Genomic DNA, 125,150 nt, shown 5'->3' with positions numbered 1-125,150 from the left:
CACGGGCCGTGTTTCGGTGACTAGCACCTGCGTCAGGGGTCACAGTGATGACGTGGAAAACTTGGGGAATAACTCGAATATATTCCTCTACAATATATTATTCCTTACCCCACATCTCATGTAGTAAAAGCTACAAAGCACCAAGGCACTTTCACTTTCTGTATCAAAATGGATGCCATATCTCAAAAAATAAATAGCGGAATTAGAAAAGGTTCAAAGAAGAGCAACCGAAATGATAAAGGGGATGGAGCTCCTCTCGTATGAGGAAAAGCTAAAGAGGTTAGGGTTATTCAGCTTGGAAAAGAGACGGATGAGGGGAGATATGATTGAGGTCTACAAAATCCTGAGTGGTTTAGAATGAGTAGAAGTTACATGGAAATACTTTTAAAACAAATAGGAGGAAATATTTTTTCACTCAACGAATAGTTAAGCTCTGGAACTCTTTGCCGGAGGAGGTGGTGACAGCAGTTAGCGTATCTGGGTTTAAAAAAGGTTTGGACAATTTCCTGGAGGAAAAGTCCATAATCTGCTATTGAGACAGACATGGGGGAGCCACTGTTTGCCCCGGGATTGGTAGCATGGAATGATGCTGCTAATTGGGTTTCTGCCAGGTACTTGTGACCTGGTTTGGCCACTATTTGGAAAATAGGATACTGGGCAAGACGGACCATTGGTTTGACCCAGTATGGCTATTATGTTCTTTTGAGGATTTATCACAACCAGAGCCGTAGCGAGGGGAGCTGACACCCATAAGTACATAAGTAATGCCATACTGGGAAAAGACCAAGGGTCCATCGAGCCCAGCATCCTGTCCACGACAGCGGCCAATCCAGGCCAAGGGCACCTGGCAAGCTTCCCAAACGTACAAACATTCTATACATGTTATTCCTGGAATTTTGGAGTTTTCCAAGTCCGTTTAGTAGCGGTTTATGGACTTGTCCTTTAGGAAACCGTCCAACCCCTTTTTAAATCTGCTAAGCTAACCGCCTTCACCACTTTCTCCGGCAACGAATTCCAGAGTTTAATTACACGTTGGGTGAAGAAAAAGTTTCTCCGATTTGTTTTAAATTTACTACACTGTAGTTTCATCGCATGCCCCCTAGTCCTAGTATTTTTGGAAAGCGTGAACAGACGCTTCACATCCACCTGTTCCACTCCACTCATTATTTTATATACCTCTATCATGTCTCCCCTCACCCGTCTCTTCTCCAAGCTGAATAGCCCTAGCCTCCTTAGTCTTTCTTTATAGGGAAGTCGTCCCATCCCCGCAATCATTTTAGTCGCCCTTCGCTGCACCTTTTCCAATTCTACTATATCTTTCTTGAGATGCGGCAACCCCCCCCCCCCCCCGGGTGCAGCATGGCGCACCCTCCTCCCGCTGGAGCGCACCCCCCCCCCTGGAGTGCATACCTGCGGCGATGGATGGGCGGGAGGGCCGATCCGCCCCGACTACACATTGCTGGGGTGTGTCGGCTCCGCGCTGGTTCACTGCTCTCTCTGTCCCGGAACAGGAAGTAACCTGCTCCGGGGCAGAGAGGGCAGTGCACCAGCGCGGAGCCGACACCCCCCAGCGGCGTGCACCCGGGGCGGACCGCCCCCCCTTCCTACGCCACTGATCACAACTGCTAAGTAAAGATTGTACAAATTTATTGAAGACTTTCATCTATTGTCATACACAACAAAAATGTAAATTAAAAAAATTACATCAATTGCCCACCGCTGTCACTGCTAATTTTAACTTCATTCTCTCTCTTCTCGCCCCACATCAACTAACTCTCACTTCCTGGGTTCACAGGCCTGGAGCACTGCCATGGGGGTTTGCGAATCCTCAGCCCTGGCTGTGCACGAGACTGCACCTGGCAACCTGGGTCACTCCCCTCCCACCAGCTGAAAGCATTTATTTTTTCGACTGTTTACAGTAGGAAAGAGGAACCTACTGTGAAATCTTGTATCATAACCCTGGTGACCACCTACATCATTAAAATAACTCCCTCTGACATTTAACACTAGAGGTGTTTGTCATGGAAAAAAGCTACAATGAGATAACTGCTACCGGGGTGTTCTGAAACTTCCCCAAAGCACATTTCTATCTAAATATCATAAAAATAACTCAGCAAGACTTTCCTGTGCATTAATCAACACCTCAGAAATATTATACCCAGAAAGATGTTTTCATCCTACTCAGCTCACATGCACCAAGTACACTACATAAGAGCATAAGAGTAGCCATGCTGGGTCAGACCAATGGTCCATCTAGCCCAGTATCCTGTTTTCCAAACAGTGGCCAAGCCAGGTCACAAGTACCTGGCAGAAACCCAAATTGTGGCAACGTTCCATTCAGAATCTCAAAGAGTAACAAGATTCCATGAAGAATCTCAAAGAATAGCAAGATTCTGGAATCCTAAAGAATGACAAGATTCCATGCAGAATCTCAAAGAGTAGCAACATTCCATGTAGAACCCCAAAGAATAGCAAGACTCTGGAATCCTAAAGAGTGACAAGATTCCATGCAGAATCTCAAAAAGTAGCAACATTCCATGTAGAACCCCAAAGAATAGCAAGACTCTGGAATCCTAACAGAGACAAGATTCCATGCAGAATCTCAAAGAGTAGCAACATTCCATGTAGAACCCCAATGAATAGCAAGATTCTGGAATCCTAAAGACTGACAAGATTCCATGCAGAATCTCAAAGAGTAGCAACAGTCCATGTAGAACCCCAAAGAATAGCAAGATTCTGGAATCCTAACAGAGACAAGATTCCATGCAGAATCTCAAAGAGTAGCAACATTCCATGTAGAACCCCAAAGAATAGTAAGATTCTGGAATCCTAAAGAGTGACAAGATTCCATGTAGAACCTCAAAGAAAAGCAAGATTCTGGAATCCTAAAGAGTAACAAGATTCCATGTAGAATCCCAAAGAGTAGCAAGATTCCATACAGAATCCCAAAGAGTAGCAAGATTCCAGAATCCTAAAGAGTGACACGATTCCATGCAAAATCTCAAAGAGTAGCAACATTCCATACTACAAATTTCAGGGCAAGCAGTGGCTTCCCATGTCTGTCTCAATAGCAGACTATGGACTTTTCCTCCAGGAATCTGTCCAAACCTCTTTTTAAACCCAGATACGCTAACCACTGTTACCACATCCTCCGGCAAAGAGTTCCAGAGCTTAACTATTCATTGAGTGAAAAAGTATTTCCTCCTATTTGTTTTAAAAGTATTTCCATGTAACTTCCTTGAGTGTCCCTTAGTCTTTGTACTTTTGGAACGAGCAAAAAATCGATTTACTTCTACTCATTCTACACCACTCAGGATTTTGTAGACCTCAATCATATCTCCCCTCATCCGTCTCTTCCCCACCCACTTCCCCCTGTCCCTTGTTGGACTGTGGGATGATGCTAATGGAGGGAGGGAAGGAGTCCTGTTCTTTCTCCAGTCACAAGAGATGTGGAAGGATTTTCTTTTTTTTTTCCATTTCATTTCCTATAATTTTTGGAGTGGAGAGGTTTGGTTCATGATGGGGTCCTTTTACTAAGCGGCTGTAAAAGGTGCCCTGCGGTAGCGTGGACGCATGCAATTCACATGCACTGGGCCATTTTTTACCATGGCTAGGAAAAAGGGCTTTTTTTGTTAATGGCTGTGCGCTAAAATTGAAAGTACTGTGCAGCTATTTACTACCACTTCGACGGAGGTAATAAAAACAACACCCCCCCCCCCCCCCAGGGCGGCGCAGGCAAACGAGGGCAGTGGTGGGAGGTGAGGTAAACGGGGTAAGCATGGCTTGTGGCGCCCTCCTGCCATGCTTACCTCGTTTACCAGAGCCAGCTCGCCCTGCAGAACAACCGGCTTGCAAGATCTTTCAAAATTTAACAACTGGCTCTTGCGAGCCAGTGCGAGCCAGCTCCAGCACACCACTGCACGGTGTGCATAGATTAGTGCATGCACCTAATCTATGTTCATGCCTCAATAGGTTAATGCATCACTTAGTCTTATTTATTTATTTTATTTATTTGTTACATTTGTATCCCACATTTTCCCACCTATTTGCAGGCTCAATGTGGCTTACAGTGTACCGGAGAGGCGTTCGCCGATTCCGGTATGAACAAATACAAAGTGATGCTGTGGTAAAATAAGGTTCATGTGGAACAGACACATTAGGGAATCGCAGAGCAGAAGAGTTACGTTATGTCCATTACGAGCTTTGGTTTCGTTGAGTTGCAGGGTTCAGGCATTTAAGTTGGGTCGGTAGGGTATGCCTTTTTGAACAGGTTAGTTTTTAGTGATTTCCGGAAGTTTAGGTGGTCATACGTTGTTTTCACGGCTTTTGGTAATGCGTTCCAGAGTTGTGTGCTTGTGTAGGAAAAACTGGATCCATAAATAAGAAGTGAAGTTGTGGTAGAATAAGGTTCATGTGGAACAGACACATTAGGGAATCGCAGAGCGGAAGAGTTATGTTATGTTCATTACGTGCTTTGGTTTCGTTGTGTTGCAGAGTTCGGGCAGTTAGGTTGGGTCGGTAGGGTATGCCTTTTTGAACAGGTTAGTTTTTAGTGATTTCCGGAAGTTTAGGTGGTCATACGTTGTTTTCACGGCTTTTGGTAATGCGTTCCACAGTTGTGTGCTTATGTAGGAAAAACTGGATGCATAGGTTGATTTATATTTAAGTCCTTTGCAGCTTGGGTAGTGGAGATTTAGGTGTGTTCGTGTTGATCCGGATGTGTTGGTTGGTAGGTCAATGAGGTCTGTCATGTATCCCATGGTTTCACCGAAGATAATTTTATGAACCAGGGTGCAGATTTTGAAAGCAATACGTTCTTTGATTGGGAGCCAGTGCAGTTTTTCACGGAGGGGTTTTGCGCTTTCAAATCGCGCTTTTTCAAATATGAGCCTGGCTGCCATGTTTTGAGCAGTCTGGAGTTTCTTTAAGGTTTGTTCTTTGCATCTCGCATAAATTCCATTGCAGTAGTCTACGTGGCTTAGTACCATTGATTGTATCAGGTTGCGAAATATTTCCCTGGGGAAGAATGGTTTCACGCGTTTGAGTTTCCACATTGAATGGAACATTTTCTTTGTTGTGGATTTCACTTGATAATTGGCAGACAATTACCAATTATCAACATTAATAGGCCATCATTGGAATTTATGTGCATGCTTTGCTAGGCATATGCTGTAAAGTGGCGCACATAAATTCAGACACATGTAGCCAGAAAGGGGGCACGGCCATGGGTGGACAGTGGGCATGCCGAGCCTATCAATCAAATCTATATGCGCTGTTACAGAATTTGTGCCAGGGCACTATCTTTTCACTGATGTAAATGGACTTGCCTAAATTTAGGGATGTCTGCCTGGCCCAGACGTATTCTATATACCACATCTGAATTTTGGCATGTCTTAACAGAATACAGCTAAGAACATAAGAATATAAGAACAGCCATATTGGGTCAATCAATGGTTCATCTAGCCCAGTATCCTGATTCCAACAGTGGCCAATCCAAGTCACAAGTAACTGACAGAAACCCAAATCGTAGCATCGTTCCATGCTTCCAATCCCAGGGCAAGCAGTGGATTCCCTCATGTCTGTCTCAATAACAGACCATGGACTTTTCCTCCAGGAACTTGTCCAAACTTTTTTTAAACTCAGATACATTAACTGTTGTTACCACATCTCCGGCATTGAGTTGCAGAGCTTAACTATTCTTTGAGTGAAAAAATATTTCCTCTTATTTGTTTTAAAAGTATTTCCATGTAATTTCATTGACTGTCCCCTGGTCTTTGTACTTTCTGAAAGAGTGAAAAATCGATGCACTTCTACCCATTCTAGCACCTCTCAGTAGACCTCAATCATATCACCCCTCAGCCGTCTCCTTTTCCAAATTGAACAGTCCTAACTTCATTAGCCTTTTCTCCTATGAGAGGAGTTCCATCCCCTTTATCATTTTGCTCGCTCTTCTTTGAATCTTTTCTAATTCCGCTATATATTTTTTGAGATAGGGCGACCAGAATTAGTAGTGATAATGGCTTGTTATTGGCCGATTATCAACACTCATTGGCTCATTATTCAATAGAAGTGCATGTAAATTCCAATTAGAAACACTCATTGGCTCACTATTCAATAGAAACGCATGTAAATTCCAATTGTTGTCAATTAGTGGTGATAATTGTTTATTATTGGCCAATTATCAACACTCATTGGCTCATTATTCAATAGAAGTGCATGTAAATTCCAATTATCAACACTCATTGGCTCACTATTCAATAGAAGCGCATGTAAATTCCAATTATTGCCAATGAGTGGTGATAATTGTTTATTGGCCAATTATCAACACTCATTGGCTCATTATTCAATAGAAGCGCATGTAAATTCCAATTGCCAATTAGTGGTGATAATTAGCTGTTGGCCAATTATCAATACTCATTGGCTCATTATTCAATAGAAGTGCATGTAAATTCCAATTGTTGCCAATTGGTGATAATTGCTTGTTATTGGCCAATTATCAACATTCATTGGCTCATTATTCAATAGAAGCGCATGTAAATGCCAATTGTTGCCAATTAGTGGTGATAATTGTTTATTGGCCAATTATCAACACTCATTAGCTCATTATTCAATAGAAGCGCATGTAAATTCCAATTGTTGCCAATTAGTGGTGATAATTGTTTGTTATTGGCCAATTATCAACACTCATTGGCTCATTATTCAATAGAAGCGCATGTAAATTCCAATTATTGCCAATGAGTGGTGATAATTGTTTGTTATTGGCCAATTATCAACACTCATTGGCTCATTATTCAATAGAAGCGCATGTAAATTCCAATTATTGCCAATGAGTGGTGATAATTGTTTGTTATTGGCCAATTATCAACACTCATTGGCTCATTATTCAATAGAAGCGCATGTAAATTCCAATTGTTGCCAATTAGTTGTAAAGGTCTTAAATACAAACTAACGCATGCGTCAACCTTTTCCTACCTGAGTACACAATTCTGGAATGCGCTGCCGCGAAACCTAAAAACGACCGATGAACAAACCAACTTCCGAAGTCTAGTGAAGACCCATCTCTTCAACAAGGCATACAACAAAGATCAACAAATATGAATTTCTGTACACACATCCAGAATTGCCCCTACAATATTTGCTTGCCAAACTACTAACATGTTTCTTCATTATCATGTTACCCAAGATCCTCTATTATTACTAAATGTACATTTTCTTTACAATCCTTATATATTTCCTAAATATCTCTTAATGTGTCTGCTTGTTATAATACTTCCATGTTCTAATCATTATCATATTACCAAAAATTCTCTGCTATTACTAAATGTATACTTTCTCATGTATTCTCACTATTCATGATGTATTGTAAGTCACATTGAGTCTGCAAAGAGGTGGGAAAATGTGGGATACAAATGCAACAAATAAATAAATAAATAAAATAATTGCTTGTTATTGGCCAATTATCAACACTCATTGGCTCATTATTCAATAGAAGCGCATGTAAATTCCAATTGTTGCCAACTAGTGGTGATAATTAGTTGTTATTGGCCAATTATCAACACTCATTGGCCCATTATTCAATAGAAGTGCATGTAAATTCCAATTGCCAATTAGTAGTGATAATTGCTCGTTATTGGTTAATCATCAACACTCATTGGCTCATTCAATAGAAGTGCATGTAAATTCCAATTGCCAATTAGTGGTGATAATTAGTTATTGGTCAATTATCAACACTCATTGGCTCATTATTCAATATAAGTGCATGTAAATTCCAATTGTTGCCAATTAGTGGTGATAATTAGTTGTTATTGGCCAATTATCAACACTCATTGGCCCATTATTCAATAGAAGCGCATGTAAATTCCAATTGTTGCCAATTAGTGGTGATAATTAGTTGTTATTGGCCAATTATCAACACTCATTGGCCCATTATTCAATAGAAGCGCATGTAAATTCCAATTGTTGCCAATTAGTGGTGATAATTGCTTGTTATTGGCCAATCATCAACACTAATTGGCTCATTCAATTGAGTTGTGTGCATAAATTGGGTGTGCACCCAATTTAACGCGCGCAATGCGCCGCACATTATATAGAATCTGGGGGTTTGTGGGGTTTTCTTGTTTGCTGATAATAGTGTATCCTGTCTGCAAATAGGGTGCAGTCTTGATGACATAACGAACAAATGGCCAGGAAGAAACCATCAAAATATCTATCATTCATTGAAATGACACGGAAAACAGCACAAAATGAAATTTTTCTGGCTGCCCATCTTTAATAGAAACCTCTTCATTCAGTCACACAAAGGACTGTCACTGCAATTGTATTTCATCAGTATTTACAGTTGCTTTCTGGACTGTTGTCTACTGCAAGAGTTCAGTATTATATCCAGTTCACTTCTGCATTTCAGTCCCATTATATTAATCACTTGAGTGCCTGATGTCTGCAAACAGGAGCAGACCTGCCAAGTCTTCCACATTTAACAGGAAACTCCTGGCGATCATCTCCCATGCCATAGCCGCCGAGAGGGGGGGGGCAGGGGAGGCAAAATTCCCCGCGCCCAGACCTCCAAGGGGGGCCCGGTGCCGCAGTCCCACCTGCCCTCCGTTGTTGACCGTCTGCCACCGGGCCGGACCCCCTGCATTGAAATCACAGCACCTCTCACAGCTTCCTTCCCTCCCTGTGTCCCGCCCTCGTCTGACGTAACATTTGTGAGGGCGGGACACAGGGAGGGAGGGAAGGAGGGCCGAAGGGAGACGATCTGCTGCAGTGCTTTCACACAGAGCTGAGAGACACTGTGATTTCAATGCAGGGGGCCCAGCCTGGTGGCGGACGGAGGAGGGGGGGGCGGGTGGAGGGGGAGCGGCGGCGGCAGGTGGAGGGAGGTTGGAAGGGGGAGTGGCGGCGACCTCGAGGGGGCGGCCTTGCCCCGGGCCCGGCCCAGTCTCTTGGCGGCCCTGTCCCACGCTTGTCAAGGAGGCTGACACTCAGGCAAGGGAAAGGGTAGGAAAAAGTGCATAGGAAAGGACAGATAATCGCAGAACCTAGTAATACTCTACCAAAGACAGAAAATCATACTACATACCAATCCTCTGGTCTCGTGCATCTAGGGGACTAGACAGGTTTCATTTCACACTGGTAGTAGCCAATGAAGAAATGTGCCAATGTTGAAATATTTATTTTTTTTATTTTAGAATAAGAATAATTAGCAAAATGCAAACAAGTAACATAGTAACATAGTAGATGACGGCAGAAAAAGACCTGCACAGTCCATCCAGTCTGCCCAACAAGACAACTCATGTGTGCTATTTTTTGTGTATACCCTACTTTGATTTGTACCTATGCTCTTTAGGGCACAGACCATATAAGTCTGCCCAGCACTGTCCCCGCCTCCCAACCACCAGCCCCGCCTCTCAACCACCGGCTCTGGCACAGACCGTATAAGTCTGCCCAGCACTATCCCCGCCTCCCAACCACCATCCCCGCCTCCCACCACCAGCTCTGGCACAGACCGTATAAGTCTGCCCAGCACTATCCCCGCCTCAAACCACCGGCTCTGGCACACAAAATAAATACTGCTAAGATTACCCCAAAGATCTGACTAAGAATTATACAAAAATAGATTATCTGCATGTATATTCTCTTATAGTACCAGGAATTTTTCCTGAGAAGAGAATACTAAAAGCCAAATACATTTAGCTAACAAACCATGCCCATGAGAGCTAACACAACCTTTCAGCAGACTAGAAATGGCAACTCAATTTCCCCAAACTACAGGGGTGAACCCTGATTTTTAGTAGCAGATTCTCTGGATGAAAGCCAGGATTCTTCCCTTCAGCTCAAGCTGCATCCGCAGCAAGGCGACCAGATAGCATCTTGTTAGTGTAAACATAATGGTTACAGACCCAGCCAGCACCGGTAGCTGGTCTCTCATGCAAGGTAAGAAGCCATAATTATCATCTTGTCAGCGCGTATCTCTATATATAAAAGGCACCACCAACGTTCTAAATGAAATGAAGCCTCCAGCCGGAAGTGTGAAGGGGGAGAGATATCCGGTTTCCCCATGAGTGTCTGCCCCGCCCTCGCTCTCTCTGTAACACAAACAGTGAAGGAAGACACAGCAAAGCACAGAATCAAATCGCTCTCTCTGTAAAAGTGAAGGACTCAGAGGGGGGAGGGGAGAGAGGGCAGAAGCCCTCACTATCTCTGTAACACAAACACAGCACAGCACGAAACTTAACACTGAAGGACTCGACTCCGAGGGGGGAGGGGACAGACAGCACAGGGGAAGGGAGAGAGGGCAGGGACACACACACTCCCACATGCACACAGAAGAAAACCTTGCTAGTTTCATTTGCATCAGAAACGGGGCTTTTTTACTAGTTTCCTAGTAAAAAAGATGCCGGTGCTCAAATGCTAGGCCACTCTTCAGGGGTGGGGTAATCACTGAGGGACCCATCCCACAATAGCCAAGCCCCCTGCAACCGGTCACAGATTGTATGACAAGGCAGAATTGGTGTGTAAAGCCTGAGCTCTTTCATTAAAACTTGGGGTCCATGGGTCAATTTTAGCAGACAACAGAAAAGGTGCCGGTACTCAGTACCCCCAAGTACCCCCTCAAAAAAAAGCCCTGCATCTTGTACTTCTTTATAATGCTGGTGTACACAGAAGCTCAGTACTTAAAAGGGACAGAGAGACAGTCTCTCTCCAGATCTATCAGATGTGTGTCTGCTCTGGTCTCATGCCAAATCTCTTCTGTCTTTGTTCACAAAGTCTGGTACCAGACTTCTATCCACTGTCCACTGTCCTCAGGGGACTGTTTTAGCCCAATCAGATCACGCATTTCTCCTGTCTAGCAGGCCAGGAGAATAATGAGGTCCATAGTTGTTTCAGACACGCTCCCTGCTAGAGTCGCCTCCGACCAAAGGAGGCCTACAAGTCCTATCTCATACTTATGCTGGTGTAAATCAGTCTCGTTACCAACTTCACACCCACAAATGAAGTGCAGATGCTCTTTGGAATGCCAGTGTGTCCTTGAGCTGGCAGTCACTGTAGAAATGCAGGGAACATTCGGCAACCATGACAGTTTGGTTCTTGGTCTAGTCAAAGTGGTTCAGGCTTCAGCTGCACAAAAGGTGATACACCGGGGACAGCCCTATAAAAAGACATGGACATTTAGAGAGTGGCTCAGTGCAAAATGTTAGAGGTAAAAAAAAAGAAGGCAGCGCAGGACCTCAGAGAACGCTAAAATTTAGGTGCAAAAAATCTGAGCACTATTCTAGTATTCTAGAATGCTAAATTTCTGTGCCAAATGGATTATAGAATACTAGTAAAGAAGGCCCGTTTCTCACACAAATGAAACGGGCGCTAGCAATGTTATCCTCCGAGTTCCAGCTTGGCCCCCTCCCTCCCCCCCTGTCCTCCGAGTTCTAGCCCCCTCCTTCCCTCCCTCTCTCTCCTCCAAGTTCCAGGCCCCCCTCTCTCTCTTCCAAGTTTCAGGCTCCCCTCCCTCCCTCTCCTCCGAGTTCCAAGCCCCTCCGAGTTCCAGGACCCCTCCCTCCCTCTCCTCTGAGTTCCAGGCCCCCCTCCCTCTCTCTCCTCCAAGTGCTAGCCCAACCTGCACTGCCCGCCCTCTTCTCCCGGTCCTTTGCCTGCTCCTCGCCTTCCTGCGTGCCGCCCAGAATTTAAAAGTTCTTACCTCGGGGTCTGGCGGCATCAGTGAAAGGCGAGCAGGCATGGCAATTCAGCCTACCTTCCCTTCTCTCTCAGCTCTGCCTCTGGTCCCGCCTTCATTTCCTGTTTCCGCAAGGGCGGGACCAGAGGCAGAGCTGAGAGAGAAGGGAAGGCAGGCTGAATTGCCGTGCATGCTCGCCTTTCACTGCTGCCGCCGGACCCTGAGGTAAGAACTTTTAAATTCTGGGCGGCACGCAGGAAGGCGAGGAGCAGGCAAAGGACCGGGAGAAGAGGGCGGGCAGTGCAGGTTGGCTGGCTGGCGCCGGCTTCCGTTCGTAACATCCCTCCTGACGTCAGCTCGCCTCCAGCATTCCCTTCCCTCTCATTGTTTTGCCCTCTGACGTCATTACATTTTGACGCGAGGGCGGACCAATGGGAATTGATGTTACAAACCCAGGCATCCAGATGTAGAACGTTGGAGGTGCAAATTATTTTATAGGACTAGCATAAGTCAGCAGTTATGCTCCACTTACCCCATGTCAAAAGCAGGCGTACACGTGCACGCTTAAATGTGGTAACCTGCATGTGTAACTGACACTGTTCTATAAATTGCACATACTGCTTGGTGACACACCTATGGCCCACCTACACCTTTACACGAATGCCCTCCCCCCAAAAAAAACTTATGTTTACAAAGGTGAGGCATTGGCTCAATGGTCTTACAGATAAATGCCATATGGAGAAAATAATCCAAAAATATGGTGTCATTATTTTAATAGAGGGGGTATCATAGTATATCACGCAAGAATTACCCAGCTCACAAGAATATCCTTAATTACGTTTATGATCAAGGGTATTTAAAGATATTTATTACATGGTATAGGATCCTTCAGATTCTCCTATCACCACCACACAGGCTAATATTGTGAGCCAGGCACTTTTTATGGTGGGTAGGTATTCCTCATTTGATCCACAAATTTGTTGTGCAGTAAATGTTATAGTGTTGAATGTCAGAGCAGTGTGAGAGGAAATCTGGTTTATATTGTTACAGATATGGATAAGGAAGTGGGGAACTTTCTCCGCGTTGACTGGAGGAGATATACCTTGATACAGCACTAGTTGCGAAACGTGAATTCATGTCGGTATGAGATCTCCGAGATGAATGAACAGCATGTTTAAAGTACCTTGATGAAGGAGTCCTGGGTGACGCTACAAATAGAAGCTAAGTGCTTATGCTTAAGTAAAAGAAACAAATAGAAAAAATATAAGAAAAAATATTGATCTGACTGGTATTAATTGGTATTAAAATTTGTGGATCAAATGAGGAATACCTACCCACCATAAAAAGTGCCTGGCTCACAATATTAGCCTGTGTGGTGGTGATAGGAGAATCTGAAGGATCCTATACCATGTAATAAATATCTTTAAATACCCTTGATCATAAACGTAATTAAGGATATTCATATGGAGAAAATAAGCATCAACCCTTAAAAGTGAAGTTATCAAAAGGATGAAAATATACCTTTGTCGGAGCAATAAAACGTATCAAAACTGCAAAAGAAAACTTACAATAGAGATGGGACGCCAATCGTAGGGTTACCATATGTCCGGATTTACCCGGACATGTCCTCTTGAGGACATGTCCGGGCAACCGGGCGGGTTTTGCCAATCTGCCCATTTGTCCGGATTTCTAAGGGCACCCATCTCCAAGGACGGCGCCGTGAAGGGGCAGGGCCAACCGTATTTTCGAACGAGATGGCCAGCCATCTTTCATTTCGATAATACGGTTGGGGCCGGCCAAATGTCAGAGAGCGCTGGCATCGTTTTTCGCCGATAATGAAAACCGAGGCCGGCCATCTCAAACCTGGCCAAATCCAAGGCATTTGGTCATGGGAGGAGCCAGCATTTGTAGTGCACTGGTCCCCCTCACATGCCAGGACACCAACCGGGCACCCTAGGGGGCACTTCTAAAAATTAAAAAAAAAAAAATTAAAATAGCTCCCAGGTATATAGACCTTGGGTGCTGAGCCCCCCAAATCCCCCCCAAAATCCACTCCCCACAACTCTACACCATTAGTATAGCCCTTATGGGTGAAGGGGGGCACCTACATGTGGGTACAGTGGGTTTTGGGGGGGGGGGTTGGAGGGCTCCCATTTACCTCCACAAGTGTAACAGGTAGGGGGGGATGGGCCTGGGTCCACCTGCCTGAAGTCCACTGCACCCACTAAAAACTGCTCCAGGGACCTGCATACTGGTGTCAGGAAGCTGGGTATGACATTTGAGGCTGGCATACAGGCTGGCAAAAAAGGTTTTTATTTTTATTTTTTGGGTGGGAGGGGGTTGGTGACCACTGGGGGAGTAAGGGGAGGTTATCCCCGATTCCCTCTGGTGGTGATCTGCTCAGTTCGGGCACCTTTTCGAAGCTTGGTTGTGAAAAAAAAGGGACCAAGTAAAGTTGGCCAAATGCTCGTCAGGGCCGGCTTTCTTTTTTCCATTATCGTGTGAAGCCGGCCATCTCTTAAGCACGCCCCATCCCGCCTTCTGTACCCCGCCGACACGGCCCCTTGGCCGGCTCCACGACGGACTGCAGTTGAGGCCAGCCAAAATCGGCTTTCAATTATGCCAATTTTGCCAGCCTTGAGAGATGGCCAGCCATCTCCCAATTTGTGTTGGAAAATGGCCGGCCTTCTCATTCGAAAATAAGCTGGTTTGTGTACTATATAGGGTCAGTAGAAAGGCACGATGCAATTTTCTTCACAGCTTTAATATTTTTCATGTTCTACAGCCTCAAAATATTTTTCAAATGCGTTTTCCCGAAAAACTTACTTTTTTAAAAATCTGATAAACATTTCTCATTTTTTAAAGACATAATTAGTCCATCCCTGAGGCTGAAATTTTGCAGGATTATACAGTTGATTTCCATCTATCCTGTGGTATAAATAAGTCACATACCCACTTCTGGTACCTTTTCGCTCAGCAGTTTTTTTAACAGGTTGTAAGGGGCCTATGCATGTGCACTGCTTGTCAACTTGGCATTACCACCCAGCGGCACCCAGTCATAAGAGCCCTGAAAAAAGAACCCCGACAAAAAAAGCCCTGACAAAACAGCCTTGTAACAAAATAACCCTCGACATTTCACACCCTAACAAAATAAAATGGCCCCTTAACAAAACAGCCCCCTAAGAAAAAATAACATCACAAAAAAATATAATATACTACAACTGAAATCTTTATTGATCAAGACTCCTACCAGCATTTAGTTGCATAAAGCATATATAATTAAACAAAATTCTATAGCTACAAACTGGTATTCATGATCTGTTCTGCTATTTAAAGAAACTATTCTTCCATCAACATGCTAAAAAAAACCAAACCAAAACAATACTGTCACCATTTTCATAGTCTTACCAACCTTATCCTCTTTGGCAAGGTAAGATTATTAGGAAAAAAATGCAGTGCCATATTCTGGGCAGCCTGATCGGGCCTTTTTGTCGGGGGGGCTGACTTGTCAAGGGTTATATTGTGGGCAGACCGTTTTGACAGTGGCTGTCAGGGACTATTATGTCGGGAGCTTTTTTTGTTTGGAGTTTTTTTGTCGGGGTTATTTTGACCGGGTACCCCACCCAGCTAGTGCGTGCATCTGGCGGTAATTCTGAGTTTGTCGCGTGCTGAAAATCCACGGTAGAAAAGAATTTGCTATTTTCTACTGCGGGGGCATTCCCGGCGGCAATTGGCAGTTGGAGTGCGCTGGACGGTTACTGCATGAGCCCTTACTGCTAAGTCAATGGGTGGCGTTAAGGGCTCAGGCTGTAAATAGACGCGCACTGGTTTTCATTTTGTCGCACATCCATTTCCTGGCTCAAAAATACCCTCCTTTTTTTTTTCCAGATTCGCTGGAGAAATAGTCCAGCGTGAGTCCAATACACGTGCCCTCACTACTGCAGGTTATAAAAGGGCCCCATAGCATTTAGCGATTGCTCCTTTATTTGCCAGTAAGTTTCCTTATTATCTATATATATAAAACTCACTCTCAACGTTCTGAAGACAGTGACGTCAGTGAAGCCAAGCCCTGACTTCCTTCAAAAAGGTTCGAAGGTTCATGGTGGTGAAGCCACCAAAATCGCTCCGGGCTCCGCCCTCGAGGGCGGAGCAATGGCAGAACAACGAAAGGGGTTGGCAGGGAGGGAGGCGGGGGTGGGTGGGAAATCGCTATGGGCACCGCCCTCGAGGGCGGAGCAAGGCCAGAACAACAAAGGGGTTGGCAGGGAGGCGGAGGGGGGTGGGAAATCGCTATGGGCCCCGCCCTCACGTCAAACGTCATGACCTTGAGGGCGGAGCAATGCCACAACAACGAAGGGGTTGGCGGGGGGGGGGGGGTGTTGCCGACGAAAACCTTGCTAGTGCCCGCTTCATTTGCTCAGAAACGGGCCTCTTTTACTAGTATTTTCATAACACAATGCTCTTTGCGTTTATAACACTTTTAATCCAGTTTCACTGTCACATAGCATTTCTCCAGTATTCTATCATAGAAACATAGAAACATGACGGCCGATAAAGGCCATATGACCCATCCAGTCTGCCCATCCTCTGTAACCCCTAATTCTTCCTGTTCCTAAGCGATCCCACATGCTTATCCCATGCCTTTTTAAATTCTGGAACAGTTCTAGACTCCACCACCTCCACCGGGAGGCCATTCCACGCCTCCACCACCCTTTCTGTGAAATAATACTTCCTCAGGTTACTCCTAAGCCTATTCCCTCTTAACTTTGTCATATGCCCCCTCATTCCAGAGCTCTCCTTCATTTGAAAAAGGCTCTCTTCCTGTACATAAATGCGCTTGAGATATTTAAACGTTTCTATCATGTTTCCTCTCTCCCTCCTCTCTTCCAGCGTATACATGTTGACAGTGGCGTTCCTAGGGGGGCTGACACCCAGGGCGGATCGCCAATGCGCCCCGCCCCCCGGGTGCAGTGCCCCCCCCCCCGGATGGAGTGCGGACCCCCCCCCCCGGCGAAAGGACACCCCCCGTGAAGGAACCTCCCCGGGTGCATGCCGCTGGGGGGGGGTGCCGCGCGCGCCTGTCCTCCGTTGTTCCATGCTTCTTCTCTGCCCCGGAACAGGAAGTAACCTGTGCGCGGCACCCCCCCCCCCCCTAGGACCGCCACTGCATGTTGAGGTTCATAAGCCTGTCCCTATAATTTTTGCATTCAAGACCGGTTACTAATTTTGTAGCCGCCCTCTAGACTGAATCCATCCTGTTTATATCTTTCCATAGGTGCGGTCTCCAGACCTGCACGCAGTGCTCCAAATGAGGCCTCAGCAGAGACTTATACAACGGCACTACCACCTCCTTTTTCCTGCTGGTCATGCCTCTCTTTATGCACCCAAGCATCCTTCTGGCTTTGGCCGTCACTTTTTCTACCTGTTTGAAAGCTTTAAAGTCGTCAGACACAATCACCCCCAAGTCCCTCTCTTCCTTTGCACGTTGAAGCACAACCTGCCACTAGTGAAGCCACGCTGCCTCGGGTCACGCATTCCATGTAGTTCAAGAAATCTCACAATCCTCCACTTTAGAAGCATTTTATGTCTCTGCATCACACCATTATGGGCCAGATTCTATATAGCAGGCCTAAAGATCTGTGCAGAAATACAGGTGTATTCTTTAAGAACGCATGCAACCTAATTGGCTTAACAAGTTAATCAGCATGTTTTAAAATCACGTAACAAGCAGTAATGAGCACTAATTGGCTTTAATTAGAATTTACAAGCAAAACACGCTAAGAGTATTCTGTCATGAACTGCATCTAAATTCTTATCCATGCTGTCAAAAGGGGTGTGGCTATGGACGGAGAAATGGGCATTCCTAACTTTGCACTCATAGTTATAGAATACAGCCCTGTGTGCGTAAATGTACACGCAGGGATTTATGCCTTAATTTACCTTAATTTACACCTTCCCAACTGCAAAGGTGTCAAGTACAAATCCTTCTATGCATCCGATTTTTCCTTTCTGGGTAGCCAACTTTGGAATGCTCTTCCAAGACCAATCCGAACAATCAACGACCTTTTGCCCTTCAGAAAAGCGCGTCCACATGATCCTTATCAACATTTGTTTATACCTGTCATGTTTTCCATAACCCTTATTGCTGCCCCTAATCTTCTCCTCTCCATCTATTCCTCTCCATCTTCTTACGCCTACCTCCTAACGCCCATTTCCTTCTATACCAATTCCTCCTATGTTGTATTTAATTCTACCCCTAATTTCTCCTAAGTTCAACGTACTTCCGTCAACCTCATGATTATTACATTCACTACAAATTGTATGTTCATTGTTACTGTTTAAGCCGCATTGAGCCTGCGATGTGTGGGAAAGCGCGGGGTACAAATGTAATGTAATAATAATAATGCCACGTTTTCCTTGGTATAAACGGACACTCGTAGTTTTAGGCACTGGAATTATCAACTAAAGCGTATTCTATAATAGCAACAATTCTGAAATTCTTCTCCGTTAATGTGACTGCCATAATATTCCTGTACACCATATCTGCTATATATACTCTGAGTTTCTATTCCATCAATGTGATTGTAGTTGTATCATATTGTAAGCCAATAGGTGGGAAAATGTGGGATATAAATGCAGCAAAATAAATAAATAATTATGCCGTGCCTAAATCTAGGCATCACATATAGAATATGCTTAGGCATAAATGTTTACCGCGTGGATTATTTAGGTGCCGTGTATAAAATCTGGCCCTATATTTTTAATTGGGTGATAAACACTTTAGTTTGCTCTAATGTTAGCACGCTGGAGCCCTTTTACAAAGCTGCGCCAAAAAAGTGGCCTGCGGTAGCGTGGATGCGTGTATTGGACGCGCACTGCACCATTTCTTCACCATGACTGGAAAAAGGGTTGTGGGGTTTTTTTGGGGGGGGGGAGGGTGGAAAATGGATGTGCAGCAAAATGAAAACCAGCACGCATCCCGCCCTTCCGGAAACAGGAAATGAGGGCGGGACCAAAGGCAGAGCTGAGAGAGAAGGGAAGGCAGGCTGAAGCACTGTGCCTGCTCAACTTTTACTGCTGCCGCCGGACCCCCAAGGTAAGAACTTTTAAATTCAGGCCAGCACGTAGGAAGGCGAGGGGCAGGCAGAGGACTGGGAGAAGAGGGCGGGCAACGTAGGTCGGGCTGCCACTCAAGGGGGGAGAGAGAGAGGGAGGGAGGCGCAGGGGTCTGGAACTCGGAGAAGAGAGGGGGGCATGAAACTTGGAGGGGAGGAGAAGGAGGGAGGAAGGGGGACCTGGAACTCGGGAACTTGGAGGAGAGGGAGGGAGGGCAGGGAGTTTTCAGGGGCTTTGATGACAACTTCAGAAGTTTTAGAACAAGGACAGTGCTGGGCAGACCTCTACAGTCTATGCCCTGAACATAACAAGGACAAATCAAAATCAGGTACACATATGAAGTATCATCATAATTTATGTAATAAAGTTTTTGCTAAACAGACTGGATGGACCATACTGGTCTTTGTCTGCCGTCATCTACTATGTAGCTGGTTTCCCATCCAATTTCTTTTGGTCATCCCTATTGCAGTTATTTTGCCTTTTTTTTTTTTTTTTTACTTTGTGACAGAACATTGTGTTTTAAACCTGTAAAAATTGCCTTTATTAAATCTTGATGTGCATTTCTCTAGTTTGGCCAGCAGGTGGTGCATGTTTTATGTTAAAGCTGTTATAGAAAATTGCATGCCCTCTTTTAGTTTCACTCAGTGAAGAAATGAATCTACAGTACTGTGAGCAGTATACTTTTAAAAACTTGTTGACTGGGCTCTAATTGGCCTGGAGTTTGAAATTACCCAGTAGTTGCTGGCTGTTGCTTATCCAGGGAGAAAAGAGAGACAGATCTCTTTGCTGAGGCACTGTGAACAGTTATGTATCCTGATCTTCCCAAGTACTGTTTAGACAGTATACAAATGTTTAGTTAGTGTTATAATTGAGCCATATTTCAGTTACTACTACTACTATACTACTATAAATCACTTTTATAGCGCTACCAGTCGTACGCAGCGCTTTACAATTGAACATGAAGAAGAAAGACAGCCCAAGCTCAAAAGACCTGTTATTGATTGCTGATGGCACCTTTTTATTTTGTTTATTGTTCAATTTTTAAGACAATAAATACTTTTTTATTGTCTCTGTCTGTCTGGACTGATATAGAATCCTGGTGGTTTGTGTGTTGGGTCTGTGAATGTTTTCTGGGAACTGTGGGACCACTGGGAGTGTTGCCTCACAAACCTAGAAATCACTGGGGATAATTTGAGAGCAGGAGATTCTCCCAGAGGCGGTTGTGACCCAGTTGGTGGGAGGGGGGTGCTAGTGTAAAGCACAAGCAGCAAGTGCTGGGGATAGACCCACTGTTGCCACGGTTGAACCCCAGGTCGGTGGCTAGTCATTTCATGACAGTCTTCTACTGTGTGTCTATGATATTCAGACAGTAACAGGGTAACTGCCAGGCTAATGTTAGGACGGCCTTTTTGCTGTCCTAACTTTGGATTGAATATTGTTGTTAACTAGGAATTCCTGGCTCAATTCCTGGACTGCTCTGGCACTACCTAGGTAAGTATCATCGAATATTCAGGTCTGGCCCTGTCAGCAGGAGGTTTTTGAGCAGGAGGCAGTCCTATTCTGATAACTCCCTATAATGTATTCTATGCTTCCTCATAGAAACCTTTTGGGGAGGGGATGGGGGTGGGGGAGGGGGAAAGAATGGATATTCATCTGTGACCTACTACTAGTACTTATCACTTCTATAGCGCTACAAGGCATACGCAGCGTTGTACACCATACACGAAAGACAGTCCCTACTCAAAGAGCTCACAATCTAAATAGGACAGACAAACAGACAGAACAACTAAGAGGTAAGGGAATTCAAGAGGTGGGGATGAAAGGGTACAGGGCAAGTGGTTAGGGGTCAAAAGCAGTGTCAAAGAGGTGGGCTTTTAGCCTGGACTTAGAGTGGCCAAAGACGGGGCTAGACGTACAGGTTTGGGAAGTCTATTCCGGGCGTGAGGTGCTGCGAGATAAAAGGAACGAAGTCTGGAATTAGCAGTAGAGGAGAAGGGGACAGACAAGAGAGATTTATCCACAGAATGGAGTACCCGAGGGGAGGCGTAGGGAGAGAGAAGAGTGGAGAGGTATTGGGGAGCGGTAGAGTGAATGCACTTATAGGTCAGTAAGAGAAGTTTGAATTGAATGCGGAAACAGATATGGAGCCAAGTGAAGTGACCTCAGAGTGATTTGATTTATCAAGTACTCTTTCAGTACTTTGGGTGGACTTTACAGCTTAAGCATGAATTAGAGGCCTAGCTAGTCAGTCTAAACAAACTCCTGGTCCTATCATGCGAACAGACAATTGCCTTCACTCTCCACTTAAGGAGTTAATTTTTAAATCTCTTGAGGCAGGTATAAACCATATTCTAACTGTATCCATTTACTTAACCAGTTAGCTGACTGAATATCACTGCTAACTGGTTAAGTGCCAGCTCTGCCCATGGACTACCCAGGTTCTTACCGGACAGTACTGCGGTGGTCAGACCCAATATTCAGCGATACTGACTGGTTAAGTGCAGCTGAGTATCCACAGCTGGGATGCTGAGCATGATTTAATTGGGCAGGAGCTGACAGACACATTTACAGCAGCTCCGAGATGTACACAAATATGAAACTGGACTCTGCTCTGCCCAAACTATTCCCCTGAGAACACGTACACACAGCACATATAGAATTACATACTGCCATGTCAATGTGCGTTCTTATTATACAGTGACACGGGGCCAGGGACCCGCGGTGACTGTGGGGATGGAGACAGAGACAAACTTTGTCCCCGTGTCACTTTGTACTTTGAAGTCTATTAATGAACTGGACTGTTATTTATGTTTGATTGATGCAGACAATAACATTTGTATTTTTTGTTAAAACAAGCAAACATGCTGGCCACAACTAGCAAAATTTGCCTGGGGGATCCTGTCTATTCCTGCTACCAGCACATCTTCTAAGAAGACATCTTCTGTTGCAAGAGGGACTGTGGAAGACAGCAGAGCTAGACTGAATCCTGAGATTGTTGATGACTTATTAAACAATCATAACGGTGCGTCATAGGGCATATTTCTCCCCTCTTGGTCATACAGAAAGGGTTGTATTTTGTACCCTTGGACATTTTAACAGGGTGGATTAGGAATCCTTGGGGTAGTAGAAATCAGCTATTGTTGGGGTTGGAAGGGTAGAGGGTGGTGGTTGCAATTTATACACAACTGTTTCACAGCATATTGTTCCTTTTTATACTTTAATAAAAAAAGATTTAAATATAAAATCATAAGTGTTTAAGATTTCTGCAGATAAGAACAAAGCCCATGGGGCAGGGATGGGGACAGAACGGGGACGGAGACAGAACCCACAGGGATGGGGTAGGGACAGGGACAAATTTTGTCCCTGTCTCATTCTGTAGTTCTTACACACAAATGCACCGCCATGGAATTTGATAAAATGCTGTTCTGAATATCAGCAGGTGCACAGTTAACTTCTGGCTGTCCATCCTGATCGAGATATTAAATGCCATTAAATATCCAGGTTTAATTCAGCTCACAACTTGGGTCCAATATATTTTGTTGTTGGTAAGTTACACTTCTGAAAATCTGAAGCAGTTTCTTTGTTGTTGCTTTTTTATGCTTCTGACCAGAGCTATCTATGACACTCATGCCGAGATGATCGAAAGCCCCGCGCTCTTCCAAACAGCGCTCTAAAAAGAGCACTGGAACAGCGTGGGGCTTTGCTGCCCCTATGATCAGAGATAGTAGCATGCAAATTTATGCATGCTATTATCTCTGATCATAGGGTAAAGTGCAGGAGGATTGTGCCTGAGCATGCCTGGAAGAAGAAGGAGTGTACTGCCCTCCTCCAACAAAGGTAAGGGGGGTGGGGAAGAGGGCCGCTAGACCACCAGGTTGGGGGGAAAGTTGATTTGCAGCCTGCTGGGTCACCAGGGCTTTTGGGGGGGGGGGGCTGCAAAGGGTGTTTGGGGTCTGGAGACCCATCGGATATCCAGCCCCCTGAACTTGGGTCGGGGAGGGGGGGGGGGGTCAGGAAGACTGGAGGTCTGGCAGACCTCCAGCTCCCATGTCGCTTGCTGGGAGTCGGGGTTCCTGAGGGGGGGCTTCTGTGGGGGGGTTTGTATTGGGGGGAATGGGGGGAGGCCTGCTAGCATGCAAATGCATGCTGTACAGAGCTCACCATTCCTCCCCAATTGTCTGCAAACCGTAACGCTAGCTCCAAGATAGCATAGGGTTTGCTGCAGACAGCGAGCCAATGTTTGGCATGCTGCTCGCTGATCCTTGGGAAGTACATAAGTACATAAGCATCGCCATGCTGGGACAGAGCAAGGGTCCATCGAGCCCAGCACCCTGTCACCGACAACGGCCAAAAGAACAAGCAATTTGTCCCGCCCATCCTAGAAATACTGTATTATTCCATCGTCCATTCAATAACATTCTATGGCTTTTCCCTCCAGGAAGCCGTCCAACCCTTTTTTGAAGTCCGCTAAGTTAACTGCCTTAACCACCTTTTCCGGCAGCGAATTCCAGAGTTTAACTACGCGTTGAGTGAAGAAAAGTTTCCTCCGATTCGTTTTAAATTTACCACACTGCAGTTTCATCACATGCCCCCTTGTCCTAGTATTTTTGGAAAGCGTAAACAGACGCTCCACATCGACCCTTTCCATTCCACTCATTATCTTATATAAGTACATAAGTAATGCCACACTGGGAAAAGACCAAGGGTCCATCAAGCCCAGCAACCTGTCCACAACAGCGGCCAATCCAGGCCAAGGGCACCTGGCAAGCTTCCCAACCGTACAAACATTCTATACATGTTATTCCCGGAATTGTGGATTTTTCCCAAGTCCATTTAGTAGTGGTTTATGGGCTTGTCCTTTAGGAAACCGTCTAACCCATTTTTTTTGGTTACATTTGTACCCCGCGCTTTCCCACTCATGGCAGGCTCAATGCGGCTTACATATACAGCTACTTATTGTACCTGGGGCAATGGTGGGATAAGTGACTTGCCCAGAGTCACAAGGAGCTGCCTGTGCCTGAAGTGGGAATCGAACTCAGTTCCCCAGGACCAGAGTCCACCACCCTAACCACTAGGCCATTCCTCCACTAAACTTTGCTAAGCTTACTGCCTTCACCACGTTCTCCGGCAACGAATTCCAGAGTTTAATTACGCGTTGGGTGAAGAAAACATTTCTCTGATTTGTTTTAAATTTACTACACTGTAGTTTCATCGCATGCCCCCTAGTCCTAGTATTTTTGGAAAGCGTGAACAAACGCTTTTCATACACCTGTTCCACTCCACTCGTTATTTTATATACCTCTATCATGTCTCCCCTCAGCCGTCTCTTCTCCAAGCTGAAAAGCCCTAGCCTCCTTAGTCTTTCTTCATAGGGAAGTCGTCCCATCCCCGCTATCATTTTAGTTGCCCTTCGCTGCACTTTTTCCAATTCTACTATATCTTTCTTGAGATGTGGCGACCAGAATTGAACACAATACTCAAGGTGCGGTCGCACCATGGAGCGATACAATGGCATTATAACATCCTCACACCTGTTTTCCATTTCTTTCCTAATAACACCCAACATTCTATTTGCTTTCCTATCTGCAGCAGCACACTGAGCAGAAGGTTTCAGTGTATTATTGACGACGATACCCAGATCCCTTTCTTGGTCCATAACTCCTAACGTGGAACCTTGCATGACATAGCTATAATTTGGGTTCTTTTTTTCCACATGCATCACCTTGCACTTGCTCACATTAAACGTCATCTGCCATTTAGCCGCCCAGTCTCCCAGTCTCGTAAGGTCCTTCTGTAATTTTTCACAATCCTGTCATGAGTTAACGACTTTGATTAACTTTGTGTCATCAGCAAATTTAATTACCTCGCTAGTTACTCCCATCTCTAAATCATTTATAAATATATTAAAAAGCAGCGGTCCTAGCACAGACCCCTGAGGAACCCCACTAACTACCCTTCTCCATTGTGAATACTGCCCATTTAACACCACTCTCTGTTTCCTATCCTTCAACCAGTTTTTAATCCACAATAGGACATTTCCTCCTATCCCATGACCCTCCAATTTCCTCTGTAGCCTTTCTCTGACTCGTCCGCTTGAAATACCATTTCTGACACCGGTATCCCAACCAAATCTTCCTCGGTGAAGACCGAAGCAAAAAAGTCATTCAATCTCTCTGCTACGTCTTTATCTTCCTTGATCGCCCCTTTTACCCCTCGGTCATCCAGCGGCCCAACCGATTCTTTTGCCTGCTTCCTGCTTTTAATATACCGAAAAAATGTTTGCTATGTTTTGTTGCCTCTAATGCTATCTTTTTTTCGTAATCCCTCTTGGCCTTCTTTATCTGCGCCTTGCATTTGCTTTGACACTCCTTATGCTGCTTCTTGTTATTTTCAGACCTCTATCATATCTCCCCTCAGCCGCCTTTTCTCCAAGCTGAAGAGCCCCAGCCTCTTCAGCCTAACCTAATAGGGAGGTCGTCCCATCCCCTGTATCATCTTTGTCGCCCTTCTCTGCACCTTTTCCAATTCCACTATGTCTTTTTTGAGGTGTGGCGACCAGAATTGAACAAAATACTCAAGGTGTGGTCACACCATGGAGCAATACAATGGCAGAATAATATCCTTATTTTTGTTTTCCATCCCTTTCCTAATGATACCCAACATTCGATTTGCTTTCCTAGCCGCGGCAGCACATTGAGTAGAAGTTTTCAACGTATCATCTACGATGACACCTAGATCCCTTTCTCGGTCCATGACTCCCAACGCTGAACCTTGCATGACGTAGTTATAGTTTGGGTTCCTCTTTCCCACATGCATCACTTTGCACTTGTTCACATTAAACGTCATCTGCCATTTAGACGCCCAGTCTCCAAGTCTCGTAAGGTCCTCTTGTAGTTTTTCACAATCTTCCCGCGATTTGACTACTTTGAATAACTTTGTGTCATCGGCAAATTTGATTACCTCACTAGTTACCCCCATTTCTAGGTAATTTATGAATATGTTAAAAAGCAGACGTCCCAGCACCGATCCCTGAGGGACCCCGCTAACTACCCTTCTCCATTGCAAATATTGGCCTTTTAGTCCTACTCTCTGTTTCCTATCTTTCAACCAGTTTTTAATCCACAGTAAGACACTACCTCCGATCCCATGTCCCTCTAATTTCCTCTGTAGTCTTTCATGAGGGACCTTATCAAACGCCTTCTGAAAATCTAGATACACAATATCAACCGGCTCACCGTTGTCCACATGTTTGTTTACCCCTTCAAAGAAATGCAGCAGATTGGTGAGGCAAGACTTCCCTTCACTAAATCCATGTTGACTTTGTCCCATTAGTCCATGCTTTTGAATGTGCTCTGTAATTTTGTTCTTGATTATAGTTTCTACCATTTTGCCCGGCACCGACGTCAGACTCACCGGTCTATAATTTCCCGGGTCTCCTCTGGAATCTTTTTTAAATATTGGCGTTACATTGGCCACCCTCCAATCTTCCAGTACCATGCTCAATTTTAAGGATAAATTACAAATCAATAACAGTAGCTCTGCCAGCTCATTTTTTAGTTCTATCAGTACCCTAGAGTGAATACCATCCGATCCAAGAGATTTGCTACTCTTTAGTTTGCAGAAATGCTCCATTACGTCTTCCAGATTTACAGATATTTCAATATTTTTTTCCGATTCTTCATCTTCGAATACCCTGTCCGACACCGGTATCCCACCCAAATCTTCCTTGGTGAAGACCGAAGCAAAGAACTCATTTAGTTTTTCTGCTTTTTCTTTGTCTGTCTTCCTTGATCGCCCCTTTTACACCCCGGTCACCCAGCGGGCAACCAATTCTTTTGCCGGTTTCCTGCTTTTAACATATCTAAAAAAAAATTTTACTATCAGTTTTCGCCTCTATCGCTATCTTTCTTTCAAAATCCCTCTTTGCCTTTCTTATCAGTGCTTTGCATCTGACTTGACATTCCTTATGCCACTTCTTATTTTCCTCATTCGGTTCCTTCTTCCATTTTCTTTTTTTTTTTTTTTGTTCAATCATTTTTATTAATTTTTATATAACAAAAAGAAAGGAAATTAAGTACCAGAGACTTAATAATAGTTTAACAAGTTTGATTATGTACACTGACTTGTAGAAGAATTATAGACATTGTTTACATCAACTCTAGGATCCCTGATTCTGTTTCATTACAGGTATTGTATATCTATAGGAATAAGCATATTACTAAATGTTAGAGGTGGAGATAAGAAATTATATATATATATATATATATATATATATATATATATATATATATATATATATATATATATATATATATATATATGTAATTAGTACTCATTTATATTTGCATAGATTATAATAATTAATATTAACTGGATGAGTAATCGAGTATAGGAGACCAGGTTTTATTGAATACTAAAAGGGAGCCGCATTTCTCTGCAGCAGCTTTTTCATATTTAGCATTTTCTGAAGGATTCCTTGTTAGCTCCTTTCTGATCATCTGCCCATGAGTATATTTATTTATTTATTTGTGACATTTACCGTATTTTTCGGACTATAAGACGCACTTTTTTCCCCCAAAATTTGGGAGAAAAATGGGGGGTGCGTCTTATAGTCCGAAGGTAGCGTTTTTGGACCTCCGTTGTGTATATCTCACCTTGCATCCAAACCAAAGTTTCAGCGTGCTTGTCTGACATTGCTGCCTGGATGTCTCAACGCCACCTGAAATTAAATATGACCAAAACCGAGCTTCTCATTTTCCCCCCCAAACCCACCTCCCCGCTCCCCCCGTTTTCTATTTCTGTTGATGGCTCTCTCATTCTCCCTGTCTCCTCAGCTCGAAACCTTGGGGTCATCTTTGACTCTTCTCTCTCCTTCTCTGCTCATATCCAGCAGTCCGCCAAGACCTGTCGTTTCTTTCTTTACAACATCCGTAAAATCCGCCCCTTTCTTTCCGAGCACTCTACCAAAACCCTCATCCACACCCTTGTCACCTCTCGTTTAGACTACTGCAATCTGCTTCTTGCTGGCCTCCCACTTAGTCACCTCTCCCCTCTCCAGTCGGTTCAAAACTCTGCTGCCCGTCTCATCTTCCGCCAGGGTCGCTTTACTCATACTACCCCTCTCCTCAAGACCCTTCACTGGCTCCCTATCCGTTTTCGCATCCTGTTCAAACTTCTTCTACTAACCTATAAATGTACTCACTCTGCTGCTCCCCAGTATCTCTCCACACTCGTCCTTCCCTACACCCCTTCCCGTGCACTCCGCTCCATGGATAAATCCTTCTTATCTGTTCCCTTCTCCAGTACTGCCAACTCCAGACTTCGCGCCTTCTGTCTCGCTGCACCCTACGCCTGGAATAAACTTCCTGAGCCCCTACGTCTTGCCCCATCCTTGGCCACCTTTAAATCTAGACTGAAAACCCACCTCTTTAACATTGCTTTTGACTCGTAACCACTTGTAACCACTCGCCTCCACCTACCCTCCTCTCTTCCTTCCCGTTCACATTAATTGATTTGATTTGCTTACTTTATTTATTTTTTGTCTATTAGATTGTAAGCTCTTTGAGCAGGGACTGTCTTTCTTCTATGTTTGTACAGCGCTGCGTATGCCTTGTAGCGCTATAGAAATGCTAAATAGTAGTAGTAGTACTTACAGGATTCCATGTTCCCTGGTGGTCTAGTGACGTCGGGGCAGGAAAGAGCCCCCTCTTTCCTGCCCATCGCGCTGCTCTCCGTGCTTCTCAATGCTTTCTGACGGTCTCGGCGAGATTCAAAATGGCCGCTGAGATTCTCGGCGGCCATTTTGAATATCGCCGAGACCATCAGAAAGCATTGAGAAGCACGGAGAGCAGCGCGATGGGCAGGAAAGAGGGGGCTCTTTCCTGCCCCGTCGTCACTAGACCACCAGGGAACATGGAATCCTGTAAGTACACAACGGAGGTCCAAAACCCGGACAAGACGCACCGGAGCACCTAGGTTTTAGAGGAGGGAAAGAGGAAAATTTTTTTTTTCCTATTTCCCTCCTCTAAAACCTAGGTGCGTCTTATGGTCCGGTGCGTCTTATAGTCCGAAAAATACGGTATATCCCACATTATCCCAAACAAGTTTGAGTTCAATGTGGCTTACAATAAACAGTATAGGATAACTAAAAAGGCATGGGATAAGCATGTGGGATCGCTTAGGAACAGGAAGAATTAGGGGTTACAGAGGATGGGCAGACTGGATGGGTCATATGGCCTTTATCTGCCGTCATGTTTCTATAACATAGAATAATGCATAAGAAAACAATTTGTTGGAAATGCTAAAGAAAGTGGACTTACCAAAATCCTTGGTACAAATTTCATTCATGAAAGACATTGTTGACAAGAACGTTGGCCATAGGCCCTGCGAATGAAAGAAAAACATTTTATACAATAAACCATCACTTAGGAGCCCTTTTACTATGCATTAAGAAATGAGTTTAGTGTTCCTAATGTGGTAATATTTGAGGCATTTTTCAATTTTTTTTTTAGGTTGAATTGCTACACTACTCTCAAGCAGGTCAATATTCAGATTCCATGGTCAGCATTTAAACATATAACCAAATATTCAGTGCCAGCAGTTGTTCAAATTTGGCTACAAACAGGTTATCTATTATTATTATTATTAATTACATTTGTACCCCGCTCTTTCCCACACATAGCAGGTTCAATGCGGCTTACATAGTAAATAGAATTACAAAGTCTTGAAGGAGAATGTTACAAGTTGTAGTAAACATAGTAGTAGTGGGGTTTTGAGGATATGTAAATTGAGCATGGAGAGGTAAACACAGATAGGATGAGCAAAAGGAGAAGAGATTGGGAGGGATAAGGAGTAGGAAGGATGGAGAGGAAGAGATTGAGGAATGAGCATAAGGAGATTGTGAGACATGGTCAAAGGTATAATAATCGTTGGGGCAGGAATCATGTGGGTGGACTTAAAAAGTTAAGTTGGGTCATTAGGGTAAGCTTCCTTGAAGAGATGGGTCTTCAACATTTTTCTGAATGGTAGATGGTCGTTGATTGTTCAGATGGATCTTGGCAGAGCGTTCCAAAGCTGGCTACCCAAAAAGGAGAAACTGGATGCATAGGAGGTCTTGTATTTACTTTTTAACAATTTTATTGATGACTCAGTATAAACAATACAATATTCGTAAGTCATATACAGAACACAACATGAACAGATAGATGACCGATAATCATGACAAAAACATTGATCGTCACATTTTTCCCCCCAATAACTCCCAACCTACCTCCCCCTACCTAGACCTCAGTGTCCCCTTCCCCCATCTTCCCTCCCTACCCTTCCTTACCCCTCTAAAGTTGTCCCCCCTCCCCCATACCACCCCTCCCTTTCTCTACCCCATTCCAGGCAGCAACATGTCTCCAATAACCCATGGAAATTGATTACTATATTAACCAAGTCTCTTAGCTATCTTTGCTGGGTCCAGGCTTAGTCGATTTAAAATGGAACTTCGGGCCCTAGGGGCCAGAATATTAATATACGGTTCCCATGTGAGGTAGAATTTACGTTGTGTTTTAGGTTTGTAGTAGGAATCTCTCAACTCCAATAGTAACAGCAGGTGCCACCTATTGCGCCATTGCCAAAACGATGGTGCTTCTAACTGTGTCCAGTTAACTAAAATGCATTTCTTCCCCACTATACACGCCTTATAAATTAGCAGATTATAGCAGACAGTACTGTTTCCCTTCAGCAGGTCGACCCCCAGAAGGGCCGTCTCCGGCGTTAATGTCACCCTCCGCCCCAGGAAGTCCCCTAAGAACTTCGCTATTTGCCCCCAGTATTTGGATATCTCTGGGCAGGCCCACATTGCATGATAATAAGTATAGTAGGGAGCCCCACACCTGCAACAAGTAGGCGAATCCGCCCTGCCCATGTGATATAATCTCGACAGTGAGGTGTACGCCCTGTATATACTGCGTCCCTGGCACTCCCTCATTTCCGCACTACTAACTTTTTCTTTTATTTGCCTCAAGCTACTCAGCAATAAGCTGATATTAATTTGTTTCTGTATGTCTGCTGTCCACTTTCTGGCCAACTTTTCAAGGTTCTTTTTTGGTCGACTTACTAGCAGCCTTATGTGTAACATTGAAATAGAAGATGGATCTGTTGTTGGCATTTCATATAGTTCATTGAATTTGGAGGCCACATCAACTTCCAAGAGGTGTGTAGGCAACGTGTGAATGTAGTGGGAAACCTGTTTAAAGGCATATATATCTGCCCATGTATTAGAGTCTAGGTTCAAGGAGTCCATGGACTTAAGGCGCCCCTCCCTGTCCACAAAATCATCTACCATATGAAGCCCTTTATCCCCCCAACCCCTGATACGCTTATTCTCTAGCCCTGGTTTAAAGGCTCTGTTACCTCTTATGGGCAAAAGTCTACTAACATGTGCATCAAAGGACCAGAGCCTCGCTATCTCTCCCCATATCAGCCGCATCGGTTTTATCAAAATACTTCTACGTATATAAGTAGGCAAATCCGAAGCTTCAGCCTGTAAGACATAGTTAAAATGCAACGGACGCATCCAATCTGCCTCCATCTGCAGTGGTGTGTGACGCGAATCTCCCTTCAACCAGTCTCCCAGGTGTCTTAACATACAAGCTCTATTATACCACTATAAGTTCAAAATTCCAAAACCTCCTGTATTCCACCCATCCATCATACTTCCCATACTAATCTGCGGCCTTTTCTTATTCCAAAAAAATTTTGATAACAAGCCAAGCAATGTTTTCCAATCACCTTTTGTGAGGCTTAGTGGCAAAGTCTGAAAATAATAAAGCCATTTGGGAAAGTTGATCATATTGAACAATGAAATTCTACCCAAGAGCGACACCGGTAGCCCTCCCCATCGATCCAGAAGTAATTTGGTAATTGAAAACAACTTGTTAATGTTCAATTGATACAGTCTCCTCGGATCACCCGGCAGTTGTATACCTAGATATTTAAATACTTCTTCTGTTCTTTTCAATGGACAGTTAAGCTGCGACCACTCTGCATCAGACATATATAAGGTCTGAGCCTCGGACTTATCCAGGTTAAGACGAAAGCCTGAGTATTCCCCAAACTCTACAAATATCTCCAAAAGTGCTGCCAAGGATGTCCGAGGCTCCTGCAATACCACCAATAAATCATCTGCAAAGGCTGCCAGTTTAAATTGTTCCCAGCCCACCTCTACCCCCCTCACCTCCGCCATAGTCACAATATCTCTAACCAGAGGATCCATTACCAAAACAAATAGAAGGGGCGAAAGGGGACAGCCCTGTCGTGTACCTCTCTCTATCGGAAACAAGTCTGAAACTATACCGTTAACCACTACTTCTGCCACAGGCGCCTGATACAAAGCCTTAATGGCTTTCACTAAATAACCTCTTATCCCATAGGCCTCCAATGTCGCATACATAAAGGACCAATTAACCTGATCAAATGCTTTTTCAGCATCGAAACTCACCAACAGTGATGGCCTGGAGGCCCTATGTATTGCCTCTAGAGCTAATAGAATCTTCCTCATATTACATGCTACTGATCTCTCGCGAACAAACCCAACCTGCGGCTCCGCTATCAGGGATGGCAAAACTCTAGCCAGCCGATTCGCCATGATTTTAGCAATCAGCTTTGTTTCGAACGGCAATAAGGAAATAGGTCGATAGGAACCCGCTCTACCTGGATCTCGACCTGGTTTAAGCAGCACAATTATCTGCGCTTTCCTCAAAGTGTCCGGCAATGTTCCTCTCTGTATTATGGTGTTAAACACCACAGTCAGGCATGGGACCATGTCATTTATCATCAGTTTGTAGAATTCGGACGTATAGCCATCTGCCCCCGGTGACTTGCATAAAGGGCTATTTCTAATACACCATCTCACTTCCTCCTCATTAATCTCAGCATTAAGCATTTCTCTTTGCGTTTCTTGTAGTTGAGGTAGCTCCTGACCCGCCAGGTAAGAAGCCGCCTCAAGCCCGGTGTCAGCCGGTGATGCATATAGCTGGGCATAGAAGTTTTTGAACACTGTGTTAATATCTGCGTTAGTGTGGGAATAAGAGGTCTTGTATTTAATACCTTTGCAGTTGGGAAGGTGTAAATTGAGGTTAAGTAAGAGAAGACAATGATCTATTTCTGGTTGGGAGGTCGATGAGGTTATTCATGTAGTTAGGGGATTCTCCATATATGATCTTATGAATCAGAGTGTGGACTTTAAAATGTATTCTGTCTCTGATGGGGAGCCAATGAAGCTTCTCTTGAAGAGGTGTTGCGCTAATACGCTATCAACGCTATCTATGGACGGTGCTGTCACTATTTGAAGATACAACGTGTTTTGGTTAGTGCTAGCGTGGCTAATTGTACAAACAACTGGGTGGGGAGCAGAATTAACCACGATAGCACTAACCAAAACCTTTTTCTGACACCGTCCATAGCTAACCTGTATGTAGCCAAATTTGAGCAACAGTTCCTAACTGAGCATGCTTTCAGTAAACAAATAATATTGTGGAAGTAATAAATTGATGATGCTTTAACGATATGGTAAGCAACTGAGGAAGACCTGAAGAAATTTTATACATGGTTAAATACTTTACACAAGAATCTGTGTTTTAAAATACAAATTTAACAAGAAGTGCATATCTTTAGACATACGTGTAATTTATGATGAAGGGAAATTTTTTGACAGACGTTTTTAGAAAACCTCTAGATGTTAAGTTTTTAGATTACAAAAGCTGCTGTAACAATCTTACCCACTTTTTAGTGTGATGTATGGCTCATTTTGAATTGTGTGAAGGCCTTGTTATAGGACAAGCGAAAAGGAGGAGCAAACCTCACGTGAACAACAAACAAAACAGTGAGGTAAGATGTAAGGAGGATATCAAATGGTCTTTATTGGAAAACAGCTAAAAGACGACCTGACACGGCCGTGTTTCGACCCAAAGGGCCTGCCTCAGGGGTCTGGTGAATCTACATAAAAACAAACATGAATATGTAATCACCAACGACAAAAAAATAAAACCATATTTATTTATTTATTTATTATTACATTTGTACCCCGCACTTTCCCACTCAAAGCAGGTTCAATGCGGCTTACATAATAATATGGAATACAGAATATTGAAAGAGAAAATATAGGTTAATCATATTTGAATAATGGAAGAGATAGGTAGGTAGAGATGGGAAGAGTGAAGGGAGTAGGAGAGGTATGAGCAAGGGGTAGATGAACATTGGAGGAGGGGTAGAGGAGATGGGAGGGGGAAAGGGACACGGGAAAAGCACAGGGAAGTTTGGTGGGAGATGTAGTCTGAGTCTTTGTCGTTGTCTTCTGGATATGTCTTGGGTAGATGGGTTCAAAGAATTAGATTGGGTCATATGGATAGGCTTGCTTAAACAGATGGGTTTTTAATGATTTCCGGAAGGGTAGATAGTCGCTGATTGATCATATAGGTCTAAGGAGGGCATTCCAGAGTTGGTTGCCTAAGAAGGAGAAGTTGGATCCATGATAGGTTTTGTACTTGAGTCCTTTGCAATTGGGGTAATGTAGGTTGAAGTAGGTTCGCGAAGTTTCAGACATGTCTCTGGTGGGACATATAGTAATTAAATAAATAATTAAATGGATGAATGAATATTTAAATGAAGCAGTAAAATATAGATAAAATAATAAAACAGTAATGTTCCAAATAAAAGGTAGAGTGACACACAAATGAGATTACAAAAAGTATACATACAGTTAAAAGGTTATATATATAATTATAAAAGTGCAGGTCAATAAATTGTACATGAATTTATTAATGTATGGATGAGCAAGAAACTATGAAAAAACCTCTGATGTTATGGCAAAAATGCTTAACGGCGAGATTGTTGGCAAAGTCCTGGTTGTAAAGTCTTTATGATGTCCAAATAAAACATGAAAATAAGGTGATAGATTTGCATATAACAACATACATATTGGTGCTTATACAACGTATATTGGAATTGTAATACACTATTTCTGTGTGAAACAGATTTAACCAAAACGTTGTGAGGGAGCCAAAATGAGGATGGTGTCTGTGAAGTAGAGAGAAAAGCAGTGATGCGGCTAATGTTTTGAAGAGAAAAATTAAGTAACTGGAGTGTATGATACAAACAAGTAAAAAATCTGCAAGCTGGGTTACATAAGAAAAGTAAAACCCTTCCTGTGCTGTTTTTGCTTGAATTCTTTCAGGCAAAGGAAAGGGAAAATAGCTTGTGAAGTGCTTAATAATGAAATGTGCTGAAGGAACCCTTTTGGGTTCATTTTTTCTTTCGAGTCCTGTGTTTTGGAGACTGAACTCTGCCTATGGAATCTAATTCTTTGTGCTGAATAAAAACCCTTTATGTTTTGAAACCTGGCTGCTGTGTGAGTGTCTGAGCTGGAGAGTTGGAAATCCCGGAGTGGGATCTGGATTAGGGGGATTTTCTCTGATTTCTTCAAAGGGAAGTGTTAAAGGGATCTTCTTTTAGTGATGATGTCACACTATGGGTGCGTGTCTTGCCTGCCTTGCACACTAAAGCAGCCTGGAGGAGATGGAGCAAGCAGCCGACAAGCATCAATGAGTCACCGACTTGAAAACTGCAGAATGGACGGGAAAAAGGTAGGAGTCTGTTTTACTGCGGGTGCAGGGGTGGGGAAATAACCTCTGTTTGCACCTGCAGTAAAACTTTGAAACTTTCTCCCATTCCCATGGTTTTACCGCGGTTTATCCGCTCCCATGTCATTCTCTAATCTAGGGCACCATTTGCCCTAGACTCTGAATTTGACTCCCTCCAAAGCCGTCAGTTCTGCCTAGAAGTATCCCATTCATTGCCAGGCTTCATAAAGGATGACTTCCCGTTTGTTCTGGGCTCCCACTGTGGATCCACATAGTAAAGCAAGGTTCTCTACACCTTCTGAGAAGTTCTGAGAGAAGAGGACATTTCTCTGGTAAGTGAACACTATTTTGTTTTGTGCTTTGGTAACTTAAAGATTGGGGTTTAAAGGAAGAATTGTAGGTTAGTGATAGGCAAAATAAAAATATAAAAAGCAAATTTTATCAACTAATCTCCATAGTCCTTTCCCCTTAGTTTTAAAACTTGAACTTTGTACCACAGCATTAACAGATAGAATCTAGCAGGCACTGCAGGATCTAGTTTAGTCTTAAGGAGGGGAATAAAAAGAGAGATAGAGAAAGGGAAAAGCATGCAGGACCTAGTTTAGTCTTAAGGAGGGGAATAAAAAGAGAGATAGAGAAAGGGAAAAGCATGCAGGACCTAGTTTAGTATTAAGGGGGGAATAAAAAGAGAGAGAGAGGGATAGAAAAGCAAGTATTATTAAATGGTTGCCGTGGTGTACAACCCATTTCCCATAGTTTTAAATTGAAATTTTCTCTAGAGATAGGCATTTTTCCCATAGCTTTAAACTGAAACCTTTTCTAGAGGTAGAAACCTAACAGCCAAAAACTCTTGTTCTAAAAGGCAGTTATTTTCTGTTCTTTGGCTGCTGGAGAGGTAGCAAGTCCAGCGACCTCAATTTGGTGCTAACTAAGGTGTGGGAAAGTAGAATATTTGCATAGGTTGCTGAGTTAGCTTCAAAGAGCCTGTTTAAAAAAGGTCCCTTAGATTCAAAACTATATAAAGAGGAAAGGTCCCACTGAACTTTCTTTCTGAGAAGTTCCGAGAGAAGAGGACATTTCTCTGGTAAGTGAATGCTATTTTGCTTTGTGCTTTGGGAACTTAAAGATTGGGGTTTAAAGGAGGAATTGTAGGTTAGTATTAGTCAAAATAAAAATATAAAAAGCAATTTTATCAACTAATCTCCATAGTCTTTTCCACTTAGTTTTAAAAACTTTGTACCACAGCATTCACAGATAGACTCTAGCAGGCACTGCAGGATCTAGTTTAGTATTAAGGGGGAATAAAGAGAGAGAGAGAGAGAGAGAGAGAGAGGGAAAAGCAAGCAGGACCTAGTTTAGTATTAAGGGGGAAATAAAAAGAGAGGGGGGGAAAGCAAGTAGGACCTAGTTTAATATTAAGGGGGGAATAAAAAGAGAGAGAGAAAAGCAAACATTATTAACTAGTTGCCATAGTATACAACCCTTTTCCCATAGTTTTAAACTGAAATTTTCTCTAGAAATAGGCGTTTTTCCCATAGTTTTAAACTGAAACCTTTTCTAGAGGCACAATCTTAACAGCCAAAAACTTTAAAAGTCTCAAATCTTGTTCTAAAAGACTGTTATTGTCTGTTCTTTGGTTGCTGGAGAGGTAGCACGGACAGTGACCTCAATTAGGTGTTAACTAAGGTGTGAGGAAGTAATCCCATTAACTTGCAGTAGCAGATATTTATTTATTTATTTATTTATTGCATTTGTATCCCACATTATCAGCAGATATAAAAATAGGTCTGTGTAAAGGTATAGGAGATGCATGTATTTATGTTTGTTGTTCTGTGTAGTATGCCTTATTAAAAAGATGGGTCTTCAGTGATATTCGGAAGTTTGTTAGTTCGTAGATCTTTCTCAGGTTGTGCGGCAGTGCATTCCATAGCTTGGCACTCAGGTAGGTAAAGTTTGCTGCGTGCGTAAGTTTGTACTTTAGACCTTTGCAGCTTGGGAGATGAAGGTTAATGAATGTGCGGGCTGATCTTTTGGCATTCCTGGTCGGTAAGTCTATCAGGTCTGACATATAGGCTGGGGTCTGACAGGCAGTGTGGGATCTAATTTCTCGGTTGTTGAGATTGAGACAGTTGGGGGTAGGTGATACAGTGTATGAGTGGTTCTTCTCCTATTTGTCGTGGCATTTTATACGGGTTCATAGTGGGGGGAAAGTTTCTGATCTTATTGAAGTTAGAAGAGGCGTCCCACAGGGGTCGGCTCTTTCTGCCTTACCGTTTCATATCTATTTAGCGCCGTTGTGTTGGGTGTTTGAACAGCTAGGGATAGAATACTATCTGTATACTGATGATGTGCAGTTTTCTTTCCCGACACGAGCCGTGTTTCGGCGTTAAAGAACGCCTGCCTCAGGGGTCAGAGATCGGATGTAAATAATGTAAACAATGTATGACTCCAATACCTCCGAACGGGAACGGAGAGAATCTTTAAAGCCAAGTGTGCCTTGTGGAAATAGCAGCCGCAATAAAGGAAAAAAACTCCTGCGTATAGCCTTGTATTTTGCAAATGCAAATACTGAAATCCAAATGGGACTTGATCTACTGCCTTTCTGAGGTTTTTGCAACTACATTCAAAGCGGTTTACATATATTCAGGTACTTGTTTTTGTACCAGGGGCAATGGAGGGTTAAGTGAGTTGCCCAGAGTCACAAGAAGCTGCAGTGGGAATCGAACTCAATTCCCCAGGATCAAAGTCCACTGCACTAACCACTAGGCGGCTACTCCTCCACTAGCAGCATTCCGTGTAGAAACCTGCCCTTGCAGATCAGCAATGCGGTCGCACAGGCTTCTGTTTCTGTGAGTCTGATGTCCAAGGGCAGGCTTCTGTTTCTGAGTCTGACGTCCTGCATGTACGTGCAGGACGTCAGACTCACAGAAGCAGAAGCCTGCGCAGCCACATTGGTGATCTGCAAGGGCCGACTTCTACATGGAATGTTGCTAGTGGAATAGCAACATTCCATGTAGAATCTCAAATAGGGAAAGGGAATTGGGATTTGATATACCGCCTTTCTGAGGTTTTTGAAACTACATTTAAAGCGGTTTACATATATTCAGGTACTTATTTTGTACCAGGGTCAATGGAGGGTTAAGTGACTTGCCCAGAGTCACAAAGAGCTGCAGTGGGAATTGAACTCAGTTCCCCAGGATCAAAGTCCGCTGCACTAACCACTAGGCTACTCCTCCACTCATTCCACCAATAAGAGCCAACCTCATCAGTGATGTCACAATGGCTTGATTGCCCGATACTTGGCTCACTTCTGATATTGTGATGTCATAAGGGAAAGTGGGGAAAGGGAAATGGGACTTGATATACCGCCTTTGAGGTTTTTGCAACTACATTCAAAGCGGTTTACATATATTCAGGTACTTATTTTGTACCAGGGGCAACGGAGGGTTAAGTGACTTGCCCAGAGTCACAAGGAGCACACATTACGCTCTCACAAGGGTGGCAGCGTTTTCAGTTGCCAGCCCAGTGTTATGGAGTTGCTTTGGCCTGGGCTTCTCCGCTTCTGTGTAAATGTAGATCAATATAAGAAGTTTTTGAAAACTCATTTTTTTTTGTTCAGGCATTCTGTATATGGTGCAGTTGGGAATTAGCAGCAGTCCGTTCTAATTTTTGAAGGTGATGTGAACTGTGTATGTATCTTTTACTGTGAACCGCTGTCCTCAGTCACATAGGACATTTAATACACAGGTGCTTGAATATAGACAGTGGCGTTCCTTGATCGGCTGCCATCCGGGGCAGGTCGCTGCTACGCACCCCCCTCCCTTGGGTGCAGCAGCATGACACCCTCCCCCCAGGTTCAGCGTCCCCATGGTGCATCACCTCCAAGCCCCCCCCCCCCCCCGGGTGCATTCTTGTTACCTGATGGGGTGCAGGGAGCAGCCACGCGGCTGTCGCCAGTTCCCTGCTCCCTCTGTCCCGGAACAGGAAGTAACAGCAGAGGGAGCAGGGAACCAGCGGAGCTGACAGCTGGGCTGCTCCCAGCACTCCTCCTGCAGCATGCACCCGGGGCAGACCGCCCTGCCCTCGATACGCCACTGAATATAGATCTGCTCTAGAGACTTTTGAGGAAGGGACCTCAGAGGCCCAAAAAGTTCATATATAATAATTAAATATAGCACAAGCTTCGGTGTACACATATAAAATCTTTTTCCAACTGTTCTGATTGTTTCCATTTGTATGCCCATCTCAGAGGAGTGGCCTAGTGGTTAGGGTGGTGGACTTTGGTCCTGGGGAACTGAGGAACTGAGTTCGATTCCCAGCACAGGCAGCTCCTTGTGACTCTTGGCAAGTCACTTAACCCTCCATTGCCTGCCATGAGTGGGAAAGCGCGGGGTACAAAAATAAATACTCTCCGACATATCTATTTTAAGAATGGATGAATGAAAGTTTGTGTTCGAATAAGATTGCATTGAATGTGGAGAAAACTGAAATTACGATTGTGGGGAGGGTGGTAGAGGGGAGATGGCCTGAGAGTATTCGGGTAGGGGAGTTGGATGTTCCTGTGAGTAAAGAGATGAGGTTGCTGGGGGTGACACTGGATGCCATACCTTTTAGTTCTTATTACGAAAATGAACTTTCTTCACCTGAATTATCTAATCCACTCTGTTACCTCCATCTTAAATATGTATTTCTCTTTTCCGGAATTGGCGATCACCAATACGGAACAATGTAAGCCACAGTGAGCCTGCAAATAGGTGGAGAAATGTGGGATACAAATGCTACAAATAAAATAAATAAATGCTTAACTTTCTATGCAAACGCAGATTGGGAGTGTGGTACAATTGTCTTCCTATCAGTTACATTTATTATATCAGTTGAAGCCAACGTTGCCTGTGGTTGATTTCAGGGGCGTAGCCAGATGGTCATATTTGGATGGACCTGAGCCCAAGGTGGGTGGGCATGGAATTCACATCCCCCCAATCCCCCTCTGGTTTGCTCCTCTCTCCACCCTTCCCTGCCCACAGACCCCAAATATTAAATACTTGAGCAGGCGGGGATCCCCAAACTCTGCTTCCTGAAGATTTCCTCCTCCTCCTCCTCAAGCAGCCAGCACTCTTCCAAATGGCAGCCGGCAGCACTTGCCTCAAACTGATGCTGCTACCGGCTTGTCGTGCATGCTCAGTGCTTATGCATGTGCGTAAACTGAGCATGTGCAGAAAGGCCGGTCTCCAGGCAAATGCCGCTGGCTGACATTTGGAAGAGCGCTGGTGCCCAAGGAGAAAATCTTCAGCTACTACTACTACTACTTGACATTTCTAAAGCGCTACTAGGGTTACGCAGCGCTGTACAATTTAACATAGAAGGACAGTCCCTGCTCAAAGGAGCTTACAATCTAAAGGACAAATGTACAGTCAGTCAAATTGGGGCAGTCTAGATTTCCTGAAAGGTATAAAGGTTAGGTGCCGAAAGCAACATTGAAGAGGTGGGCTTTGAGCAACGATTTGAAGATGGGTAGGGAGGGGGCTTGGCGTAAGGGCTCAGGAAGGTTGTTCCAAGCATAGGGTGAGGCGAGGCAGAATGAGCGGAGCCTGGAGTTGGCGGTGGTGGAGAAGGGTACTGAGAGGAGGGATTTGTCCTGTGAGCGGAGGTTACGGGCGGGAACGTAAGGGGAAATGAGAGTAGAGAGGTAATGAGGGGCTGCAGACTTGAGTGCATTTGTAGGTAAGAAGGAGAAGCTTGAACTGTATGCGGTACTGATTGGAAGCCAGTGAAGTGACCTGAGGAGAGGGGTGATATGAGTATATCGGTTCAGGCGGAATATAAGACGTGCAGCAGAGTTCTGAACAGATTGAAGGGGGGATAGATGGCTAAGTGGGAGGCCAGTAAGGAGTAGGTTACAGTAGTCAAGGCGAGAGGTAATGAGAGCATGGACGAGAGTACGGGTGGTGTGCTCAGAGAGGAAAGGGTGAATTTTGCTGATGTTAAAAAGAAAGAAGCGACAGGTCTTGGCTATCTGCTGGATATGCGCAGAGAAAGAGAGGGAGGAGTCAAAGATGACTCCGAGGTTGCGGGCAAATCTTCAGCTGGCAAGATTTGGGGATCCCCAACAGCCACAGCAAGAATGTCACAATTTTGGGCAGGCCAGAGTCCAAAGTGGGTGGGCCCTGGCCCACCTGTGGCTATGCCACTGGTTGATTTGTGCTCTGTTGTTATCAAGATTAAATTATTGCAATTCCTTGTACTGGGAGATTTTGAGTGCAAAGATTCAATGGAAAGTGGTATGGCAAAGTGGGAGCACATTACTCCAGTGTTAAAGCAACTGCACTGGTTGCCTGTAAGATCTAGGGTTTGGTATAAAGTTCTGTCTCTTATTCACCAAGTTGTCTATGGGTTGGCTTCATGGTATTTGCAGTCTGTAGTTAAGTTTTTCTCGTTAGGCAGAGGTTTAAGATCTGAATCCACAAAGCATTTAGCGGTGGATTTACGAGTGTCCTCGCATTATGCTGTGACAAAGGCTTTAGCCTTCTCTATAGCAGGGCTGGTATTATAGAATGCTCTGCCTGGTTACTTGCGTCATTCTATTAATGCGTCACAGTTTAAGAAATTGCTTAAGACTCAGCTTTCTTGCAAACAACTTGAAATTGCCTCGGTAAGAATCAATCACCCAAATTTGCAGGAACACCTTAACGCAGTCCTACTCTATAGACCATCAGGCAACTGGCAAGATTCCCAAACACACTTTATGGACTTTATTTCGAACACCTGTGTCTCTACCTCGAATCTCATCATAATAGGAGATATCAACCTGCACCTTGAAGATCCCACCTCTACAAGCACCCAAGAATGCAAAGAGTTCCTACAATTGTGGGATCTTCACGAACCAAACACGCAACCAACTCACAATAAAGGACACACACTAGACATTATCACATACAAATTCGACTCTGATTCAAACCTCATACTAACAGATACAAAATGGACACCCGCACCGTGGTCAGACCACTATAAAGCATACATCTCCCTCCAATAGCGAACGAAAGACTCACCTAACAAACAAGAACGAAAAACATACACCATGAGAGGTAAGATAGACCCGGTAATATTCTGGCAACAGATCTACCACAATGGATGGATAATAAAGGCAGATACAAACCAATTCCTCCTAGAATGGGACGATAGATGTAGATCAATATTAGACAATATTGCCCCAACTCAAACCAGAACCTCACACAGAAAGAACTCAATACCATGGTTCAATGAAGAACTGAAAAAACTCAAAACACAAGTTAGAAGGTTACAACGAGCGTGGAATAAAAAGAAAGATGAACCCACACTTAACGCCTGGAAACAACTTCGAAGAAAATATAAATATACCATAAGACAAACTAAAAGATTATATTACAAAACTGAAATTGGACCAAACTACAAGGACACACATAAACTCTTCCAACTCGTGAATAAACTACTAGATATTACACCAGTCACAACCGACAACAAAGATACACCAGGAGCAGACAATCTTGCGAGATTCTTCAAAGAGAAAATCGAACAATTGCGACTTAAAATACCTATCAGTACCACCGACTATGCTGAACTCCTTGATTGTCTAGATCCAGACCCTGGAATACACCCAGCAGACAAAACCTGGACCAACTTCGAGACATTATCGGAGGATATCATCTCCCAAACGCTCAAAGGATTTGCCAAATCTTATTGCAAATTAGACATATGCCCAAACAGCATTATGACATCTGCCCCTCAACAATTTATGACAGACCTAACGAATGACGAACTATATGTTACAAAATGGACTCTTCCCGAAGGGGAAAGGAAACATTCTACTCACCCCTATACTCAAAGATGCAAAGAAAAGTGCTAGCGAACTAACCAACTACAGGCCAGTAGCATCCATTCCCTTAATAACCAAACTAACGGAAGGGATGGTGACCAAACAATTCACAAACTACTTAAACAAATTCTCAATATTACACGACTCCCAGTCAGGATTTCGATCTAACCACAGTACTGAAACAGTACTAGTTACTCTCATGACTAAATTCAAACAAATGATTGCAACTGGCAAGAACATACTACTTCTACAATTTGACATGTCTAGCGCCTTTGACATGGTTAATCATGGAATACTACTACATATCCTCGAGTACTTCAGAATTGGAGGCAACGTTCTCAATTGGTTCAAGGGGTTCCTAACCACACGATCATACCAAGTGACATCTAATTCGACTACATCAGCCACATGGATACCTGAATGCGGAGTTCCACAGGGATCCCCCCTCTCACCGACTCTATTCAACTTAATGATGATACCCTTGGCCAAACTACTATCAAATCAAAACCTCAACTCATACATATACGCAGACGATGTAACGATCTACATCCCATTTAAACAAGATCTAACGGAAATTTCCAATGACATCAACCAAAGTCTACATATCATGCATACATGGGCGGATGCATTTAAGCTGAAACTCAATGCAGAAAAAACGCAATGCCTAGTACTCACCTCTCAACATAACATGAACAAATTCACCACCATTAACACACCAAAACTGATTCTCCCAATCTCGGACACCCTAAAAATTCTTGGAGTTACCATTGATCGACACCTAACACTTGAGAACCATGCGAAAAACACAACCAAGAAGATGTTCCACTCAATGTGGAAATTAAAAAGAGTAAGACCTTTCTTCCCAAGGACCGTCTTCCGTAACCTGGTACAATCAATGGTACTCAGTCATCTAGACTACTGCAATGCACTCTACACTGGCTGCAAAGAGTAAATAATCAAGAAACTTCAGACAGCCCAGAACATATTCGGTAAAACAAAATACGAAAGTGCTAAGCCGCTACGAGAAAAGCTACACTGGTTCCCACTTAAAGAACGCATCACGTTCAAAATATGCTCCCTAGTTCACAGAATCATTCACGGAGATGCCCCAGCCTACATGTCAGACCTGATTGACTTACCACCCAGGAATGCTAAAAAATCATACCGCACATTCCTTAATCTTCACTTCCCCAGCTGTAGAGGTCTAAAATACAAACTAACGCATGCGTCAACCTTTTCATACCTGAACACACAATTCTGGAACGCGCTGCCGTGCAACTTAAAAATGATTTATGAATTAACTAACTTCTGCAAACTACTGAAGACTCACCTCTTTAACAAGGTATACCACAAAGATCAACAAATGTGAACTCCTCCACATACATCCAGAACTGTCTTATAATATCTGCTTGTTATACTACTATCATGTTTTATCATTATAATGTTAACCAAGATCCTTCTGTAATACTAAATGTCTATTTTCTTATATATTTCCACCATTCATGATGTATTGAAAGCCACATTGAGCCTGCAAAGAGGTGGGAAAATGTGGGATACAAATGCAAAAAATAAATAAATAAACAAACATTCTCGACTGCCTAACGAGGGGTACTTAAGTCTGTTTAGGGTAGGACACGACGCGTGCCTATAAGTGAGCGAGATTACCCGGGCGCACTGGGTGCACTTCTTGAAGCCGCTGGAAGACTTCGATGACATGGGCGGAAAAATCACGCCGGCGAAATCAAAACTCGTAATGGCGGTAAAGGCACCAAAAATAGGGAGAGAAAAACTCGAACCGAGGCCTCAAAAGGGCCTACCCCGAAAACGAAAAGAAACTTAGCGGGGCAAAAACTGGAAACACGGGAAAAGGGAAAAAGACCGAAAAGGTCTTCCTCCAAGTTCCTTTTTTTTTAAGCAAAGCTCAAAGACGCGCGAGGGTCAACTTGAGGGGCGCGAAACGGCGCAAACACGACCGTCCCGAGCGCGGACAAAAGAAGACTGACGAACACGAGCCGGTTCGGGCGGGAAGACGGCTGCGCATGCGCGGTGCGCATCGGCGCGCGAGGACTAGCAAAGGCCTTTGCTAGTAAAGTGTTCCGATTGGAGGGGCTGCCGTGGACGTCACCCATCAGTAAGAACAGGCAGCCTGCTTGTCCTCGGAGAATACTAAATGTCTATTTTCTTATATATTTCCACCATTCATGATGTATTGTAAGCCACATTGAGCCTGCAAAGAGGTGGGAAAATGTGGGATACAAATGCAATAAATAAATAAACAAACAAACATTCTCGACTGCCTAACGAGGGGTACTTAAGTCTGTTTAGGGTAGGAGTTTGTTATATTTGTATTAATATTTTATGCATGTTTCTATGGAAGCCGTTTTGGTTTAAAGCGGATTATATGTTGTTGTTGTTGTTTTTAATAAATAAGAGTAAACATTACCTGTAGCAATTACTTGACACGCACAGCTTTGCTTGATTCCATTTATCAATAGCAACTTTGAGCTCTGCTGCTGTTTCCCGCCATTTATCTTCCTCACTTTCATAGCTTTTCAGCTTTTGTCTTAGAGTCTCTTGTGCACTTCTGGCTTGGTGTAACTGCAGCTCTGTTTCCTTCAGTTCCTCCTCTTTTGTGCTCAGGGTCAGGCTCAGATTGCTGGCCAAGGCCTCGTGTTCTTGAGACAACAGCCAGAAGCGTTTCGTTGAATTTGTCAAACGATGAGACACCTGCAAGTCTACAAGTCATGACACATGGTAAGGTCAATGTCCTTTTACTGTTTGTTGTTGATACTTGGTTATCTGATATTATTAAAATGCAACAGATATGCAGCGTAACAGAAACTGGGAAACACTGAGGCCTGCCATCTTCTCTTGCAGTGGCGGCGATGGGAGAACCTCATCTCCCTTGAGAGACCATTTATTAGGTAAGTTTCCTGCCATGAAGGCAGATTTGCTCTCCAATCAAGTACATAGCCAGACCTTGCGGTGGGAGGGGGCCACAGCCCGAGGTGGGAGGGGGGGCACATTTTGGTCTGCCGGCCTGGTGCTCCCCCAATTGCTGACTGCAAGCTGCAGCAAATACCTTGGCTGGCGGGGGTCCCCAACCCCCGCCAGCTGAAGCTTTCTCCAGCGCCGCAGCATTGCCTGCCCTGCTCTCTGTTCCCTCTCACGTCCTGCACCCTCCTTTTAGTGAAACTGAGCATGCTCAGTTTCACTAAAAGGAACGTTCGGGACGTGAGGGGGAAGAGAGAGCAGAGCAGGGCAACTTACCGGTGCCAAAGACCGGTGCTGGACAAGACTTCAGCTGGTGGAGGTTGGGGACCCCCGCCAGCAAACCAAGGGGTCCGGAGGAAATTTGGGGGGGCCCAGGCCCCCATCGCCCCATGTAGCTACGTCACTGCATCGGGCTACAGAACTGGTTTGTGTCTGGAGGACTATAGGGAAAGCTGCAGGCTGTACCATTAGTCACTTTCCCAGATGACAGAACTACATTCTAAGCTTAACACAGTACCATACTGAACTCAAAAAGCATATATTGTTCCCAGGGCCATAGAGAGACTGAGCCGGACCCTTCGGGCCTCCTTCCCTCCTTGTGTCCCGCCTTCACGGAAGTTACGTCAGACGAGGGCGGGAACACAGGGAGGGAAGGAGGGCCGAAGGGAGGCAATCTGCTGCCCTGCTGCCTGCAGCGCTTTCACACGGAGGTGAGAGGCGCTGTGATTTCAATGCAGGGGGCCCGGCCCGGCCTGGTGGCAGACGATGGAGGGCGGGTGGGACTGCAGCGCCGGGCCCCCCTTGGAGGCCCAGGGAATTTTGGCCCCCCTGCCCCCCCTCTCAGCGGCTATGGTAGCCAGACCACAAAATTTGGGGGAGCCGTAGCCCATAGTGGGAGGGCCACATTTTGCCCTACCTCCCTTCCCCTGCCACAACTCCACATACCTTGACTGGTGAGGGTCCCCAAGCCCCGCCAGCAGCAGCCTCCTTTCCTCCAGTGCTGTTCTCCGCCACATTGCCTGCCCTGTGGCTGCTTTTCGCCTCACGTCACAATGTGAGGGGAAAAGCAGCCGCAGGACAGGCAATGCAGTGCAGAACAGCACTGGAGGAAGGGAGGCTGCTGCTGGCAGGGCTTGGGGAACCCCACCAGCCAAACCAGAGGCCCCAAAGCCCTGTGTCTGCTCCTCCCCAGCCTCTAAGGGAGGCCTGGTGCCGGAGTTTTCTCTCTCCTGCTCCTGTCAGGACACGATCACCCGGGTCCTGTCAGGAGAAGGGGGGAGAGAGAGAGAGAGAGAGAGAGACAGTGCCAGGCCCCCCTTGGAGGCCAGGCCTAGGGAATCTTGCCCCCCCTCTCTGTGGCCCTGATTGCTCCTCAGTTGTTCCCTGTTGTCTCCTTCATCTTCACTGTGCCCTGCTATGATCACCCCGAGTTCATGATATTTTCAAGCCCCACCTAGCTGTAGACACACCAGCACCTTTACAACTTATCTGTCACCCAATCAGAGAGTCAGGAACTTGAAATTTCATTGACCAACCAGGAACATTATTAATTCATTTAGGGCCGTTTTACAAAGTGGCAGTAAGCCCAATGCAGGCTTACCGCTCGCTAAAAAGGAAGTATCGCTGGGCTACCGAGGCAGGCCCAGCGGTACTTCCCACCCCCAGTGCGCCATCATATCCACCACTACAAAAATATATTTTTTTGTAGCTCTGATATGTACCCGGTGGTAATCGGGCAGTGCCGCGGGCTGCCCAGTTACCATCGGGTTAGCGCAGGAGCCATTACTGACACCTCAATGGGTGGTAATAAGCAGGGGTGTAGCCAGACTTTGGCGGGAGAGGGGTCCAGAGCCCGAGGTGAGGGGGCACATTTTAGCACCCCCCCTGGCGCCGCCGACCCCCCCCCCCCCCCCCCGCCATTTTTACCCCCACCCCGCAATTTTTGACCTCCCCGCCACCACCACCACCTTTGACCCCCCTCAGCACCAACCCTTTCGACCCCCTCTTCCCACCGCCGCCAACCCTCCCCCACCGCTGCCGTCTGGTACCTTTGCTGGCGGGGGTCCCGAACCCCCACCAGCCGAAGTCCTCTTCTCCGGCACGGCCGCGTTGCTGATCTGCAAGGGCAGGCTTCTGTTTCTGTGAGTCTGACGTCCTGCAGTTTACAGAGTACATACGGGTACGGTTAAGTGACTTGCCTACAAGGAGCTGCAGTGGGAATCAAGTTCACCAGGACCAAAGTCCACTGCACTAACCACTAGGCTACTCCTCCACTCCTTGGGATCACGGAATCTTGCTATTCTTTGGGGTTCTACATGGAACGTTGCCACTCTTTGATATTGTGCACGTACGTGCAGGACATCAGACTCACAGAAACAGAAGCCTGCGCAGCTGCGTTGCTGATCTGCAAGGGCCCTTCCAGATCAGCAACGCAGCCGCGCCGGAGAAGAGACTTCGGCTGGTGGGGGTTGAGGACCCCTGCCAGCAAAGGTACTCAATGGCGGCAGCGTAAAATCTATGGGGGCCCATGCCCCCGTGGCCCCACGTAGCTACGCCCCTGGTAGTAAGAGCTCCCCCTCAAAATGGCTGCACGGCAAGTGCTTCACTTGTCGCAAGACCATTTCCTCAAAAAAAAAAAAAGAAAGACCTGTCATGACTCTTGGAGCTTGGTAATTAGAAGCCCCAATATCATGGAGCATAACCCTGGCGCAGCAATCACCTGAAGTCTCTATTATTTTATAAAGTCTCTTTATTGAATAAATCACAGATAATTTACTCACAGATAGATGTTCAGGATACAGAGACTTCTTAATCTGGAGGCTGTGGGAGGTGGAGATCTGAAGAGAGGTAGTTGTATTGCAGGGGGAGGGGAAAGTAGTTGAACAGGTAGAAATAGTCCAAAGCTGGGTGACTGCAATGTGCGATATCTCATTTGGAAGAAGATATTTACAGGGTAAAAAATCCAGGTTCGTTACAGGGATTTTCAGCAGGACAGAGCTGTCTGGAGCGAGATGGTGTTGGCTCCATGTCCCTGGCTATAATGGAGGAAGAAGCCCCACGTGGCTGAAAGGACAAAGAAGTGGTGGGGCTTCACACAGGGAGGAGCAGATAGAGACCAATGGGGACAGAGCCTGCTATCGGATAGCAAGGGGTAGTCCTAGAGATAGGAGGGAAAGGTCATACCTGGCTGACCTCTGTGGACAGAATAGTAAGACTGAGCAGGAAGACAAAAGAGCCAAGCTTGGCAGAGAGAGAGGGAGAGAGAGAAGGTCTGAGCAGCCTCACAACCAGTGATAGCAGTTCTTACACAGCCAAACAAGTGTGGTTGCACTGCCTGTGAACTACATTACCCACAGTGCATTGCTCATGTATTTTTCCAGTGGGGAAACTGCAGCAATGATAGTCCTTAGGACTGAGAATAACAGTAAAGGCATTACACACATTTTAGGATCACGTTATAAACTAGTGCGAGGCTGTCAGAGGACAGAACAAGACCTACCTTTTACCCACTGCGGTAAATGGGGGCCTTGGTGCGTGTCAAAAACATACGCCGATGCCAGCGCAGGCCCCCTTTTGCCGCAGTTTGGTTATTCATCCATCCAGTCTCTCCTTGGATTCAATTATGCAAGTGTATTTTTGTGATACATAAGCTGTTCCTTTTTCAACAGCAGGAATCCAAATGTGAAATGCAGCAATTTCAAAAACTCCTTAAGACCCAGTTACATGTGGAGCAGGGGCGTAGTGTCAGCAGGCACCTCTTCGTGCTGTCCGCTCTTGACTCGACACCTCTCAGTGCTGTCCGCTCTCCCCTCGACACCTCTCCGTGCTGTCCTTTTTCACCCACACAATTGGGGCTAATCCATCACCTTAGGAGAACTGCTTCTGCTTATTTGTAACAAGTGATTATTCACAGTACTATTTCCCCAATGGTATCAGAGAAAACCAGTCTGCCCGCTGTATTACAGCTGCTAGTCTCTGTGCACCTTGTTTCACTTCTCCCACACTCAAAAATCCATAACCGTTCAGTTTTAGAATTAGTTAATGACTTGGGATAAACCTGTGGTTCAGTCAATTCCTCTTCTCCTTTCTCTTACTGCCTAGGAGGTAGAGGCATTTTCACCACCCTCGCTTGTCAGACACCAACACTCTGACAACCTCCCACAAATGTTCAGATTGACCTCCTTCAGGTAATTAATTCCCACCGTTCCATGAAGCCAGACCGCATCTAGGCAATGTCACTTAGCGGCCCCAAATCTCTGGCTTCTCTCTCTCTGCAGTCTCTTCCTTTTCCATCTCCCTTTGTCCTGAGCAAAAGAACTCCATTTGCTCCTCACCAGCCTCCTTCATGACATTTTCACTTTTCTCTCCTAGATCAATCTCCTCCCACTCCATGGAGTCTTCCCCCACCCTCTCTCCCAGATGCTGCTCCTCCACCTGATTATCCTCCATCTCCCAATCACCTCCTGACTTTACTACCTGCTGGGAGTTGTAGTGATGTTTCTCTTGTTCCCTCCTCCATTGCAAGTGCTGCTGGGTTCTGTAGTTCTCTTCCCTTCTCGCAAGTCTCCTACCCCCTTTTCCCGTCAGAGGGTGCTCTTCCTTTCTTGGCTTACTGCCCCTGTCAGCTCTTCTCTGCTTTCCCTCTACCTCCTCCTTACAGTAGCCAGAAAACAGATTTTGGGTGGGCCTAGGCAAGAATTGTGTGGGCACCAAGTGCTCCCCCCCCCCCCCAAAAAAAAAATCTCAGCTGGTGGGAAAGCGCTTCTTTCCACTTTGGCAGCAGGAATGCACTGAAAACTGAGCATGTGCTGGTGTCATGGAGAGTAGCGTTTTCGTTACCATCAGAGGGAAATCTTCAGCTGGCGGAGCTTGGGATTCCCACCAGTTACCACTAAACATGTGCTACTGTTGGGTGGGCCTGAGCCATAAATGGGTGGGCCCTGGCCCACCCAAGCCCACTTGTGGCTACGCCACTGGTGTGGAGACGTTTCTCCGAGGTAGTGAACTGGCTTAATAATGCTTTCCTTCTCTGTAGTTTTTTGATACAGTGATAATTAAAATGTTAACTGTATTATAATAAGTGATGCTTCGTACTGCGTATGTTGTACTGAAAACTGTTCAGTTGTAGGTGATATATAAATAAATAAAGCGTACAAACCTGGACATTCAGGTACAACTCAATTAGGACATCAAAAACCACTGCAAACACACTGTAACATCCTAAAAAAAACATCCATTTTCAAGGAAAATTTTAAAATGTTAAATATGATCAGTTAAAAGCAACTGTCTATGTGTTCAGAGGATGTGGTAACAGTTGTTAACGTATCTGAGTTAAAAAAAATGTTTGGACAAGTTCCTGGAGGAACGGTCCATAGTCTGCTATTGAGATAGACATGGGGAAAGCCACTGCTGACCCTGGGATCGGTAGCATGAATTTTCCTACTATTTGGGATTCCAGAATCTTGCTACACTTTGGGATTCTGGAATCTTACTACTATTTGGGATTCTGCCAGGTACTTGTGACCATGATTGGTCACTCTTGGAAGCAGAATAGTAACATAGTAAATGACAGCAGACCTGAACGGTCCATCCAGTCTGCCCAACAAGATACTTTATATGTATACCTGAGTTTGATTTGTCCTTGCCTTTCTCAGGGCACAGAACGTAGAAATCCGCCCAGCACTGTTCTTGTACTAAAAGTTCTGAAGCTAACGTCGAAGCCCCTTAAAATTTACACTCAAGCCATCCATATCTATTCAGTCACAATCAAGGCACATACCATAGAAGTCTGCCCAGCACTGGTTTTGCTTCCCAGTTATCAGCGTGGCCACCCAATCTCCACTAAGATTCTGTGGATCCATTCCTCCTAAACAGGATTCCTTTGTGTCTATCCCAAGCACATTTGAATTCCATTACCGTTTTCACCTCCACCACCTCCCGTGGGAGGGCATTCCATGTCTCCACCACCCTTTCCGTGAAAAAATAATTCCCGACATTACTCCTGAGTCTGCCCCCCTTCAACCTCAATTCATGTCCTCTAGTTCTACCACCTTCCTGTCTCTGGAAAAGGTTCGTTTGCAGATTAATACCTTTCAAATATTTGAACGTCTGTATCATGTCACCCCTGTTTCTCCTTTCTTCCAAGATATGTGTGTTCAGGTCAGCAAGTCTCTCCTTCTACGGTTTGCAACGCAAATCCCATACCCAGTGGCGTAGCAAGGGCGGGGCAATGGGGGCGGTCCGCCCCGGGGGGGGGGGTGCTCCGCTCCCGCTGCTCCCACCCTGTCCTCTCTTTTTAAAAAAAAAAAACGAAGCGCCGGAGTGGCAGGCAGCGCCTCCCGTCTGCCCTGCTTCTAAAAACCTCTTCAACATCGTCGTCGGGCCGTCCCTCATTCAGTCCCGCCCACCTCTAAGGTAACTTCCTATTACCGCGAGGGTGGGCGGGACTGAATGTGGGAAGGCCCGACGAGCGACGTTGAAGAGATTTTTAGTAGCAGGGCAGACAGGAGGCGCTGCCTGCCACTCCGGCGCTTCGGTTTTTTTTTAAAGAGAGGACAGGGTGGGAGCAGGCGAATGGAGGTGCCTGGTAGATGTGTCAGGTTGGGTCGGGTGGGAGGGGGGGCGCTCAAAGGGGATTAGGGAGGGGTGAGGGAGCTCAGAGGGGAGAAGGGGATTGGGGAGGGGTGGGGGTGCTCAAAGGGGATTGGGGAGGGGTGGGGGAGCTCAGAGGGGAGAAGGGGATTGGGGAGCTCAGATGGGTGCTCAAAGGGGATTGGGGAGGGGTGGGGAGCTCAGAGGGGAGAAGGGGATTGGGGAGCTCAGAGGGGAGAAGGGGATTGGGGAGGGGTGGGGGAGCTCAGATGGGTGCTCAGAGGGGATAAGGGGACTGGGGAGGGGAGTGCTCAGATGGGAGAAGGGGTCTGAAGCTGGAACTGGGGTCTGACAAGGGGACAGGAGGGAAAATGGGTCCATGCCTGGGGCAGGTGGGAGAACGGGTCTGGGGCTTAAAAGGGGGGATGCAAAAGGCATGTGGTGGATGAAGGGGGCTGGAACTAGGAGCTGAAAAGGAGGGTAGTTGGGATAAGGGGGCTAGTACTGGAACTGGGGGCTGAAATGGGGACAGGGAGAAGTGGGCTGGGGCTAGAACTAGGGGGCTGGAACTGGGGGCAGAAAAGAGGGGGCAGAGAGAGAGGGGACAGACCCTGGATGGAAGGGGGGAGTGTAAGGGAGGGCAGACCCTGGATGGATGGGAGAGGGAGGGCAGACGGATTGAAGGGGCAGAGAGAAAGGGCAGATGGTGGGTGGAAGGGGGAGAGAGAAAGACGGCAGACTGGGGCAAATGGTGGATGGAAGGGGCAGAGATAGAGGGCAGATGTGGATGGAAGGGAGAGAGAGAGGGCAGATGTTGATGGAAAGAGGAGAGAGCGATGGCAGACTGGGGCAGATGGTGGATGAAAGGGGCAGATGTGGATGGAAGGGGCAGAGAGAGAGAGGGCAGACAGTGGATGGAAGGAACATTAGAGAGGGTAGACACTGGATGGCAGAGAGAGAGCGGACAGATGCTGGATGGAAGGAAGACAGTGAAAAGAAGATGAGGAAAGCAGAAACCAGAGACAACAAACTGTAAATATATATTTTTATTATTTTGCTTTAGGATATAGTATTGTAGCTATGTTTAATAAATGTTTATAAATAGAACATGTTAGTAAGGTAATCTTTTTATTGGACTAATTTTAATACATTTTGACTTAACTTTCAGAGAACAAAACCCCCTTCCTCAGGTCAGGATAGGATACTGTAACAGCACTATACTGTATTGACCTGAGGAAGGAGATTTTGGCCTCTGGAAGCTAAATGTATTAGTCCAATAAAATGGTATTATTTTATTTTCTGTATTTGTTTTATTTCTATTTGTTAATTTGTAAAGTGGTGATTGGTATTTGTTAGTTTTTTTCAAATTTACATCTGCTGTCTTTATATTTTGCACAGTACACCAGGGGACATTTTCTGTTTCTGTGGTGTTGCATTGTATGCAGAGTCTGGCATTGGGGGTTCAGTTTAATTTTTGTCTAAATAGAAAGTTTATTATTACTTATTCTATAGTGGATTAGGGTGTATCTGTGTTTGTGAAAAAGACGTGGCTTTCAGTTGGCATTGACTGTGCAGGATTGACGATCTGTACTATTCTGTCTGGTTTCCTTTTACAATAGGTGAATTGATGTTCTAGTGCTCACTGTAGTGTTTAAGATGCTTTCCTTTTCCTTGTGTGACTTGTAGAAATGACTGCTTATGGTATGGTAGAATTGCTCTATAGGTCCTGAGTGTTTAGCTTAGCAGAGTTTAAAAAGGGGTTGGACGGTTTCCTAAAGGACAAGTCCATAAACCGCTACTAAACGGACTTGGAAAACTCCAAAATTCCAGGAATAACATGCATAGAATGTTTGTACGTTTGGGAAGCTTGCCAGGTGCCCTTGGCCTGGATTGGCCGCTGCCGTGGACAGGATGCTGGGCTCGATTGACCCTTGGTCTTTTCCCAGTATGGCATTACTTATGTACTTATGTTTTGTATTCTCGGTATGCCTAGTACTGGATTTGGGGGGGGGGGGGTGTTAAAAAACGACCGGCCCCGGGTGTCAACTACCCTAGCTATGCCACTGCCCATACCATTTTTGTAGCTTTTCTTTGCACCACTTCCAGTCTTTTTACATCTTTAGCAAGATACGGCCTCCAAAACTGAGCACAATACTCCAAGTGGGGCCTGACCAACGACTTGTAGAGGGGCATCAAAACCTCCTTTCTTCTGCTGGTTATGCCCCCCTCTATGCAGCCTAGCATCCTTCTGGCCACAGCCATCGCTTTAGTTGTCACATTGTTTCTTCACCTTCAGATCCTCTGACACCAACACCTCAAGGTCTCTCTCCTGAGTCGAGCTTACTAATCTCTCCCCTCCTATTCGGTATCTCTCTTTTGGGTTTCTGCACCCCAAGTGCATCACTATGCACTTCTTGGTATTCAATTTTAACTGCCAGACCCTTGACCGTCCTTCTAACGTTCAGAGATCCCTTCTCATTGTTTCTACTCCCTCCAGGGTATCCACTCTATTGGCTATCTTTGTGTCATCCGCAAAAAGGCAAACCTTTCCTTCCATACCTTCAGCAATATCTCTCACAAATATATTAAACAGAATAGGCCCCAGCACAGACTCCTGAGGAACTCCACTGTTCACTTTCCTTTCCTCCGAGTGGATTCCATTTACCACCACCCTCTGCCACCGGTCGGTCAACCAGTTTCCTATCCAGTTCACCACTTTTGGTCCTTTCAGCTTATTCATGAGTCTCCTGTGGGGGACCGTATCAAAGGCTTTGCTGAAATCCAACTAGAATACATCTAGTGCAAGTCCTTCATCCAGCTCTTTGGTCACCCAGTCAAAGAAGTCAATAAGATTAGTTTGGCAGGTTTTTCCTTTGGTAAAGCCATGTTGCCTCAGGTCCTGTAACCCGTTGGCTTCTAGAAAGTTAACTATCCTTTCTTTCAGAAGCGACTCTATTATTATTCCTACCACCGACGTGAGACTTACCGGTCTGTAGTTTCCCACTTCTTCCCTGTCTCCACTTTTCTGAAGAGGGACCACATCTTCTCGTCTCCAATCTCGCGGAACCTCTCCGTCTCTAAAGATCTATTACATAAATCTTTAAGAGGTCCCACCAGGACCTCCCTAAGCTCCCTCAGTATCCTGGGGTGTATCCCATTCGGCCCCATAGCTTTGTCCACTTTCAGATTCTCAAGCTGTTTATAAACTCTTTGTTCCGTAAACGGTGCAGTACCCACTCCATTCCCAGATATTCCCTCGGCAGCCAACTGCAGTCCTTCTCCAGGATTTTCCTCCGTGAACACCGAAGAGAAGTAATAGTTTAGAATGTTCGCTTTATCCTCCTTACTCTCCACATAACCATTCTCATTATCTTTCAGTCTTACAATTCCATTCCTATATTTTCTCCTTTCTCCAATATATCTGAAAAAGGTCTTGTCACCTCTCTTTACATCTTCAGCCATTTTTTCTTCCGCTCGCACTTTCACTAGTCATATTTCCCTCTTCGCTTCTTTGAATTTAATCCGATAATCCTTACCGTGATCCTCTCGTTGCGTTCTTTTGTATTTCCTGAACAAAGCCTCTTTTGCTCTTATTTTTTCAGCTACTTTTATTTCAAAAGGCAAGGCAGCTTATGACTAGGACCAATCATTGGTTAAAAACCTCCAAAATGTTCAATTTTAATTTAAATCTTCCATTTGTATGTGCAAATCCCTCTTCCCATGAGGTTTAAATAAACCATCCAATGGTATCCACAGCTTCACAGAGCTGATGTAAATCTCCTCTGTGCCACAGTCGTTTTCAAAAATCAACTTATTTGCTTTTCAAAATGTTTTCTACCATTCAGCTGGAATACATTACCACGCAACCTGAAAACGATCTACGAACTAACCAACTTCCGCAAACTATTGAAAACTCATCTCTTTGAGAAAATCTACGGCAAGGCTCAAAACACATGAAGTCCATACACATCAATAGAAATACACCAATGCACTGCTCCTAAATTTCTCTTCCCATACTTTCACCACACTTAATAATTTACTCACAGATAAAACTGTGACACCCTAACGTTCTCTGGCTATTGTTCTATCGTCCTATCATTCCCCATTGCAACATTCTATTGTTATATCCCCAAATGATATTATGAACTGACTGTCTACCCTAAACCCTCACAATGTAACCCATAATCGTATTGTAACAAATTGTACTTCCATCATTCACAATGTATTGTAAGCCACACTGAACCCGCAAATAGGTGGGAAAATGTGGGATACAAATGCAATAAATAAAAAATAAAATAACCACACAGCATGTTTAAAAGGGAAAGGGAATGGGACTTGATATACAGTCTCTCTCTGGTTTTTGCAACTACATTCAAAGCAGTTTACAGAGTACATACGGGTACGGTTAAGTGACTTGCCTACAAGGAGCTGCAGTGGGAATCAAGTTCACCAGGACCAAAGTCCACTGCACTAACCACTAGGCTACTCCTCCACCCCTTGGGATTCCGGTATCTTGCTATTCTTTGGGGTTCTACGTGGAACGTTGCTACTCTTTGATTGATATTGTGCATGGAATCTTATTAATGGGACTTCCTGTGGTTTTGCAACTACATTCAAAGTGGTTTACATAGAGGGGTATAACTGAACAAAAACGTCTATCTCCATGGGCGTTTATCTCCGAGAACGGGTCCGTGAAGGGGCGGACCGAACCGTATTTTCGAAAAAAATAGACGTCCATGTTTTATTCGACAATTTGTGAGCTGGGCGTTTTTGTTTTTCAGTGATAATGGAAAATGAAAGCGCCCAGCTCAAAAATGAATAAATCCAAGGCATTTGTTCGTGGGAGGGGCCAGGAGTCGTAGTGCACTGGTCCCCCTCACATGCCAGGACACCAACCGGGCACCCTAGGGGGCACTTTTACAAAAACAAAAAAAAAGGTAAAAGAGCTCCCAGGTGCATAGCACCCTTCCCTTGGGTGTTGAGCCCCCCAAATACCCCTCAAAACCCACCGCCCACAAGTCTACACCATTACTATAGCCCTAAGGGGTGAAGGGGGGCACCTACATGTGGGTACAGTGGGTTTGGGGGGCGGTTTGGAGGGCTCCCATTTACCAGCACAAGTGTAACAGGTGGGGGGGGGAATGGGCCTGGGTCCACCTGCCTGAAGTCCACTGCACCCCCTAATAACTGCTCCAGTGACCTGCATACTGCTGCCAGGGAGGTGGGTATGACATTTGAGGGTGAAAATAAAAAGTTGTGAAACAGCATATTTTGTGGTGGGAGGGGGTTTGTGACCACTGGGGGAGTCAGGGGAGGTCATCCCTGATTCCCTCCAGTGGTCATCTGGTCATTTAGGGAAAAGTGCCCTAAATTCTCGCTAAAAACGCATATTTTTCTTCCATTATCGGCGAAAGGCGCTCATCTCTGATCGCCCGATAACCACGCCCCAGTTCTGCCTTCACCACGCCTTCGACACGCCCCCATCAACTTTGTCCGCAGCCACGACGGAGTGCAGTTGAAAACGTCCAAATTCGGCTTTCGATTATACCGCTTTATTCGTTTTTGTGAGATAAACGTCTATCTCCCGATTTGGGTCGCAATATAGGCGTTTTTCTTTATCAATTATAAGCTGGATAGTATATACAGCTTGGGGCAATGAAGGGTCACAAGGAGCTACAGTGGGAATCAAACCCAGTTCCCTCAGGATCAAAGTCCACTCCTGCACTAACCACTAGGCTACTCCTCCACCCCTTGGGATTCCGGAATCTTGCTATTCTTTGGGGTTCTACATGGAACGTTGCCACTCTTTGATTGATATTGTGCATGGAATCTTATTAATGGGACTTCCTGTGGTTTTGCAACTACATTCAAAGTGGTTTACATAGTATATACAGCTTGGGGCAATGAAGGGTCACAAGGAGCTACAGTGGGAATCAAACCCAGTTCCCTCAGGATCAAAGTCCCCTCCTGCACTAACCACTAGGCTACTCCTCCACTTAATTTGAACAATAAAAAATGGCCCAGCTTAGTAAAAGGACCCTTTAAAATCTTGCTACTTTTTGGGATTCTACCAGGTTCTTCTAATCTGGCTTAGCCATTATTGAGAAGCGAATGTTTCACAGAGACACGTAAGGCCCTAAGCGTGTCCAGCATGTGCCAAATCAGCATTACCGCCAGGCTCCCCTGAATTTGGTGTGCATCAAAAACACGCAGTAGAAAATATTTTCTATTTTCTACCTCATGGCGCTTAGCCAGAGGTAAACGGCAGTGGGCGTGCGCTGCATGCCTACCGTCCAGGTAGTGCATGAGACCTTACTGCTAAGTCAATGGGTGGCGGTAAGGTCTCAGGCTGAAAATGGACGCACTGGTTTTTATTTTGCCGCACGTCCATTTTCTGGCCCCTTAAAAAAGGGCCCTTTTTCCAGGACGCAGCAAAAACTGGCCCCAGCATGCGCCCAAAAGATGCGCTCATATTGCCGCAGGCCACTTTTTGCCACGGCTTAGTAAAAGTGCTCCCCTGTATGGTAATTCTTAAGTTCTTAACATAATTATTTATTTATTAGGATTTATTTACCGCCTTTTTGAAGGAATTCACTCAAGGCAGTGTAAGAATAGATCAAGCATGAGCAATAGGCAATTACAGCAGTAAAAATATTCAAAAAACAATACAAAGTATGGCATAGTTTACTATTTATAATGTCAACATAATATGTAATAGAACATTTTAATTGATAGTGAAGGGTAAAGCAAAGATGTAACAAAGGTAAGAGAGTTAGAAAGTAAGGTGACTGATTTAAAGAAAGTTGCACGTGAGGTCAGAGAGATGGTTAAATATTATCTCAGCTAGGGTAGGAGTGGATAAACATGTCCCGCTGCTGTATGTGCAGCCCGAGTCAATCCTTGTGTGTGTGAGTGAAACTAACAAGTTTGTTACTTCTTCCGTTAAAGGCTTGGTCGAAGAGCCAAGCTTTTTTTTTTTTTTTTTAGCTATGTTAACCTAAGAATTGCTAAGTCAATACAATTTTAAATAAAACAAATGTGTGAAAAGGACCAAAAGAAAATTGGCGGAAGGGTCTAAATATAACCCACAATGAACAACAAAATGTTTTGTGAACATCCGAGAGCAGAACTTGAAAGGTTTGCTTTGCGGCTTCTACTTACATTTTACACCTAGTGTTACCGTTGATGACAGCAAAAAGAGACACGGAATCAGCAGGAGGACGGTAACATGTGAAATTCTTTTGGCTTTGACAGCTACAAACACTGGAAATGAAAATGAGAGATGATTGGATTGACAGTAATCCACAGATTCTCTTCCACAGGAGTTACATAGCCAGAAAGTGTGAACAAACTTTAAAGCAACTTGCAAATCATTAGGATGTTAAATAAATTAAAATGTGCTTTTACTGCACAGATTATGATTAGAAATTAAATTAAACGTGATCGTGTCCTTTGACACGGACTCATTCTCTCCCTAACAGCGGTTACCCGGGAGAGGATAGTGAAGGCTCTAGCAGCAGAGTCCTGAGTTATCTCATTGTTTTACTCGATATTAAAGGCCTGAAGACTTTGTAAATTATTTCTCTCTTTCTTAAATTCCAAAATTTTCTGTATCGCTTTAGCTGACGGGCAGAGCAGAGCAGTGTACAGGCTACATGAGGAAACAAGAAATTAAGTTTATTAAAATACTAGGAAAAAAGGCCCGTTTCTCAGCGCAATGAAACGGGCGCTAGCATGGTTCTATAATGGTAGGGGCCCCCTCCCTCCGAGTTGCTTGCCTGCCTCCGTGTGACCGCCGGACGTTGTTCGTGGTTCGCTCTGTGTGGGGATGGTTGTTTTTTTTTTTTGCTGCGCCTCCGTGCCCGTGCCGTTTCAGCCCTCGAGTGTCATTGCTCTGCCCTCGACGTCATCACGTTTTGACGCGAGGGCGCTGCAGACACTCAGGGGCACACCGGATAACTTCTGTGGAGGCTTCATTAGAACGTTGGGGTTGCCTTTTATATAGAGAGAAGATAGGAAAGCAAGCAAAGCAATCACACCAAGGGGGAAATTAGAGAGGGGAAGGAAGGGAGAGGGGGGAAAGAGGGTCGGCAGCCTTCACAAAGACAGCTGGCAAATTCAATCACACTTGTTTGTACATTAGCTATATGAAAGAGCCAAGTTTTAAGTTCTATCTTAAAATTCCTGAAGGAGAGATCAGTATGGAGGATTAGAGAGAGACTATTCCAAGTAAGGGGTGCTAGAAAGAAAAAGGCCTTATGATGTGTAGATTCCAAGTAGGCAGGCTGGGCAGAAAGACCTAGCAGGACAGTAGGGGGACAGGTAAGCGAGGAAAGTGGTCCGGAGTACCTAATCTGAGGGCCTTGAAAGTGAGAATCAGGGGTGGCTCAACAATTAGGCCGCCTGAGGCACTCGTCAGGAGCGGCACCTCGGAGGGGTGGCATCTCCCCCTTCACAGCATTTTACCTCGCTGTGACATTCCGAACCCAGCAGCAGTACTGATTCCCATATGCTGCCCTGCCACGGTATCTTCCCTTTACTGTGGTTGCCTGAGCCTCTGACAAAACAGGAAGTAACATCAGAGAGGCGGCTGCAGTAAAGGGAAGAGGCGGGTACCGGCGGCAGCAGGGCAGCGTATGGGAATTGCTGCCGGGTTTGGAACGTCACCGTGAGGTAAAACCAGTGGTGTGCTGGTAAATGTTTAACAACAGGCTCTCTCCCCGGTCCCCCTCTGCGCCCCCCCCCCAATTGCAGAGCTGGCTATAGCCGGGGAGAGAGCCTGGGGGGAGGGTGGCAATGCATGCCTCAAGGAAAAAAAATTAAATGATCCCAGGTTCCAATCTAATTCATGTTTAATGTGCGATAAAATGCCATAAATAAGTAAATAAATATAAACTTTTAATGTTGAGCACCTGATTCTCAAAGTGAACATATTCCAAACACTATAATGAAAGTAAAATGATTTTTTTCTACCTTTGTTGTCTGGTGACTGTTTTTCTCATCATGCTGGCCCAGTATCCAATTCTGCTGCTCAGTGGCGTAGCCAGAAGGCAATTTTTGGGTGGGCCAACAGGTTGGATGGGTGGGCACTAGAGTTGCCAACTTTTTTGAAAGAGAAAAAACAGCAACCTGATGCACCCATGCTCTGTCCCTACCACACTCCCCATAACTTCAATGAGGGTTGCAGTGCAGGCTTCATTGAGAGCTAAGGGAAGTACAATAGACTGCACTATTCAGCCCCATTGAGCCACACATTCTGCATCCAGAGAACCTCCTGGCTCTCCACCAACAATGGATACAGAGCACAGCAAGGACAATTCTCCATAAAACTCATCATACAAAGAAATTTTGTTTTCTAGTGTAATCTCAATTACAGACATATTATAAATTAACTTAAAAAAAAATCTATAAAACAAAAGTCACTCAGAACCTAGAGCAAATCTACCATGCCAACACTAACTTCCAAAAACAAAGATCCTAACTATGAAAAAGAAGTGCCTTAAATATTATAGTAGGGCCCTAAAATACAAATACATTTATCAGGAAAGCTGAACAAGCCAAATTACTACAGAATGCTACATGGAAACTTTATGCTAACAGAATACCTCAGTCACACAAACAAGACACAAATGCCACATACAGAATAAGTGACCACAAACTCTAGAAATATAAATTAAACGGAAACCCCAAGAAATTAGACCTTGCTTGTAGTACAATACCAGAGAAACAAGAAAGAAAAGCATTTGCTCCTGTGCAAAATATAAAGATGGCACATGCCAGGGCTGGTGTTAGGGGATGCAACTAGGGCAATTGTGCTTGGTTCCTTGGCCAGAGAAAGCCTGCATGCTGGAAGCTGAAGGCGCAGCCTGGTAATGGACTTTGGGGTCCTTTCCTAGATTTCTGTCCTGGACCCCAGCCATGTTTACCATCAACTTTGGCAAGATGTACATTTCAAATCCAACATGTTATATTCACAACATTGAAAATAAAATATTTTTTAATACCTTTTTGTTGTCTGGTCATTTTTTCTCAAATCATATTGGTCCCAGTCTCTGGTTTCTGCTTCCCTCTGTCTTCTCTTAACTCACTTGCCAGGGTCTCCTATTTGACATTTCTTCTTTCTTCATGTCCATCATCCATCTCCCATCTCTGTTTTCCTATATTTCCTTGTCCAGTATCTCCCCTGTGCTCATATCCCCTCATCCATCATCATTCCTCTGTGCACCTATGCACCCCATGCCCAGCATATCCCTTCTGTATTCCTATTCTCCCCCTTGTCTGGTATCTCTCCCTCCCTCTGTGTCCATATACCCCCCCTCCAGTGTCCAGCATTTTATCTGTATTCCATATCCCCGTCCCCCCCCCCTTGTCAGGCCCCTCTGTGCCCATGTGCCATCCCCATACAGCATCTCACATTTGTGTCCCTGTCCCCATGCTCCCACCTAATGCCCATCATCTCCCTTCTGTATCTGTATACTTCCCTATGTCCCCTTTCTCCCTCCTCCACACCAATGTGTCCCTCTCCTCTCTGATCCCACCCCCCAACCAGCTTCTCTTCCTCTCTTTCCTTCCCCTTATGCATCTGGCTCTTTCTCCCTGCACCTCTCTCCCTTCCCTCTAACACCTCCCATAGGTCCAGCACCTTTCTCCCTTTGCTCCAGCCCTCCTTGCAGGTCCACATCTGTCTCCTTTCCTTTCAGCCATCATCTGCATATCCAGCACCTCTCCTTCAGCCCCCACTACATGTACAGCACCTCTTTCCCTTTCATCCAGCCCCCCTACATGTCCAGCACCTCTCCCCTTCACTTCAACCCTCTGCGTATCCAGGACATCAACGCTTTCCCTCCACCCCCCCCCCTGCATATCCAGCACCTCTCCCCTTCCCTCCAACCTCCCATCTGCAAATCCCAAACCTCTCCCCTACCCTCCAACCTCCCCTCTGCAAATCCCAAACCTCTCCCCTTCCCTCCAACCTCCCCTCTGCAAATCCCAAACCTCTCCCCTTCCCTCCAACCTCCCCTCTGCAAATCCCAAACCTCTCCCCTTCCTTCCATCTTCCCCTCTGCAAATCCCAAACCTCTCCCCTCTGCAAATCCCAAACCTCTCCCCTTCCTTCCAACCTCCCCTCTGCAAATCCCAAACCTCTCCCCTTCCCTCCAACCTCCCCTCTGCAAATCCCAAACCTCTCCCCTTCCTTCCATCTTCCCCTCTGCAAATCCCAAACCTCTCCCCTTCCTTCCATCTTCCCCTCTGCAAATCCCAAACCTCTCCCCTTCCTTCCATCTTCCCCTCTGCCCCTGGCAAGTCCAGCACCCTTCAGCCTTCTGTTCCCTCCCCTCCCCTTCCTGGGCCAGCACCCCACTGACTTCCTCACCCTCTCCCACCCCTGCAGCGCTTCTTTTAATGCTGTTGGCTGCTGTGCACAGTCTCCCACCCCCGCGGCGGCGCTTACACTTCGCTACGGCACTGCCTGCCTGCCAGCAACTCTACAGATGCGGCACCGACGTCCGACGTCTTCCGTGTCCCGCCTCCGTAAACAGGAAGTTACATCAGCGCAGCAGAGGGAAGGCCCCGGAGTAGGAAGTCGGACGTCAGTGCCGCATCTGTAGAGTTGCAGGCAGGCAGCGCCGTAGCGAAGTTTAAGCGCCGCCTCGGGGGTGGGAGACTGTGCACAGCAGCGCCAAAAGCATTAAAAGAAGCACTGCGGCAGGGGTGGGAGAGGGTAAGGATCTTCTGGGCGGGCCTGAGGCTAAACTGGGTGGGCCTGGGCCCATCCAGGCCCACCCGTAGCTACGCCCCTGCTGCTGCTATCTGTCCTCTTAACTCCGTTTCCAGGGCTTCCTTTCCATTTATTTCTTTCCTTTCCTCCTTTCTTCTTCATTTCTGGTCCTCAGCTTCTGCCTATTTTCTTCATCCATGTGCAGTTTTTCTCCTCTCTTCCTTTCCCCTCATCTCATCTCCTTCCTCACTCTTCCCTCCCCTCCATCCATGTCCAGCATTTCTTCTCTCTTCCCTCCTCTCCCCTGCCCTCCATCCACCCATATCCAGCGACCCTTCCCTCCCCCTGCACTGCATGTACCCATACCCAGTGACCTCCTTTCCCCTGCCCTCCATCCACCCATACCCAGTGCGATCCTTAGTTCTCTCCCCTGGAGGCTCCATCCACCCATGCCCAGTGACTCCCTTCTCTCCCCTGCCACACATGCTTATCATATGTTTTCTTGAATTGTTACAGCTTTTACTTCTACCACCTTCACTGGGAGGCCATTCCATACATCCACCGCCTTTCCTGTGAACACATGTTTTAAAATAGAATTTCCAACTCTACCTGCTTTGAGCATCACTTCATGATCCTTTGTTCTTTAACTCCCTTTCCACACAAAAGCATGTTTGCTTCTGGTGCTTTATTTTTACCTTTGTTGTATTTGAAATTGACTATAAAATTTCCCCTCTTCCCCCATCCACCCTGCCTGTCCTTTCCTCCTGGGTATATATATCTATGTTCTTAATTGTCATCTCATAGGGCTTTGGTACAGACTCCATGCCATTTTATTAATCCTTCCTTGAGTGCTTCAATTTTGTCTATATCCACTTGAAGATAAAGCCTCCAGAAATGGACAAAATACTGTAGATGAGAATTCACCTACGAGTTGTACAGAGGCATTATCACTCTCATTCTTCTGCTAATAGAACCTCTACTTCATCAGATACAATCATTCCAGTTTTAATCTATTTTTAGTTTGGTGCTTATCCGTATCTCACCGCAATCTTTCTATTGAATTTCTGCAACCCACATGCTCTACGGTTGTTTCCACTGAATCTTAGTTACTAAGTCCTTGGCCCAGGGGCGTAGCCAGACGACAGATTTTGGGTGGGCCTAGGCAAGACGTGGGTGGGCACTGTGAGCACTCTGGAGGGCTGGTACGAGGGAGAGGGGATAGTGGTTCTTTCAGCCGGCATCATCCCCGGTCATTCAGCCCAGCTAGGAGAGCAGGGCGCCCTCTAGGGATCAAACTGCCAGGGAAAGCTGTAATGCAGGAGAAAAACTACACTCCCCAGAAGCCAGTGCAGGGTCAGCTGAACTCTCAGGAGGGGGAGGGTGGAATGACTGATTGGGAGATGAGGTCTGATCCTGGAGATGGGGAACAGCTGGTGGAGCTTGGGGAGGAGGAGGAGATGGAGTGGAATAAAGCAGAGGTAGAAGGAGAAGGTAAGGGGGAATGTATGGAAGTGGGTGGTTTGGCTCTAACCCGTGCAGACAGGGTGAGAGCTTTTGTGGCCTCAGCATTGCCCCGGTTGTGGAGTTGGGGGAAGCTGGGAGCAAAGCAGTGGGGGAGCAACTGGAAAGCACAACTTGCTACCATATTGGCTGTTCCCAAGAGGTAGTGCTGTGGAAGTGGGGGAAGGGTTTTAAGACAGAAAGGCATGTGCATTTTGGGGAACTTAAAACTGTAGGAGGTGAGAGAGGAGGTGGTTCCAGCTAAATCTCCAAAACTATCTGCGGTGAAGATAGTGTGGCTGGAGGTTTGGGAGGGAGAATTTAAAACAAAAGCCTGTAATTGAAAATGGATTAAAGTTTGCTGATAGTTGGAGGTGTTTAAACAAGGCTGACATCTGTAACAATAAAGAACTTGGATTGCTCTTACTGCTGGAGTGGGACTGATTTTCTCAGCAGCTGGCAAGGTGGAGAGAGAGAGTGAGTGAAAGTGTGGTGGCTGGCTAGGAAAGCAGACGGAAGCTGGTGAAAGCTAAGCAGGGTCAACCCAGGCTCCCACCTGGAAGGGAGACCTGGTTACAGCACTAAGTGTTCTCCCCCTCCCCCACCACCAAAAATAAATCTCAGCCGGCGGGATAACACTTCTTTCCACCTTGGCAGTCTGTAGCAAGAATGCGCTAAAAACAGAGAATCTACAGGTGCCAGTATCGTGGAGAGTAGCGTTTTTGTTACCAGCAGGGGGAAGTCTTCAGTAGGCGGAGCTTGGGATCCCCACCAGCTACCACTAAACATGTGCTACTTTTGGGTGGACCTGAGCCCTAAGTGGGTGGGCCCTGGCCCACCCAGGCCCACCCTTGGCCACTTCTAAATCTTTCCAAAAGATTGTAGAGGAAGGCTATGAGAACAGTGCAGGGTCTACTGCAAAATCCCTATGAAATGGGAATTAAGGAATTAAACCTGCAGGGCTTAATAAATTTTATTTGAAGTTAGGAGCCAGCAGGTGAAATCTCTCTTGATGCTCCCTCTTCCCCACTATTGTTTCCATAAAAGATTTTAGGCATAGAGGAGTATCCCCTCTTAAGGTCTGCCACAGCTCATTAGGACCAGATTTACTATTTTCCCAAGCAACAGCTTGACTCCTTCCCCCACTCCAAAAAAGCATGCTGTCTGTCTACAATCATCTCTTTGACTTGATCTATCACTGTAGGCTAATCGAGTAGGTCTATTTTTCACTCATCACCTTCCCTCACCCAGCTTGTTTCTCTCTCACTTATCCTCCCTCTCCCCAGCAGTCTGAACCCCATCATTCACTCCAGTCCCAGTCAGCTGATGGACCTGCTACACTATAGGTACCCCCAATGCCTTACTTTCTTCAGTATGGCTAAGCTGCTTCTGCATCCTCCATATGCATCTGCACTGTGCCTCTGCTGAGCTTTCAGTGTATTTGTGGTGGGAGGGGCGGTTCAAATGTGGTGGGGGAGAGTCAGCGGCGGGAGGGGGTAAAAGCAGGGGGGGGCCAGGGCTAAATCTACGGGGGCGCATGCCCCCGTTACCCCATCAGCAAAGGTACCTGATGGCTGCGGTGGGGGAGGGCTGGTGGGAGGGGCGGTTCAAATGTGGTGGGGGAGAGTCAGCGGCGGGAGGGGGTAAAAGCAGGGGGGGGCCAGGGCTAAATCTACGGGGGCTCATGCCCCCGTTACCCCATCAGCAAAGGTACCTGATGGCTGCGGTGGGGGAGGGCTGGTGGGAGGGGCGGTTCAAATGTGGTGGGGGAGAGTCAGCGGCGGGAGGGGGTAAAAGCAGGGGGGGGCCAGGGCTAAATCTACGGGGGCTCATGCCCCCGTTACCCCATCAGCAAAGGTACCTGATGGCTGCGGTGGGGGAGGGTTGGTGGGAGGGGCGGTTCAAATGTGGTGGGGGAGAGTCAGCGGCGGGAGGGGGTAAAAGCAGGGGGGGGCCAGGGCTAAATCTACGGGGGCTCATGCCCCCGTTACCCCACCAGCAAAGGTACCTGACGGTGGCGGTGGGGGAGGGCTGGTGGGAGGGGCGGTTCAAATGTGGTGGGGGAGAGTCAGCGGCGGGAGGGGGTAAAAGCAGGGGGGGCCAGGGCTAAATCTACGGGGGCTCATGCCCCCGTTACCCCATCAGCAAAGGTACCTGATGGCTGCGGTGGGGGAGGGCTGGTGGGAGGGGCGGTTCAAATGTGGTGGGGGAGAGTCAGCGGCGGGAGGGGGTAAAAGCAGGGGGGTCCAGGGCTAAATCTACGGGGGCTCATGCCCCCGTTACCCCACCAGCAAAGGTACCTGACGGTGGCGGTGGGGGATGACTGGCGGGAGGGGGGGTTCAAATGTGGCAGGGGACAGTCGGCTGCAGGGGGGTGCAAGCAGGGGACCAGGGCTAAATCTAAGGGGGCCCATGCCCCCGTTACCCCACCTAGCTACGCCCCTGGGTCCATAACACTTCTGGCTTGAAACATTACATTATGCAGGTCGATCTTGATATGAGCTTCACCATATCCTGTTACATTCAATACAATAAACCACTGCATCATTTTTAGAAAAGAATCTCAAATTGACTTAAAACTGAAATACAGTCATTTATTACGATATCATGAAGTCTCCAAACAGGAAAAGTCTCAGAACGTATAAGAGAACCAGAACTAAAACTCTCTCCCAGCTTGAGCTGGGTTCAGGTGGCAACAGAAGGATTTATGAGCTAGATCTGTGTCCCTCAAATTAGTACTAAAATCCCAAAAGATTTCTGCTCTGTAACAAATTAAATCAAACGGTGCATTTCCATCTTACCAATAATAATGGACATAACACAACTCTTCTGTTGTAGGATTCCCTAATGTGGCTGTGCCACATGAACTTTTAATCTTACCACAATATCACTTTGTATTTGTTTACACCGGAGTCTGCAAACACCTTTCCGGTACTATGTAAGCCACATTGAGCCTACAAATAGGTGGGAAAATGTGGGATACAAATGTTGTAAATAAATCCTATATAATAAAATGCACCTCCAACATTCTGAAGCTGACTGCATGGCTGAGGCATTCCTGCTCTCTGTATCCATCTCCTGAATTGACATCACGTACTTCCGGGTTCGTCACAAGCAGAAGAGACCAACCACACGAGGTTTCTTGGCTTCAGAATGTTGGAGGTGCATTCTATTAAATAGGATTGGTCAGTTCCTTGAAGCACAGCCAGAGCTCAGCGTCCTGCACAGTAAAGCTCAGACAGCAGAGAGAGAGAGGGGAGGGCCTGACACCAGAGGGGGGAGTATCTCTGTCACACACACACTCTCTCTCTCTCTCTCACACACACACAGTCACTCTCACATACACTCTCTCAAACATACACACTCCGAGGAAAATCTTGCTAGCGCCCGTTTCATTTCTGTCAGAAATGGGCCTTTTTTACTAATAAATAAACAAAGAACGAATCTCACCTTCTTTTTGCTGATTTGTATCCCTTTGTGTGGATTCAAGGCGGACTGTTTCCTCTGACATTCGAGGGATTTCTATGTTTTCATATATGACATCTCCATCTACCTCCGAGGGAACCGTGATGGAACCTGGGAGACAGTAGGGCCTGTGTTAGACACCTCCAGACGTGTCTATCCATTACCTTAAGTGAAGGGTTAAAGGATTCTTTACCTTCTCCATTAGACCTGGGGGACTTCTTTCGATTGAGAGACTTCTTCAAGAATTTCAAATCAGCGTAAGTCACTGGACCAGCCATAATAAATCTAGATCCAGATATAAACGGCACAGCACAGTACCTACCGTGAGAATTTCTGTCTACTCAGTAGCAGTAAAACTAAATGCTGGGTGACCAGACTCAGAATCGAGGAGATGTGCATGAAAGATCATCAGTGATACTTCTGTGTAAAATAAACAGGAAGCTGGCTTATATTTCTTCTCACAAATGAACGTTACACACTACACGTGTTTGGAGGCATGGCCTAGTGGTTAGGGTGGTGGACTTTGGTCCTGGGGAACTGAGGAACTGAGTTCGATTCCCACTTCAGGCACAGGCAGCTCCTTATGACTCTGGGCAAGTCACTTAACCCTCCATTGCCCCAGGTACAAATAAGTACCTGTATACAATATGTAAGCCGCATTGAGCCTGCCATGAGTGGGAAAGTGCGGGGTACAAATGTAAAAAAATAAAAATAAAAAAGAAACCCATGGCAAGGACAAATCAAACTTGGGTATAACGTATCACATACCATGTAAAATGAGTTTATCTTGTTGGGCAGACTGGATGGACCGTTCAGGTCTTTATCTGCCATCATTTACTATGTTAGCATTGCCATGGGTTCAGCTTCCTTTCACTGGTGCTCCCTGGGCCAGTTTAATGCTATATTGGGCCCTAGGCAACCATATATTTGTGGGTCCCCCTACCAAGGACCCCCCCCCCCCCTACCACCACCATCATTTCACCTCTCCAGAAGCAGCAGGGAAACATGCACAGCCCAGCTGTGGGGATGACAGCAGTAATAGTTTTTGAGTGAGCATGGGGATTATGCAAGCACAGGCTTTGAATGGAGAGGGGCTTAATGGGTAGAGCTGGAGAGCTGCCAAGTTACCCAGTTCCAGCCCTGCTGGATTTCTGCAACACTATCCTGGTACATTATGAGATCCACGGTGCTGATTTCAATTGGTGGACTATATATAGAACACTGAATTGGGATAAAGATTGGCCTAGTGGTTAGAGCACTAGTCTTGCAATCCAGAGGTGGCTGGTTCAAATCCCACTGCTGCTCCTTTGATCTTAGTAATGGGCAAGTCACTTAACCCTCCATTGCCTCAGGTAGAAACTTAGATTGTGAGCCCTCCTGGGACAGAGAAATATCCAGTGTACCTGAATGCAACTCACTTTGAGCTACTACTGAAAAAGGTGCCAGAGCCAGTGGTGGGAAGTGGGACTGGTGGTTGGGAGGCGGGGATAGTGCTGGGCAGACTTATACGGTCTGTGCCAGAGCCGGTGGTTGGGAGGCGGGGCTGGTGGTTGGGAGGCGGGGATAGTGCTGGGCAGACTTATACGGTCTGTGCCCTGAAGAGCACAGGTACAAATCAAAGTAGGGTATACACAAAAGTAGCACACATGAGTTGTCTTGTTGGGCAGACTGGATGGACCGTGCAGGTCTTTTTCTGCCGTCATCTACTATGTTACTATGTTACCTTGCTCATTACTGGTAGAAGGCAGCTCCTCGGCTAACCAATCTCTCTCGCTGTCTGTCCCGCTTGGAATCACAATCACTTCTGATCTTCTGTTGGAGCTGGTTTCTTGTGGCTCTGTTTGGATCACTTGGTTTATGAAACCTGGAAACAGAAATGTAAATCAATGATTAATAATGAAGAGCACCTCGAATGGGTAGGTTAGGGAGCATTTTAGCAATAGATTAGCAGCTCCGACAGGCTGAAGCCAACATTGGCACTGATGTATTGTAAAGGATGGCCCAGTGGCTCAGCGGATTTGTGTTCAATATACAGGTGCAGCCTCTTCTGGGGTAGGGGCGTCTTTTGGTCATGGATCCTAAGGAGCTTAACCGAGACTGGGTGGCAGAGCCGGTGGCGGGAGGCAGGGCTGGTGGTTGGGAGGCGGGGATAGTGCTGGGCAGACTTATACGGTCTGTGCCAGAGCCGGTGGTGGGAGGCGGGGCTGGTGGTTGGGAGGCGGGGATAATGCTGGGCAGACTTATACGGTCTGTGCCAGAGCCGGTGGTGGGAGATGGGACTGGTGGTTGGGAGGCAGGGATAGTGCTGGGCAGACTTATACGGTCTGTGCCAGAGCCGGTGGTGGGAGGCGGGGCTGGTGGTTGGAAGGCGGGGATAGTGCTGGGCAGACTTATACGGTCTGTGCCCTGAAGAGCACAGGTACAAATCAAGTAGGGTATACACAAAAAGTAACACATATGAGTTTATCTTGTTGGGCAGACTGGATGGACCGTGCAGGTCTTTTTCTGCCGTCATCTACTACGTTACTATGTATGTGTGAGCAAAATCTAAATAAACAAAACAGGGCTACCAAAAAGCATCCATCCTGGAACTAGGTAACTTGGCAGCGCTTAGTAATGGGCTGGGAAGCTGGGCAAGTCATTTTCACTCTCCATTGCCTCTGGAACACAACCCAGAAATTCCAAAGGCCAGGCTTTCTGAAAAAGTGAGATTTAAGGACCATCCCCCTGAGTCTATATAGCATTGCCTAGAGATCCGCACCAAAAATCCAAGCCTATTCTATAATATTGCGCATAACTTAATTGGCTTAGCGAGCTAATCAGCATTGGTAACACAAGCAATAAAGAGCACTAATTGGTAAATAATTAGAATTTAGACGCACAGCTCGCTAAGCACATTCTTTAATGCAGTTTGCCTAACTTCTAAAGTGTACAGGCAAAAAGGAGCATGGTTATGGGCGGGGAAGTGGGCATTTCATGAGCATTCTGTTATAGAATATGACCCAGTCCACTTAAATCTGCGCGCTGGGATTTACGCCATATTATCATTGATGTAAATGGATGCGTGTAGTTTTAGGCTCTGGGATGTCATCTAAGCATTTTTTTTAATATACTGCGCCTAAATCTTGGTGTGGACAATGAAATAAAGATATTTAAACAGAAAAAGTCGAAGCTGTTTCCCCTGCGCAGCCCCCAAAATAAACTATCCACTGCCGCATCCTTGTTGGTAGCATTTTTATTTAATCTCAGTTATAGAAACATGTCCCCCTTGTGCAGCATATGGATGTACACAGAGGAATCAACAGAATGGAATAACCTTTCATCGGTGAGAGTAGTAATCGGTTCTAAATTGTAATCAGTGTGTCATTTCAAAGGGCTCGTTATAGGGACAACAAAGTTTTTTTTTAATCTTAATTGGGTTGAAACCTGGTAGCATTTAAAATCTTTTTTTCCTGTGCCTAGATCAAAAGACTTATCGACTTGTCTTTAGGAAACCGTCTAACCCCTTTTTAAACTCTGCCAAGCTAACCGTCTTCACCACGTTCTCCGGCAACTAATTCCAGAGTTTAATTACGCGCTGGGTGAAGAAACATTTTCTCTGATTTGTTTTAAATTTACTACACTGTAGTTTCATCGCATGCCCCCTAGTCCTAGTATTTTTGGAAAGCGTGAACAGACGCTTCACATCCACCTGTTCCACTCCACTCATTATTTTATATACCTCTATCATGTCTCCCCTCAGCCATCTCTTCTCCAAGCTGTATAGCCCTAGCCTCCTTAGTCTTTCTTCATAGGGAAGTCGTCCCATCCCCGCTATCATTTTAGTCACCCTTTGCTGCACCTTTTCCAATTCTACTATATCTTTCTTGAGATGCGGCGACCAGAATTGAACACAATACTCAAGGTGCGGTCGCACCATGGAGCGATACAACGGCATTATAACATCCTCACACCTGTTTTCCATACCTTTCCTAATAATACCCAACATTCTATTCGCTCTTTTTTTCTTTTATCAATGCTTATATTCTGCTAGTACCCAAATAATTTGGTTCAATACAGGCTGGAAATTAACTATAGTTAACTCCAAAAATCAAATTCTGAAACCAAAAACTGAAAAAAAAAATCTGTAATCTCCTTATCTTAGCACGAACTTCTGAAAAAGAAAAGTTTTAAGTTTCTTATGGAATGTTAATTACTTTCCAATGTAATTTTCTGTGGTAATGTATTCCATAGAAGAAGAGCTTGACCATAAATGGTTAAAGAGAGCAAAGGGACCTGATTGCACGAGGCTCTACCAGATGGTCAAAAAGTCAGGAAATGGTATATGTAAGATGATGCAGACCCAGAAATGGTTCTATGAATAAAAGATAATTCAAATGAACACTGAGCCTCTTGGAAGCCCTGCATAATAATGTAGCAGTGGTATTAATCTATTTGAACATCCTGCACATAGAACATTGCAATAATCTAATTGAGCAAGATTAGCGCTTGAACGAGAGTTTTTGATGGCTCAAAATAACTCTCAACTGACAAAAATATTCTCAGTTTCTACAAAATCCACTTAAATACAGCATTAATTTGTTCTAACATTAAAGGAAGAATCTAGTATAACTAATGTTTTTGAAGACAAATCTAGTGATAATATTAAATTGCCAAAAGTTAAATACTTCACAGAGGGTTTGATTTAAAGATGAACTAACCAAAGAGTGGAGGAGTGGCCTAGTGGTTAGCGCACCGATCTTGTAATCCAGAGATGACTGGTTCAAATCCCACTGCTGCTCCTTGTGATCTTGGGCAAGTCACTTAACCCTCCATTGCCTCAGATACAAACTTAGATTGTGAGCCCTCCTGGGACAGAGAAATATCCAGAGTACCTGAACCTTGAGCTACTACTGAAAAAGGTGTGAGCAAAATCTAAATAAATAAAGAAGTCTTGTCTTTGTTTTAGTTTTAGTTTATGAGAACTAGTCCAATTCTCCACACTGTCCAAGCATTTTCGGACTGGTTCAAGGATACCGGAACAAGCAAAATGATATCAGCATTTTAAAACAAGTCATTGGAAGCTCCGATGTTTGCTCTATATTTAGAGATCTTAAAATATTTCTTAAAACTAGCTTTCACTTCTCTAAAATCTCAAACATAAGGAAATGGATGACGTGTTTTTATGACTCACTTACTGGTATTTAAGATTCATCCTTTTACATTTTTCATACTTCCCTCTTTTTCTGTACATTAATTAAAAAGGTTTCTATATGCTGAGGTTTACTGCTGCATAGACAGCGCCCACAATATTAAAATGCAGGCTGTAGACACCTACCACCTGGTACATAAGTATTGCCATACTGGGACGCCAAAGGTCCATCAAGCCCAGCATCCTGTTTCCAATAGTGGCCAATCCAGGTCACAAATACCTGGCAAGATCCCAAAAAAGTACAAAACATTTTATGCTGCTTAAACCAGAAATACTGGATTTTCCCCAAGTCCAATTTAATAACGGTCTATGGACTTTTCCTTTAGGAAGCTGTCCAAACCTTTTTTAAACTCTACTAAGCTAACCGCCTTTACCACATTCTCTGGCAATGAATTCCAGCGTTTAATTACACATTGAGTGAAGAAACGTTTTCTCCGATTCATTTTAAATTTACTACTTTGTAGCTTCATCCCATTCCCTCTAGTCCTAGTATTTTTGGAAAGCATAAACAGACGCTTCACGTCTACCCATTCCACTCCACTCATTATTTTATAGACCTCTATCGTATCTCCCTTCAGCAGTCTTTTCTCCAAGCTGGAGAGCCCTAGCCGTTTCAGCCTTTCCTCATAGGGAAGTCATCCCATCACTGTTATCATTTTCGTCGTCCTCTGCACCTCTTCTAATTCCACTATATCTTTTTTGAGATGCGGTGGGTAGAGTCATCATGGTCAGCATCAGCCCATCTCTCTCCCTTCTGTCCCACAAAAATTTAAAATACATCCTCCTCCAGCACCCTCTCAACCATTGGCACATCCCCCTCCCTCCCTAAAAATATTGCCCTGTAGCCCTCAACCCGACCTGAATTATTCTCCTTCCCCTCCCCCTGACTAACCACCTCCGACAATAAAATAAATACTGTCTGCCGTCTAGTGTCACGCTTCCTCCTCGAACCTGAAGAGGCAGGAACAATGCCCACTCGCTCCTGCTTCCAGCGCCGTCATCTACAAAATAGTAGCCCCCCCTGCCCTGCACAGTGCTTCCTGCGTGCTGCAGGCATGTTTTTTTTAATGGAAGTTGGTTAATTAGAACCATGTCATTCTGTTTTTTCATTTTTTTTTCTGTTGCCCCTCCCTCTTTTTCCTCTCCAACATTGGACAGCATCACCTCCCAAATATGACCATGTAGGGTTTAAAATGCAGATGTGTGATTTTAAATACCTCTGTTTATCTTTATTTCTCTATATTTTTAGAGATTATGTAGATTTATGTTTTTCTAATGCACTAACAGGCTTATTTTCAAAAGAGAAGGGCGCCCATCTTCCGACACAAATCAGGAGATGAGTGTCCTTCTCTCAGGGTCGACCAAATCGGCATAATCGAAAGCCGATTTTGGGCGCCCTCAACTGCTTTCCATCGCGGGGATGACCAAAGTTCACGGGGGTGTGTTGGCAGCATAGCGAAGGCGGGACTGGGGTGTGCTTAAGAGATGGGCGTCCTCGGCCAATAATGGAAAAAAGAAGGGTGTCCCTGACGAGCACTTGGGCGACTTGGTCCATTTTTCCTTGCGACCAAGCCTCAAAAAGGTGCCTGAACTGATCAGATGACCACAGGAGGGAATCAGGGTTGACCTCCCCTTACTCCTCCAGTGGTCACCAACCCCCTCCCACCCTTAAAAGAAAACTTAAAAAAATTTTTTGCCAGCCTCAAATGTCACACCCAGCTCCCTGACACCAGTATGCAAGTTCCTGGAGCAGTTTTAGTGGGTGCAGTGCACTTCAGACAGGCAGACCCAGGCCCATCCCCCCCTACCTGTTACACTTCTGGTGGTAAATGGGAGCACTTCAAAACCCACCACAAACCCACTGTGCCCACATCTAGGTGCCTCCCTTCAGCCCTTAGGGCTATGGTAGTGTTGTACATTTGTGGGGAGTGGGTTTTTGGGGGGGGGGGGTTGGGGGGCTCACCCAAGGTAAGGGAGCTATGCACCTGGGAGCAATTTGTAAAGTCCACTGCAGTGCCCCCTAGGGTGCCCGGTTGGTGTCCTGGCATGTCAGGGGGGGATCAGTGCACTAGGAATGCAGGCTCCTCCCATGACCAAATGGCTTGGATTTGGTCGTTTCTGAGATGGGTGTCCTCGCTTTCCATTATCGCCGAAAACCGGGGATATGTCTAAGGTTGACCTAAATGTTGAGATTTGGGCATCCCCAACCGTATTATCGAAACGAAAGATGGGACGTCCACCAAACCTTCAACACCGACTCCCATGATAGTAGGCTTTAAAATTTTGGGTTCTGGATCAAAAGTACTGGTAAATATAACTACTGCACTTAAGAGCCAGGACAAAGAAATATATATAAGATGATAAATATACCCAGGGCTTTTTTTTAAGGGGGTACTTGGGGGTACTGCGTACCGGCACCTTTTCCATTGTCTGCTAAAATTGACCCATTGAACCTAAATTTTAATGAAAAGAGCTCTGGCTCTACACACCAATTCTGCCTTGTTGTAGATTCTGTGACTCTTTGCAGGGGGCCTGGCTACTGTGGGGTGGGTCCCTCAGTGATCACCCCACCCCTGAAGGTTGGCCTGGCATTTGAGTACTGGCACCTTTTTCACTAGAAAAAAATGCACTGAATATTACTACTACTACTTATCATTTCTATAGCGCTACTAGACATACGCAGCGCTGTACACTTGAACATGAAGAGACAGTCCCTGCTCGACAGAGCTTACAATCTAGTTAGGACAGACAAAAGGACAAACAAGAGATAAGGGAATATTAAAGTGAGGATGATAAAATAAGGGTTCTGAACAAGTGAATAAGGGTTAGGAGTTAAAAGCAGCATCAAAAAGGTGGGCTTTTAGCTTAGATTTGAAGATGGCCAGAGATGGAGCTTGACGTACGGGCTATTCCAGGCATATGGTGCAGCAAGATAAAAGGAACGGAGTCTGGAGTTAGCGGTGGAAGAGAAGGGTGCAGATAAGAGAGATTTAACCAGTGAACGGAGTTCCTGGGGAGGAGTGTAGGGAGAGAAGAGAGTGGAGAGGTACTGAGAAGCTGCAGAGTGAATGCACTGGTAGCGCTATACAAATGCTAATAATAATAAAGAATTTCTTTAGTTAATATTATTGCAGTAGACAGAAACCATATAGACTCGACATGGGCCATGTTTCGGCAATCCTGCCTGCATTTGGGATACGGGTTATCTGTGACTCCTGTTTGTGTTTCCAGATTTGCTATGGACTCCTGATGCAGGCAGGATTGCAAAACCACGTGTCGGGACCTATATGATTTCTGTCTACAGCAATAATTTTAAACAAAGGACTTTTCTGTGATTTCGAGTTATGCACTACTGTGTTTCTTAACCAACAGTTCGGTTATCTCCACTGTTTGGCTTCATCTATATTTTTATGGAGATTGATTCTTCTTTCTCCTGTTCCTTAGGGATAAAGAATTTCCATTGTCTCAAAACCCCCAACTAATTCTTATACAACAATCTAACCCTCCTGTTTACTAAGTCGCGTGGCAATGCCGACACAGCCCGTTATAAAGTGAATGGACAGTGTCAGCATCAGCGCAGTTTAGTAAACAGGGGGGGTAAGTATTTTACTGTGAAAGGGAAGGCACCACTTGTGTTAGCCGACATATTCAAAGTTAGATTTGGACTTGAGCAAAGTTTGAGGAATGGAAATGGCAATCCCTGGAGGCCCATGAGAATATTAGCTCCTATGACTGTATAATTTTATCCCAGCATATAGATGACAACACTTAGCCTAACTACTCTGACTGATCGTTCCTGATCACACTACCCTGCCTTTAATATGTAACCTGTGTTCTATTAATTCTACTGTAAGCCACATTGAAACTACCAACAGGTTGGAAAATGTGGGGTATAAATGTACTAAAATAAATAAATAAATAAAATATCCATCCCTTCTGGGAGAATCCTGCGTTAATCCTACCTGTGTCTGTGTGGAGATGAGGGCTAGGGGATTATGCAATCTGTATGCAATGTAGTAGAAAGTTCTACTTTGTAAAAAGAATAGCGGAAAACGGTGGAAATAGCTTTCTCTTCTTTCACTGACTTTTTCAGTGCAATTTATTTCTTTGTTTTTTTATTGACCTAGTTTTCCTTCCAGCTCAGTCACACACAGGGTTGGGAACTGGTGCCTTAAGCCCTCATTTGCAGCTACCTGGGGTTTTGTCCCCTCTTTTAATATCTTTCTGCCCCTCCACCGCACTATTTCAAGAGTCAGGAGTCTAAATACACCCTTTGGAAATTCCCCAGGATCAAGCCCCTAAAATTACCACCTCATTCCACAAGCCCCAAATTATAAACTTCGGAGAATAGGGGATTAATATGGACTATGTAAAGGGGGGGGGTCCGCTTCCTCCTCTTGGGTGGAGCCAGCAAGCCAGCGGGGCTCCCAGGGTTCCAGGACAGAATACTGCTGATACTGGGACTCAGGGCCAAAGTATTTTATTATCAAGGCAATTTCATACCAAAAATCATAATATAGTCTTCAAAAGAAAAAGGTACAGTCCTCATAAGATAATGTAGATCCCCTATGGGTGAGGTTTTTTAAAGAGGGTGGTACGATGGTAAAATCACGGTGTAGGGTCCCACGCTGAACACTCACCACTTAGTCAAGTTACAAAGAAAGAAAGATGGGGAAATTCTGTATATTATACAGTGTGCAATTCAAGATGTTAAGCGAATTTCCCTGGATGTTACAAAATTTTAATGATGACAATTTTGCACACTAAATGTTAAGATTGAAATAATTTATTGCACAAGATGGTTTTAAGGTGCAATGAATGTTTGAGAATAACAAATAAGTTCAGCTCACGATAACTTTCAACTCTTGTACAATTTCATGTATTAACAGATCTACTAATGTCTATTTCTTTTCTGTAACAGCAAGCAATCCTAGCGAATTAATCTAACACCTGTGTCAGATAAGTATTCAACAATTTTAACTCTCAACCAACACTTAATAATGTTGATATTGTGTATCTGGATTTTCAAAAGGCGTTTGACAAGGTACCTCATGAAAGGCTACAGAGGAAATTGGAGGGTCATGGGATAGGAGGAAATGTCCTATTGTGGATTAAAAACTGGTTGAAGGATAGGAAACAGAGAGTGAGGTTAAATGGGCAGTATTCACAATGGAGAAGGGTAGTTAGTGGGGTTCCTCAGGGGTCTGTGCTAGGACCGCTGCTTTTTAATATATTTATAAATGATTTAGAGATGGGAGTAACTAGCGAGGTAATTAAATTTGCTGATGACACAAAGTTATTCAAAGTCGTTAACTCGCGACAGGATTGTGAAAAATTACAAGAGGACCTTACGAGACTGGGAGACTGAGCGGCTAAATGGCAGATGATGTTTAATGTGAGCAAGTGCAAGGTGATGCATGTGGGAAAAAAGAACCTGAATTATAGCTACGTCATGCAAGGTTCCACGTTAGGAGTTACGGACCAAGAAAGGGATCTGGGTGTCGTCGTCGATGACACACTGAAGCCTTCTGCTCAGTGTGCTGCTGCGGCTAGGAAGGCAAATGGAATGTTGGGTATTGTCGGGAAAGGTATGGAAAACAGGTGTGAGGATGTTGTAATGCCGTTGTATCGCTCCATGGTGCGACCGCACCTTGAGTATTGTGTTCGGTTCTGGTCGCCGCATCTCAAGAAAGATATAGTAGAATTGGAAAAGGTGCAGCGAAGGGCGACTAAAATGATAGCGGGGATGGGACGACTTCCCTATGAAGAAAGACTAAGGAGGCTAGGGCTATACAGCTTGGAGAAGAGACGGCTGAGCGGAGACATGATAGAGGTATATAGAATGATGAGTGGAGTGGAACAGGTGGATGTGAGGCGTCTGTTCACGCTTTCCAAGGATACTAGGACTAGGGGGCATGCGATGAGACTACAGTGTAGTGAATTTAAGACAAATCGGAGAAGGTTTTTCTTCACCCAGCTTGTAGTTAAACTCTGGAGTTTGTTGCCGGAGAGGGTGGTGAAGGCGGTTGACTTAGCGGAGTTTGGGGAGGGGTTGGACGGTTTCCTAGGGGACAGGTCCATAGACCGCTATTAAACGGACTTGGAAAAATCCACAATTCCAGGAATAACATGTATAGAATGTTTGTACGTTTGGGAAGCTTGCCAGGTGCCCTTGGCCTGGATTGGCCGCTGTCGTGGACAGGATGCTGGGCTCGATGGACCCTTGGTCTTTTCCCAGTGTGGCATTACTTATGTACTTATAATGTTGGAATTGTTTTCCTACGTGAAGAACTGATTCTTCGTGTTGTTCTCTTTTCCTCCAGTTCTCACCATCAAGAATCCGAAGGTAAGTATACAGTATTTCAGTTTATTTCTTTTAACCTTTTAAGTTAATTAAAATTTCAGTCCAGAACTCGAGCAGGTAAGTACGTAGCTGCAAATCTGCTGCAAAACTTCTTCAGCTTCTCCCCTTTCTTGCATTGGAGCTCTTTCAGTCTGGATGTTTGCAGGGTGGACGGTACCTGAACTATAATTAAATAAGAGGGGGGGAAAAACCCTACCTCCCAGTGGCGTCGCGAGGGCAGCTGACACCCGGGGCGGGTTGCCGCTGCACACACCCCCCCAGGTGCAGCACGCCGCACCCTCCCCCCTCCGGAGCGCAACCTCCCCGAGAACATACCTGGAAGGCGGTGAGGGGCGGGCGGGAGAGCCAATCCACCGAGTGCACGCTGCTGGGGGGTGTCGGCGCCTCGCTGGTTCCCTGCTCTCTCTGCCCCGGAACAGGAAGTAACCTGTTCCGGGGCAGAGAGATCAAGGAACCAGCGAGGCGCCGACACCCCCCAGCGGCGTGCACCCGGGGCAGACTGCCCACCGCCCCCCCCTTCCTACGCCACTGCTACCTCCTTAAACATAGTAGATGACGGCAGAAAAAGACCTGCACGGTCCATCCAGTCTACCCAAGAAGATAAATTCATATGCGCTACTTTTTTATTTGTACTGTCCTCTTCAGTGCACAGACCGTATAAGTCTGGCCAGCCCTATCCCCGCCTCCCAACCACCAACCCCGCCTCCCAACCACCAGCTCTGGCACAGACTCTATAAGTCTGCCCAGCACTATCCCCGCCTCCCAACTACCAACCCCGCCTCCCACCACCGGCTCTGGCACAGACCGTATAAGTCTGCCCAGCACTATCCCCGCCTCCCAACCACCAGCCCTGCCTCCCAACCACCGGCTTTGGCACAGACCGTACAAGTCTGCCCAGCACTATCCCTGCCTCCCACCACCGCTCTGGCACAGACCGTATAAGTCTGCCTAGCACTATCCCCGCCTCCCAACCACCAACCCCGCCTCCCAACCACCAGCTCTGGCACAGACTGTATAAGTCTGCCCAGCACTATCCCCGCCTCCCAACTACCAACCCCGCCTCCCACCACCGGCTTTGGCACAGACCGTACAAGTCTGCCCAGCACTATCCCTGCCTCCCACCACCGGCTCTGGCACAGACCGTATAAGTCTGCCTAGCACTATCCCCGCCTCCCAACCACCAGCCCTGCCTCCCAACCACCGGCTTTGGCACAGACCGTACAAGTCTGCCCAGCACTATCCCTGCCTCCCACCACCGGCTCTGGCACAGACCGTATAAGTCTGCCTAGCACTATCCCCGCCTCCCAACCACCAACCCCACCTCCCAACCACCAGCTCTGGCACAGACTGTATAAGTCTGCCCATTACTATCCCCGCCTCCCAACTACCAGTCTTAACATATACATTACACAAAACTGGTGGCCAACTCTCTAATTTAACCAATAAATAATTATTATTCCCTTTCTCTACCCTAGACTCACTGGTTTTCCCTCACCATTAATGAGAAGGGTATTGTTGGTTTGTAATTGCTCCTTCACAACCAGTTTCACTCACTCTCCAAACCATACACTTCCCTAGTGTCACAAGCTCTTCTCATGTAGTACAATTCCCACCAGAAATCAAAGCCTCTCTCACCCTAAAATGGTAAATCACTGTTTATCCCTTGAAATTCAGTGCTACACTGGAACATTCACACTCACCTCAGCTCACTTTCAATATCAAAGTACCCTTTTTCAATGTCACTTATTTCATTTTAAACTCATAAAATATACCGTTTTCTCTTACATTACACAGACACACACCATACGTTTTTCTTTCCAAGTCCTTCCCTGCTCAGCAGTCTCCCTAGCAATTCACCCCCCCCCCCCCCCCACCCCAGAGGAACCTCTGACATCACTCAACCAATCAGCTTGTCAGAGAAAGACTGGTTTTCAAAGTCAATTGTAACCTGACTTGTACCCAAAACAGCAAAGGAACATTTTATTACCCCATTTACAATAATCTTCAAAAGGAAAGAAGGTACAGTCCAGGTCCCAAAATCCCTCAGCAAACGCTCAGCTCCTCAAGACCTCAGGTCTTCTATTAGGGCATTAGCTTTCCCTTCCCCCTCCTTCAGAAGGGTTTAGCACAACAGTTCAGAACAAATCTTCATGGACAGTCTTTGCACATCACACCAATACCACAAATCACCTGCCTTTTCACAGCACAGAGGGAACCCTGTAAGGAGCAAGGTTGGCAGTTTCTCCCACCTCTCAGCACCACGCCCCGGTGTGGCCTCCTCCACTGCCTTCAAGTGCTGGGCAGGGCAACCTTTGAATTCTCCCACTCCATGGTAGCTGGCAGCTCTAGTGGCAGGCTACTTTCTTCCTCCACATACTCCATGAAATCTCTCTCTCCATTCATCTCCCCTCTCTCCTGGTGACTGAGAGCCTCCAAGAAATCTGCTCTCCCTTCTCACAGCTGGGGGGAATTATATACTGATGGCGAAGCCAGGGAAACTGAGCTTCATCCTTCCCTCTCCCTCTAGTGGGGAAGGGAGTAGCAGGCTCACCTTGCCTCGAGCCATTGCTCCCCCTGCTGGGGCTGGGAATCCATTCCATCTTTTTAGGACTACTCTCTTCTCTCATTCTTGCAAGGACTTCTGGGACCCGTAGTTCTGGGCTCAACTGCTTCACTGGGGAATCTCTGGGGCTTGCCTTGTCACAATTATCATAGAGATGGGTAACTGCTCAGTCAGTATTCCAGAATATCCACAATGAATGTGCATTTTCATAGAATGGAACCAGTGCATGCAAATGAATCTCATGCATATTCAATGTCAAGATCTTGAAAACCTGTTTGGCTTGCTGCACTAGAGGTCTAGAACTGTCTACCCCTTGGCTGGCAGGAGATTTGAAGGGAGGGAGGGATGGAAGGGGGGTCTGGGCCAGGAGTAGCCTAATGGTTATTGCAGCGGACTTTGATTCTGGCAACCTGGGTACAATTCCCACTACAGCCCCTTGTGACCTTGGGTTTGAGACCTTTGAATCTTCAGACAGAGATAGGGACAGGACATACGAGATGCGGGTCATGCCGCATGTGTGAGGTGATGATGGAGATGTCAAAATTCACAGACCCACAGTCAGGTCGGGAATACACTTTAAGGTCTAAAACGTCCTGTATCTCTGAATTTGTAGTGTACTATATACAATGTCTGTGCAACAAGTTATATGTTGGACAAACTATGAGAAAGTTGGTGACGCGACTGATAGAGCACAAAAGTAATATACATATCAAAAAGCTGACATCACCTTTGGCAGCACATTGTGAGAAAGAGGGTCATGCATTTGAGTCCCTCCAGTGTGTTGTCTTACAACAGGTGCAATTTAACATCAGGGGAGGGAATAGGAAACTGGTGTTATTGCAACAAGAACAGAAGTGGATATACCGGTTGCAGACAGTGCACCCTTGAGGGTTAAACACGAGAATTGAGTGGATACATTTTTTCTAAAAGAGGGTGCTCCAATTAGGTCTTGGCTGTTCATTGGGGGAATGAGCGAGTTGGTGTTTGACGTCACTTTATAAACCAGAACTAAGTAGAGAGGTGTGGTAGCCGTGTTAGTCCACTCTTAAAGGTTATCAATAGAAATCAAACAAAATAAAACATGGAAAAGAAAATAAGATGATACCTTTTTTATTGGACATAACTTAATACATTTCTTGATTAGCTTTCGAAGGTTGCCCTTCTTCGTCAGATCGGAACGTTTCGGGCAACCTTCGAAAGCTAATCAAGAAATATATTAAGTTATGTCCAATAAACCAGAACTGCAAGTAGGCGAACACTTCCGGAGAGATTACCGGGCTGTAGTGAAGTGAGGAACGCAGGTGTAGCTCTACATATTTGCGACTTGCAGGTCCATGACTCTAAATATACTGCTGTTTTTTGTGTAGACAGTTGCCAGTACCACGGACCCTGAGGAAGGAACTGAAGGAAGGACCAAAACCTTGGCCATTGTTGGCCGTGGGAAGCAAAGACCGAGCAACAGCAAGATAAGTTATGTATTATATTTAACACACGAAAAAGTAATTAAAAATAGAGACTGTGCATACTGGAGGTTTTTTTGCCAATGATGACAGCAAGAGCTCCTGATAACTAAGAGCCAGAGAGCTACATGCTAAGGAGTCTGTTGAGGCTTTTCCTCCAATACGTGGGAGACCAAGCGAGTGTGTATGTAGAGATTTAGATTAGGAAGAGGATAGGATTAGAAAGAGTAAACAAGCGATTCACGTCTACCCGTTCCACTCCACTCATTATTTTATAGACCTCTATCATATCTCCCCTCAGCCGTCGTTTCTCCAAGCTGAAGAGCCCTAGCTGCTTCAGCCTTTCCTCATAGGGACATCGTCCCATCCCCTTTATCATTTTTGTCGCCATTCTCTGTACCTTTTCTAATTCCAATATATCTTTTTTGAGATGCGGCGACTAGAATTGAACACAATATTCAAGGTTTCAATGTATCATCAATGATGACGCCTAGATCCCTTTCCTGGTCAGTGACTCCTAACGTGGAACCTTGCATGACGTAGCTATAATTCGGGTTCCTCTTTCCCACATGCATCACTTTGTATTTGCTCACATTAAACGTCATCTGCCATTTAGATGCCCAGTCTCCCAGTCTCGTAAGGTCCTCTTGTAATTTTTCACAATCCTCTTGCAATTTAACAACTTAGAATAACTTTGTGTCATCAGCAAAGTTAATTACCTCACTAGTTACTCTCATCGCTAGATCATTTATAAATATGTTAAAAAGTAGCGGTCCCAGCACAGACCCCTGGGAAACCCTACTACCCTTCTCCATTGAGAATACAGACCATTTAACCCTACTCTGTTTTCTATCATGGGATAGGAGGTAATGTCCTATTGTGGATTAGACACTACCTCCTATCCCATGACTCTCCAATTTCCTCTGGAGTCTTTCATGAGGTACTTTGTCAAACGACTTTTGAAAATCCAGACACACAATATCGACTGGCTCACCTTTATCCACATGTTTGTTCACCCCTTCAAAGAAATGTAGTAGATTGGTGAGGCAAGATTTCCCTTCACTAAATCCATGTTGGCTCTCGTCTTGATTATTGTAACCTGCTTCTCACCCGCCTCCCTCTTTGCCATCTCTCTCCTCTTCAATCAGTCCAAAACTCTGCTGCGCGACTCATTTTCTGCCAAAGTCGCTATGCTCACATTAGCCCTCTCCTTAAATCACTTCACTGGCTCCCTATCTGTTTCCGCATTCAATTCAAACTTCTCTTACTGACTTATAAGTGCATTCACTCTGCCGCTTCCCAGGACCTCTCCACTCTTGTCTCTCCCTACGCCCCCCCCCCTCGGGTACTCCGTTCTGTAGATAAATCTGTCTTATCTGTCCCCTTCTCCTCTACTGCTAATTCCAGACTCTGTTCCTTTTATCTTGCTGCACCTCACGCCTGGAATAGACTTCCCGAGCCTGTACGTCTAGCCCCGTCTTTGGCCGTTTTCAAGTCCAAACTTAAAACCCACCTCTTTACCACTGCTTTTCACTCCTAACCCTCACTTGCCCTGTCCTTTGATCCTCACCTCTTTATTCCCTTACCCTTATTGTTCTGTTTACCTGTCTTATCTAGATTGTAAGCTCTTTGAGCAGGGACTGTCTTGTTTGTGTATGGTGTACAGCGCTGCGTATGCCTTGTAGCGCTATAGAAATGATAAGTAGTAGTAGTAGTAGTCTCATTAATCCATGCTCTGTAATTTAGTTCTTTATAATAGTCTCTAACATTTTGCCTGGCACCAACGTCAGGCTCACCGGTTTATAATTTCCCGGATCTCCTCTGGAACCTTTTTTAACATTGGCTATCCTCCAGTCTTCTGGTACCATGCTTGATTTTAAAGACAAATTACATATTACTAACAGTAGTTCCACAAGTTCATTTTTTCTTTCAGTACTCTGGGATGAATACCATCCGGTCCAGGACATTTGCTACTCTTCAATTTGTCAAATTGCCCCATTACATCCTCCAGGTTTATAGAGGTTTCTCTGACTCATCAGCTTTGAGTACCATTTCTGGCACCGGTATCTCTCCCTAATCTTCCTCGGTGAAGACCGAAGCAAAGAATTCATTTAATCTCTCTGCTATGGCTTTGTGTTCACTGATCGCTCCTTTTACCCCTCGGTCATCTAGCGGTCCAACCGATTCTTTTGCTGGCTTCTTGCTTTTAATATACCTAAAAGATTTTGTTACTATGTGTGTTTGCCTCCAACGCAATCTTTTTTTCAAAGTCCCTCTTTGCCTTCCTTATCAGTGCTTTGCATTTGACTTGATATTCCTTATTCTGTTTCTTATTATTTTCAGTTGGTTCCTTCTTCCATTTTCTGAAGGATTTTCTTTTAGCTCTAATAACTTCATTCACCTCACTTTTTAACCATGCCAGCTGTCGTTTGGTCTTCTTTCCTCCTTTTTTAATACACAGAATATATTTGGCTTGGGCTTCCAGGATGGTGTTTTTGAACAGTATCCATGCCTGATGTAAAGTTTTGACCCTTGCAGCCACTCCTCTAGGCTATTTTTTCCCCGTTCTTCTCATTTTATCATAGTCTCCTTTTCGAAAGTTAAATGCTAACGTATTGGATTTCCTGCGTATACTTACTCCAAAGCTAATATCAAATCTGATCATATGATCACTGTTATCAAGAGGCCCCAGCACCATTACCTCCTGCACCAGATCATGCGCTCCACTAAGGACTAGGTCTAGAATTTTTCCTTCTTTTGTCGGCTCCTGTACCAGCTGCTCCATAAAGCAGTCCTTGATTCCGTCGAGGAATTTTACCTCCCTAGCAGTAAAAATGGACTCCACCACTGATTCACACCAATCAAGTCAGCACTCCACATGCATTCTCTGAGGCTCTTGTGTTCTCCCAAGCCATTTTCAATCACTACCCTGTGGTTTAGTAGGGTTAGAAATCCAATCTCTAACCGCCTGGAGTTGGAATGCTATATATTACCTACAAAAACCTGAAACATCAATCCTCCCTCCCCCTTTGCCCTAGTTAAATATTTCCATGCCACTCTAGGGTTTCTCCTGTTCCAAATAAATTGTGATACTGAGGTCTTCACAATGGAAACAGGAATCTGGGTTTGATGGACTTTTCGGTCTGTCCCAGTATGGCGACTCTTACGTTGGATTCTTAACTCAAAAAAAATTTTCCACCAAATGAAAATGTCGTTTGCACAAATGTAGTTCTGCATAGAGCAAGAAACAAAACTCTATACAATCCCCAATAGTTCTGGAAGGAAAAAGGCCTCACAGGGCTCCTAGATCATAACAATCTAACAGAGCTGACCAGATCACAACGATCTTCTGTTCCACATTGGCCAGAAAAAAACCTTCCAATAGTCAAATGTGTAACTTTTATAGACTTTTTTTGTGGTCTTTTTCACACGCTGTTTTAGCGATTTTCCACAAAAAGCACCGCAAGGCAAAACAGAGCCGCATTTGTGGAACAAACTCAAAATAAATAGTGCTAGATGACCACTTATCTTTCAGCCAGGGCCGCCGAGAGGGGGGGACAGGGGGGACAAAAGTCCCTGGGCCCGGGCCTCCAGAGGGGGCCCGGCGTCACCGCAGTCAGGCCCGCCCGCCGTCACTCCCGAACTAACTAACCTTAAACGCCTCCTTCCTTTCCTTTCACCACCTTCGCGGCAAGCAACAGCAGGGCAGGCCACTCCTTCTTTCCGTGTCCCGCCCTCGCCTGACGTAACGTCCGTGAGGGCGGAGCACAGAAGGAAGGTCTGCCCTGCTGCTGCTTGCCGCGAAGGTGGCGAAAGGAAAGGAAGGAGGCGTTTAAGGTTAGTTCAGGGCCCGGTAGCGGGTGGGGGGGGGGGGGCCGGTGGCGATGATGACCTCGGTTGGGGTGGGTGGGGGGCCCGGGGGCGGCCTTGTCCCGAGCCCAGCTCTGGCTCTCGGTGACTCTGCTTTCAGCACTGACTGTTACTGGCACTCAGAGATCTTATGCTGGAACATGTTTCTTCGTCCCCTCACCCCAAGCTGACGATGGCCAGCGTTTCGCACTGCTGCTTCAGGGTCTTATGTTGTACAGGCAAGGTTTGGAATAGGTAAATAGGTATAACAATTTAGGAAGTATCATCACTTTAACAACTTTAATTTTTCACAGCCACAATATATGTAATTTCATCCACCTAACTAAGGGCCCTGTTTACTAAGCCATGCTGTAGGAGCGCAAACCTTTTAGCACGCTAATGATAGACACCCGTAGGATAAAAAGTTTGCATGCCTACAGCGCGGCTTAGTAAACAGGGCCCTTATTCCTTCAAACTTTTTGACATAAGTGGCCTGTAATTCTCTTTATATAGATCTCTGGCACTGTATTCCCAAATAGCTAATAGAACCCTTAGCCCATTTAAATGGTATTTAAATGGTATTTAAATTTGACCTATTACCGGCTAAATCCAGAGGTCAATATTCCATCCTCATTCTTCTTGATCTTTCCGCTGCTTTTGACACTGTCGATCACAGCATACTTCTCGATACCCTGCCCTCACTTGGATTCCAGGGCTCTGTCCTTTCCTGGTTCTCTTCCTACCTCTCCCTCCGCACCTTTAGTGTTCACTCTGGTAGATCCTCTTCTACTTCTATCCCTCTGCCTGTCGGCGTACCTCAGGGTTCTGTTCTTGGTCCCCTCCTCTTTTCTATCTACACTTCTTCCCTTGGTTCATTAATCTCATCCCATGGCTTTTCCTACCATCTCTATGCTGATGACTCCCAAATCTACCTTTCTACCCCTGATATCTCACCTTGCATTCAAACCAAAGTTTCAGCGTGCTTGTCTGACATTGCTGCCTGGATGTCTCAACGCCACCTGAAATTAAATATGACCAAAACCGAGCTTCTCATTTTTCCCCCCCAAACCCACCTCCCCGCTCCCCCCGTTTTCTATTTCTGTTGATGGCTCTCTCATTCTCCCTGTCTCCTCAGCTCGAAACCTTGGGGTCATCTTTGACTCTTCTCTCTCCTTCTCTGCTCATATCCAGCAGATTGCCAAGACCTGTCGTTTCTTTCTTTACAACATCCGTAAAATCCGCCCCTTTCTTTCCGAGCACTCTACCAAAACCCTCATCCACACCCTTGTCACCTCTCGTTTAGACTACTGCAATCTGCTTCTTGCTGGCCTCCCACTTAGTCACCTCTCCCCTCTCCAGTCGGTTCAAAACTCTGCTGCCCGTCTCATCTTCCGCCAGGGTCGCTTTACTCATACTACCCCTCTCCTCAAGACCCTTCACTGGCTCCCTATCCATTTTCGCATCCTGTTCAAACTTCTTCTACTAACCTATAAATGTACTCACTCTGCTGCTCCCCAGTATCTCTCCACACTCGTCCTTCCCTACACCCCTTCCCGTGCACTCCGTTCCATGGATAAATCCTTCTTATCTGTTCCCTTCTCCACTACTGCCAACTCCAGACTTCGCGCCTTCTGTCTCGCTGCACCCTACGCCTGGAATAAACTTCCTGAGCCCCTACGTCTTGCCCCATCCTTGGCCACCTTTAAATCTAGACTGAAAGCCCACCTCTTTAACATTGCTTTTGACTCGTAACCACTTGTAACCACTCACCTCCACCTACCCTCCTCTCTTCCTTCCCGTTCACATTAATTGATTTGATTTGCTTACTTTATTTATTTTTTGTCTATTAGATTGTAAGCTCTTTGAGCAGGGACTGTCTTTCTTCTATGTTTGTGCAGCGCTGCGTATGCCTTGTAGCGCTATAGAAATGCTAAATAGTAGTAGTAGTAGTAGTAGTAGTAGTATTTCCTGTTTTAGCCTAGTAATCTTATCATTTAGTAATGAAATGTTAAATATCTCAGATTTGGTCCTATTGGCCTGAAAGCCCAAGATCACCCTGAACGATTTCAGTTCCTCGATTACACAGGGGATTGATTCTTTCGGTTTAGTAATTGTAAACTACTACTACTACTATAAATCACTTCTATAGCGCTACCAGTCATACGCAGCGCTTAACAATTGAACATGAAGAAAAGACAGTCCCTGCTCAAAAGAGCTTACAATCTAAATCAGGACAGACAGACAGGACCAATAAGGATAAGGGTAGGACAGACAGAAGGGCATATAGGGACAGGAACTATTGAAGAGAGGAAGACAAGATAAAGGTTACGAGCAAGTGACAAGTTAGGAGTCAAAAGCAGCATTAAATAGGTAGGCCTTAAGCCCGGATTTGAAGGTGGCCAGGGATGGAGCTAGACGTAACGGCTCAGGAAGCCTATTCCAGGCATAAGGTGCGGCGAGATAAAAGAAACAGAGTCTGGAGTTAGCGATGGAGGAGAAGGGTGCAATTAGGAGAGATTTGCCTAGTGAACAGAGTTCCTGGGAAGGAGTGTAGGGAGAGATGAGGCAAAATATTATTAGCAAAGAGAGAAATTTTATAGTCCAACTACTGAACTGATATGCTCTGAATCTGCTCCTGTGATCTTACCCTTTGCACTTGTGGTTCCAAATTGAGAAAAAATAGGAGACAATGGGCACCCTTGACGCCAAAGCCAGTGCTGGAGTTTCTGGTTCCCCCCTGCAACCTACAAATCAGTGCCCCCTGCCCCCAGTGCATCAGCTCCTATTTTCCTCTTCTCTTCCTTGCTCCCGTTCAGCATTTCTCTTCTCTCCTCTTCCCATCCAGAATTGCTCCTTCTCTTCCCTGCCTCCCACCCAACCACCCATCTAGCATCATCCACTCTCCCCTCCTCAGTCCAACATTTCTCTTACTATCTCCACTCCCTCCTACTCACCCACTCATTCTGCATTTCCCCCCAAACTTCCTTACCTCCCTAGGAGTAGCCTAGTGGTTAGTGCAATGGACTTTGATCCTGGGGAACTGAGTTCAATTCCCACTGCAGCTCCTTGTGACTCTAGGCAAGTCACTTAACCCTCCATTGCCCCTGGTACAAAATAAGTACCTGAATTATCTCAGACTACAATTCAGCTTACATTGGAAGTCACCGGGCCTCCACCAACCATGTGAACTCTTAACATACTATACAAGAGGAATAATTGATCCTCTATCGTTCTGGCAGCTACTTTACAGTGATAGTTGGTTAGCACAGCCAGACTCCATTCATTTCCTGTCTGCCTGGGACGAAAGATGTAGATGTGTCCTGGACGATATAGCATTCTTGTGTCTTAAAAGTACATATAAATGCAACTCTATTCCATGGTTTACTCCCGAGCTAAAAACACAGACCCGAAAACTTGAACGTGCTTGGCGCAAACTACGCAATGAGAGTGCACTAAATGCGTGGAAATTAAGTCATCACAAATACAAATATGCTATTAAACAAGACAAGCGATCATACTTCTCAACAAAACTTAAGGCTGCAGGCAGGGACGCAAAAAAACTCCATCAACTCTTGAATACTTTCCTTGATACCAACAAGATTGCATCTTCTCAAGCTGACCTTCCTTCTGCTGACAATCTGGCAAAATATTTGAAGCAAGTGAGTTTCAGTTCTGCCTTCACACCCCTGCCAGACCACCAGGCGTACAGGTGGGCCTATGCAGAACATGGGTTGGGGAAGATGTTCAGAGGGGGGGTGGAGGTTAAGAATGGTGACAGGCTGAGAGTAGGGGAAGGAAGGAAGCAGCCTATTTGGGGGGGGGGGGGATTTAAAAAAAATTATGAAGGTCCCAGCCAGTATTCAGTGGCGGAGCCCACATACCTAACCTGGCCAAGTTAGGACAGCCCCGCAGTTTACCTAAATGGTCAGGTATAAGCTGGCAGAAGAGGGGGGAAGTGACTCAATGTGCAGTGGTTCACTTCCTCCTCCCTCCTGCTGCTCGATCTTTGCATGGGAGGGAGAGAAAGACAAGGACAGACCCAATGGTGGCTCCTTCTCAGAATTCTGCATGTACTGAGAAAGGCGTATGTGGGACTTTATAGTATAAGATAAAATAGGAAAAGAAACATATTAAGCTACAAAGCATTATATTCTTTTTTTTTTTTTTAAGATGGATTTTAGCCATGGAGAAATGTCAGAAATTGGAATATGCTGCAATCCAACCAGTATATACATGAAATAAAGTTCCAGAGACTGTGAGAGGAATACGCAGCAATTGTGCAGCACCAGGTGACGTGGAGGGGCATAATCGAACGGGGCGCCCAAGTTTTCCTGAGGGCGTCCTCACAGGATGTCCCAGCGAAGGGGCGGGGAAATCTGTAATATTGAAACAAGAGAGGCGTCCCATCTTTCGTTTTGATTATAAGGTTGGGGATACCCAAATCTTAACATTTAGGTCGATCTTAGAGATGGTCGTCCCCGGTTTTCAGCGATAATGGAAACCGAGGACACCCATCTCAGAAACGACCAAATCCAAGCCATTTGGTCGTGGGAGGAGCCAGCATTCGTAGTGCACTGGTCCCCCTCACATGCCAGAAAACCAGGCACCCTAGGGGGCACTGCAGTGGACTTCACAAATTGCTCCCAGGTGCATAGCTCCCTTACCTTGGGTGCTGAGCCCCCCCCCCCCGAAAAACCCACTCCCCACAACTGTACACCATTACCATAGCCCTAAGGGGTGAAGGGAGGCACCTACATGTGGGTTCAGTGGGTTTCTGGTGGGTTTTGAAGGGCTCACATTTACCACCACAAGTGTAACAAGGGTGGTAAATGGGCCTGGGTCCACCTGCCTGAAGTGCACTGCACCCACTAAAACTGCTCCAGGGACCTGCATACTGCTGTCAGGGAGCTGGATATAACATTTGAGGCTGGCATAGAGGCTGGTAAAAAATATTTTTAAAGTTTTTTTTAGGGTGGGAGGGGGTTAGTGACCACTGGGGGAGTAAGGGGAGGTCATCCCCGATTCCCTCCGGTGGTCATCTGGTCAGTTCGGGCACCTTTTTGAGGCTTGGTCGCAAGAAAAATGGACCAAGTAAAGTTGGCCAAATGCTCGTGAGGGACGCCCTTCTTTTTTCCATTATTGGCTGAGGACGCCCATTTGTTAAGCACACCCCAGTCCCGCCTTCGCTATGCTTCTGATACGCCCCCATGAACTTTGGTCGTCCCCGCGATGGAAAGCAGTTGAGGACGCCCAAAATTGGCTTTCAATTATGCCGATTTGGGCGACCCTGGGAGAAGAACGCCCATCTCCCGATTTGTGTCAAAAGATGGATGCCCTTCTCTTTTGAAAATAAACCTGATAGCAACATAGTAAATGATGGCAGATAAAGACCTGCCTGGTCCATCCAGTCTAATCTGGTCAAAAGTCACATTCGTCATCAATTTACGATTGAGCCAATGAATCCAATAGTATTACTAACCAGCAACACTGTACTCGCTGAGTTCCCTCATACCGTACCATATGAATGTGGTATAAATATGCAGCCTTGATCTTGTTCCGTCTTTTGTGCCGTTTTGGGGACTCAGACCATAGAGGTCTACCTGGTACAGGCCTTTCTTCATAACTACTGGAGTTGCTGTTAAAGCCCACTCCAGCCTATCCTGATTTTTATTTTTATTTTTTTTGCCATAGAAGGTCTGTCTGGCACTAACCTTACTCCAGCCCATCTAATTCACTGAAACCAAACCAATGTAAGAGATTCCACACTGGGTGAAAGGAAAGGTCCATCTAGCCTAGCATCCTGTTTCCAGCAGTGATCAAGGCAGGTCACAGGCACCCGGCACCAATCTTTGTACCATCTGTCTTGTCCCTGTCTATATATCTCAACTGCACTTGGCCCCTCGGCTACAGAGTTAGATATTTCATTGTATTGTAAGAACAGCATTAGCATCATATCTGTGGTATTTGAGTGTTCTAATGTGGGGTGTTCTTTTACCAAGCTGCGGGAAAAAGGGCCTCTCGCTGGTGGCGGGATCCGTTTTTCCAAAGCGCCAGGGCCCTTTTTACCGCAGTGGGTAAAAAGACCCTAGGCCACACATGGCCATGCGGTAAGAGAACTCTTACCGCATGTCCATGAGACGGGAAGCCCTTACCGCCACCCACTGAGGTAACGATAAGGACTCCTGCGCAAACCCGGCGGTAACTGATTACTACTAGGTTATCGCCATGCAAGCCATTTCCGGGGGGTTCTTTTTCCTCCAGAAATGGCTCGTGTACCGCCACTCTGTAAAATAGCCCCTAGGGATTTCATTGGTATTATTTATCTATTCATGGCATTTATACCCCACATTAGCCCGAAATAGACTCAAGTTCAATGTGGCTTACAAACAAACAAATGAATAAAACATAAGAAAGTACAGAATATAACAAAAATTACAATAACTATACTGACGTATTATATTTGTTAACTGAATGTTCTTCCAAGCTGTCTCTTATGGTATCGTTTGTATTGTACTGATTTTCTGTTGTATGATTACTCTTTAGTGCTGTTAAATATGTGTATTACTGAAACTGTTTAATGTCAGTCCTATTACTAGGGTTTGATTTGCCATTTCTAATTTACCTCATTGATTGTATTTATGTTTATATTTGGTTATTTTACTATTAGTACATAAGTAATGCCACACTGGGAAAAGACCAAAAGTCCATCGAGCCCAGCATCCCGTCCAGGACAGCGGCCAATCCAGGCCAAGGGCACCTGGCGAGCCTCCCAAACGCACAAACACTCCACACATGTTATTCCTGGAATTGTGGACCCTTCCCAAGTCCATTTAACAGTGGCCCATGGACCCGTCCTCTAGGAAACCGTCCAACCCCCTCCCAAACTCCGCCAAGCCAACTGCCCCCACCACGTTCTCCAGCAACGAATTCCAGAGTCCAACCATGTGTTGGGGTGAAGAAACATTTTTTCCGATTTGTTTTAAATCCACCACACTGTAGCCTCATCGCATGTCCCCCAGTCCCAGCACTCCTGGAAAGCGTGAACAGAAGCCCCACATCCACCTGTTCCACTCCACTCACCCAGTGGCGTAGGAAGGGGGGCGGTGGGGCGGTCTGCCCCGAGTGCACGCGCTGGGGGGGGTGTCGGCTCGCTGGTTCCCTGCTCTTTCTGCCCCGGAACAGGTTACTTCCTGTTCCGGGGCAGAGAAAGCAAGGAAGCAGCAGAGCCGACGCAGCTCCCAGTGACGTGCACTGGGGGCGGATCGGCCCTCCCGCCTGCCCCCCGCTGAAAGGTAGGGTGCGTTTCGGGGGGGGAGCGCTCCGGAGGGGGGGCACTGTGCCCTGCACCCGGGGGGGGGGTGCTCAGTGGCGACCCGTCCCGGGTGTCAGGCACCCTCGCTACGGCACTGCACTCACCACTCCATATACCTCTATCATGTCTCCCCTCAGCCGTCTCCTCTCCAAGCTGACGAGGCGAGTTGAACTGCTCAAAGCTGTAAAGAAAGACAGATATGTTATAAGATGGTTTATGTATTTCATGAAAACTTTGAAAATAAATAATTAAAAAAAAAAATCAAGACCAAAACATCTAAATTGTAGCCCCGGACATTTTTGTTTTGTTTCATTATGGTAGAAAAGAATCCAAGTGTTAGGAATGCACAAATCCTGCCCCTAACACACACCCTTGTGATTTGAATGTAATGCTGACAAACGGAATAGCAAAATGTTTGAAAAAAAGGGTTTCAAAATTAGTGATTTGGGTGTTTTGGCAAGCAAAATGTCCAAATGCCACTTTTTGAATGTTTTCCTGTTTCAAAAATGAGTCCCATAATCACAGAAAACTGAGTGTTCATGGTATATTTCATTCCTTCCATTGTCACATCTCTGTCCCTTGGGTGTGAACATCTCCCAGAATAATCACCGTCACTCTCTGGCCCATAGGTGTCAGAAAATGAAGTTTCCAGTACCAGAGGCTGTTTCTATTGATCTGAAACTGGGTTTCCAATTGAGCTTTCCTCAGCAACTGAAGAAATGGATTACAAAATTTGAAGGTGATGAATTGATCTCTTTTTAATTTAGTTTGGCATAAGAACATAAGAGTAGGCATACTGGGTCAGACCAATGGTACATCTATTGTTAGGCTCTTAACAAAATTATAAGTTTTATAGAATAGTACTTAGGGGCTGTTTTTGAAAGGGTTTGACGCACGGTGAATCGGCCCTACGGCTGGGCTTGCTCAGGAGCTTGGCGGTGGTTCTGGGTCTCCCACATTCCATTTCCAATGGGTTTGCCTGGCAGTAATCGGGCAGTGCCACACACAGCCCAATTAACACCAGGTTACTGCCGAATCCCTTGTTTACTAAGCTGCGTTCTAATGCCGACACAGCTCATTCATTGCAGCGTGGCTTAATAAACAGGGGGGGGGGGGGGGGTTAATATAGTAATCATAAGATCAGAATCAATATAAGCTTGTGTAACCCCGAGGGGTTAAAGAAAATATTTGTTATTACCTGGGGGCTGCTCCGGGGTCCAGTGGTCCTTTGGGGCTCTTTTTGTGTGAGCCCCATGTCTCTCCATGTTCAAGTGTGAAGCGCTGCTTACGTCCGGTAGCGCTATAGAAATGATAAGTAGTAGTAGTAGTAACCCCATCGTTTTTTAAAAACCCTTTTTCAGGTCCGGTGGTCTTCGGGCCGTTTTTTGGCCCATTCTGGTCATTTTTCATTGGTGGTCAGTGTTTTGGAGCTGGCCTGGGCTGGCTCTGCAGTTTTTGGGTCCCGTTTCAGGACCGGATCAAGTCCTGCAGCCACTGAAAACGTGGCAGGTGCGAGTGGCACACCACCATGAACTAGAGGAGGCAGAGGCTGAAGGAAAGTGGCCGGTTCCGGGCCTGGTCCGCACGTGCGCGCTGGGTCTGGTGGATCCGGTGCACGCACGGATCAGGTCCAGGAGCTCCAGAAGCCACATTTTGAAGCCAGGGCTTTTGAGGTTCCCCGGTAGGCTTTCGCTGCCTACTGAGCTGAAAAAAACGCTGGCACCAGGGGTACACTGGGACCCCGAAGAACAAAACGGACCACAGGTTGGACGTCTGGGGACTAAGGTAGGAGGCTCTTGGGCCTTGAATTAATTTAATTTAGTTTTATTTTTGAGATTTTTGTAACATTATATTTTTGGGCCTTTCCTGTAGTTTTTAAAATGTTTATTTTTGTGGTCGAGGGGTCTAGAGGGTCCTTGAAGGTGAGCTGAATACTTTAAAAAATGTTAATATTTATTTTTATTGGTTGTTCTGGGAAATGTTGGTGCGAAGTGCCTTGTGTCGCTCCAAATTATTAAAATCCGTCGATGGCGTATGTTAGCATATATTTTATTTAACCTGTGTTGAAAATTTGGTGAAGTTTCGGTAAATTTTAGTGGGTTTTTTTTTTAGGGACAAATTGTATGAAATGGTGTCCATAATTGGATTTAAAAATAAAAAAAAAAGAGGACTGGATTCCGTGTAAAGTGACCTGGATGATATGTTTTTCTTGAAATATTGTGTAGTTTAGACAGTGTTTTGTGTTCAGATCCATTTTTCCCATTGAAACTAATGAGGAAAATGAATTTCAAAATGGAGCCTAACAGCACATTCCAAACTAACATTCAGAGAGGATATGTCTGATTGGTGGAAGCAGGTCAAGTGACCAAGCTGAAGCTTTGTTGCCATGGGTAACCAGGTCAGTTGGCAGAGGAGCACTGGGCAGCAGTGTTGCCAGGTGGGCGGTTTTACCGCCCAATTGGGCGGTTTTCCGCGACCCGCCGCGGGAAATTTTTGCCCGCGGCGGGTTGCGGTTTTTTGGGCGTTTTTTTAAGCTTCCGGGCGGCTTTTTGGGCGGCTTTTTGATTTTTTTCGGCCGCGGGGGGCGGGGTTAGTGACGTTTTTGGGCGGGGTTAGTGACGTTTTGGGCGGGGCCGATGACGTGGGAGGCGGGGCCGATGACGGGGAGGCGGGGCTGATGACGGGGAGGCGGGCCCGATGACGTGGGAGGCGGGGCTGATGACGGGGAGGCGGGCCCGATGACGTGGGAGGCGGGGCCGGTGACGGCGGGGGCGGGGCCGGTGACGCGGGGGTGGGGGTGTCAGGGGCGGGGTTTGTGTTTGGGCGGGTTTTGGGCTGGTTTCTGGCCCGGATTGGGCTGGAAAAAAAAATTCTACCTGGCAACCCTGCTGGGCAGCAGCCTGGAAGGTTGTGTGTGACGGTGTCTGACATAGGAGCCAACTTTCCAAAATGATTCTCTTTCTGACGGGAAGAGAAGTGTCCAAAGGGCCCTCTGAATCCACAATCAGCGCAGCTCTCCCTGAATATGAAGTGCTCCACCAAAGGGCTGGTCTAAAGGAGAAGGATCTAATGGAGTGGAGGAGTGGCCTAGTGGTTAGGGTGGTGGACTTTAGTCGTGGGGAACTGAGGAACTGAGTTTGATTCCCACTTCAGGCACAGGCAGCTCCTTGTGACTCTGGGCAAGTCACTTAACCCTCCATTGTCCCATGTAAGCCGCATTGAGCCTGCTATGAGTGGGAAAGCACGGGGTACAAAGGTAACAACAAAAAAAAATGTGTCCTGCAGCAGAAGGAGGCCCTGTGGAACTCACACCTGCCTCCCCTCATGTTCCTAGCCCACACCCCAAACCATCATGCTGTGCCTCTAGTAGCCAACATTTAGGAACAGCAATGTGGGTCACAGTATGCAGCGGATTGCCTACCTACATCACCACAGAACTCTGTAGCCACCTGTCCCCTAGGGGTTAACTAGCTGTTCTCCAATACCCATATTGCCACCAGATATCTGGTCTGAGGGAAAGCTAGGGTTGATAGGGCTGCATGGTCTGTGGCATGTTCTACATAAGAACATAAAAATAACCATACTGGGTCAGACCAATGGTCCATCTAGCCCAGTGTCCTGTTTCCAACAGTGGCCAATCCAGGTCACAATTGCCTGGCAGAAACCAAAATAGTAACAACATACCATGCTAGCAATCCTAGGTCAAGCAGTGGCTTCCCCATGTCCATCTCAATAGCAGACTACAGACTTTTTCTCCAGGAACTTGTCCATAAGTACATAAGCACTGCCACGCTGGGAAAAGACGAAAGGTCCATCAAGCCCAGCACTCCGTCTCCGACAGCGGCCAATCCAGGTCACAAGTGCCTGGCAGAAACCAAAATAGTAACAACATACCATGCTAGCAATCCTAGGTCAAGCAGTGGCTTCCCCATGTCTATCTCAATAGCAGACTATAGACTTTTTCTCCAGGAACTTGTCCAAACTTTTTTTAAACCCAGATAATGCTAACCACTGTTACTACGTCCTCTGGCAACGACTTCCAGAGCTTCACTATTTGTTGAGTAAAAAAATATTTTCTCCTGGCATGCTGGTCCTCCAGGCCTGCTCCATGCTGGAGGCTGGAACCTGGGTCCAATCACAGGTGTCCCTTGCCAAAGATTTTAGGTATATAGTTGCCCTGCTAGGTCTAGGTAGTGGGCAAAGTGTATTGATGGCTACTCTAAGCATTTCCTTGTTCCTGACAAGTTCTAGCAAGAGACCATCCTCATAAACCTCCTTCACCCTTCAAGCCCACACACTTGGCACACGGCATAGGGCTGCTCAAAGTGAAGGTATGTTGTCTTCTGATACAAACCAGCAGATGTGCATAGGCAGCAGTGGCGTAGCCAAGGGTGGGCCCGAGCCCACCCACTTTGGGCTCAGGCCCACCCAGTAGCAGCACACCTATGATGTGGCTGACAGGGATCCCCAAGCCCCACCAGTCAAACACCTTGTAAATAGCAGATCTTCACCTGCAGTGGCCCCACAGCCTTCCCTCTGACGTATTTCTGCCTATGCAGAAACAAGAAGTTGCATCAGAGGGAAGGATGTGGGGTCAACATGAGCAGTGTGTATTAGCTGCTGCTCGCCGCCGGTGAAAATCTGCTATTTAAAAGGTATGCAGAGGAGGGGGGATGTTTGAGAGACCATATGGCATGTAGGCGAGAGAGGAAGAGACCAAATCACTTGTGGGACAAGGCAGAGTTCTGCCCACCCATCTTGGGCCCAGGCCCACCCAAAATTGGGTGTCTGGCTACGCCCGATAGGCAGTGCCTAGACTATAGCTTACCCACAACCATTACAGCTGAGGACTTCAGAAGATGTGCACACAGCTGCTTTCTATATATACATTTACATAATTGCAGCAATGGTGGACAATAGAGGGGAGAAAAGAACTGTTATACATACACATGTCTGTTCTCTCACGATAGCAACCAGTCAGGCACTAACTAGCAGGTGAGCTTGGCCATTGGAGAGACTAGACTTTAATCTGTGTTAGCAGGCTGGAGGGCAGGGGAATAGTGTGGGCAGCAGCCGGGAGTCTCCTGCAGGGGATGAACAGCAGGAACTGTGCAAGAGCCTCCCCCTTGTGGAATATGAAGATGGCTCTGGAGAGGGTGAGGGGCCCCAGCTCTGGCCCTGCTGAACATGAGGGGCAGGACAGGGATAAGCTGAAAAGATGCTGGAGTTTGAGGATTGTGGGTGTCAGTCAGAGCTGCACATATCCCCCCCAGTCTCATAGCGTCGGTTTTAAAACAATAAATAGGTATTTTGCATTAAAACAGCTTGTATCATAGTCCACTGCTGTCCCTTGTGTTTCTGCTGACCAATGTCCGTGCTGTATCTTGTCCTGCAGCCAGGTCCTGCGAAAAGCAAGGAGTCCTTAGCAGAGACATAAAGCAGACCAGGTCTCAGGTCAGCTCCCTAGCAGGAGGAGAAGGGTAGGATCAAAGGTAGAGAATGACATAGGGATGGGGCCAGCTATCTATATGCCTAATGATCGAATCGCCAACTACAACAGCTGTCCTAACCAGCACTTGGAGACATCTGGTGGGCAGGTCCTGGCTACAGGAGTACTTCCTACTTCACCAGGGTGATGCTGTCCTTCAAGGAGACCTCTCTCCTCCAAGGTAGTACAGGGTTACCAGACTGGAGGTGGGACTTCTCTACAACATCCCTGTAGGCCTCCTCTATGTACCTCTCTGTCTCCCTCAGCTCCACCAAGTCTGCTACTCTAACCTCAAGAGAACGGACACGTTCTCTAAGAGCTAGGAGCTCTTTGCATCGGGCACACACATATGACATCTCACTAACTGGGAGATAATCATACATGTGACACTCAATGCAAAAGACTGGATAGCACCTGTCTCGCTGCTGGACTGCTGACTCCATCCTAGTGTTTTTGAGTTTTTCAATAATTTAAAACTTGCTACAGTATTAAGGATATTAGCCTAAAATAAAAGTGTCTTTTAATTTATATAGTATATTGTATGATTTATTTAGTGTTTTCTTTTTAGATGGTAATGAAATGTATTTAAAACTCTGTAAGAGCACTCCTTGTTTGTTACCCTAATTACAATAACTGACTGTAAATGAAGAGTTGTCCTAGAGGTGGGTGGGAAGACTAAACTAGATCCTGCAGTGCCTGCTAGATTCTATCTGTTAATGCTGTGGTACAAAGGTTTTTAAAAATAACTGGAAAAGACTATGGAGATTAGTTGATAAAATTTACTTTTTATATTTTTATTTTGCCTATCACTAACCTACAATTCCTCCTTTAAACCCCAATCTTTAAGTTCCCAAAGCGCAAAGCAAAATAGCGTTCACTTACCAGAGAAATGTCCTCTTCCCTCGGAACTTCTCAGAAAGAAAGTTCAGTGGGACCTTTCCTCTTTATATAGTTTTGAATCTAAGGGGCCTTTTTTTAAACAGGCTCTTTGAAGCTGACTCAGCAACCTATGCAAGTATTCTACTTCCCCACACTTTAGTTAGCACCTAATTGAGGTCGCTGTATGAGCTAACTCTCCAGCAGCCAAGGAACAGAAAATAACTGCCTTTTAGAACAAGAGTTCTTGGCTTGGTTTTTACCTCTAGAAAAGGTTTCAGTTTAAAACTATGGGAATAATGCCTATTTCTAGGGAAAATTTCAGTTTAAAACTATGCCTTCATTACGCTCTCCGGCAACGAATTCCAGAGTTTAATTATGCGTTTGGTGAAGAAAAATGTTCTCCTATTTGTTTTAAATTTACTACACTGTAGTTTCATCGCATGCCCCCTAGTCCTAGTATTATTGTAAAGCGTGAACAGACGCTTCACATCCACCTGTTCCACTGCACTCATTATTTTATATACCTCTATCATGTCTGCCCTCAGCCGTCTCTTCTCCAAGCTGAATAGCCCTAGCCTCCTTAGTCTTTCTTCCCATCCCCGCTATCATTTTAGTCACCCTTCGCTGCACCTTTTCCATTTCTACTATATCTTTCTTGAGATGTGGCGACCAGAATTGAACACAATACTCAAGGTGCGGTCGCACCATGGAGCGATACAATGGCATTATAACATCCTCACACCTGTTTTCCATACCTTTCCTAATAATACCCAACATTCTATTCGCTTTCTTAGCCGCAGCAGCACACTGAGCAGAAGGTTTCAGTGTGTTATCGACGACGACACCCAGATCCCTTTCTTGGTCTGTAACTCCTAACGTGGAACCTTGCATGACGTAGCTATAATTCGGGTTCTTTTTTCCCACATGCATCACCTTGCACTTGTTCACATTAAACGTCGTCTGCCATTTATCCGCGCAGTCACCCAGTCTCGTAAGGTCCTTCTGTAATTTTTCACAATCCTCTTGCGAGTTAACGACTTTGAATAACTTTGTGTCATCTGCAAATTTAATTACCTCGCTGGTTACTCTCATCTCTAAATCATTTATAAATATATTAAAAAGCAGCGGTCCTAGCACAGACCCCTGAGGAACCCCACTAACTACCCTTCTCCATTGTGAATACTGCCCATTTAACCCCACTCTCTGTTTCCTATCCTTCAACCAGTTTTTAATCCACAATAGGACATTTCCTCCTATCCCATGACCCTCCAATTTCCTTTGATAAAATTTGATTTTTATATTTTTATTTTGCCTATCACTAACCTACAATTCCTCCTTTAAACCCCAATCTTTAAGTTCCCAAAGCACAAAGCAAAATAGCGTTCACTTACCAGAGAAATGTCCTCTTCTCTCAGAACTTCTCAGCCAAGCAGTTGCTTCCTTATAGCAGGCTATGGACTTTTCCTCCAGGAACTTGTCCAAAACATTTTAAAACCCAGATATGCTAACTGCTGTTACCATATCCTCCAGAGCTTAACTATTCTTTGAGTGAAAAAATATTTCCTCCTATTTGTTTTAAAAGTATTTCCATGTACCTTAATTGAGTGTCCCCTAGCCTTTGTACATTTTGAAAGAGTGAAACATCGATTCACTTCTACCTGTTCTACACCACTCAGGATTTTATAGACAATCATTTCCCCTCTCTTTTCCGAGCTAAAGAGCCCTAACCTCTTTAGCCTTTCCTTCTTATGAGGAGTTCCATCCCCTTTATTATTTTGGTCGCTCTTTAATTCCGCAAAGGGGCTCATTGTCAAAGCACTTAGACTTGCAAAGTGCCATAGATTACTTGGGAATGACTTGGGGAGATGAAATTATAGTAGATTGTGTTGGATTATTTGTAGTAAATAATTAGCAGATTTTATACACACAGCTTCAGCTTTAGAAATGTTAATTTCTTTTCTTCATCTCTCTCACATACACCCCAGAATAATTCACTGCTGAGTCACTTTAAAGTTGAAGTAACAAAACATCTGTTTACTCACAGTTTGTAGTTAGATTATATTCAGCAGGCTTATATATACATAATACTATACATTTGGTTTATCAGCTCTTTCCATGTGCTTAGATGGTAATGGATGCTCACACCATAGATCCTCAGGCTAGGAGAGACCATGAGCTCCATGTGCTGTGCCTAACCCCCACAGGAAGTTGCATGGGTGTGACCTCTCTAGGAAATTCACATCAGAGGTCACAGAGTAATCACAGAGAAAGAATTGGTGACAGGCAATGCATGTAAAATACAATACATTATTCCAACAAACCCCTTCTCATGCATAACTGTCATGCAATTATTAATTCACACAAAGTCCAAGCTTTATTCGCAGATTCACAAAATGTTCTCTGGGTAACGGTTTGGTCATGATGTCAGCTGTCATCTCACTGGTGTGACAATAGTGTAGACTGATGACCCCTTCTTTCGCCAACTCTCGCAAGTTGTGGTATTTCGTTGCGATGTGCTTGGTGCGTGACTGAACCTTGTCATTCTGTGACAGTCTGATGCAGCTCTGATTATCTTCCATTATCTGGATTGGCCTCTGTTCAGCTATTCCAAAATCCAGCAAAAGTTTTTCAATCCACATCAGTTCTCTGCATGCTTCTGATACAGCCACATATTCAGCTTCGGTAGAAGACAGACTCACAATACTTTGTTTATGACTGGCCCAAGAAATTTGTACATTTCCATACATAAACACATATCCACTTGTGGATTTATAATCAGAATGATCCCCTGCCCAATCTGAATCACAGTAACATATTAGTTTTGGATTACTATTGGCTGAAATCTTTAATTTACAATCAATGGTACCTTTTAAATACCTTACCATCCTTTTAACTGCAGTCCAATCTGATTTGGTAGGTGAGCTGACCCTTCTGCTCAAAATTCCTACTGCATTTGCTATATCAGCCCTGTATGTGGTAGTCAGATATAAAAGCTTACCTATGGCTGATCTATATTGGATGTTATCTGGTAAAGGTTCTCTTACTGTTTCATCCTTCAGAAAATCAGTGATCATGGGAGTGCTTACAACTTGGGCATCTTGCATACCTAAACTTTCAATAAGCTCATTTATTTTCTGCTTCTGGCTTAGAAGATAAGAACCATCATTTTGTTTCTCAATTTCTATACCAAGATAGTATGACACATTACCAAGTTCTTTTATCTCAACATTCAGGTTTAAATATTTTACAATGTCCTTGTACTCTTGCTCACTTTCGCTTGCAATGAGCAGATCATCAACAAAAGCTAAAATGTATGCATATTGTCCATTTCTGCACCTAGTATACAAGCATTTATCTGCTTCACCTTGCTTAAATCCTCAATTTGTCAATATTTCTTGCAATTTGTCATTCCAACATTTTGCACTTTGCTTTAGTCCATAAAAACCTTTGTTTAATTTACACACTAGCTGTCTTTGTTTTGTATTTATGAAACCTGTTGGCTGTTCCATGTACAAGTCTTCAGTTATATCTCCATGAAGAAATGCTGTTTTCACATCAATGTGGTTGACTTGCATGCCTTTTGAGACTGCAATGCTCAGAAGTGTTCTAATTGTCGTGTGCTTCACTACAGGTGCAAACACTTCATCAAAATCTTCTCCATATTTTTGAAGATATCCCTTTGCGACTAATCTGGCTTTATACCTTTCCACTTTTCCTTGTGCATTCCTTTTAACTTGAATACCCATTTGCATCCTATAGCTTTCTTGCCAGGAGGTAATTTTGTAAGAATCCAAGTCTTATTTTTATCCAATGCATCAATTTCTTCTTGTGCAGCTTTACGCCATTCAGCAGCTTCTTCTGCTGGCATTTTCTCAATCTCATCCCATGTTAAGGGCTCTTGAGCTTCTGCTGATTTTGTTAGGTAAGACAGTCTTGGGGGTGGAACACCTTTGTTTTCCCGGGATGAGCGTCTGACAACAGGTTGGTCTGACCTTTCCGCATCCTCTAAATCTGAGAGTCCTTCTCCAATTGATTCCCCTTCTCCAACTGTACTGTCTCCTGCAATGATCCTTTCTGTGTCTGCTTCCTCTTCCTGTTCCTCGTTAGATACAGATGAGTTGCTTTCAGACATCTGCCTTGGTATGGCATTTATATACACTGGCATGTCTATTATGGTTCTAGTTTCATATTCTGGATGATAAGGCTCATCTGGGATAATCCAGCCTTTATCAACCCTTTTGTTTTCATCAAAATATGTAACATGTCTTATGCCAACAATGCCAGTTTTCAGATTCAAAATTCTATATCCTTTGTGTCCTGGAGCATAGCCAACTAAAATGCCCCTTTCTGTTGTGGAATCCAGCTTATGCCTTCTTTGCTTTGGTACATGAGCATATGCTGTACTTCCAAATGTTCTTATGTGTGACAGGTTTGGCTTCCTACCATGCCATGTCTCATGTGGTGTGCGCTCAGCGCCTTTAGTTGGCATTCTGTTTTGTAGGTACACTGCTGTGAGAATGGCTTCCCCCCATAGTCTTTTAGGGAGATTGCTATCTGACAGCATACATCTGGTCATTTCCACAAGTGACCTAAATTTTCTCTCTGCAACAGAATTTTGCTCTGGTGTATAAGCTACTGTTGTGATATGCTGAATGCCTTCTTGTTCTAGAAATGTGCGCATGCTTTGTGAAGTGAACTCACCACCATTGTCGGTCTGAAGAACCTTTGGTTTTCTTTCAAATTTATTGCTCAGCATGGCTACGTATTTCTTCAGCATGTCTGTGACTTGACTTTTTTCTTTCAGCAAATAGGCCACACAATATCTAGAGAAATCATCCAAGAATATTAGCACAAATCTGTTATTTCCCAATGATGGGATATTAAACGGTCCACATAAGTCACTGTGTATTAAGTCCAGTACTTTATTACTCCTATTTCCTGTGTATGCAGGAAATGAGGGTCTCACACCTTTTTGAGTAACACAGTCTATGCATTTCTCCATTTTACCAGCATCTGCACTTATCTGAATGCCTGTGGCAAGTTGCTTACTGTAAAGATCCTGGATCACCTTAAAATCACGATGTCCCAGGCGGCGGTGCCAGATTTCCAGACTACATTTACCATCATTCTTCCTTACTTGCGCCATATGTGAGGCTTCACCTGAAATGCTCAGTTTATAAACATCATTATGCATAAAAGCTTCAGCATACACTTCATCATTTTTAGAGATTGTGCACTTACTGTTTTCAAAATGAATCATAAATCCCTTCTTATCTAATGTAGATACAGTAAGCATATTGCAAACTGCTTGGGGAATATACAAGACATCACTTACAGGAATTTCTTTAACTTCATTAGACACTTTGCATTTTAAGAATCCAATGCCTTTTGCTTGGATCTGAGTAGTCCCTGCGTTTGCAGTTTGAAGAATACCTTCTTCTGGACACATTTCCTGAAAGAAATCCTTACAATTGGTTAAATGGCATGTGCTCCCCGAATCCAAAATCCAAGTACTTTCATTTGAATTATTATTTACCATAGTCAAAGATTTTTCTGCCATTAGAAAGCTCTTATGTTTATCATTGTCCTTTGCACATGTCCTGCTTTGAAAATTCTTTTGTTCCATTGGCTTAGGTGAGCTAGAGGGGGTGTTTTGTGTTTCCTTACACCATTTAGATACATGTCCCTCCTTTCCACATGAGTAGCAAATCAGCTTGCCCTTGGGTGGAGTTTTCCCATAGCTCCGCCTTTCTCTATTCTTTGCCAAGAAATTTGTTTCATTTCTCTCTGACTGTTTTTGAGAACCTCCTCAGAATCATATGCATTCCTGCCTCAGTTTTGATGCTGCCTGTTCAAAAGATTGCCCTTCAACGGCTTCATTTACAGACCTAAAAACATCAAACTTCTTTGATAGTGAGGTAAAAAGAAATGCTCTTTTCAATGCATCACACATGGGAATTCCAGAAAGTTCTAACTTTTGAAATGAAGACATAAGATGCATAATGTGATCATTACATTTACTTTTATCCCTTAATTTGGTTTCATTCAACTCTGCTAACCAAATTGGTTGCTGTTTTGCATATGTAGTTGCATACATAGTTCTCAGTTTATATAAAATTTCGTTTGCTGTATCTTTTGCCTCCACTAATATGGCTTGTTTCTCTGAAAGAGCTTCAAAAAACATGCACTTCACATAATAGTTTGCACTGTCCCATTCAGCCATATTTTCAGCTGTTCTGTTTTGGTCTAAACATATACTTAATTTATTTGCTTGAAGGAGACATTTGAATCTTAGCTCCCATTGCAGATAATTATTTTCAGTTAATTTAGGCACCTTGAGAGAGTGGAAAAATGGTGAATTTCCTCCCTCAGCCATGGCTTTCTGTTTGGTGTGTGGGGGGGCGGGGGGGAGAGAGAGACAGACTGAATCTTTCTTTTAAAACTTAAGAGAAAAATTTGGCTTTTTCACTGCCTGGTAATATTTCTCTTTTTCCTTTTTCAATTCCTGGGCTGGGCCCATAACCCTTTTGTTGGATTATTTGTAGTAAATAATTAGCAGATTTTATACACACAGCTTCAGCTTTAGAAATGTTAATTTCTTTTCTTCATCTCTCTCACATACACCCCAGAATAATTCACTGCTGAGTCACTTTAAAGTTGAAGTAACAAAACATCTGTTTACTCACAGTTTGTAGTTAGATTATATTCAGCAGGCTTATATATACATAATACTATACATTTGGTTTATCAGCTCTTTCCATGTGCTTAGATGGTAATGGATGCTCACACCATAGATCCTCAGGCTAGGAGAGACCATGAGCTCCATGTGCTGTGCCTAACCCCCACAGGAAGTTGCATGGGTGTGACCTCTCTAGGAAATTCACATCAGAGGTCACAGAGTAATCACAGAGAAAGAATTGGTGACAGGCAATGCATGTAAAATACAATACATTATTCCAACAGATTGAAGAGGATCAGCCCCTGGAATAGCTGTAGATCACAAAGGCAGGCTAGGAAGACAGGGACTTTCTCGAACAGCCCCCAAAGGCAGAGAGGGAGGGCTGGCCCTAGCCCTAAGAGCCAATAGGGAAAACTCACAATACACACTGGGAGCAAGGATACGCTCTCAGAAGAAGTTAATCACAGGAAGCTGCAAACTATGGGGGAAGACCCCATTGCTATTATACAGACAATGCACATAAATACAAATAATACTCATATTAAATATACATAACAATACACCCGCCTGTTCCTTCCTTTTTAACTTTAGCTGATAACAAGGTACTTGCTGTTGAGGCTGAATCTCAGGTACTGGGGGTCATTTTGGATCCTTCTTTATCTTATGGCTCTCAAGTTAACAACTTATGAGGAAAAAAAACACTGTTTTAAGATGAGGCAGTTACGGTTAATAAGTTCATCCTTCACTCTTAGTTCAGATGAGGCAGTATCATCATCTGGACTAAGAGTGAAGAATTACTTTATTTAGGATTACATTCTAAACATCTTAAAAAGCCTCAACTTATTCAGAAAACCGCTTTAAGGTTGATTTTTAAGGTAAACAAGTTTCAGATTTTATGATCAAGTTGCAATGGCTTCCTGTAGCCGAACGTTCTTGGTATTTCAGATAGTTTAGGCTCCACATCTCAGCTATTAATAAATACGATTTCTAATACACTCTTTGGCTATACAATTACATTATGAGATTAGCTTATTCTTTGTTTCCCCTTGCTTAAGAAATTGCGTTTTCCAAGGATTGTTGACACTATTTTTTCTGTTCTTATTATTCCGGCCTGGAATTCTCTTTCGTCATCCATTCGAACTGAACAGAACTATTTGAAGTTCTGTAAGATGCTGAAAACGTATCTCTTTGGTAGAGGCTAATCATTGTATTATTATTATATGCATCTTATATCACTCTTTTGTAATTCTGTAATTCCATCTTCCATTGTACACCTTGTTGAACCTGTTTTTGGGATAACAGCGGTTACGAAGTATTGCATTGACACCAGCATTGGCATTGAACTACGTTGCTTGCATCATTCCAGCCACATCTGCTCCTGTGCTCAATAACCCTCATTTAAAACCTATTTCCCCCATTTTCCTAGTATGTCCTTAATTTCCTGTTACTTCCTCCCAGAATCGCCATATCTTAGGACAACTCCCACATATGGAAGTAGGTACCACATCTCCACATGCTCTCCAATACCTCACAAGTACAGAACGATCAGTCTGATGTTTTCACACTGGAATTACTGTATATACCATCTGTAAAGCACCTTTAAACTATCTTTCTGATGCTTCACTAATGTTGAATACTTATGGGTTAATAAATATATGTAACTCGGGTCTAGGAGCCACTAGGCACAGTCCCCGAGGTTCACATACAAAACACCCCACAGACCTGGGTCACAAACCACTTTCAGCTCTTCCACCTCACTCAGTCAAATGTATCATCAATCAAGCTTGGGTGTGGATCCAGGGCTGGAATAGAGATCTGGAAAGCAAAGGGGAATTCAGTTGGGCTTCTCAAGGGTGCTTTGCCACTCCGGGGAGCAAGCATCCTCATTCCCACGCTAAAGAACCACACAATTCTCCAAGGATTTTATTTTATATAAAACTCAACTTTATTGAACTTTCTGTAACCAGCAGGTAAACCATTTTATAACGCCATCTGTACAGTCAACAGTTCTCCTGTGCATTCAAGATTACGGATTGCAATCTCAATCACTTTCCAACTCGCCAACCCAAAGTATTTACATTTTTACAACTTCTCCTGGCCTTTAGCCGTCCCTTTGGGCTACCAGTAATCCAAGGCTGCTCCTGATACTCCCGATTACAATCCAGTTCTCCTTCAGGCACAGACCCTTTTGGCTGTCCTCCTTCCAGCAATGCACTTCTTGAGCTGCACTCTGACCTTGAACAGGCTTCCCCTGCTCTGGTTCCTGCTCTTAGGCTGAGCTCCCTTTACCCACCCAGAGCTTTTCACTCCTTCCCAGTTGTTACTGTAAAGGGCAGCAACTAATCCTTAACTCAGCCCTGGTTTATTCTGCCACTCCAGGACCCCTCCCTCCCTGCAAGGGTCCAAGTGGGGGTACAGACAAGCAAAGACCCTGTGATCCCCCTGCAACTCCTTGAATTCATCCTAACTCCTTCCCAAATATCAATCATTCCTCAGCAACACTTTTCCTCTGCAAGTTATCCCAGATCCACCCCCTTGGATTCCCACTCCTCTCATGACTCCAGTCCTCCCACCAGTAACCCTGAAGAATTCTATATCCTATACTTTAGTAATCCCCATTAAAATGGGAGGGGGTTTATATATATACATTCCCACTCTTCTGTTATGGGGTCTCTCAGGTCAATCTCCCAGTTTTTCATATTCCTACAAGTAAAATCTTTTGCTTTGATTGCATTATACAAAGCCAAAATGAATCCGCGGGCTCCTTTCTTTCTTTTCCATCCATATGTGGGGTAATTCTCCAAAGGTTGTCTAACGTTAGGCACTGGGATGACGGATTCTATATGGGCAATTATTGGTCTAATTGATGTTCTAGAATACAAGTGTAAGACCGCAGTTACGAGTCTAGGTTTAGGAGAAAGCACTTATGCTAGCTAAATTGCTGCTATAAATGCGTAGCCAATAGTAATCTAGAACCTGTGAACACAAGTGATAAACCCACCCATGCCCCTCCCAGGTCCATTCCCCCTTGCTTGTTGACTCCAATTAGCTGCCCATTATTGCATTAATTTATGTGCGTAACTGCCACTATGTTTATAACTTGCATGCTTAACTTTGCACGCTAATGGCCTGATTCTATAAAAGGCGCACAAAGTTGCATGCTATACTGAGATGTGCGTGCATCTAAATTGGGTAACAGGTCAATTAGCGCCAACAATTGGACGCTAACAGTCAATTATTGCCATTAGTTGCCAACAATTTATATTTGTGCACATATCCTGCTAGGCACAATTCTATAAAGATCTGTGTGCAGATATTATAGTGCGCAACTCAAAAGGGGACGTAACCATGGGAGGAGCATGGGCAGGTCAGGGGCGTTCACTAAAGATATGTGCAGTATTACTGATTTCTGGGGATCTTATACACCAAGATTTACACAAGGTTTGTTGTATTTTTTGGGTCATTGTTTTATTAACTTCAAATAAAGACCTTGTTTAGGAAACACCTTCTGTGAGAGGACTTTTTTTGGTATCCACTGTTTCGTTGTATTGACTTTCGCTTCTCCCGTGGAGAGATCACCCTCTGTTGGTGTTGACTTCGATAGAATACCATTCAGCACCGAATTCTGAGCACTATTTATTGAATCCAGCCCTCCATGTAAAGTTGTGGAATCAGGGGGATTGTTTCCAGTGGATACAGTTCTCCAGCATTGACCTCCTTATATCCCTTTTGGTGCAAGAGATGATAGACTTGAAGTTATTGGCCAAACTCAGTGTGTGGTATAGAGTTTTTGTCACAAAATGCCTATCACCCACCTGGGGTTATCCCTGTGGCCACTTAAGAGGATCTATCCCCAACACAGCTCAGGTCTGCCTGCATCTGACGCTTGTGCTCTACAGTAGCTCCCTCCTCCCGCCAACTGGGTCCCACTTGCCTCTGGGCGAGTCTCCCACTCTGAAAGTACTCCCTGGTGATTTCTAGGTTACTGGGGCTACACTCCCAGTGGTCCCACAGTTCCTAGAAAGCACCCACAGACCCAAAACACAAACCAGGATTCTTAGTCAGTCCAGGACATCAAAGCCAATAAAAAATTATGTTTATTTTCATAAAAATATTGAACAGTGATCTATAAAAACAGATGGAAAATAACAGACAACAGGTAAGGATCAATTATAAAACTATCTAAACATTTTGTCACTACCTGGATAGTGCCTGGGGAGTACAGGAAATATAACTGCTCACAGGTTACAGAATATAACTGTTTACAGGGCCTCAGTGAAGAGATCTTTCTCTCTCCTCTCCATATCTGAGACTGGGGAAAAAGCCAGTATATCCTGGCTGAATTTCAGCTCCTGGACCAATCAGAGCCCAGAACAACATTTTTTTTAAAGTAGCTCGCCACATCACTGCAGGTTACTTCCTCTTTGTGTTAAGCTAAGGAAGGAACAGTCACTTCTATGTAACAGCTTTAAACATAAAACATGCACCACCTGCTGAGCAAACTAGAGAAATACACTCAGATAGATCCCTATGAAATTCATTTTCAAAGCACTTAGACTTACAAAGTTCCATATGGAACTTTAAGTCTAAGTACTTTGAAAATACGCCTCTATATCTCCAGGTAATGATTCCATAAACTCTTTTATCAATGCTAACAAAAGACAGTCCTTACCCATGGCTTTTGTTCTAATACATGGGTTAGTGATGCAATCATTTATTTAGGATTTTCATTTTTGACATGATACATTTATACATAGTTTTATTAATTTAATATTGTTTGTTGGACCCTTGATGCAGACACATTGCTGAAACACAGTCGTGTTGGGTTATGGTTTACAATAAACTTTGATCTGCCTTTCCTGAGCTGTCCCTGCTCTTTTTGTTTTCATTCAGATCTGTGGAGTTTGGATCTACTCTGTATTTAAGTAGGTGACATCCCTGAAACAGTTTATGTGCCAAAATCTGGAAGAAAACATCATCATGCCTAAACACAAGTAAATATCAGATGCTTCAAAATAAGGGTAATCAATAGAAATAGAACAAAATAAAACGTGGAAAAGAAAATAAATGATCCCTTTTTTATTGGACATATCTTATTTTCTTTTCTGTTTTATTTCTATTGATTACGTTTAAAAGTGGACTAACACGGCTACCGCATCTCTCTATTAAAAATAAGGGAAAATTATATTTTTGAGATTTGAAGAATTGAAAACTCTTTTTCTGAAAGGATTTGGTTTGAAGCAAATGATTCTTTTCACTGGTAAAGGAATAGTGTTTTGGGGGTCACTGGGGTAATAAGCTTGTTATTATAGTGTATTATAAGCACTCTTAAGAGACCCAACATGGTAGACACACTGAGCTATATGAATACACTCTGACACAATAACATTTTGGTGGAAACACGGTGATATTTATTTATGCTGGTTAGAAAATGTTTGAACATAGAAGTTATACAGGAAATTGTGTTTAAAACAAGTCTGGGGCTCCATTGCTGTTGTGCTGGCATTCTTCAGATGTTTTAGGGATTATATGTTCAGTGTTACGCTTATCAGCTCTTTTTGGTCCATATAGCTTGTTTTGGTTTTCTTTGGACGTTTTAGGGTCTTTGAGCCTAATTAGGCACTATGTTGGTCTACCATTGGTGTTTTGGCCTTCCAGCATATCCTGGTATCTTCCTTGCTCTCTTCATCCAATCTAGCTGCTGTGTTGGCACTCTTTAAGAAATTGGCTGTCTTCCTCTTTTGTTACAGTGTTGGTAGTATTTTGGTGCGTCAAGGATTTTTTTTGCCTGTCTTGCCATTATGTTGTCAGTTCTTAGGTGTTTCAGGGCCTATATTGTTATGTTGTCTGCCCTCGGGTGTTTGGTTGCCTTGCTGCTATGTTGCAATTCTTTAGATGTTTCTGGGCTTTTCAGCCTGTATTGGCACAACCTGTCTTGCCGCTGTGTTGGTACTATCCAGGTGTTTCAGGGCTTTTCTTGCTAGTTTTGCTTCTGTGTTGTACTCGTTAGGATTTTTTGAGTCTTCTAGTCTGTCTTGATGTTGTGTTGGCTGTTTTGTATTTAGGATTAGAAGTACTTGTGCTTGCAACCTGCTCCATCTATGCCAATAAATGTGAGCTGCTTTCAGTCTCAGAGACATGGTTAGCTTTGAACTACAAAAGACTATATAATACGGCTGTTCCAATGGTTGTGGAATTCTTTGTCATTAGAGCTGAGATGCGAAAACGACTATCTGAAATTCAGAAGATTGTTCACATTCTAGTTATTTACAGATAACTGTTTTAATTTCTCAGTTGTGATCTAGCATATCTATTCAATGATAATGATACCAACTATTTTGTAAACCATCCTGAGTTTATCATTATTATTATTCCTGCTGTGTTGGTAATCCTTAGCTGTTTTTCAACGTTAAAGTCTACCTTGGTGCTCCAATGAACTTCTCAGGTTTTTCTCAGCCTGTCTTGCTACTGAGTTGGCAGTCTTCCGGTGTTTTAGGGTTTGCAGGGGCAGTATTTTTGGCCCTTTCAGTCTGTCTTGCTGCTATGTTAGCACTCATCACTTGTATTTGGGCCTTCCACCTTATACTGGTGCTGTACTGGCTCTCTTCAAATTTGTTCTAATTTTCAATTCTATAGGTCACTGGTGGTTCTGCCATTATTATTAGCCTTTCATTTTAGATCCTTCAAGCCTATCCTGATGTTTAAGTACTTGTTTACATGGCTCAACTCCTACAGCATTTTTTTTCGGAAACTTTAAAGTTCCTTAGGAAGAGATATCTGGCTTTTATCAATGACTGAAATCCACTCCTTAGTGCCTTGAGCTGTTCCTATCCTGCTGTGATAACACTCTTTGGGTGTTTGAGGGCCTTCAAGTCTATGTTTTCTTCTGCTTTGGTCCTTCTGTGGAGTTCTGAGCCATTGCATCCAGTGGTACCGCCCCTTCCACCCACTCCCACTGGATGCAAGGCATTTATTACAGAACTTTGTTTATCGTTTATAGATTTAATATACTGCTTCTTCTATTTGCTAAAAAGATCAAAGCGGTTTACAATCAAACTTAAATAAAAACAAGAAAGGAACTCTATACATTTATATTTCATCTCTACATTCCTCAGGATCTGATGCCAGTGTCTGGTGGCCGACAAAGCCCCAGAATCTTCACCTGGACCAACCGCTATTCCCCGCAGGTTGAGCCCTTGGGTTCTGGCGGCTGGCAGGACTTCAAGGGTCCTCAGAAAGGGGCAGTCGGGCTAGGTCGCAGAAGAGGAATTCAGGCTTTGGGCAACACGGATAAGTCAAGGGAGCATCAGGCAACATACTCTGGGCTCAAGGCTGAGTCAGGTCAGGCAGCAGTAATCTGGGTTCCAGGAAAGGTCAGGACAGGCAGGAAGTGTTCTTTGCCCTTCCAAGCTTTCTCACTGTTACGCTGACAATTTGCAGGTATTTTAGGGCTTGTCTGGACAGCCTTGCAGTGTTACCACAATTATCTGGTATATAAAGCCTTTCAGTCTATAGTGGTGCTTTGTTGGCTTGCGTTGGGCTGCTTTTGGATCTTCCTGATGTTCTGGCGCTATTCCAATGCTTTAAGTCCTGCATGCGCAATCTTGCTCCTGACTTGGCACTCTTCAGGTATGTTTGGATCATTTTGGTCCTTCAAGTCCATCTTCCTGTTGTGTTGGCTCTCTTCAAAGATCTTTTTCAAATTTCCCTTTTTATACTTGTTGACAAAAAGACTCTTGGCCATATTATTAACCTTTTATTTTAGATCTCTTCCTTAATGCCTTGAGCTGTTCCTATCCTGTTTTAGGGCCTTTCAGCACATTTTCCTGCTGTGTTAACACTCTGGGTGTTTGAGGGCCTTCATGTCTATCTTCTCTTCTGCTTTTCTCCTTCTGTGGAGTTCTGAGCCATTGCATCCAGTGGTACCGCCCCTTCCACCCACTCCCACTGGATGCAAGGCATTTATTACAGAACTTTGTTTATCGTTTATAGATTTAATATACTGCTTCTTCTATTTGCTAAGAAATTCAAAGCGGTTTACAATCAAACTTAAATAAATGGAAGAAAGGAACTCTATAAATTTATATTTTGTCTCTACATTCCTCAGAATCTGATGCCGGTATCTGGTGGCCGACAAAGCCCTTGGATCTTCACCTGGACCAACCGCCGTTCCCCGCAGGTTGAGCCCTTGGGTTCTGGCAGCCGGCAGGACTTTGTCCTAGAAAGGGGCAGTCGGGCTGGGTCGCAGAATAGAAATTCAGGCTCTGAGCAATATGGATAAGTCATGGGAGCATCAGGCAACGTACTTTGGGTTCAAGGTTAAGTCAGGTCAGGCAGCAGTGATCCGGGTTCCAGGCAGGAAGTGTTTTTTGGCCTTGTGTTCTTTCTCACTGTTACACTGACAATTTGCAGGTATTTTAGGGCTTGTCTAGACAGTCTTGCAGTGTTACCACAATTATCTGGTATCTAAAGCCTTTCAGTCTATAGTGGTGCTTTGTTGGCTTGCGTTGGGCTGCTTTTGGATCTTCCTGTCTGTCTTCCTGATGTTCTGGCGCTATTCCAATGATTTAAGTCTTGCATGCGCAATCTTGCTCCTGACTTGGCACTCTTCAGGTTTGTTTGGATGATTTTGGTCCTTCAAGTCCGTCTTCCTGTTGTGTTGGCTCTCTTCAAAGTTCTTTTTCAAATTTCCATTAGTATACTTGCTGACAAGAAGACTCTTGGCACTATTATTAACCTTTTTATTTTAGATCTCTTCCTTAATGCCTTGAGCTGTTCCTATCCTGTTTTAGGGCCTTTCAGCAGCTTTTCCTGCTGTGTTAACACTCTGGGTGTTTGAGGGCTTTCATGTCTATCTTCTCTTCTGCTTTGCTCCTTCTGTGGAGTTCTGAGCCATTGCATCCAGTGGTACCGCCCCTTCCACCCACTCCCACTGGATGCAAGGCATTTATTACAGAACTTTGTTTATCGTTTATAGATTTAATATACTGCTTCTTCTATTTGCTAAAAATTTCAAAGCGGTTTACAATCAAACAAATAAATGGAATAAAGGAACTCTATAAATTTATATTTTGTCTCTACATTCCTCAGAATCTGATGCCGGTGTCTGGTGGCCAACAAAGCCCCTGGATCTTCACCTGGACCAACCGCCATTCCCCGCAGGTTGAGCCCTTGGGTTCAGGCAGCCGGCAGGACTTTGAGGGTCCTCAGAAAGGGGCAGGACAGGTAGCAGACGTGTGTGATCTGTATTCCAGGCAAGGTCAAATCAGGCAGGAGGTGTTTTTTTGGCCTTCCATTCTTTCTCACTGTTACGTTGACAATTTGCAGGTATTTCAGGGCTTGTCTTGCTACTTTGTTGAACTTATTAGGTATCTAAAGCCTTTCAGTCTATAGTGGTGCTTTGTTGGCTTGCGTTGGGCTGCTTTTGGATCTTCCTGTCTGTCTTCCTGATGTTCTGGCGCTATTCCAATTCTTCAAGTCTTGTACGCACAATCTTGCTCCTGACTTGGCACTCTTCAGGTCTGTTTGGATGATTTTGGTCCTTCAAGTCCGTCTTCCTGTTGTGTTGGCTCTCTTCAAAGATCTTTTTCAAATTTCCATTTTTATACTTGTTGACAAAAAGACTCTTGGCACTATTATTAACCTTTTATTTTAGATCTCTTCCTTAATGCCTTGAGCTGTTCCTATCCTGTTTTAGGGCCTTTCAGCACATTTTCCTGCTGTGTTAACACTCTGGGTGTTTGAGGGCCTTCATGTCTATCTTCTCTTCTGCTTTGCTCCTTCTGTGGAGTTCTGAGCCATTGCATCCAGTGGTACCGCCCCTTCCACCCACTCCCACTGGATGCAAGGCATTTATTACAGAACTTTGTTTATCGTTTATAGATTTAATATACTGCTTCTTCTATTTGCTAAGAAATTCAAAGCGGTTTACAATCAAACTTAAATAAATGGAAGAAAGGAACTCTATAAATTTATATTTTGTCTCTACATTCCTCAGAATCTGATGCCGGTATCTGGTGGCCGACAAAGCCCCTGGATCTTCACCTGGACCAACCGCCGTTCCCCGCAGGTTGAGCCCTTGGGTTCTGGCAGCCGGCAGGACTTCTAGGGTCCTAGAAAGGGGCAGTCGGGCTGGGTCACAGAATAGAAATTCAGGCTCTGAGCAATATGGATAAGTCAGGGGAGCATCAGGCAACGTACTTTGGGTTCAAGGTTAAGTCAGGTCAGGCAGCAGTGATCCGGGTTCCAGGCAGGAAGTGTTTTTTGGCCTTGTGTTCTTTCTCACTGTTACACTGACAATTTGCAGGTATTTTAGGGCTTGTCTGGACAGTCTTGCAGTGTTACCACAATTATCTGGTATCTAAAGCCTTTCAGTCTATAGTGGTGCTTTGTTGGCTTGCGTTGGGCTGCTTTTGGATCTTCCTGTCTGTCTTCCTGATGTTCTGGCGCTATTCCAATGCTTTAAGTCTTGCATGCGCAATCTTGCTCCTGACTTGGCACTCTTCAGGTCTGTTTGGATGATTTTGGTCCTTCAAGTCCGTCTTCCTGTTGTGTTGGCTCTCTTCAAAGTTCTTTTTCAAATTTCCATTAGTATACTTGCTGACAAGAAGACTCTTGGCACTATTATTAACCTTTTATTTTAGATCTCTTCCTTAATGCCTTGAGCTGTTCCTATCCTGTTTTAGGGCCTTTCAGCACATTTTCCTGCTGTGTTAACACTCTGGGTGTTTGAGGGCCTTCATGTCTATCTTCTCTTCTGCTTTGCTCCTTCTGTGGAGTTCTGAGCCATTGCATCCAGTGGTACCGCCCCTTCCACCCACTCCCACTGGATGCAAGGCATTTATTACAGAACTTTGTTTATCGTTTATAGATTTAATATACTGCTTCTTCTATTTGCTAAGAAATTCAAAGCGGTTTACAATCAAACTTAAATAAATGGAAGAAAGGAACTCTATAAATTTATATTTTGTCTCTACATTCCTCAGAATCTGATGCCGGTGTCTGGTGGCCGACACAGCCCCTGGATCTTCACCTGGACCAACCGCCATTCCCCGCAGGTTGAGCCCTTGGGTTCAGGCAGCCGGCAGGACTTTGAGGGTCCTCAGAAAGGGGCAGGACCGGTAGCAGACGTGTGTGATCTGTGTTCCAGGCAAGGTCAAATCAGGCAGGAGGTGTTTTTTTTGGCCTTCCATTCTTTCTCACTGTTACGTTGACAATTTGCAGGTATTTCAGGCTTGTCTTGCTACTTTGTTGAACTTATTAGGTATCTAAAGCCTTTCAGTCTATAGTGGTGCTTTGTTGGCTTGCGTTGGGCTGCTTTTGGATCTTCCTGTCTGTCTTCCTGATGTTCTGGCGCTATTCCAATGCTTTAAGTCCTGCATGCGCAATCTTGCTCCTGACTTGGCACTCTTCAGGTCTGTTTGGATGATTTTGGTCCTTCAAGTCCGTCTTCCTGTTGTGTTGGCTCTCTTCAAAGATCTTTTTCAAATTTCCATTTTTATACTTGTTGACAAAAAGACTCTTGGCACTATTATTAACCTTTTATTTTAGATCTCTTCCTTAATGCCTTGAGCTGTTCCTATCCTGTTTTAGGGCCTTTCAGCACATTTTCCTGCTGTGTTAACACTCTGGGTGTTTGAGGGCCTTCATGTCTATCTTCTCTTCTGCTTTTCTCCTTCTGTGGAGTTCTGAGCCATTGCATCCAGTGGTACCGCCCCTTCCACCCACTCCCACTGGATGCAAGGCATTTATTACAGAACTTTGTTTATCGTTTATAGATTTAATATACTGCTTCTTCTATTTGCTAAGAAATTCAAAGCGGTTTACAATCAAACTTAAATAAATGGAAGAAAGGAACTCTATAAATTTATATTTTGTCTCTACATTCCTCAGAATCTGATGCCGGTATCTGGTGGCCGACAAAGCCCCTGGATCTTCACCTGGACCAACCGCCGTTCCCCGCAGGTTGAGCCCTTGGGTTCTGGCAGCCGGCAGGACTTCTAGGGTCCTAGAAAGGGGCAGTCGGGCTGGGTCACAGAATAGAAATTCAGGCTCTGAGCAATATGGATAAGTCAGGGGAGCATCAGGCAACGTACTTTGGGTTCAAGGTTAAGTCAGGTCAGGCAGCAGTGATCCGGGTTCCAGGCAGGAAGTGTTTTTTGGCCTTGTGTTCTTTCTCACTGTTACACTGACAATTTGCAGGTATTTTAGGGCTTGTCTGGACAGTCTTGCAGTATTACCACAATTATCTGGTATCTAAAGCCTTTCAGTCTATAGTGGTGCTTTGTTGGCTTGCGTTGGGCTGCTTTTGGATCTTCCTGTCTGTCTTCCTGATGTTCTGGCGCTATTCCAATGCTTTAAGTCTTGCATGCGCAATCTTGCTCCTGACTTGGCACTCTTCAGGTCTGTTTGGATGATTTTGGTCCTTCAAGTCCGTCTTCCTGTTGTGTTGGCTCTCTTCAAAGTTCTTTTTCAAATTTCCATTATTATACTTGCTGACAAGAAGACTCTTGGCACTATTATTAACCTTTTATTTTAGATCTCTTCCTTAATGCCTTGAGCTGTTCCTATCCTGTTTTAGGGCCTTTCAGCACATTTTCCTGCTGTGTTAACACTCTGGGTGTTTGAGGGCCTTCATGTCTATCTTCTCTTCTGCTTTTCTCCTTCTGTGGAGTTCTGAGCCATTGCATCCAGTGGTACCGCCCCTTCCACCCACTCCCACTGGATGCAAGGCATTTATTACAGAACTTTGTTTATCGTTTATAGATTTAATATACTGCTTCTTCTATTTGCTAAGAAATTCAAAGCGGTTTACAATCAAACTTAAATAAATGGAAGAAAGGAACTCTATAAATTTATATTTTGTCTCTACATTCCTCAGAATCTGATGCCGGTGTCTGGTGGCCGACACAGCCCCTGGATCTTCACCTGGACCAACCGCCATTCCCCGCAGGTTGAGCCCTTGGGTTCAGGCAGCCGGCAGGACTTTGAGGGTCCTCAGAAAGGGGCAGGACCGGTAGCAGACGTGTGTGATCTGTGTTCCAGGCAAGGTCAAATCAGGCAGGAGGTGTTTTTTTTGGCCTTCCATTCTTTCTCACTGTTACTTTGACAATTTGCAGGTATTTCAGGCTTGTCTTGCTACTTTGTTGAACTTATTAGGTATCTAAAGCCTTTCAGTCTATAGTGGTGCTTTGTTGGCTTGCGTTGGGCTGCTTTTGGATCTTCCTGTCTGTCTTCCTGATGTTCTGGCGCTATTCCAATGCTTTAAGTCCTGCATGCGCAATCTTGCTCCTGACTTGGCACTCTTCAGGTCTGTTTGGATGATTTTGGTCCTTCAAGTCCGTCTTCCTGTTGTGTTGGCTCTCTTCAAAGATCTTTTTCAAATTTCCATTTTTATACTTGTTGACAAAAAGACTCTTGGCACTATTATTAACCTTTTATTTTAGATCTCTTCCTTAATGCCTTGAGCTGTTCCTATCCTGTTTTAGGGCCATTCAGCACATTTTCCTGCTGTGTTAACACTCTGGGTGTTTGAGGGCCTTCATGTCTATCTTCTCTTCTGCTTTTGTCCTTCTGTGGAGTTCTGAGCCAATTCATCTAGTGGTACTGACTCTTCCACCCACTCCCACTGGATGCAAGGCCTTTATTACAGAACATTGTTTATTGTTTATAGATTTAATATACTGCTTCTTCTATTTACTAAGAAATTCAAAGCGGTTTACAATCAAACTTAAATAAAAGCAAGAAAGGAACTCTATAAATTTATATTTTGTCTCTACATTCCTCAGGATCTGATGCCGTTGTCTGGTGGCTGACAAAGCCCCTGGATCTTCACCTGGACCAACCGCCGTTCCCCGCAGGTTGAGCCCTTGGGTTCTGGCAGCCGGCAGGACTTTGAGGGTCCTAGAAAGGGGCAGTCAGGCCGGGTCGCAGAATAGAAATTCAGGCTCTAAGCAAAGCGGATTAGTCATGAGAGCATCAGGCAACGTACTCTGGGATAGATGTCTGAAGACAGGTAAAAGGTTTTCCTGGTCCTTCGTTCTGTGTGGAGGTAGAGCCTTTCAAACTATGATGCTGCTGTCTTCAGATATTTTAGGGGACTTTTAGTCTCTTTTAGTCCAGTCCTGTGTTGATACTCTTCAGGTGCGGTTGGACCTTGCAGCCAATTTTGGTTTTCTGTTGGTTGTTTTTGGACCTAACTTCCTGCTCTGTTGGCACTTGTCAAGTGTTTTAGTATTTTTCAGCCTACTTTGGCACTAGCGTGTCACTCAGCTGGTTTTTGGTCTTTCAGTTTAGTGCTGTTGATGTGTTTCTGGGCATTTGATCCTATCTTGCTGCTATGTTGACACTCTCTCTGGGTGTTTTAGGGTTTGTCCAGCCTGTCTTGCTGATGGCCTTTGTGTTATTAGAGCATATCTTGGTGCAGTATTGGTTACTCTTCAGGTATTTTTGGTCCTTCCAGCCAATCTTATTTTCTGTTGGCTCTTTTTTGGGTGTTCTTTTCAAATTTCAATTACTGTGCTTTTTGACTTTGTCCCATTCCTTAAACTTTGTCTTCCCATAACTCCTCACGATGTAATCCATAATCGTACTGTAACACATTGTATTTCCATCATTCACAATGTATTGTAAGCCACACTAAGCCCACAAATAGGTGGGAAAATGTGGGATACAAATGCAATAAAATAAAATAAAATAAATAAATAAATAAATAAACATTCGTTTTCATGATCTTGTAAAGTCCCTCAGGAAGAGTTATCTGACGTTTCTCAGTGGCTGAAGTCTATTCCTCATTCTTTTGATCTGCTTTCTTGCTCTGTTGACTCTTTGGGTGTTTAAGGACCTTCAAGCCTAGCTTTTTTCTACGTTGGCCCTCTGGTTTATTTATTGGAGTTGGGATTTCATGGAGTTTTGTCTCTTTCATCTAATTTCCATGACTTTTGGTGTTTTCATCAGAGTTGCATCTTCTGCTCTCTATCTAAATTCCACAGCATCTCAGTCTTAGCAGACGGCAAACTCTTCCTCCAGCCTAGGAACATCTTCCTTTGAACGTCAGTCTTCTGGGACTTTTTATTTTTATAGCCGCCCCTTCCGCCCCATTATGTGTCAGGCCATTCACAAAAGGAAAGAAAATAAAAAAGGAAAAATAACAAATAAAATAAAAAAGGAAAAATAAAAAAGACAGCGGGTCACACCTGCCAACCTTTCCACTGCCGATGGCCTGACGCCCTGCACCGTTTTTAGGTTAGATGACTGAAAATTCAAGAGAGGAAACTAGTTTAAGACTTGTCTGAATTCCCATAAAGGCTATATTTAGACATGCAGATAAGCAACGTAGGCAATATAACTCATTGATCTTGCAACTGAAAAATTGGAGCTAGGGTGTCTGCAGAGAGAGAAACTGGCTTGAATAAAAGGTTTGGTGGGACCTCAGGGCAATGTGACCACTACAGGAATCCACAGAGATGAGAAGAAGCTAAGGGGCCCTTTTCCTAAGCAGCGGTAAGCCTGCGTGGGCTTGCAGTGTGGCAGTTCGGAACAACCACCGGCCCAACGTGGGCTCTGGCGGTAGTTCCACCCCCAGCATGTGGCATTTCTGAAGTATTTGAAAAATATTTGGGTTACCGAGGAAACCCTTCCCACCACCTCAGTGGGTGGCAGTAAGTTCTCCAACCTGAAATGGCCACGTGGTAAAAGCGCAGGGCTCCTTTAACCGCAACTTAGTAAAAGGGTCCCTAAATGCAGACAAGAGTGAAGGAGACGGGGACGGAAAGACTGGTTGTGTCTGCAAAGGAGGATGGATTTGGGTGCAAGGACCAGAAGAGGGGGACGGAGG

General features: G+C 44.9%; 1 protein-coding gene across 1 annotated transcript; it reads right to left on the bottom strand.

Moving 5' to 3' along the window:
* Nucleotides 1-10,632: 10,632 nt before the first annotated feature.
* Nucleotides 10,633-69,854, bottom strand: LOC115461795 (B-cell differentiation antigen CD72-like). Its single transcript, XM_030191839.1, has 6 exons — nucleotides 69,724-69,854; nucleotides 69,516-69,641; nucleotides 60,008-60,109; nucleotides 45,705-45,996; nucleotides 29,104-29,167; nucleotides 10,633-11,149 (listed from the first exon to the last, which is right to left on the bottom strand). The coding sequence occupies exons 1-5, from the start codon at nucleotides 69,806-69,808 to the stop codon at nucleotides 29,128-29,130; spliced, it is 645 nt and encodes a 214-aa protein (XP_030047699.1). The 5' UTR covers nucleotides 69,809-69,854; the 3' UTR covers nucleotides 10,633-11,149; nucleotides 29,104-29,127.
* Nucleotides 69,855-125,150: the final 55,296 nt, after the last annotated feature.

Source organism: Microcaecilia unicolor, chromosome 2 (genome assembly GCF_901765095.1).
Source record: "Microcaecilia unicolor chromosome 2, aMicUni1.1, whole genome shotgun sequence".
Taxonomy (NCBI): Eukaryota; Metazoa; Chordata; class Amphibia; order Gymnophiona; family Siphonopidae; genus Microcaecilia; species Microcaecilia unicolor.
This window is presented reverse-complemented; position numbering and strand designations above follow the sequence as displayed.

Coding starts and splice junctions, on each gene's coding strand:
- LOC115461795 (XM_030191839.1), bottom strand. CDS start 69,808: ATGGCTGGTCCAGTGACTTACGCTGATTTGAAATTCTTGAAGAAGTCT. Junction 45,997..60,007: donor GGTAACACTAGGTGTAAAAT/GTAAGTAGAAGC, acceptor CATGACTTGTAG/ACTTGCAGGTGTCTCATCGT. Junction 29,168..45,704: donor GTGTCAAGTAATTGCTACAG/GTAATGTTTACT, acceptor TTTCATTCGCAG/GGCCTATGGCCAACGTTCTT.